This window comes from Lytechinus variegatus, chromosome 15, assembly GCF_018143015.1.
Source record: "Lytechinus variegatus isolate NC3 chromosome 15, Lvar_3.0, whole genome shotgun sequence".
NCBI lineage: Eukaryota > Metazoa > Echinodermata > Echinoidea > Temnopleuroida > Toxopneustidae > Lytechinus > Lytechinus variegatus.
The window spans coordinates 20,024,779-20,168,957 of NC_054754.1; the positions used below are offsets into that span (position 1 = coordinate 20,024,779).

Genomic DNA, 144,179 nt, shown 5'->3' on the forward strand with positions numbered 1-144,179 from the left:
AGGCTAATATTGACAGGAAATTCTGAGACTGGTTTGTTTGCTCTTTTAATGACATAAATTCGATAGAGTTATTAAAAGAACAGATCAATCACTCACTAAATTTGATTAGTACACTTGGGGTCTCATCGCAAAATTGTGTGATGTTTGATTTCAGTCGTTCAATTTCAGTGATTTAAGCAATATTTGTTAGCAAATGATCAGTATGGAATGTCATGTGACTAGGCTTTTTCATTTCATTTTTTTTTGGGGGGGGGGTCCACAAAGCAGAAATCTCCCAAATTAGTTAAAGCATGGAATTTTTTGTGAATAAATCCTGTTTGCATTTGTTATCCCCCAAATTTTGGGGGGGGGGAACCAAGCAGAAAGCCAAAATTTAGTTAAACCATGGAATTATTTGTGAATAAATCCCCCCCCCCTTTCTCTATCCCATCGTTTCTTTAACTCTCTCCCGCTTTCTTATTTTCAATCAGTAAGTCGACTATAAGTCGACTATAATTTCTTCATTTCCAAGGGGGATCCACAATTTTACAAGCTGTGCTTTTTAGTGGATCCCCTCATTTCCATTTATGCTCTATATTATACTGTTGTTGTTGTTTTTTTACGAAGTAAGAATGCCCTTCTGTAAAATTGTACTTGATTTGTATTGCTTTATATTACTTTGTATTATGTTTGAATGGAAATGAAATAAAAGAATTGAATTGAAATCAATCAATCATCTTATTCGTCCTCTCCTTCTATCACACTCCCCCTTTCTCTATTCCATCATTTCTTTAACTCTCTCGCGCTTTCTGATACTTTCAATCTATCAATCAATTATTTATCTCACCCCCTCTCTGTCATCCCCCATCCCTCTATCGTCCACTTTTTCTCTCACCTCATATTTTTTATCCTTCTTTCCATCTCTCTCTCTCCATCGTTCCCCTTTTTTCTCTCACATTTTGTCTGTATCTCTCTTAAGGTGCAAAGTATGGGCGAAGCCTATGTTCCGAGGCAAACTTAATTTCCATTAAGCTCGTTATTCATAAGAATCGTCAATCATATTTATAAAAGCATCAAAAAGAAAGAAAAAAAACGTTTTTTTTTTTTTCTTTCTACATAATGGTCTTGGTAAAAGAGGGACATGATGTATGTAGGATGTTTACAAAGGAACAAACGAAGCACACCTGGGCTCCGTAACACAAAGATTAGCGTTCATCGTTTATTTGAAAGAACAATTCTGATTGGTTCCTAGTCAGTCTACCGAGGAAAATGTGCATGTAACGACGATCTCGATTGGCCATTTCATTTCACAGGCCAATTGTAAAATGTTGTGTTACCATGGTACGGAGCCCAGAACATATCCACAAGTTCAGACGTCTGCTAATTATTAGTGCATAGCATTTATTAAGCGGCATGTAAACATTGTAAATGTACTAAAAGTTAGTATTGCTATGTAATCTGCAAACTAACATAATTCAAACTTCAATAAAACGTAATATAAGCGATTTGCATCTTAAGAAACCTGTAAAATCCATTGATATTTTTCTTTCTCAGTATTATTCTGGCAATCATGTGCTTTTTAAGATTATTTGTAAGCACTATGCAATAGACTTTATTCATAAATATTCACATATGGTTCATGACGTATTTTCTTTACAAAATAAAAATCCCATATCCGTCATAGTAATATCTCTCAATGAAAGTTTTTTTTTATAGGAACATTGGGTTTTGCATAAATAAAAGAATATTAAAACTGATATTTTTTTACAAACATATATAAACAAAGTCACGGCTCATCTGCATTTTTTGTGAGGAAAATGAGTCATAGGCCAACATTAATTTTGTGAAATATAATATATGAACATTCTTAAGATATGCTTTAATGTATCGTATTTGCTAAGATGACATTTACATAATATGCAATAAAAAATTTCTTCAAAGTATAACAAATAAACGGAAAGTTTCATGCAATCATTCATCAGCATTAATATACTCAATGATTATCCCGAATATGCATGTGATATCTACAAATGTCGACTTGAATATAATGGAAAATAAAACAAGGCGTATTATTTGGTTATGATATATTCATGGATTATTTCATATCCAATGATGGATATCATTTTCAGGCCTGAATTCCAGTGATTACATGACACAAGTCAGTCATTTGCGGATTTGTTTCAACGTGTACTGCCCCCCATAAAATACTTATATATATATATATGTATATATATATATCACATATAAATATCACATATAAATATACGTTATGCAATACGATAACCGTATAAAACATGTTAACATTTTGGCCAGTTTCATTGTCATGCTGATATATTTTTTCGTATTTTCATTCATCTTGTAAAGAAGAAAATTTGTCGAATACAACTTTTATGAATATGCATAACTAAAATCTATTTTGGAACTTCAATTCCATGCTTAATTTAAGTACGTTTATCATTATCAAGTCACTTATTCAAGGAATTGTACCAACGTCTATAGATCAAAGCATAGCAAAAGATGATATGGAAAAGTACACAAAGTATAGTTCGAATAAATATTAGATACATATACATTATACTGGACAATGTCAGACATATTATCCAGTTTCAATTCCATATTTTCACTCTTCTTGTTACATATTAAACAATAGTATAACATAAGCACACTCCAAAATTCAAACATTGAAGTAATCATTTAAAAGTTTGTATACAAAATAAATTGTAATTGTTGCATTCATATCTTTTAAAACAAGAATGACATTACATGATCATGATCTATGTTACTAAGCAAAGCGCGATTACATACAAATTTGAAAGACTTTAAAATGGCATGAAATATTACTAGGAAAATTCTAGATAAATCTCTCGTTTCAAAATTCAATCATTTACAATTCACTCTATTGTACTTTTTGTTGGTTTGGTGCAAAATAAAACATCTTTACATTCGCATGTCTTAAAATAATTGAATAACATTAGGTATAATTTGTATCAATATTTCGAATCAAATTCAACATATATTGCTATATATATTAAGGATATGACAGGCATACATAAGAACTTAACCATGAAACATCTGCATGCTAGTAACTTCCCACTGCTATTTACACATTAATTTACAAAGTATAAAGAAATTCATTTTATTCAAGACGAGACTTTATCAAATTATTCTCATTGCAATCAATTCTTTATTGCTTCTAAAGTGCCAGAATTTACATGATTAAAATATGAATGAAATAAAGATATATATAATACCTTGCTGCTAAGTTAAGATGTGATAGATATTAATGAGTATATCAAGTAATGGCATTTATATACACACAGTCATGTCTCTGGTTTTAATTCACACAAATTTCAAGCTCATAACTTTCTTGCTATAGTAGCCAAATTTTAAAGGCTCACTGTTCATATTATTTCCGGGAAATACATATATTTTACGTTTAAGTACTGTTGACACAACTCTACTTTTCACTCATATCGAAATCAAGACAATTTATGAAATTTTACGAAAGAAAGCTTTATAAAAAAAATCACACATAAAGAGGTCTACATATCATATTATCTTCGTATATAAGTATTCATAAAAAATGTTCAGCATAACTTAGCAATTAATAATTTTAATGAATAATTCAGATGAAAACATGTCACAACATTTTCAAAATTCTATTTTGAACGCATTTGAATACATTACATCAGGTTATGCCTTCGCTTGTCTATACAAAAAGGCGATTCCTAATGACATTACGCATAGTATATAAAATCTGTACATAATCATTTTTTTCCCTAAATTTTTCAGATTCTAATGACAAAAATTCTTTAGAAATGGCGATTAATATTTTAATTAAAAGTATGATTATACTATCGCCATGTAAGTTAACTATCATCATGGGAGGCATCTTTCTACTGAAATCATTCTTTTGGAGAATCTCGGAGCCTTAAATACCTTGCTTCTTCTTGGTATCCTCCACCTAGAATTTCCCGAAGTCGTGGAGAGATTTCCTTGAGGAAATGTCAGTGGAAGAGTTAGAAAGTCTTGAGTAGCGCCCCCAGGATGGCCTGGTATCGCGAACCCTCTGCACTACTCGAGCGTATCGAGACTCCGAAGGTACAAATTCAGCTGTGGACATTCCACTTCCGCTGGCCGAGCCGGCCGGTTTGCTACGTAACGAATCAGAAAGAATGGAAAGAATATTTTCATGATCAGTGAGATATGAGGTTTTCATTCATAATATATTTTTTTTTACAATAATGGAAAGACTTATTTGTGCCGATTTGCTACGTAAAGAACAATCTGAAAGAATACCAAAGATATTCCATTCATAATATACATTTCCGATGATTCTGGGAAAATCAATTTTGAGATATAAAAACTGAAATAATTGTATTTGTGACAAATATATTTTGAGATAAATTCGATGATTGAAATTGAAATTACATAGCAAAAACGAAAGTGGTATCGTTGATTTGGAGGAAAGTAAAGAAAACGTTGTATATTACATGGTGCTTATTGGGGATGTCATTCCATTTTACCCCGTGCAATTCAATATCCAATTCGACTCATTTTTATTTTTCAGTCGTTTAAAGACATATGCATGAATAGACGAGAAGCTTACTATTTTTGTCAGTATGTTTCTTGACTTTTGCATTATGGCATTTTATTTCCTTGGAAAACAAAAAGATAAAAGTAACAAGAATGGTTTACCTCAGATCAGACATGGATTTGGTTCGTCGTCCAGCCATTGGATATTCACCTTCGGGCATAGATTGGTAGCTTGTTAAGGTTGTGGGAGTCCTGCGGGGAACCACACCAGATAGGGCAAGTTCTTTCCTGATAAGGCTCGTCTTCAGCTTAGAGGATTGTTTTCTTCGTCTAGGGGCCTCTGCAGCCTGTGGGTCAGCATCTTCATCAGAAGATGATGATTCGTCTACCCTCATTGTTGTCAAGTCCAATTCTCCACACACAGTCTGTGTGTCATCGTCTGAGTCATAAGTTTCAGATTCAGAGCTCGGTACCCCTGGTGCCTTGTGAGGGCTTGTGTATGGCCAATATTTGGGATCTTCGTGAAGATAGGGACTCTTGAAGTCCATTACTGCTTGCCATGATTCCGAATCTGTTTCCGAATCCGTAGTATTGACTTCAGATTCAACGTCACTTGGTGAGTCATCTGCTGGACGTCCCGGAGGTCCATCTTTAGGTTTGGCAAACCGAGTCCTTATTTTCTCTACCGATGGCAGGTCGTATTCGTCTTTCTTAGGTTTGTCTGGTTCTTTATCCATTAGCCAGCCATAATCCTCATAGTTGGTTGGCGTTGATTTACGAAGAAGTTCTTCCAGGCGAGTCACCATTGGAGTTGATTCAGATGAAGGCCGCGGCTTTCGATACATGATATGAGTTGGCTTCATTCCTGAAGAAGTAGATGATGTTAGTTGCGTCGGACTTTCTCCAGAAATTCCCGAGGATGGAGGAATAGGTGAGCCCTTTTCATCGTGTTGTCTACGACTTGGGCCTTGCTCCCATTTCGGGAACTCTTGTTTACCGTAGAGAAGCTCCCTCGATGACTTCGGTTGTGATATAGGGGAGCCTATCGCAAGAGAACGTTGTCTCGGGGTTTTGTTTTCTACAAGGTAGCTGACAAGAGTATTTTGATCTCCTGATGTCATCACTTTAGACAATCTGAGATCTCGTCTTATTTTTTCCAATTCGTCAATTGGTGATGGTTCACTTTTATCTTCGAGGGAATCGGTCTCTGAGAGGTCAGGTGAATCTGTGTCATCAGGTTTCAGAAAGGTGATTGGTTGATAACTCATCTGAGTGAGAACACTGCTGCTTGTTGTCATTGATGTGCGCGATAACGATTCAGTCATTAACGCGGTTGTGTATGTTGTCCCTGCAGTTGTTTGCTGAACGATAACCATTCGACAATTTGGTGGCATGTTATCCACGATAACCTGGCTGATATTTGAATGAGATTCTTGTATATCCGTATGAGTGTGGAAGGTTCTGCGAGGCCTGTATTGAGCAACGGGCTGCTCATATGTTACTTCACGGGATGGCTCAAGGTTGTTGATATTTTGGACCCTCCTGCTCACCTCAGTATCAAATAGGCGAGTTGATGAGTCTTGGGTCTGGTCATGAAGCCTGAATCCAGATTGGGATGGTCGCTGTGCTTCTGGTGGTGTGACCGAGGTCAATCGTAGTGGTGTTTTCTCTGTTGACGGCAGCTCTATCGTCAATTTCTTGGGCTGTTTCAGTTGCGATGTGAGAGGTGTAACAATTTTCTCGAACGGTCGAGGTGACAGAGATTCCAAGCCAGGTGGTGTAGATTCATATTCTGCCTGTTGACTGTAGAAAATTACTGGTGATAAGGACCGGTCATGTGAAGAAATTGTGTCGTCTGGCAAGGGAAGTGGAGAGCCTGCTCCTTCTCTGGTTACTGGTTCTATCTGTACGATGTGATCAATACCATCCAATCGTTTCTGTGGTTGTACAGATCTGTCAATGTTGCCCATACTTCGGTCGGGTTCTATTGAAATGTTTCTGGTAGGCTTAGTAAAAGACTGTGATGGAGTGCTTGAGAACCTCTTAGGTGTATACATAGTATCCCGATCGCTTGTGGCGGGCGAAATTTGCATGCCAGTGTTTATGTTGGGTCTTTGTTCGAGTGTCTGCACTGCAAACACCTTTTGAGGGATTGTAGATTGAGTAACACGTGACTGTCGAGGCAAATGAGTTTGTGAGCTTGCGGGGTTGTATTGCCTTGCAGTCATTGATGTTTGCTTTGAAGTGACATCATACTTTGCCTGCACAGTCTGATGGGTTTGCAGAGGTCGCATTATCACCTGGAGTGATTGGTGTACAAGTTCTGGTGATAGAATGCTTTGTCCGCCTTGATGCTTTACATGTGTTATTTCTGTCTGAGAAGCCGAATGTATGTTGTTCTGTTTAGCCGGTGTAGTTCCACGGTCCGCTGTTGTTGGATGAACTTGAGTCTTGGTTTCTTTTGTATCCGATCTGGTGGTTGATGTACCTCTGCTACTGTTTCGGACATGAGTCTGGCAGACCTCATCAATCTTCACTGGTCTCATTTCCTCCATCTGCACAGCAGCATCTTTGGTATCAATGAGCATTTCCGTTGAATTGTCAGTAGCCTTACTGAAAGGCGGTAAGGTACCTCGATCAAAAGAAGGCGGCTTGGTCTTGATGTCTGGCTCTTTCGGTTCTTGTAAACTGAGATTTTCTACCAACAGTTCCTTGACCCGTTCCTGGATGTATTCCTCTTTTATTTCTTCACGGATTCGAGGTTCAAGTTCTCTTCTGATTGTCACCTCCAAATCTTCCCGCACTTCTTCCTCAATATCGTGTTTAATTCGAGGGGCAAACTCAACCAGTAATTCCTCTCTATAGTCGTCAAATATCTCCTCCCTCATCTCTTCCATGACTGTCTCCCTCATCTCTTCCTTAAACTCCTCTTTTAATTCGAGGCTAAGTTGGTCTCTTATACTAGTAGTCAGCTCTTCTGTCAATTCATCGATTACTTCTTCCCGCAATTCATGTCTAATTGTTCTCACAAGCTCCTCGCTTGGAGGTTCTTTCTCAGATACAAGACTCTTTTCGACGGACGATACATCCTCGTTCTCAGGAGCTTTGTGTTGGTTTCCAAAATTCCTCTGTTTGACATCGACCTGTTGCTTTTCATGCAACATGTAAGGTTTGGCTTCGACAGTCTCATTGAATTGTCTGGTTTCAACTGGAATCGTTGATTTAGTAATCATGAGTGGTCCCTGTTGAGGTTCGTGCATGGAAATAATGAATTCGGTTCTGATATCATCTCGCACTTCATTTATTATCTCTTCACGAATTTCTTCTATTAGTTCCTCCTTGATTTCACGTCTCAATTCATCCTTAGCCTCTTTTCGAATCTCTTCTCGTAGCCTCAGTCGTTCAGCATAGCTAATGGTCGGCTGTACAATCATAGGAGCTGCATCCACGCGCTGTACAATTGTTGGATGCACGATATCATCCACATGAACTTCCTGCTTCAGAACTTCCCCCTCTGCTTGGTTACATTTCTCATACTTTTCTTGCTTTCCAGCATGCTGATTTGAAAAACCGATGGTGACTGGATGTACTTCAGCACCTCTGTCAGTGAAATCAATCTTTCTCGGAGATGACGTTGAGTCATGCATTTCTGTTGTCTGTTGGACACTCATGTCAATAGGCAATTTCATGTTGAAATATTGTGATGACTGATTTCTATTTTCAGGTTGAACCTGCATTGCCCTATCGAGTTCAGTTTTGAGGTTTTCTGTACTTTCATCAATTGTTGATAACTGAATTTGCGATTCCGAGTCTTGAACCTTTCTAACGATTATTGGAGAACTTGATGCATCATGAGAAGGAAGTTTTTCTGGAAGTGTCGAAGTATCCAAAGTCGAAGGCTTAGATTGTGTGGTGAAATCTTTACCTTCTGAGGACATTGTAACCGTTGTTTCATCACTCGACTTCCATTTGGCTTGCGAAGATTCATGAACTCCTGCTGGGGCAGCTTGAGTTGTAAAGTCTCTCGCATGAAGAACTATATTTGCAGTTCCTTCATCAACCGTTACCTTTCTTTCCATAACAGGAGAATTTTGTTTGTCAGATAATGCTGCATTACTGTATTGTGATCCGTATTCAGCTGTTGTAGCTGAAATTTGAGTACTGAAATCCTTTGCCTCAGCAGGCGGTTCTATCGTAGTGCTTTCGTTGATAGCTACTTTCCTCACTAAGACAGGTGAATTCAATTTTTCTGACACATCCTTCTCTGTTGATTGGGATTCCATCTCGATGGATGTAGGTGTAACCTGTGTGTTGAAATCTTTTGAGTCTGTAGGTATAGGAAGGATGAGTGTGCTCTCGTCGGCCATGGCCTTACGAATCAGAACCGGAGACGTCAGTCTGTCAGACGTACTCTCCTTGAGGGACTGTGAAGCTCCATCTGATGTAACAGGTGTTGCCTGCGTGATGAAGTCTTTTGATTCTGATGATGGCATTGTCGTACCCTCTTCTGTCACATTCTTTCTGATCAGCACAGGGGAACTAAGCTTTTCCGTGGTGGTTGGCATTACTTGTGTATCAGAGTCTTTAGCATCAGACAATATCGCGATCGTTACTTCATCGACCACGGTCTTTCGTTGGGTAACTGGAGAACTAAGTTTTTCTGATGAAGTTGGTGTGGCCTGTGTTGAAAAGTCCTTGGCATCTGTAGGAGGTGGTGACACCATTGTACTCTCATCTGCAATCTGCTTTCTGATTACTGTAGGAGAACTTGGTTTATCGAATGAAGTTCTTATTCCTGATTGAGAAACACCATCTGATACAGTGGGGGTAACTTGGGTTGTAAAATCTTGAGGCTTGAGTTCTACCATCATTGTACCCTCGTCAGTTTTCCTCAGCAGTAGTGGTGAACTAGGCATGTCAGACATCGTAGCTTGGTCAGATTGAGAAGATGTGTGAGTAGTTATCGGAATGGACTCGGCATTAAAGTCTTTTGATTCGAGAAGGGCCATCATTGTACTCCTATCATTAACTTGTCTTCGGACAAGCACAGGTGAATTAATCTTTTCGATGATGGTTGGGGTTGCTTGTGTTGTGAAGTCCTTGGCATCTGCAGGAGGTGGTAAAATCATTGTACTTTCGTCTGCAATTTGCTTTCTGATGACTGTCGGAGAACTTGGTTTATCGAATGTAGACCTTATGGCTGGTTGAGAAACACGATCTGATGTAGTGGGTGTGACTTGAGTTGTGAAATCGTGTGGTTTGAGTTCTACCATCATTGTACCCTCATCAGTTTTCTTTAGCATTAGCGGTGAACTGGGCTTGTCAGACATCGCAACTTGGTCAGATTGAGAAGATGTGTGAGTAGTTGTAGGAATGGAATCGGTTTTAACATCTTTTGATTCGAGAAGATCTACCATAGTGCTTCCATCAATTAACTGTCTTCGGACAAGCACAGGTGAATTAATCTTTTCAATGATGGTTGGGGTTGCTTGTGTTGTGAAGTCCTTGGCATCCAGTGGCTGCGATGAGACCAATATACTCTCATCCATGACCTGTTTCCTAATTAACACAGGGGAACTCATTTGATCCGTGAAAGAAATCTTTGGAGATTGCGAAACAGAATCTGACGTTACTGGGAATGCTTCCATTACCACATCTTTTGACTCGGCTGAAGCGATCGTTGTCCATTCATCGATGACATCCTTGCGTTGTAGAATAGGAGAGCTTATTCTATCGCTTGAACTTGGAGCCATCTGAATAGAAATGTCTTTGTCTTCTACCTGTTTCATTGATGTGCATTCATCAGACACTTCCTTCCTTGTAAGAATCGGTGAACTGAGCTTGTTAGTATTGGGAGACCTTACGTGTTGACATGATTCATCAGTAACAGTAGGAGCAATTTGCGAAATATAATCTTTTGCTTCTAATTGAATCATAAAGGTGCTTTCATCTACGAAATCTCTTTTAACTTGGGATTCTACATTTGAGCTCATAGATGGTATTGTCGTGACCGCTACATCCTCCGAGGCTATCAAAAGTTGAGATGAATGGTCCCGGACGTCATGTTTAATCTGAACAGATCCGTCAGATAACAACATTTGCGTCATAGCTGTTCCCCCATCCAAAGTTTCAGGCGTCACCTGTGCGATTGCATCTGTTCCCTTGGGAGAAGACTGAGTCGGAATATTTTCACGCACTGGTGCAGCCTGTGTAGTAAAGTCCTTTGCATGCCGAGGTGGTAACGGAATTGTACCTTCTTCTACAACGGAAATTTTCCTTTGCAATATTGGAGAAGTATGAGTGTCCGCAAATATCTTTGGCATAGGCTGTGATGTTCCATCTAAGGTCACAGGAGATACCTGAGCGGAACCATCTTTCGATTCTATCAGTTTCATGGTTGTACTTCCATCTACTGCAGCTTTTCTTGTGAATACAGGGGAGCTAACCTTTTCCGTTCTAATACCTTTCGAATATTGAGACCCAACGTCTACTGCAGTTGTGTCCACTGTGGTGCTATGGTCTAGGGTTGACCTTCTGGAAGATACCGGTGAGCTAACTTTATCTGATGAGGGAGCTGAATGGTATTGGGAGATGGTTTCAGAGGTTGGTATTATCACTTGTGTTTGGTAATCATTTGCACTCACTTTCCTGATCACTATTGGTGAAGAGGCAGTATCACAAGTTTGAATGCCTTGATATTGAGAGGCATTATGAGAAGAAACGTCAAGAGGTGAGGATGGACGATCAGTATATATGCTGACGTATTGAGATGACTGATTAAATAATTCCTGTTCAGTCTGGAATTTACTATCAGCAATCGGTACTGCAGAGACAGATGTGCTACCTTCGGAGATCTCAGGAGCAACTTGTGAAACAACATTCTCCGACCTCCGTTTAAACACGGGAGAGCTTGCCACGTCAGTTGTCATCTTTATATCTTCATTATGCTGGGTAGATGAATGAATAAACACCCTTGTCGTAAGATCGCTCTGAGTTGAATTGCTGGCAAAGACCTGGTGAATTTGACTTCCTCGGTCATGTCTCCATGAGCCTGTTGTTCCAGTTCCTCTATCAAGTAGGGTTGGGTGAATTTGTGCAGAGGCATCGACTCCCCATGTTCTAGGAATTTCAGCAAATTCCTGAATGACATTAATCTGTTGGATAGGAGCTTCATATGAGGAAACAACTGGTCCGTCCAAAGTCTCTTGCAAATTGTCAACAAATGTGTCCCAGGTGAATTCCTCTAAAGAGACACGATCAGATTGTGTATCCAAGAATTCTCCATCTTCGAATTCATCGCTAAAATCTGCAAATAACGGGTCTGTCTGTGTTGAAGAGACAAGAACCTCTCTCCGTTTGAAGATGGGTGAATTCCCTAGATCTGCACAAGTTGGCATAACTTGGACCGACATATCAGCAGCGTCTTGTTGTTCATACTGACTCTCTGTATCTGCAATAGTTGTAACACATTGTGCTGAGTTTGAACTTTGGTCCACTTTTGCCAAAGAATCTGCGTCTGATGACAGTGGTTTGATTACAGTGCCTACGTCGGCATTCTCTGGTAGAATATTGGCTAGCGATTCCTGACTTTTCATGTTGGGGCGGAATTGAGTTGACAAAGATGATCGAACTGGTTTAGATGTCTGCGTGTCAGTAGTCTGACGATACTGAACAAACGTACTGGTTTCTGCATTAACCATGACCTTTCGCTGTAGTTTTGGTGAGGTATGGGAGGATCCAGGAGGGCTACACTGAGCGGTTGATGTCGATTTAAGAACCGTTACGGTAGAAATTCCTTCATCAACCATCATTGCATCAGCCTGCACAAAACTATCCACAGCTCTTGATGCATGCTGTGATCCCGAGTCTCTTGTTAATGTTGAGGGGTGTCCCATTCTGACCTGTACCTCACTTGACACCATTTGTCCTGAATGTGTTAATGTGGCCTGGTCGATGCTTAGGGGTTGGGACTGCTCACCAAAGTCCACGCCCGTTTGTACCGTTTCTGTGAATCCATCGTCAGTGTTGGGAATGGTTTGCTGCTGGGAATCAAGACGAAGAGGTTCCAATAGTGCAGGAGTTGCTGCAGTCTGTTCGATCAGTGTTTCTGTGTGCCTTTCTCTGCCATCTTGCACATAACTAACGGTATTCACATACATAGGACCAAAGTCTGGCTCGTCAAACTGTACTGCAATAGAGTGCATTTCTGTACTTGTCTGTGTTGGTACGTCGTCAAGATCGTCAGAAAATGGAGATGATGCTCTTTCACTATTGTAAAGTTCGGTTTCAGTTGACATGTCCACATGATTGGCTCCTCGTATCGTGATGGGTGCAAGCTCTTCTGAATGAGAAACAATTTCAATTACCTCATCTTCCTCTATCTGCATGTCTGTCTGACAGGCCTGTTCCGACGCAGAAATTGAAAGCGTAAAAGTACTTCCTTCATGAGTAGCTGGGCTTGTTCCTGAGGCACCATCGACCATTTGAACATCGACTTTGTGTTGTGTAGATGCTTCAAATACAGGTGATTTGGTGTCAGGTGTTGTGAGCGAAGATCGCTCTACCAATTTCATTTCTTGGGTGACTATTTCCTTTGACACTTTAGCAACCTCAGTTTGAGAAATTGCACTCTTCATGGCAGTTTTTGCTGTTGCTGTTGCTGAAGTTTTCAACGAGAGAGACGTCAGTGCTGTCGTGCTTTTGGAAATAACTTTGATGTCAGCTTGGGTTGGTTTTGTTGAGTATTGTGTTAAAGGAGATGGTGTTGAGTGACTGATAGTAATTGGTGTGACTTCCAACATCTGGTGTGTCACTTCAGCTCTTTTAGGCTGAACTGAAGTGTCTGTTGTTTCAGGTTTTCGTTGATTGGCCTGTGTTGAACCGGTTCTTAGCTGAACTTGAAGTATATCTGTTCCTCGTTCAACAGTCTTCGGATCTGAAGTAGCATGAGTAGCTGAATCACGGGAAGACCTAATTATCTGAGAAGCCTTAGGAATCACATCCTTAACTGGAGTTTGTGCGTCCTTACTAATGGCTCGATGTAGAACCGGTGACGACGCCTTTGGTGAAGTATTTACTGCAGTTTGCATCTGCAAGTCTGTAAACTTTCCTCCTGCTTGACCCATCCTGTCGATCTTAGGGTCAGTCTTGGATGTCTGTGAATCTTTATCAGATTTCTCAGAGAAGATTTGAGAAGTTTGTTGAGCTACCTTTTGTTTTGTTTGGGTGTTCGACTCACCCATTTCCATTTCAAATTGAGTTGTTATGTTCATCTTAATAATTGATTTTTCCTGTGGTGTTTGAGACGCATTGCTCCTTACAGGTGAGAAGATTGGAGAAATACCATGTTCGAGGTTCTTGTTGAACGTCTGGCTCACAGAATCTGTGTGTTTCATTTCATACTGGGTCCATCCTTCTCCTTTAGAAGTGTCCGTATGTGTAGTCGTGTCTTGTTGTTTTACTTCAGTTTGAGACACAACATCTGTTGCCGAAGTTTTAAACACAGGCGTTTGGGACAGTTGACTCTGGTGCCGTGACAAAATTGGGGACGTTGCTTCGTGTTCTAGGCTCAACTTTGTTTGTGCATCCGAATCAAGCTGTTTGACACTTAATTGTGTCGAAGAATCCAAATTATTAATTTCATGTTGTATAATCTTCTCATTTGATCGTCGTTCATACTGGGTGTTACTATCAATGGTTGAGAGTTTATCTTCTAGAGTTTGAATCATAAGATGCAACAACTTTACTTCGTGCTGTGTCATGACTTCAGATGTCAGAATCTTCTTTTCTTCCATCGTTTGAGCTGCACTTTGAGCTGTCAATGAAAGTATTGGTGATACTTCCTGATCATAGCTTGAGATTGCTGTCTGAGATTGACTGTCACCATACATCATCATATACTGAGTCATAGTATCTTTAAGTTCTTGTGCAAGATGGGTTGTCTTTTCGACTACACTGGCCTCATATTGAGTAAAATCGTCTTCATTTGAGCATTCATACTGCGCTGAAGTACTTGATTTCAGTTGTTTTTCTTCTACAAGGGTCTGAAGTACTTGATCCGTTGTCGTTCTCATTGTGGTGAGTGAAGCATGATCCTCCTGCCTTATCAAACACTGAGTTGTCGATTCTAAGAGGAAGCTCTCCTGTTGGGTGCTGACACCAGTTACCTGTTGCAGTGAAGTTGAAGTTGTTGTGGTTTCTGATTGAATATTCTCTTGCAAAGAGGCATCTTTCTGAATAGAAATATGTTGTGAAGAATTATCAAGAGTCTCAGGCTCGTGCTGCATACCCTTTTGACCTTTGACCACGAGTTCCTCTTGGACAGTTTGCATTGTCGTGTCAGATTGGATAATTGAAACACACTGGGAAGCATTTTCCATTTGGCGAGCTTCTTGCTGACTTCCTCTGTCTTGTTCATCTTTCTCGTACTGTGTAATGATTCCTTCTGATCTCACCTGAGATTGGGTTTCGCTATCACTACCAGTAGGGAATATCTGCAACTGCTGATTTGCATGTCGCTGAAGTTTTGGTGATGATGCCTTATCGTCAGTGTCAATGACACTTTGAGATATGGCATCTTCTTGATTTACTTCATGCTGAGTCGTAATCTCCGTGGAATCAGGGCTATGTTGTGATGAAGTGTCACCATGTATTTGGTCATACTGGCACGACATTTCTTGACCTTCCACCTCAGATTGGGAAACTGAAGTTTGCAATTCTGATTCATATTGAGACATGCTTTCGATCATGGACCGTTTCGAAGTCTGCAGACTTTGATGGGCAATGCTGGTATCTGAGGTTGAAGTTGTTATATCCCCCACTTCAACTGTCGATTGGGAAGGTACATCACGTAGATCCTCTGTGTATTGTGTTATACTCTGTTCTTGTTTAAGTTCATATTGACTGGTGCCTTCTTTTCCTTGTACGTCAACCTGAGTATTCGACGTTTCCAGATCATGGAAGTACTGTGATGATGACTCTGTTATGACAGTAACCTTCTCACCTTGTGTTTGACTAGACATGGCAGCTCGTCTCAGTGTAGGTGATGATGATTTGTTATCAGATACAACCACCAACTGGGAATTAGCATCTTTCATAGACATTTCATACTGAGTAACATTGTCATCTTTGATAAGGACATGTTGTGTTGCACCATCTTGGTGTTTGCTCTCATATACAGTGCTCGCATTTTGCACATCATTTTGGACACCAGATGTAACATCACTTGTTGGTACCTCGGAGACCTGAGTAGTTTTGGTAGCTAAACGTGGGAGAATCGGAGATGATGCTTGTTGCATATTCACGAATTCAGATTGTGTCGCATTTTCATGAAGAGTCTGTTGAGATTGTGTTGAACTATCAGTTTCGCTCACACTGTCCTGGGTGACAACGTCTTTGTCAATCTGACAGATTTGTGTGACGCCATCTTGTAACTTTCTTTCCGTAAATGATGCCACATTGTACCTTGCTGTTGCCTTGGGTTTATCTGTCTGTGTGGAAAGTCCAGTCAATTTTTTCGCAGGCTCGGAAGGAGTTTGTGTAATTTGGGTCAAAAGTACCGGTTGTACTGTAGCTGTAAGAGTATATGCATTTGATGTTTGCGGGACAGTTTGGGAATCCAAGTTTCGTCTGATAGATTCATACTGCGTCGACCCTTCCTTTTGGTGGAGAATATGCTGAGACATGCCTTCCCTGGCGATCATTCTCTCAGACTGAGAGGATATGTCAGATTGTCGTGGTTCATATTGGGTACCATTATCAGTCATCTTGAGTGGTTTCTCTGATTGGGTTTGAGCAACGCTGTCTCTCTGCGGAACGGTCGGGACTTGGGTATTACCTTCTGTCATCTTGGAGACGTGCTGTTCTGAGTTGTCTCGTGTTTCTATATGATGCTGTGATGATGACAACGCAGTTGCTAGTGTAGGCGTCTGGGACGTCTGCACAGCGATTCTCGGTAGTATTGGGGATGATATTTGATCCGCCCCTGCAGTTGAGGTCTGAATTGGAAGGTCCCTAAGAATATTTTCATATTGAGTAGGTTTTTCTCCCAACTTGACATCGTACTGCGTCGTCCCATCTTCATTTATAACACTTTGCTGTGTTGGAACATGAGAAGATGCATTGGCATACTGACTTGACTTCTCCATCTTCTTCTCCTCAAACTGTGAAGTTGCATCCCCTTGTTTCAGTTCGTACTGAGTCACTTCGTCGCTTTTCAAGGCTTCCTTGGGTTCGGGAGTCTGAAGTGCCTGACTTGTGACACGACCAAGAATGGGGGAGGAAGCTTGCTGCTGGGTCTCAACTTTAGCTTGGCTGGCAAAGAGTTGAGAATTTATAACTACCTGTGTTGGAATGTCTTTTGCATCAGCTTCCTGTTGGGTGGTTGTGTCTTTCAAGGATGGTTCATGCTGAGTAGTAGATTCTTGAATTATCGATGCATGTTGAGTTTCTATATGTGTTACCTTTATTTCATGTTGTGTTGAATTTTCTTGGCCTACACGATCATAATCCGTTCGCTTATGGGTTTGATTAAGAACATATTCACTGGATGAGTCTTCTGCCTTTACTCTAATTTGAGTGGATACTTCATCGTGTTCTAGCTTGTGTTGTGTAAATCCATCGCTTGTCTGAATTTTATCGGGTTCAAGGGTCTGTAGTGCCTGACTGGCTACACGACGAAGGATAGGGGATGATGCCTGCTGCTGTGTCGCCAGTTCGATCTGACTAGAGAAAGGTTGAATTTCAACCAAGGACTGTGTTGTGTTAGATTGATGTTGAACTTGGTAGTCTGTACCTTCATCTTGCGCATTTATTACGAGTTGGGTTGCAGTTTCAAGACCTTTGGGAACATACTGGTTCATTGCACTTTCCATCTTATTTTCGTACTGAGTTGAACCATCCATCTTAGGTGGTGGTAATTGAGGTGCTGCATACTGGACGGGAGAAACAATTTCTCGAAGAATAGCGTCTTCAACAGGAATAGGATAGTCGGGTGTTTGAGTATCAGTACTATGCATAATCACTTCAGACTGGGAGGGTCTGTCACCAGTCTTTGATTGGTATCCTGTGTTGCTATCCATCTGTTTGAGTTCATCCTGGGTCGCACTTTCTTGTGTTGCCATTTGATTTTTGGTCTGTATATCCTGACTGGTTACTCGACGAAGGATTGGAGATGCAGCCTTATGCTGTGTCTGGTTGACTGTTTGACTTGCAAATAACTTACTCTCTGATTCATGTTGAGTATATCTCCCTTGTTGGTCCTTCATATATTCGGTAGGAACATCCTGTACAGCTCTCTGGTATTGAGAAGTACTGTCGATACCTATTCCGATATACTGACAAGTTCCATTAGTAACAACAACGTCATGCTGGCTGGTTCCATCTTCTAAACGGCTCTCATACTGAGTCACTGTATCTGTCTTTGTTTGGTCGTTCTGTGTTGATATATGTTGACCCTGTCTTCCATACTGAGACGTTGCATCGTTGGTTGAACTCTCATATTGGGTTTGGACAGATGAAGCGGCGAACACGGACTGGATTGAACCATCTGTTTGCTCTGGGATAAACTGCAAGGATGAGTCTCCCTGCTCAATCTCGTGTTGCGTTAACTCATTGATCTTTTCTACTTCTGTAGACTTTGGTGTCTGCTGCGTTTCAGCATTATTTACACTTCTTTGATATTGTGTTTCACCTACTACGCCGGTGATATCAGATTGAGTGGTAGCACCTTCCCTTGATCCCTCATATTGACTAGCGATTTCATGTGTACTCCCCTCATACTGACTGCTCCCATCTATAAGACCCTTTGGTGTCTGCACAATCTGGCTCGATTTCGGACGAAGGAGAGGAGACGCCGCTGTTTCCGATATCTTGACTTCATTTTGAGTTAGTGTGCTTTTCTTATCCGCTCTATGTTGCGTGAATTCATCCTTTGAAATTCGTTCTTGCTGAGTTGCTGTATCTTGAATTGAAACTCTAGATTGAGTTGTGGTATTCTGTCCACCTAACCCATGCTGTGTCGAAATATCTTCATCTTTTTTCTCATATTGTGTCGAAGTCTCTTGTCCGATAATGCCGCAGTGTGTCTCGGCATTTTCAGGTGCATGTATATATTGTGTAGTAGAATCTTCTCTTTTGACGTCAAGCTGGGTAGATATGTCATCATTCTTGAGGTCATATTCTGTCAAAATATCATTCTGCAGGACTTCCTTCGATTTAGGAGTTTGAAGAGCCTGGTTGGTCACACGACGAAGGATAGGAGAGGACGCTTGCTGTTGACACTCTAGTTCCGTCTGGCTGACAGCCAGTTGGTATTCGAGTACGGTTTGACTTTCAAACAACTGATTATGCACCTCATGCTGTGTTGGCCTTTCTTGTACATCCTTGACATATTCTGTTGTATCATCTTGTTCTGTTTTGTCATACTGAGACACGCTGTCAATACCCTGTAATGTATGCTGGGTCTGAGCACTCTCTCCTCTCATATCAAATTGAGAAGTTCCATCAGTGACATCATTTTCGTATTGACTTGTTCCATCCTCTTGGCGCCTTTGGTACTGTGTGGCAATGTCTTCTTTCATTGTGAAATATTGGGTTGACATCTGCTCATCTTTCTTTTCATATTGAGGATTTGCATCAATGGCTGAACTTTCATATTGTGCTTGACCAGGAGCAACTGAGAGTACTGTCTGGGTCGAACCATCTTTTCCTACATGAACAGCCTGTGAGGAAGAATCACCCATTTGAAGCTCGTACTGTGTCAATCCGTCGCTCTTCTCGACACCCTTTGATTTAGGCGTCTGAAGTGCCTGGTTGTTGACACGGCGGAGAATAGGAGATGAGGCATGTTGTTGGGTTTCCAACACAGATTGGCTCGCAGTCGCTTGATTCTCTGTAGCAATCTGGATTGAAATCTCGTTTTGTTGAATGTCATACTGCGTAGCTCCATCGCGCTCTAGTACTTTTTGTTGCACCGAACTTTCTTGCATCTTTAAATCGTAATCAGTCGTGGTGTTGTCCATTATCCGTTCACATTGACTAGAGCCGTCTATCTTTGGTGGTGGCAAAGCTGGTGCTGAATGTTGGATAGGGGAAACGATTTCCCGCAGAATAGCTTCTTCAACAGGAATAGGGTAGTCGGGTGTTTGACTGCCTGAGATGTGCAGATTCATTTCATACTGTGTAGTTCCTTCAGAAGATGAGGGTTGGTATTGAGTTGGGACAGAAGCAACAGTCGTCACAAACTGCGAGGATGAATCATTTTGTGTAAGTTCATTCCCTGTTAATACATTCTTCTTCTGGATTTCGATGGGCGAAGGAGTCTGAAGTTCCTCAGTGTTTACACGACGAAGGATTGGGGAAGAAGCTTTCTGCTGTGCTTCAAAAACAGTTTGACTTCCAAACAGTTGGCTGTGCACATCGTGCTGAGTTGGTCTCTCCTGTACGTTGTTGACATAAGTTGTTGTACCGTCCTGTTCCATTTTCTCATACTGAGACACGCTGTCAATGCCCTGTAATGTATGCTGAGTCTCAGCAATCTCTCCTTTCCAGTCATATTGAGAAGTTCCATCAGTAACATCATTTTCGTATTGACTTGTTCCATCCTCTTGGCGCCTTTGGTACTGCGTAGTAATTTCTTCTTTCATAGTTTCATATTGGGTCGACATCTGCTCATCTTTCCTTTCATATTGAGGATTTGCATCAATGGCTGAACTTTCGTATTGTGCTTGAGCAGGAGCAACTGAGAGTACTGACTGAGTCGAACCATCTTTTCCTTGATGAATAGCCTGTGAGGAAGAATCACCCATTTGAAGCTCGTACTGTGTCAATCCATCGCTCTTCTCGACACCCTTTGATTTAGGCGTCTGAAGTGCCTGATTGTTAACACGGCGGAGAATAGGAGATGAGGCATGTTGTTGGGTTTCCAACACGGATTGGCTCGCAGTCGCTTGATTCTCTGTAATAGACTGGGTTGTAATTTCATGTTGTTGAATGTCATACTGCGTAGCTCCATCGTGCTCTAGTACTTTTTGTTGCACCGAACTTTCTTGCATCTTTAAATCGTAGTCAGTCGTGGTGTTGTCCATTATCCGTTCACATTGACTAGAGCCGTCTATCTTTGGTGTTGGTAAAGCTGGTGCTGAATGTTGGACAGGGGAAACGATTTCCCGCAGAATAGCTTCTTCAACAGGAATAGGGTAGTCGGGTGTTTGACTGTCTGAGCTGTGCAGATTCATTTCATACTGTGTAGTTCCTTCAGAAGATGAGGGTTGGTATTGAGTTGGGACAGAATCGACAGTCGTCACAAACTGCGAGGATGAATCATTTTGTTTAAGTTCATTTCCTGTTAATGCATCCTTTCTCTGGACTTTAATGGTCGAAGGAGTCTGAAGTTCCTGAGTGTTCACACGACGAAGAATTGGGGAAGAAGCTTTCTGCTGTGTTTTTAAAACAGTTTGACTTCCAAACAGTTGGCTGTGCACATCATGCTGACTTGGTCTCTCCTGTACGTTGTTGACATAAGTTGTTGTACCGTCCTGTTCCATTTTCTCATACTGAGACACGCTGTCAATGCCCTGTAATGCAAGCTGGGTTTGAGCAGTTCCATCACTGACATCCCTTTCGTATTGACTTGTTCCATCTTCTTGGCGCATTTGGTACTGGGTAGCAATGTCTTCTTCTAAAGTGTCATATTGGGTTGACATCTGCTCATCAATCCTTTCATATTGAGGATTTGCATCAATGGCTGACCTTTCATATTGTGCTTGAGCAGGAGCAACTGAGAGTACTGACTGCGTCGAACCATCCTTTCCTTCAAGAACGACCTGTGAGGATGTCTCACCATGTTTAATATCGTACTGTGTCGACCCATCCTTCTTCTCAATTTTGATGGACGAGGGAGTTTGAAGTTCCTGACTAGTTACTCGGCGAGAAATAGGAGACGAGGCCTGCTGTTGTGTTTCAAAAATGGTTTGACTCCCAAACAACTGATATTTCACCTCATGCTGTGTTGGTATTTCCTGTGTTTCCTTGACATATTCTGTTGCATTGTCTTTTCCTATTTTTTCATACTGAGACACACTGTCAATGCCCTGTAATGTATGCTGGGTCTGAGCAATCTCTCCTTCCCTGTCATACTGAGATGTTCCATCAGTGACATCCTTTTCGTATTGACTTGTTTCATCCTCTTGGCGCCTTTGGTACTGCGTAGCAATGTCTTCTTTCATAGTGTCAAATTGGGTTGACATCTGCTCATCAATCCTTTCATATTGAGGACTTGCATCAATGGCTGAACTTTCGTATTGTGCTTGAGCAGGAGCAACAGAAAGTACTGACTGAGTCGAACCATCCTTTCCTTCATGAACAGCCTGTGAAGAATAATTACCCATTTTGAGCTCGTACTGTGTCAATCCATCGCTCCTCTGGACTCCTTTTGGTTTAGGTGTTTGGAGTGCCTGATTGTTGACACGGCGGAGAGTAGGAGATGAGGCATGTTGTTGGGTTTCCAACACAGATTGGCTCGCAGTCGCTTGATTTTCTGTAGCCATCTGGGTTGAAATCTCATTTTGTTGAATGTCATACTGCGTAGCTCCATCTTCCCCTTTGAGCTTATGCTGCACCGAACTTTCTTGCGTCTTTAAATCGTAGTCAGTCGTGGTGTTGTCCATTATCCGTTCACACTGACTAGAGCCGTCTATCTTTGGTGGTGGTAAAGCTGGTGCTGAATGTTGGATAGGGGAAACGATTTCCCGCAGAATAGCTTCTTCAACAGGAATAGGGTAGTCGGGTGTTTGACTGTCTGAGCTGTGCAGATTCATTTCATACTGTGTAGTTCCTTCAGAAGACGAGTTTTGGTATTGAGTCTGGACAGAAGCAACAGTCGTCACAAACTGCAAGGATGAATCATTTTGTGTAAGTTCATTCCCTGTTAATACATTCTTCTTCTGGATTTCGATGGGCGAAGGAGTCTGAAGTTCCTGAGTGTTTACGCGACGAAGGATTGGGGAAGAAGCTTTCTGCTGTGCTTCAAAAACAGTTTGACTTCCAAACAGTTGGCTGTGCACATCGTGCTGAGTTGGTCTCTCCTGTACGTTGTTGACATAAGTTGTTGTACCGTCCTGTTCCATTTTCTCATACTGAGACACGCTGTCAATGCCCTGTAATGTATGCTGGGTCTGAGCAATCTCTCCTTTCCTGTCATACTGAGAAGTTCCATCAGTGACATCATTTTCGTATTGACTTGTTCCATCCTCTTGGCGCCTTCGGTACTGCGTAGTAATTTCTTCTTTCATAGTGTCATATTGGGTCGACATCTGCTCATCTTTCCTTTCATATTGAGGATTTGCATCAATGGCTGAACTTTCGTATTGTGCTTGAGCAGGAGCAACTGAGAGTACTGACTGAGTCGAACCATCTTTTCCTTCATGAATAGCCTGTGAGGAAGAATCACCCATTTGAAGCTCGTACTGTGTCAATCCATCGCTCTTCTCGACACCCTTTGATTTAGGTGTCTGAAGTGCTTGATTGTTAACACGGCGGAGAATAGGAGATGAGGCATTTTGTTGGGTTTCCAACACGGATTGGCTCGCAGTCGCTTGATTCTCTGTAATAGACTGGGTTGTATTTTCATGTTGTTGAATGTCATATTGTGTAGCTCTATCTTTCCCTTCTAGCTTATGTTGCACCGAACTTTCTTGCATCTTTAAATCGTAGTCAGTCGTGGTGTTGTCCATTATCCGTTCACACTGACTAGAGCCGTCTATCATTGGTGGTCGTAAAGCTGGTGCTGCATGTTGGACAGGGGAAACAATTTCCCGCAGAATAGCATCTTCAACAGGAATCGGATAGTCGGGTGTTTGACTGTCTGAGCTCTGCATGTTCACTTCATACTGCGTCGTACCTTTAGATGTTGCATTTATGTCGTACTGTGCCGACCCTTCCTGGCCCATATCATCATAGTGTGTCACTTTGTCATCATGCTTGACATCACGTTGACTCGCATAATCTTTTGTCTTTACATTGTATTGTGTAGACATGTCATCCTGTTTGGTTTCATATTGTGTGAATCCATCGTTCTTTTCTATGCTTTCTGGTCTAGGTGACTGAAGTGCCTGACTGGCAACACGACGTAGGATAGGAGACGAAGCTTGCTGTTGTGTCTCAAGTTTGGTCTGACCGGCAAATAGATCTTTCTCTATGACTGCTTGCGTTGTAGATTCATGTTGTTGAGTGTCATATTGTGATGACCCAGTCTGCTCATTAAGTTGATGTTGCATGGAGCTTTCCTGCGTCTGAGGATCATATTGTATCGTGGTACTAGCCGTATTTCTTTCATACTGACTCCAATTGTCTGACTTAGCTGGTGGCAAGTTTGGAGCAGCATGTTGAACAGGAGCAACAATTTCTCGCAGAATGGCATCTTCCACGGGAACAGGATACGCAGGTGTTTGGGTATCAGTACTTCGTTGTTTCAGTTCATACTGTGTTGTAGTTTCGTTCATCTTCACTTCGAACGTAGTATCACTGTCTGTTTGTTTGAATTCATACTGAGAGGTGTTCTCTTGACTTGCCTTTTCATACTGAGTAGATATCTCAGCACCCTTCTTATCAAACTGAGTATACATTGTTCGTTTCGTTTTTCCTGCTTGGAGAGGGGTCTGAAGCAACTGATTATTTACCCTTGACAGGATTGGAGACGAAGCTTGGTTGCTTAGTACATTGACTGTTTGGTGTCCAGCTGGGCTAAGTTCAGCACTGCTTTGAGTGTTGGCATCTTCTTGCATCATCCCGTGCTGGGTTTCAGTATCCTTACCAATAACTTCGTATTGAGTTGTAGAATGAGATGTGTCGAAAACATACTGCGCTTCGTTGTCCTCCGTCATATTCTCATACTGAGCAGACATTTCATCTTTATTCTGTTCAACTTGGCTTGTGCCATCACGGTTTGAAACCTTACATTGGGTTGTATTTTGTTCTGTATGAGAGACATGTTGTGAAACAGCAGTCTTCATACGCACTGCAACAACAGGGGGAGTTTGTTGAATCTGATGAGATGCACGGAGGAGACGAGGAGAAGAAGCTTGATCAAAAATTTCGACAGTTGTTTGCGATGGAGATTCGGCAAATGTGGTTTTGTATTCAGTGAACTTCTTTTCCACTTTCGTTTCGTAATCCGTAGAAACATCTCCCAGGGAAATGGCTATTCCAGTAGCCCTATTGTCCAATTTGAGTTCATGCTGTGAAGCTTGATCTAATTTCTCGGTATGTGATTGGAACGTTGTGGACGTGTTGGTAACATGTGATTGGTATTGAGTGATATGATCATCTTGTTGCATCATAATGGGTGAAGATGCTCTCTGGATAGTTTTGACCTTGGTCTGAATGTGTGATTCACGAATTACTTTCGTTGTTGTCTGAGACTCGTTGTCATTTGCTCGTATAATTATTGGAGAAGACACCTTTGGAACAATGGGCACTCTTTCGTATTGTGTAGAGGTGCTGGTTGTCATTCGAGGTGGTTCTGATTCCAATGTCACAATCTGTGGCATAATAGGTGCAAACTCCTGTACTACAGGAGTAGTGACAACAATTTCTTCTGTCAATGTTTGGGAACCAATTGACAAGGATTGTGGTGTTAATGTAGAAGTTTCAGTGGCACTTTTACCGGGTGTCTGACTCCCTGAATCATCCAGGTTCACTTGGTATTGATTGGAAATATCATCTTGTTCCACTCCGGATTGAGTAGTTATGTTTCCCATTTTGAAATCTTGTTGAGTTGAACCTTGAGCAATATTAACCCTGCTTTCAGTCCCTGCATCTTTCAATTTAAATTCCAACTGAGTGGCCTTGTGTTGACTCACTTGATCAATTTGCGTGCTAGTTTGTTCCCTGTGTTGTCGAAGCGTTTGCAAACTGTGATCTAATTTTGAAGTCATCAGTGGAGATGATGATTGATCGGCTGATGAAGCAAGGAACTGGACTTCGTTGTCTTGATTTGATGAAATATACTGGCTAGCAGTGGCTTCTCTTTGTGTGTCATGTTGTGATGAAGCTTCTTTTACTTGCTTTCGTTCGCCACGAGTCTGCAGAGCTTGGCTCATTGCTCGAGGAAGCATGGGTGAAATTGCTTTTGCAATGGAGTCCATGAATGTCTGTGATTCTTTCCCGTGTCCAAGTAAATCACTTTGAGAAGAAACATCAGCAGCAGGGGTTTGAACGGTTGATGATGATCTTTGTTTTACATCATATGCCGTCTGATTATGCACATGTGAAGATGAGGGCTCGTACTGGGTTAATGACTCTGATGATTGTGTTACAGGTTCAATAATTGTTTGTGTATCTATCTTTACCATTTTAGGTAGTACTGTTGATGTTCCCAATTCTGCAGTTGGAATCGCTGACTGGCTTGATTGCTCATGACCAATTTGAGTAGACTGTACTAACTTCGTATCAACTACGACCTTTACTCCATCTGGCGTTTGTGCTTCCTTTACTGCAGAACGAGGTAACATTGGCGAAAACGCTTTCATCATGGTTTGTAATGCAGTCTGTGTCAATGATTCCTTCGATTTCACATCATGCTGGATAGTTGAGTCCCTCGTGGGTGTCTTCTGTTGTGCAGGTGTCTGGGATGGTTGATTAACTACATCTTGAACAACCGGTGAGGAAGACCTCGGCATCAAATTCGACATAGTTTGGTCATGGAAATCTGTGTGCTGGATGGGATCTGTATTGAATGCATGTTCTTCTATTTCATCAGCTGTCTGGCATGTGAAATCAGCTGTTTCCTGCACCATAAAGAAAGGTTCATTTTCGACCTTTGCTTGTGAGACCACTACTATCTCTTCAAATGGAATATCCTCGAAGTCAGTTTGACATGTAGAGTTATTCAATGGTGGCATTTCAGTGTCATGCTGGATGCCCGAATCCTTTGTTGCAACCTTCAATGGAATAACTTGTAATTTTGCCTCGAATGTGTTTGGTTTTGCCTGGGTAACGGCACTGGATAGATTAACACCAGCTTGAGTACGAATATTCGTCATTTGAGGCTGAGCCTGAGAAGGTTTGTGATCGATGTCAATAATTCTTGTTTGATCAACGCTTTCTAAGAGAGCAGTTTGGAATGTGCTTATGAACCTATCCTCTGATTTTGGCGTTTCATGCTGTAATCCTGTTTCATAAATAGTTACAGGACTCGTTGCCGATTGGCGGTCTAAAGTCGTTACGGGACTGGTCGCTGCTTGTCTATCAGAAGTCTCAAATCCTGTTGTCTGTGACGAAGAGTCAGCTACCTCTGGCTTAAGAGCTGAAAGATTCGGCAGAGAACGTTCCAGAGTAAGTTGAACCGGTTTCACAGCTTCTTCAATGATAGTAACCATCGGTATTTCAGTCTGTATAGATGAATCATTCATGGTCTTTTCAGTTGATGTAAGCTTTGTTTGATAATCTTTGTTCTTTGTTTGGGCACTTGAATTGGAGTTATCAACTTGCTGCTGGACACTTTTTTCTGCTGTAGATTTTCTTCCGAATATGGGGCTAGAAGCCGTATCTGTCACTTGCACGGTCGTCTGATTTTCCGCCATATCTATTTCGATTATATCCTGAGCCGGCACACTTGTCGTATTTGCGGTAGCCATCATTCCAGCATTAGAAACTTCTGCTAAAGATGCATTACCACCACGGTCAATTGTTTTCTGAGTATCTGTTTGGTGTGAAACTGCACTTGTATCTATTGTTTGGGTCTGGCAATCTGTCACTGCTACAGGAAGCATCAGTTCAACCGGCGCATATGTCACCGGTTCCACAGACTGGAGATGAATTACTTCCTGGAGTATTTCAGATGGACACTCGTCCGTTTGTGTACCAGAAGCAGGGTAAGACGTAACTTCGGTCCAAGATGAAGAGTCGTGTACATCTGTTTCCTTCGTCTGGGATACATAGTGATCAACATCAGTCTCCGTGCTGGTAGTAAATGAATTCATTTCTGAAATGCGTGTCTGCAATTCGATGTCTGTGCCAACTACATCATACTGATTGTCGCGGCTTTTCATTGTCGGGACATCAGTTTGGGATCCGATGTATGATGTTTCAGTCTTCACTGAGAGGGTAGTACTTTCTAATGTTTGTACTGAGCCTGTCTGTGTCACTTCACTTCTCCCAAGTGTAATAGTAGGGGAAATAGCTTTATGTTCCGCCTTTTCAGGTACAGTTTGTTGGTCACGGTCTGAATGGGACACAACAGGGGTAAACATTGTCTTGCTAGCTGCCTCCATCTCATATGTCTGTTGTAGCAGTGTTGGAAACTTACTTGGAATCATTTCTGTATAACCTTCCGCACGGTGGACAAGTATTTGTGTATTCTTTTCATCATAGATCGATTCATACTGAGTCTTGGTATCCGCGGATGCGCTTGATTTGGTCTGGGTGGACTGGAGTGTGAATTTCATATCATTTGTCATTGTGCTTCCTGCCAATGTTGACAGATGCGTTTGGGTAGGCTCAGTCTGACCGGATGTTAGAAATTGGTGCGTGAAAGGTTGAGTTAGCACCTTTGGCGTCTGTGAGACGGTATCTTCAGAAATAGGCCTCGAGATAAGTTCTTCATATTCTTGCTCCGTCATTACAACAACAGGGTCAGTTTGCATGTCTATTTCAATACCGCTATCTGCATCCGTTTCAGTCTCCATGTCGTCATTATCATCAAATGACTTGATGATAACTGGGTCTGTTTGAATCTCAGCGTTGATGCATTCCGGACGTAAGGAAAACTCATAGTGTTCCTCTTTTTGCTGTTCTTGTTGTATGGGCTCAAAGACAGGCTGCTTGTATTCTTTCGTTTGGAACCACCCATCTGTTTGATCAACTCCTGCCTGCATACCCGATGAAGGTCTATCGATGTCATACTGAGTCCATTTTGGCGACACTTCCATGAATGCTTGAGTAGATGCTTTCCCAAGTCGCTGTTTCTCCGGCATTATTCCTCTTTCCGCCGATGCAGGTGCTACCTGTACCTGCCCAAATACACGCTTCATAGTTTCTTGTGTAGATTGTTCCTTCAATTGTGTATGTGGAATCCATGTCGAAACTTCTGAAACATCCGATTTTGCCTGGAATGCTGCATGCTTTGAAGCAATTCCATGCTGAGTCAATGCAGATTCCAATTCAGTCCGAGCTGTATTGATTGCCTCTTCGAGTGTATCCGGAATTACTGTCAACTCTTTGTGCCTAATTTCAAAGGCTTTTTCGTACTGTATCGCCATATTCTTCATTTCTTGCAGGATAGGGCTTGCGCTGCGAGATATAGTTTCAAGGAGTGTCTGGATTCCAGTGTCTTCAGTCTCAACATCAAGATCAAATGCCATTTCTTCTGGTTTAGCAAGTGTTGGTACAACCATTTCTTCTTTGATTGTGTCAGTGATGTTTTTCTTAACAGCGTTCAGCAAGCTTTCGATATCCTCAAGTGTCATTTCAGTCATTGAAGATCTCTCATTCACGTCATTCGTAACCTGACATTCAGTGCTACTAACATCCACATGAGATGAATCAGTAAAGCCATCATGCATTTCAGGAGAGAACTGTGAACCCTCACTGTTTACTTTAGTTGACCATTGAAGACCAAGTTCCTTCAGTTCTTTGTCGTATTCTGCAAATGTTATTTTCTCAAGACGTTTTACTTGTGCCTGAATGGATGATTCAGCCGTTGACAACTTGTGTTGCGATGATGCAATAGACGTTTTGACTTCAGCCATAACAGTATGACCTTCTCTAAGCGCTGGGGATGCTTGTTGTGTCTCATCCTTATCTGTAACATCTATTGACGTGGTAGCATCTAAAATATCTGGTGAAGATTGGAAGCAAGAAGCTTGAGTCTCTGTTACAAACTGAGATTCCTGCACACTCATTTCCTTAGCAACTGAAGCGAACGTTATTTTTTCCAGTTGCTCAATTTGCGTTTGAAGGAATTGTGTATCAGTCTTTGTCTCGTGTTGAGTATTAACATTCCTGGACTCAGTGGGGAAAACTTGAGAAGGTTCATCCATCGCTTTTTTAAGAATTGGGTCGTTTGATGAATCTTGAGTTTCACGTGGAACCGTCGTTGAAGATTCTGAGAAGCTTTCTACTACAGCATGACTGCCTTGTTGGAGGGATGGTACTCTTGCTTGCATCCCAGAATAGTAATATTTTGTCTCGTATTGCACGGTCGAGTCTACGGTCACTGGAACAAAATCAATAATGGTTACTGGATTTGTCTGTGCCCCTGTGTTGATCATCTTAACAACTGTTTTGCTTCTGTCTTTCACTTCCTTTGTTTGAGACTGGTATGAATACAAAAGTGTCTCTTTCGTAATGCTCGTCTCAGACGTTATAACTGGTTGAGCCAATGATGACACTGAAGTGACGTTAGGATTCACTTGAGCTGTTGCTTCAATGGTCTCTGGATCAGGCTGAGTATTTGTTGCCGTTGTTCCAATTTCGTCCAGAATAGTTTGTTGTGTAAAGTCTTGTGCGACGACACCTGCAAACATTGATGCTTCCCCCATTTCAGCGAAGGCGTGAGCTGATGTTGAATCAGTTTCTGGCTGTATTTGGGCTGTACTTTCCGCGGTACTCGGTCGTTTAGGTGTGTTTGTTAATGTAGAAGACTGGGGCACCAAAAACTGTGATTGGCTATTCGTCAAGTTCTTCACTAATGTATTAGAACACTTTTCATATATTACAGGAGCTATTTGAGCCTGGGCATCTTGGTATTCTGGTCGAACTTCCTCAGGTGTAAGCATATTTGCTTCACATGCTTTCTCTGTTTTCTTGGCTGATTCGGTATTGACCGAAGCATCAGTGAATGATCTGTCTTGCTGAATAAGCTGTGATTTAAAGTACCTGGTGGATGTAGTCGTGTTCGCATGACGAATAACTGGTTTTGCCATCATTGCAGCTGATGCAGTTCGTACCGCCATCTGTGATGCTGTTTCAATCGTTTCTGGAGGCGACATGGTATTTACGGCAGTTACGGAGATCTTCTTAGAAGCGGTATTACTGCTTGTATTTGTAGTAATAGGTGACACCTGTAGAGTGGTATCACTAATTTTTACTACAGCTGTATTTGTACCACTTTCTGTAAAAGTAGAGGTTGTCTGTGTTTCGACATCATACATTTCAACTTGGAATACGACAGCGGGTAGTTCAACCTCAGGTGCATCTTCCTTGACTACATCTTCAGTTATAGGTGAAGGAATATCAGCTTGGCTCGATTGATCTTTCTTTTGGATAAACTCGGTATTCATTGAAATCTCGGAAGAAATGAGCTCACATTGGGTTTTCTGATTTGCTTTTTTCAAGATTATAGGATCCGTCTTCGATTCCTGTGTTGGTGTCTGTGCTGTCAATGAAATATTCGCCGTCTGAATCCTCATTTGTGAAGCAATATTGGTCGAAGTGATGTCATAATGAGTTAGTGAGCTCGAAAATTGAGAATGAACAGTGCCTGCACTGTGTTCCACTGTATTTGGCGAATTTTGGACTTCCAGCTCTTTTGTATTTGGTTCATGCATTGTTTGAGTTGGTTGTGTCACAGTATCTACACGATCGGTGTTACTAAAGCTGTCACCTAACGTAGGCTTTGCAGTTGCAGACACTGCTGTGGACATTGGTTTCACCTGAACTTTAAAACTGGACGTTCTCTTTGTATCAGTGTTGATTCCCGTTTCCGTAGAGCTTGGTGCTTTTAGCTCAATCTCAGCTTGTTGGGTGAAATCGAATCTTTTCACAGCTGTCGACGAATATGAGGCTTCTGTGAGAGGACGAACTTGTGCGGCAGAATCATCTGTGTTCAACTTGTCAGATTGTGATGAAGAATCTCTGATCAGAAGAGTCTTCGTATTAGAACTCGAGTCCATTTGATCAGGCTCGATCTGTGATGCTGAATCTTCAAGCTCAAGTTTAAAGACGGGTGCCAATTCTACTGGAATCGCCTCCTGCTTAATCACTACCTCGTGCTTGACGTCAGGTATATTTGCATGTGAAGCCTGATCGGACTTCCTCATAAGAATCGGCGAGGTTGTATCATCTTGCGTAGAAGCGGAGATCTGAGAGCCAATATTCGCACGTTTTGGCAAGGGTGATGTATTGCTCACCCCGTCCTTTACAGGCACACTATCTGTATTTGAACTCGTATCCATACTGTCAGGCAAAGGTTCTTCAATTACGGCCTGGTTAGTGAAGTCTTTGCTTTTTACCTCTGAAATAGTACTAGCATCCTCAGTTTCTGGTTTCACAGATGATATGGTTGACGCAGTACTAAGCGAAATTTGCGAGCCAATATTCGCACGTTTGGGCAAGGGTGATGTATTGCTCATCCCGTCCTTAACAGGCACATTATCTGTATTTGAACTTGTATCCATATTGTCAGGCAAAGGTTCTTCAATTTCGGCCTGGTTAGTGAAGTCTTTGCTGTCTACCTCTGAAAGAGTATTAGCATCCTCAGTTTCTGGTTTTACTGATGATATGGTTGACGCAGTAGTAAGTGAAATTTGCGAGCCAATATTCGCACGTTTGGGCAAAGGTGACGTATTGCTCATCCCGTCCTTCACAGGCACACTATCTGTATTTGAACTTGTATCCATATTGTCAGGCAAAGGTTCTTCAATTACTGCCAGGTTGGTAAAGTCTTTACTTTCTACCTCTGAAATAGTACTAGCATCCTCAGTTTCCGGTTTTATGGATGCAACGGTTGATGCAGTAGTTGGCGAAGATTGTGCCATCACGTTTCGCATTTCTAGTCTTTCAAGTTGAGTCATGGTATCTGTGACACTAACATTCAATGTATTACTGCTTGTGTGTGACACTGATTTATAGATCTGAGTGTTTGATTCCTTGACTTCCGTTTCCTTCATCTGCGATGAAGTATTCTTCAAATCAACCTTCGTTGTATTGGTACTCGATTCCATCTGATTTGGTTCAACTTGAGCTCCAATTTCGGCAATCTCTGGCATGAGAATAATCGGGGCATACTCAACAGTGGGCTGTTCCACTTTGATAATCTCTTCAGTCGTGACAGTTGGTAAATTAGCTTGGGATGATCGATCACGCTTCTTCTGGAGTATTGGAGAAGTACAACCCACTGCCATTGACGGCTTGGCCATCATGGTGGAATTAGAGGTCATTGTTGATATCTGTGCAGCACTGTTGGCTCTAGTTGGGAGAGGTGAAGTATTGCTCGAATCATCTACTAAATGAACATGTGCAGTATTGGAACCAGTGTCTCTGATAACAGGAACATTTTCCGCCATCTGAACGGTAACATCTTGTTGTGAAACAGTTGCCATTGATATTGCTGAGGAACTACCTGGCTTCACCTGAGAAGATAGGTCTCTTGTCTTGGGACCTTCAATCTGAGCAGCAGCATTTTTAACATGAACAATTGTAGTATTGCTACTAGAATTTGCCTGTAGAAGAGTTATCTGGGTGGTGGACTGTTGTACGGCTGTCTTTTCGGTAAGAGATGTTGAATCTCGTACTTCAACTTGTTTAGTATTTGTGCTTGAATCGGTCTGTACTGGTTGAATCTGAGCCTCTGAGTTTGTAAATTCTGGCTTAAATACAGGAGCAAATTCTACTGGTACAGCCTCTTGCCGCGTTATCTCCTCTGTAACAGATACAGGTACAGGAATATTGACATGTGTTGCTTGGTCCTGCTTTCTTACGAGAATAGGGGAAGTCTTCGAGGACTTCAGATCAGGTTTGGCCATCATCGATGAGGTCGACGCTTCAACACCAACTTGAGAACCAGTTGACGCCCTCTGTGGAAGGGGAGATGTATTGCTTATCCCATCAGTAAGAATAACTGATTTCGTGTTACTTTCTTCATGTTTCAGAGCGACCCTGTCGGTGTTTGATCCAGCATCTGATAATTCAGGTGTAAATTGTTTAATCAAAGCCTGGTGGGTAAAGTCTCTGCCATCGACTGTTGCTGAAATCGATACTGTCCCTGTGGTGGGACGTATAGTGGACATTGTTGATATGACTGACGGTTTTACTTGTACGTTAGAGTCGGCTTGCTCAATTATATTTGTATTACTACTTGACGTACTTTGATCGACCACAACCTGTGCCATAGAATCTTTTGTTTGGGTGGTTGATATCACCTGAGATGTAGTGTCTCTGAATTTCTTAGACTGCGTATTGGTACTTGATTCACTCTGATCGGGTTTTATCTGCGCTGCAATGTCCGTAAGCTGAGGAGGGAACACTGCTGGAGCAAATTGTACAGATGGTACCTGCTGGCGTATGATCTCCTCCGTCTTCACAGCAACAGGCATATTAACAAATGAAGACTGCTCTTTTCGTTCTGTAATAGCCGTGTTCATCCCACTGTGGATAGCTTTACTTTCATATTGTGTCTCTCTCGTTGAATTTTTGAAAGATGTCATTGTTGAACTTTCGGCAACGGTCTGTCTGACTGAGACAGACGAGGCCGTAGTTTTAGCGGTGATCTGAGATCCAACAGCTGCCCTCGTTGGAAGAGGAGAGGTATTACTGGCTTCCTCTGTTACATTGGTGACATCAGTATTGACGATTGCATCTGAAATTTCTGCTTGGACCTTGGCTTGTTGGGCAAAATCAAAGGATACGTCAGCCTGGATTTGAGAACCAATATGCGCCCTCACTGGACGTGGTGAAGTATTACTAGTACCGTCTTTTACGTATATTTTATTGGTATTGGCAGAAGCATCTGCAATTTCTGCTTGGATCTTAGCTTGTTGACTAAAATCTGAACCCAGGGCAATTGCGTGACTGGCCGTATCCGATGTTCTTGGTCGGACTGTTGACATTGTAGAAGTCATAATTGGTGAGGCCTGTGCAGTTGCATCAGCAATTTCGGGAGATGGTTCCTCTATCTTAGCTTGCTGGGTGAAATCTTCAGCCTGTGCAACTGCATGGGCTGCCATGTCAGATGTTGTAGGCTGCACTGTTGACATAGTTGAGGTCAGATCTGGCTTGATCTGTGATGGTGTATCTTTGACTCTGACTGATGTGTTTACACCCGAATCTTTTTTGACAGTAGCGAGCTTTGTGTTGGTACTAGACTCCATTTGGTCGGGTGCAACCTGGGATCCAGTTTCTGAAACTGGAGGAGACATAGTTGGAGCTGAAAACTGTACAGCAGGAACTTCTTGCTTGATAACTTGTTCTGTCTGTATTTCCATGGGAATATTAATCAGAGAAGCCTGGTCATGTTGTTTCACTAAAACTGTGTTCATAGAACTACTGACTGAAGTACTCTCATATTGCGTTTCACTAGTGGATTTTGTAATGTGAAATGTTGCAGTGTAATCTTCTGTGACAAGTGGCCTGGCAGACATAGACGCAATCGATGTGTCAGCCTTGATTTGCGAAGCAGTATTCGCCCTGACTGGAAGCGGGGAAGTGTTACTAGCGTAGTCTTTTACGTCCGTAACATCTGTGTTTCCACTTGCGTCTTTAATGTCAGCTTTGATTCGAGCTTGTTGTGTAAAATCTTCAAAGCGGGCGATGGTGAGGGCTGCAGCATCCATCATTATAGGGCGGACAGATGACATTATTGATGCTGTTTCTGGTTTGATATTCACCATGAAACCCTGATCTTGTTGCCCCACAACATCAGTGTTAACGAAACAATGAGTCCTCACGGGTAGTGGTGAGGTATTACTCGATTGGTTTTGTTGTTTCAGGACACTGGTATTAACAGAACCCTCTGTCACCATTGGTCTAGCCATCATCGACGCAATTGACGTGTCAGCCTTGATTTGCGAAGCAATGTTTGCCCTTACCGGAAGAGGAGATGTATTACTTGCTCCATCCTTTACGTCCGTCACTGTGTTGCTACTAGAGTCTCTCTGAGCTAATGGTAATTTCGTGTTCGTGCTCGAGTCCATCTGATCTGGAGATATTTGAGCTTCAGAATCAGTTATGGAAGGAGAGAACACAGGAGCTGAAAATTGGACTGGGGGAACTTCTTGTTTGATAACCTGTTCAGTCTTTATCTCCATTGGAATACTTGCGAAGGAAGCTTGATCTTGATGCATAATGATTTTGGTGTTAGAAGAATCATCGGCAATCACTGGTCTTGCCATCATAGACGTTGTCGAGGTTTCGGCCTGAATTTGAGAACCAATGTTTGCTCTTACAGGAAGTGGTGAGGTGTTGCTGGATCCATCTCTTATATCTTTAGCATCAGTATTAGCAGCAGCATCTGCGATTTTAGCTTGGATTTTAGCTTGTTGAGTAAAGTCTGTATTTTGTGCAATTGCATGTGCTGCCATGTCGGATGTAACCGGTTGAACCGTTGACATTGTTGATGTCATATTTGGCTTTATCTGTACTGGTGCATCTTTGAGGCTGACAGCCAAGGTATTGCTACTTGAATCTTTCTGAGCAACCGGGATCTTAGTGTTCGTGCTTGAGTCCATCTGATCTGGTGAAATCTGCGATTCAGAATCAGCACTGGGCGGTGATAAAACTGGAGCCGAGAACTGAACTGGTGGAAGCACTTCCTTGATGATTTTTTCTGTCTTTACCTCCGTAGGAATATTCACCATGGACGATTGGTCTTGGTGTTCTACAGCGTCAGTGTTAACAAAGCAATGTGCCCTCACCGGAAGCGGTGACGTGTTGCTAGCTCCATCTTTTATAACTTTAGCATCGGTATTGGCAGCAGCATCTGCGATTTGAGCTTGGATTTTAGCTTGCTGAGTAAAGTCTGTATTTTGTGCGATCGCATGCGCTGCCATGTCGGATGTAACCGGTTGAACCGTTGACATTGTTGATGTCATATTTGGCTTTATCTGTACTGGTGCATCTTTGAGGCTGACAGCCAAGGTATTGCTACTTGAATCTTTCTGAGCAACCGGGATCTTAGTGTTTGTGCTTGAGTCCATCTGATCTGGTGAAATCTGCGATTCAGAATCGGTACTGGGCGGTGATAAAACTGGAGCCGAGAACTGAACTGGTGGAACCACTTCCTTGATGATTTTTTCTGTCTTTACCTCCGTTGGAATATTCACCATGGAAGATTGGTCTTGGTGTTCTACAGCGTCAGTGTTAACAAAGCAATGTGCCCTCATCGGAAGCGGTGACGTGTTGCTAGCTCCATCTTTTATAACTTTAGCATCGGTATTGGCAGCAGCATCTGCGATTTGAGCTTGGATTTTAGCTTGCTGAGTAAAGTCTGTATTTTGTGCGATCGCATGTGCTGCCATGTCGGATGTAACCGGTTGAACCGTTGACATTGTTGATGTCATATTTGGCTTTATCTGTACTGGTGCATCTTTGAGGCTGACAGCCCAGGTATTGCTACTTGAATCTTTCTGAGCAACCGGGAGCTTAGTGTTTGTGCTTGAGTCAACCTGATCTGGTGAAATCTGCGATTCAGAATCGGTGCTGGGCGGTGATATAACTGGAGCCGAGAACTGAACTGGTGGAACTACTTCCTTGATGATTTTTTCTGTCTTTATCTCCGTAGGAATATTCACCATGGAAGATTGGTCTTGGTGTTCTACAGCGTCAGTGTTAACAAAGCAATGTGCCCTCACCGGAAGCGGTGACGTGTTGCTAGCTCCATCTTTTATAACTTTAGCATCGGTATTGGCAGCAGCATCTGCGATTTGAGCTTGGATTTTAGCTTGCTGAGTAAAGTCTGTATTTTGTGCGATCGCATGTGCTGCCATGTCGGATGTAACCGGTTGAACCGTTGACATTGTTGATGTCATATTCGGCTTTATCTGTACTGGTGCATCTTTGAGGCTGACAGCCAAGGTATTGCTACTTGAATCTTTCTGAGCAACCGGGAGCTTAGTGTTTGTGCTTGAGTCAACCTGATCTGGTGAAATCTGCGATTCAGAATCGGTACTGGGCGGTGATAAAACTGGAGCCGAGAACTGAACTGGTGGAACTACTTCCTTGATGATTTTTTCTGTCTTTATCTCCGTAGGAATATTCACCATGGAAGATTGGTCTTGGTGTTCTACAGCGTCAGTGTTAACAAAGCAATGTGCCCTCACCGGAAGCGGTGACGTGTTGCTAGCTCCATCTTTTATAACTTTAGCATCGGTATTGGCAGCAGCATCTGCGATTTGAGCTTGGATTTTAGCTTGCTGAGTGAAGTCTGTATTTTGTGCGATCGCATGTGCTGCCATGTCGGATTTAACCGGCTGAACCGTTGACATTGTTGATGTCATATTCGGCTTTATCTGTACTGGTGCATCTTTGAGGATGACAGCCGAGGTATTGCTACTTGAATCTTTCTGAGCAACTGGGAGCTTAGTGTTTGTGCTTGAGTCAACCTGATCTGGTGAAATCTGCGATTCAGAATCAGTACTGGGCGGTGATAAAACTGGAGCCGAGAACTGAACTGGTGGAACTACTTCCTTGATGATTTTTTCTGTCTTTATCTCCGTAGGAATATTCACCATGGACGATTGGTCTTGATGTTCTACAGTTTCAGTGTTAACAAAGCAATGTGCCCTCACAGGAAGCGGTGAAGTGTTACTAGCTCCATCTTTAATTTCTTTGACAATGGTGTTAGCACTGGCATTTGCAATTACGGGTTGAATTTTAGCTTGCTGAGTGAAGTCTGAACTCTGAGAAGACACATGGGCCGCCTTCTCTGATGTCGTGGGCTGCACTGTTGACATCGTGGTTGTCATATTGGGCTTGATTTGCACAGTGGCATCTAAGGCCTCAGGTGTGATTCTGGCCTGCTGAGTGAAGTCCGAGATCCTTGCACTCGCATGGGACGCCATATCTGATGTACTTGGTTGCACTGTTGTCATGATTGAAGCCATTTCTGGTGTGACCTGTGCTGGTGTGTCTTTTATGCTGACTGAGATTGTGTTGCAGCCTGACTCTTTTTGCTCTGGTGTAATCTGAGCTGCAGTTTCGGTAATTTGTGGAGAGAAAACCGGAGGGGAAAACTCTACAGGAGGAGCTTGTTGCATGATAATCTTTTCTGTTTTTATTTCCTCGGGTATATTTACCAGCGAGGATTTGTCCACGTTCAACACTATGTTTGTATTTGATGAACTGTTGGTGACATAACTTTCATACTGCGTTTCATTAGACGTGACGCTGATTTGCGTAATAGATGTTCCTTCAGCAACTGGTGGCTTAGCTGTCATTGTTGCAGTTGCTGTGTCAATGAAAATTTGTGATCCACTATCTGCTAACTTTGGGAGGGGAGAAGTATTGCTTGAACCATCTTTCGTATTGTAAGTTGTGATTGTAGAGCCCACATCAACATCTGGCTTAACCAAAATATTTGCGATAGATGTTGCTGCAGATATCTGAGATCCACTATTTGCTCTAGTAGGTAGGGGTGAAGTATTACTAGATCCATCATTTACATCGGTAGGAATTGTGTTTGAGCCACAGTCACTGGTTAATGTTGGTTGATCCTCTATCTTAGCTTGCTGTGCAAAGTCTTTTCCACCTACGAACACTCCAATAGCAACATGTTCTGTCTCTGGGTGAGCTTCAGACATTGTGGTACTCATGGCTGGTTGGATTTGGGATGTAGAATCTGCAAGTTCAATAAGTCTGGTATTACTTTCAGAATTCCTCAGGTCCGGTGTAGCTTGAGATTCGGTGTCCGTGAGCGGTGGAGAAAACACAGGAGTGGAGAACTGGACTGCTGGCACCTCTTGCATTACAATCTTCTCGGTTTGAACAGGAGACTGAAAGTTGACATGTGATTGTTGGTCAGTCTGTTTGATCTTATCGGTATTCATCGCAGATGCAACAGTAGAACTCTCATATTGCGTAGTGTCATCAGATAAGGTAGGGATAGCCATTACTGCAGATGTAGTACTCTGAAGCGAAAACTGAGAAGAGGTGTTCCTCCTCTCTGGTGCAGGGGATGTATTCACCTCGGTGATTCTAAAATCTGGTGAAACCGTGTTGACCGCTGTCACATCTATTCTTGCTTGCTCAGTATTCATCGAACTATCAACACCAAATGGCTGGATTTGTGAAGCAGATTGCTTTGTAGAGGCTGGTTGCTCAGTGTTACTTCCCAATGTCCTTATCTCGGTCTTGGGAACTTGACTCTCTTGATCTGCAACCGGGTTTTTTATATCAACCTGTCCACCGATTGAAGAAGTTGAAGGAACAATTTTTATGTCAGCCGAACTAGAAGTACTCTTGAGTTCTATTTGAGCTGTATTTGTGGCAAGCTCCTTAACCGTTGCGCAAGCTTGGACCTTCTCTGTTGCAATATCTACACGTGCTGTCGATGTCGATGTGCTCTCCATGTCTGGAAAAGCTATTGAAGCCTGGGATGATATTTCAGGTTTAATTTGTGAACCGATAGTAGAGGATATTGGTAAACTATCCGTGTTCATAGAAGCATTGGTTGTCTCAGGCTGAAGGAAAGTCGGGGCCATCAGAACAGGCTGTACTATCTCAGGTTGGACTATCTCTTCTCTTTCCTGTGGTATGTCTGCTTCGCACATTTTGTCACGAGCTTCAGTCGTTGCTAGTGCGCCAGTAGATTTCATGGATGGAATCGATTGTGTCGAGAAATCTTGCAATACAGGCTTGACTAGGGACAATTGAGTACTGCTGCTGGTCACTTTCACTTGGTCGTACTGGGAACCATCATTATCTCCTTTTGGATTTATCTGTTGCTGTTGATTTCGTACCTTTGGTTTTATTTCACTTGCCATATCCTTCGTTTTTGGAGCAACAAGAAGGTCACACTGAGATGATTTTGCATTGACCTTTGGTTTCTTCTTCAGCTGTTCCAAATAGAAATTTACCACCTCTTTTTTGGATGATAAGTCAACTGTTACACCAGCGTCCTTCTTCTTTACCTCATCCGTTAATGTGTCTTTTTCTACCAATTTGGAGGAAATTTGAATTTCTTTTGTTGCCGTAGATGGTCTGGGTGCAGATGAAGATGTTGATGCCACCCTTGAAGTGACCTGAGATCCAGCCGTTGTTGTTTCGGCTGTGATCTGTAAAGTAGAGTCTTTCATATCAATTCGATTAGTAGAAGCACCCTCATCTTGAGTATCAACACTATCAAGTTTTGCCTCAACCGACACATCTTCAGTTTGAATTCGGTCTGTATTTGATGCTGAATTCCTGTTTTCTTTCTCCATAGTGACTTGAACCGGTCTCGATGACAAGATTTTCATTTCGACAGAGGTGCTGTGTGTTTCATATACTGGTGAAACTTGAACTCCGGCAAAACCAGGGGTCTTTTCCAAGGTGGCAGTTCCTTTTTCAAGGACTGACACCGAGGTTTGTTGACCTGATGTGGTTGATTTAGGTAGTGGTGTATCGAATTGGGTGGTAAAATTCTGAACAGATATCTTCCATGCAGGGACTTCCTTTTCTTCATAGTCGGGTGTAACTTCTGAAGATTGGTCTTTGACTTTTGGTACATCTTTTGTTAATGTCGATGCATCTTTTGTGGCGGGCTTGGGCTCTTGGAAAGCCGTTTGAACAATTGGAGCTTCAACAATGACTACCGGTTCCGGGACGATTTCTGGAAGTGCATCCGTTTGAGTATGTGATTCCGAAATCTGGAGATCTGTCTGAGCCACAATGTCTTTTAAGTCCTTTGTTTCTGTTACCTGTACATTAGAGTCACTAGTTCTTGTTGAAATCCCTGTTGACATATCTGCCACACTTGGTTTAACCATACTTTGAGTGTTGTTCCTTCTTACAGCTGTCGGTGAAGATGTACTATCAGCCATTTTAGGCCCCACTTGTACATAAGAATCTGTTTGGTCAATTTCAGGGGCGGCTTCTTCATAAGAAACGACAGAAGGTGCAATTGGATCAAGGAATAGAGCAGGAATCTCATCTTTTGTTTGTGACTCTTTTTCCGAAACCTTTGGGATTTTCACGCGTCGAGTTAGCTTGCGTTCTGTCTCTTCTTCAATTTTCATCATGAGTTCTGTCCAAGATTTGTCAGACTGTGTGTACTTTTCCTTAATGACAGGAGTGTGGTACTGGGTGAAGCTATCTCTTAATCTTGCCTTTTGTTCTCTTGGTGCCTTCAAGGTCAATACTCCGAGTGATTGAACGGCTGGTGCATAATCGGGTTGGTCTTCATGTGATGCAATGTGGGCTTCTAATTCGCGAATGGTCTTGATATACTCACTCTCAAGTTCCATCTTCAGTCCTCTCAAGAGATCTCGCCATGATCGCTCAGGCTGGGTAAAGCTGTCAGATACGTCAATGTCCAAAGATTGAGTAGATGTCTCTGTTTTCTGGCTGATATCAGGTGCCTTCAACTTGATAATTCCGATTGAAGTAGGTTCGGCTGGTTTTGGCTTCTGCTTGGTAGACGTTCTCTTGACGGACATTATGGCGTTTTCCTCAATTCTACTTAGTAGGCGATCCCATGATGTTCCAGGTTGTGTCCCTTGGTCAATCGTCCTTGGACGAGGAATAGATGTGACTTGAGATTGTTGCTCTGCCTTGATCTTAAAGACGCCAATCATTGGCGGCTTTTCTTCCTTTGGCTTCTTCTTTTGGGACGTTCTTTTAAACTCCTCAATAGCTGTCTCCTGAATAGTACCAACAACTGTACTCCAGTCCTTTTCAGGTTTTGTGCCTTTTTCAGATGTACTTTTAGTATTCTTCTTCTTGACCATGTTTTCTACTTCCTCTTGGACTATCCTAACCAATAAAGGCCATGTCAATTCAGGTTCTGTACTTGCGTCACCAGTTTCCTTTCTTTTGGGTTCCTTTTTGATCTTCTTTTGAATGATATCTTCAACTTCAGTCTGTACCATCCTCACCATTTGGCCCCATGTAAGCTCTGGTTCTGTTGATTGATCTTGTCCTGCTTTGGGTTTATCTTCGCCACCAATGAGCTTGACGACAGCCAGAGGAATCTTGTCGTGTTTTTGTTCACTCCGTTTTGTTATCTCAGTTTCCTTTACCTGTTTTATTACCTCTTGTTGAACTAGTTGAATAATTTCAGGCCAGTTCATTTCAGGTTGTATTCCTTTGTCATTTTTGGCAACGGGAGGTGGCGTTTGTTTCTTGGTCATTACTTCAGTTTCCTCTTTGATGATTTTGACCACTTGCATCCATGTAAGTTCTGGCTGAGTAGCAGAATCAAACATTGGCGGCCTGGGTTTGGATTTCAGTTGAATTGATCCGAGATTACTGGGTCTTTTCTGTCTTAGCGACTGTTTCCTCTCAATCATTTCTTCTGTTTCACTCTGTATCATCCTCATGACTTGGTTCCATGGAATGTCTGGATTGGTTCCCGTGGATCTCGTGTCCGGTAATGGCTGATTAGGGGCTTGTAGTTTCACGATGCTGACAGTTCTTGGTTCAGATCTATCTTTCATTTGGTGTGTCTTTCGTATTACTGATGATTCTATTTCTTCTTCCAACTGAGATACAAGGTGGTGCCAAGGTTGGTCTGGATTTGTACCTTGAGAAACTGCAGAGACTCTGGGTTCCTTTTCTTTCGTTGATTTTAATTTAAATACTCCAAGGACAGGTGCCTTCTTGCCTGATGATTTCGACGACAGCTTCTGCTCTTCATCAACAAGATCCCTGACGGTGTGGATCAACTGTGGCCATGTGATAGCTGGTTCAGTGTAGCTATCAATCATTTGTGGCCTCTTTGTAGATCGAGTTCTCTGCGTTTCCTGAATATCCGTTTCGTCCCATGACTCGTGCCTAATAAGGGATGACCGGCCAGATGGTTTAACATATCGATTCAGCTCATTCCATAGTGGTTGTTGAACAGAATCCGGACGAACTAACTTTATGACTCCAATTGTTGGGAAGTTCCCTCTCTCTTTGTCAGGTGACGGACTTCGACGTCTCCTCTGTGCGGATGATGATGAAGTAAAGGTTTCTCTTTCATCAAAAGATCTACGTATGCCAGACCTACCTAGCCTGCGAGAGGTATCAACACTTTCGAAATCCTCACCAGCCCAACTCATACGTCTCTCCAATGGCTGAGGGCGGCTCTGGTCTGAGACAAGTTTGATAACCCCTATGGAAGGTATGTCGCTATAGCTTTGCCGTGGTTGTTGTTCTGTGACTGTACTGTAGAATCGTTCATCCTCGTCTAGAATATCTTGGGCATATTGATAAATAGAGCCAGGGCGTCTAGAAGAGGAGGGTTGTCGGCTGACTTGAGGCGTGGAATCTCCGACGCTGATTCCACTGCTTGAATCATCTCCTCCGAAAGAGGTCCTTGTTCCACCCCTTGATATCAGACGAATAACACCGATAGTTGGTATGTCTGTCTCGTCATCCTGCAATAGATAGAGAAAAAATGCATTAATCTAATTGTGTTTTTTATCAGGGACTGGCATTGCTATCATCATCATAGCAACATTTAATTTTTTAATCATTATTATCATTATCATCATTTTTATATCTATTCTCATTATTTATTATTATTAAGATAAAATTATGATAATCGAAATTATTGTCAGCATTACGGTAAAGTTATAAGTATCGTTATTATAATCATTATTATCGTATAATTATAATCATAATCTGCATACTTATTATGATGCTGCTGATGGTAGTTATTATTTTCATGACTATAATCATGATGGTAATATGGTGTTCCTGTTGATTGCATAAGGATAAAACAAAGGTGTGATGTCTGACATCCACTTGAAAATCTAACACTTACAACGAAACCAAGTGAAATAAATAGTTCACATAACGGTAAACATTATTTGAGAAAGAGCCATGATAACAATACACTTTCGATTTTACACTTCTCCGGCCTATTCGTTGATAGCCTTTTTTTAAGTTAAAAAAATGTATTCTCATGATCATTACTTCAACCCAGTTTATGTACTCACGGCGAAGTTAGGTAATTGTCGATCTGGTGAGCGCCCTCGTGGTGAACGTCGCACAGGTGAAGACGAACGTGATCGTCGAACAGGTGATGATGAACGCGATCGTCGCGGCCGTCGCGACGTCTGTGAGTAAGACGTCCTTTCTGTGAACGATGAGGTCCGCTCCCTTGGAAGGCTTGATGATCGGACGTGATGCACTTCGTCGTCGGCGCTCCAAGAGTACCGCTTCGAGCTTCGACGTCTCGACTCACTGAAAGACCCTGGTCTAATGAGCTTGATGATGCCTGTTCACCAACAAAGGAAAGAAGACCTAACATAAGCCAATGTCCCGTAATCCCTACTTCAATATAAAGGTCAACATGGTCAAGTCCACCTCAGAAAAATGTTGATTTGAATCAATAGAGAAAATCAGACAAGCACAATGTTGAAAATTTCATCAAAATCGGAGGTAAAATAAGAAAGTTATGAAAATTCAAAGTTTCGCTTATTTTTAACAAAATAGTTATATGTAAGAGCGAGTTACATCCAAATGAGAGAGTCGATGATGTCTCTCACTCACTATTTCTTTTGTTATTTATTGTTTGAATTATACAATATTTCAATTTTTACGAATTTAATGATTAGGACCTCCATGCCTGAAGCAAAATGGCTATCCATAGTTCATTATTGGCTACCCATACATAATCCGCATCAGTTTTTAATGATTCGGGTGTCAAATGTGTTGATGAATCGATTCTCGTTCGTTGGATATTTGTTTCACGATTGATTATCCATAGTTAAGCCACAACTTACATGACTTAAGACCCGATTCTAATTCATAGCCGAGTAGGGAATACGTGGCAGGCAGTTAATAATTACCATAGTTATTCCATTTGACATTACATCACCAGTTTTACATGTATTTTCTTAATCAGTTTCAGTTACAGATAAAATCATACAAGGAAAGACTGTCGACAATGGCACTCATTTCTTTATAGTTCCCAAATTATGAGGACTATATCATATCCCTTTTAGCAGAAAACGGCTTTCTAAACGAAATTAATTATTTGTTTCATGAATTTGTTCAAATCGTATTAAGAACGTGTTATTGACACAAATATGTTTCTCATACTTGTGCACACAGCATACCGAAACCATAAGTTATTGCCAAGTACATGAAGGCCCGTTGCATAATAGTTAATGTTATAGTAACTTTGCTATCCAATTTTATCTTTCATGAAATCCTTGATTTTGATTGGCTGTTGGGTCATGTTACCATGGTAGCTACCATTGGAAAGAAAAGTTACCATGATAGTAACATTTATGTAACCGGGCCCCAGCTTGAAAACAGTGGGTTCTTATACTTTCAACTTGTATAGACTCGGCTAATAAATTCTGTGAAAGATTCATAGGCCCCGTCTTACAAAGTTTACGATTGATCTATTCAAACACAACTATGGAAATCCAGCAATGTCAACATCTAAAATACATGTCTGTTTAAAATAATTTCTAGATATGATGTACTTTCATATTTTCCTTGAAAATTCAGTGTGCTTCTCTTTGTCTACAATGGACATTGTGCAAATTACCTGTAGAAAAAATATGACATTGATGGATTCCAACATATTTGATCAGATCAATCGTAACTCTTTGTAAAACGGGGCCCTAATGTAAAAGTTTGTTGATCAACAAATATTTTTTTTCATTTTACTACATTTGACTGAAGGAGTCATCAAATGACGAAAAAAACTCAACATGCCCTAAACTTTCGAGAGTAATTATAAATTATATATAAGTACTTTACAGTGTAGTCAATAAAAAAGTTGTCACCTCACACATCCCTAATTCAAGGATAAATGTCTCATGGACAATTGATTATTACGTATGGCCTGAGTATCTTCTCACAAATAATTAGGTACCATAATATTTATGTGGCAGTGGTAACGCTTGGTCAAATAATCAGGAGGTATTTCTTTAATACTGTGATGTAAAGTTCAATTTGCGGCAAAGTAAGGCAGTAATGAATGAATCTACTAAAGTCTTAATCCAACATGAATTGATACCAAAAAGTGTTTATTAAACCACTCTAATGTTAATTATTGAAAGGGTGTTTTGCAATGGAATTTAATGCAACCCTTGTAGGATTATGACATCATTGACACCTGGATTTATTGATTACAGCCATACCTTACTTCGTCTCACATCAAAAGTTACATCACTGAAAATAATACCTACTAATTATCTAAGCGTTTACACATTCCACATAAATATGGTATAAAATTATTTGGGAGAGGATATTCTTTTAAGTCATACCTAAAGATTATATGTTAATGACATATTTTTTCCTTAAATTGGGGGTTTGTGAGGTACCAAGTTGTTTTTGTAGTCTCACGGTAGATTAATCTAAACAAACTGGATCGTTTAAAAGGCAGTGTTCAAAATCTTATGCTTTACGATAATTAATGTTTTGACGAACCTATGGTAGGAACACCTGGATCTACTCTGGACCGTCTTCCGGAAGTGGTAATTGGCCATTCTTCATCAAAGGAAATTTTCGGTCGTGGTGCGAGGAGTTCACACTGGGTCGCAGAATCACGGACCACTCTTGAAGGATCGTTTGGATCTGGCCGTCTCTTGTAGGAAGTAGAATGTGCTTCGTTGATGACGGAATAGGTGGTGTGTCCAAGGTGCCTATCCCTTTCAACAGAGTGAGGTCTTATGATCTTGGAAGAACCAACGGTCTTGTGTGGGATGGCATAGATAGGCTCACCGTTACCTTCAGGATCTTGAGGATGTGAAAACCCAGTGTGGAAACGGAAACTCCTCGGACTGGTCGGGGACCCACCTTCCGGCCTGTATAGTGGTATGCCGCCCATGTCTGCTCTGTATCGACCTGGTGCAAAATGAGCAGAACTCTGTCCAGAGTGTTCACTGTCTCCATAGTCGTAGAGATCTTCGTCGCTGCTATCTGAGCGTTGCGGATCCTTAAGAATAAAGTTAGAGTCGAAAGCACGACCCAAGCCTGGTCTTGTGCTACCAAGGGTACCACGGGAACTGCCACCACGCCCTGATTTCTGGAAGAAGCTATCATCAATGCTGATCCTTGCTTCATTGGATAAATGGCGAGGCTCCATCTGCACAACTGTTGAGTCCCTGAACCCTCTAGTGGGACTTCCTGGTCGAGAGCTAACGAAACCCTGGTTGTCAATTCCCAAAGTAGGTGAAGATGCGCGTCGCTTTCCTCCAAATCCTGTGTGGTAGCGGTAGGTCATTATATCGTCATCTGTCGTAGCCGTTCCGATAGTCCATTCTTGTGGCATCGGTTGGCGGACCAAGCTCTTGAATCGGGCAGAAGAGAAATCAACGTCGACGTCAGAACCCTTGTGGAGGCCACGGAGAATAGGTACTTCATCCTTTCCCAATTGACTAATCCTGCGGCTGTTGAATCCGCTTCCATCATCCGATGACTGCCATCCGGTAGAGTAGAGGTAGTTATTTCCGAGGTCTGGTTCGTACTTGTGCCTTCCGTTCATGATGCTGTCTCCCGTCTCCTTATCGATGGCGATAGGGTAACGGTAGATGGCAGGACCGTGTATAGCGCTCTCGGTGTCAGTATTGTTATCAGAAACACTGAAAACTTCCTGCTTCCGCTCACTCTTCAAGCCCTTCCTGGTCTCCCTGTGCCGATCGTGCTCCTTCTCTCCATCTGGAGCCGTGATCTTTTCCTTGATCTTCACCTCCTTTCCGTCGCTTGTAATGAACGTGTGTTCCAGCTTTGGAGGCTTTTTCTTACAATAGTGTTTATAGCACAAGATGGCAGTGGTCTCCAGTATTATCGCAAAGATGAACGCTCCCATGACTGACCCTGCTAGAACAGGATAGCTGACCACATTGGTCGGGCACGCTCCTGCACCTTGCGCCGACACTAGGGGCGTGAAGACGAGAAGAATAGATGAAGCAAGGAAGAACTGGACTGATGGAGCCATGATGGAAGGCATTGTTTGACCGAAGTTATCGAGGGAAAGATAAGAGCTTTTGAAGACCAGATGTAAGTCGGAGACCAGAAGTACCAGGCGATTCTACAAAACAAAAAAATGGACAAGGAGAGCAAAATTAGAAGTGCTATGTTACATCTTGACGACAATAACAATACTTGTATTCTCCCCTCTATTTAACCAATCTTCTCTTTACATAAGTTTATCAGCGAGACCATCGTGTCTTCTTGTCGAGAAGAATCAAAGAAATTATGGGGTTGGACAGATACCGAAATTCAATTCACGCCTCTAATTAGGCATTTAGATAATTACATTCTACATACTTCAAGTTAGAATAATCTCAATTAGTTATCTTTTAAAATAAGAACACATCTTATGCGTAAACACTGAATATTTGGTATAATCTTTCCAATTCAATACAATTTCGTCTTTATCCGCATAAAAAATGTTCACAAACACAAAAAGATCAAAATATGATTTTATAGCCTCCAAATAAAAAAATCAAGCAAAAATACGTGCATATTCATGATTCAATGTATAAAAATACACTTAAATTAACAATACATTTTATCATTTTATGATAAGGGCAGCATTAACTATCAGTGTTGTTGTTGCTTCTGTTGCATTTCTACATCTTAATATGCATTTCCGACACTTCTTATTATTCCTTGTATTTTCATTCCTGCACAAAGTAACAATAATTTATATTATAAGGCAATCGGGTAATAATTCGATGTTTCATAATTATTTCAATTATCTTTGCTATTCCATGATCATGTTGTCATGTCAAATTTTGAGGAAAAAAAATCTTTCAGAACGACACCAGTACCCATATTGCCATATCAGGAAATGAGCCCGCAAGGTATGTACATTAAAGTGCACACCTACACACAGTAAAAGAAAAAAAAAACACGTTTTCTTAAGCCTGTCACTCTAACAACATGTTGCTTAAACTATTTTTTGTAATTTTTTAAACTTTTGAAAAACTTGTTTAAAAAGTTTAAACAGTTGTTTAAAATGTTTTAACAGTAGTTGTTAGAGCTCGGGCTGAAACGTGCTTAAAACTTTTAACACCGTCTTTACAGTGTATGACCATTCTACCTCCATTTGATGACTTTTCATCAATAATATTAAGAGCAAGTATTTTGATGTACGTCCTTTAGTGTCTACTTTCGACAAGACCTTGGGATTTTTTTTTATTGTTCAGAGAATTAGAGTAAATATGCGTTCAAACAAGACGGCTAAATGCAAAATAAACCTGTACCTGTATACACTTTCAAATATGCAAGAGGGAAATCGAGAAAATCATTGCCTACTCTTTTGAGCCACCGTCATGCCAAATTGGCAACGACAAAGAGGATTGACTACGGTTGAAAGCAAACAGTTTTTGGACAACACAGACGCTGTTTGGTAATCAGTGACACATGAAGCCACGCTTGGTTGTATTTTTGTGTGTTTGCACAAAAATAAGGGTAAAAGGGATGTATAGATAGCATTTATTTACCTTCTTGAATAGCGCCACATATTTGAGAACAAATGTTTTAAACATGCCCTGTTGAAAGATGTCTTGTGATATTTTGGCATTCAAAATCTCTTTTAATTGGCGAATTTATTTTGAAAACATTATTCGGAAGTAAAACCTTTAGATGTGTAAACAGGTCAAACACCAAAATATTATGGGACGTGGGACCACACGCGGTAGTTTTTCCAAGCAATTGTCACTGTAAATAGTTTTGTAAGGCCTTTACAAGTTAACTATTAAAGAGAAATGCCATAATCAAATCAAATCCTGATTGGTAAGTATAACATAGTTTACAATGCACATTGAATATTCCTCAGAGGCGCGGTTTAACAGTTTCACGCAGATGGTTAGCTGCATTTATCACATCATTACTCATGAGCAATTTCGCAAATTTAAAACCCAAGCATACAGTCGAAGCCTGCGCGGTTTCACTAACATAATATGGAATAGCATGCAAACGGAAATAAAAAAAAAACTCAGCAACACTACATATAGGCGCAGCTAAATATATCCCATAAAAAACTGGTCTATTTTATATTTGCTATCATAATTACTATCGTACATGTCTTGATATATTTTTGTGTTAAGTAAAATATTGGACGGTGGCAGAAAGTTGGATGGCCCTTTTCGACTCATACCCCTCTTTTAACTTTGATTTTGCCTTGCCTAATGATAAATGATTTTACGTTTAAAAATGATTAATAACAACCTTCAAGAACGGTATTAAGGTTGTAAACTTGTAGCCATTGTGAAAAGGTGTGTCTACTATTTTCTTTTGGAATGTGCTTCTCTCGCTCACTATGTCGCGAATTATTCTGAACATACTCAAACCTTTCTACTTTTTTTTCTTATTATTCGTTGACGACAAAGTTCGTTTTTCTTTACACCGAGAGTAAAATAGCTTCGAGGCTTAACCTAACGACATTTTAGACAAAAAGTGAGAGTGCAAGAACATTTTTACAAAAGGAATAAGCAGGTGCAAGGTACTTTTAGGGGCCAAATATCACACCTTTTTTGTCACGAATGTCTCCCCCGTTTCTTTGGAACATAACCTTCAGGTTTGCATGATATGGGCGCGAGTCCAAATGTATTCAACGCGCCAGTCACACCAACGAAACAGACTCCAGTCCGATCAAAACACTGGGTCATTTCAAGTCCGGTGTTGGTGTTTGTGACCTTGGTGTAAGTGTTGGAAGCACAAGTTGGATTCGGTTTCCTATCTCCAAAACCTACTCTGGAATTACACGAAATGATCTAATCCAGATGACAAGAGTGACAGCTAGTGAGCATGGTGAGTGACTTTCCAGAACCAAGTTGATTTTATGATGCTCATTTAAAAACTGTTGGTGTTGGTGGCACAATTTGGATTGCGATTCCTAGCTCCAAAGCCTACTCTGACATTACACAAATAACCCAGATCACAATATTCAAAACTAAACACCTAATGAGTGACTTTTCAGGACCATCTTCATTTCATGTATGATACAATGCTCATTTGAAAATTGTTGGTGTTGGTGCTGGTGTTGGAAGCACAGTTTGGATTGCGTATCCTAGCTCTAAAACCTGTTCTGAGTTTACACAAAAATTCAGATTACAATATTGACAACTCAGCACCTAATGAGTGACTTTTCAGAACCAAGTTGATTTTATGTTTGATACAATGCTTATTTAAAATTTGTTGGTGTTGGTGTTTGAAGCACAATTTGGATTGCGTTTCCGAGCTCCAAAACCTCCTCTGAGGTTACACCAATGATCCAGATATTAATTATGACAGCTCAAAACCTAGTGAGTGACTTTTCAGGTCCAAGTTCATTTTATGTTTGATGTATTAATGTTCATTTAAAAAAATGACCTAACACTGACACCAAGAGGTCAACACTGAACCTGAAATCACCCAATGTTTACGGCATGCCATTGGTCGGTTTGGTTTCGGTCTTATGGGTCCCGTCTTAAGAAGAATAACGATTGATCTGGGGGGCGTTTCATGAAAGGACTTGTCGGACATTTTATCCGACAAGTACCAGTTAATCCGACAGTTACCATAGGAACAGTGCCTTTCAGCTAATCAGAATCAAGGAAAGACGTCAGATCTGACAACTTGTCGGATGAAAATATTGATGAAACGCTCCCTGGGGGGCGTTTCATGAAAGGACTTGTCGGACATTTTATCCGACAAGTACCAGTTTATCCGACAGTTACCATAGGAACAGTGCCTCTCAGCCAATCAGAATCAAGGAAAGACGTCAGATCTGACAACTTGTCGGATGAAAATATTGATGAAACGCTCCCCGATCAACCATAACTATGGAAAGCCAGCATCTTCAACGTATTACTTGCATGTTTTATTCAAAAATATTTTCTAGATATTGTGAATATTCTTACATTCATTGTTTTCTTGAAAATTAAGTGTGCTTCTCTTTGTTTACAACGGACATTGTGCAAAGTTCCTCTAGAAACAATCATGACACTGGTGGATTTCCATACAGTTGAGGTTGATCGGATCAATTCTAACTCTTTGTAAGACGGGGCCTCGTGTGACTGCGACTTAAAAAGAGGGGCCAGGCAGACGCCCAACCCAGCCTCATAGACATACCAATCTTACGAAGAGTGATGTTTTCCTAGATCTCCATTGTTATGAAGAGTTTTGACAAGGGCGTCTGATATTTCTGACCCCGCAAAATGGCGTTGTAATTATTTCTATTGATTGTGAGTAAGCCTTAATCAAATTGATTGAACATGCCTTTGCCCAAACTGGTGTTGACCTGCATTTATTCTCCGTATAAACTGGGCTTTATGTTTTCCTACACTCTAAAATATATTGGGTAAAAATGATCCATGGGGGTAAAAATGATCCATGGGGGTAATATTAGGCATTTCTTTTGGGCATTGTAATTTATCCAGTGTAATGAAAATTTTGCCCATTCTCAAGTAATTGCTGCTTACTTTTAACCTTACTAGATATGGTTCCCGCGTTGGGTAAAATACTGCCCCAAATGGGTTTTACACATAATATCCCTCGTGCTGGTTAAAATTTTACCCAATACTATGTACAGTTTACATTAACAACTTTTCCACCACGTTTTCCCTGACATTATGAAGCAACATTACTTATACTTTGCTTTTACATTGTTGCTACAATGTGAAAGTAAAGTAAAAGTATATTCGTTAATCAAAGGTCGATTTAAAACATGGTAGTCATTGTCATGGGAAACGTCCATAGATTAGAATAGAGCCTACTGAAATATCCATTTTCATCTTTTATTATAATTAAATAAACAGTAAATTTTCTGATTTACCTCTTGTCGAAAAATTAAATATTAAGACAAAGTAATGAGGTTCCTTTTATGAAAGTAAGGATCCTTGCTTATACAAAAGCATATATAAAGTTCTTCATAAAAATGATTAATCATGCATAACATTGGAAGTCATAATCGCAAAGTATTTATATTTACTAGTAAAAGTACATAAACATGAAATCATCTGTAGTAATTCTTGTTCACTATTGATGGAAACAAATCCTGTTCCACCTGTAAAACGATGTTAAGATCACACACCTTTATCGGTGTTATGCGTTTAATGTTGTGGTTTGTTTGGCCACGCCTGCGGCTGAATCATTTTCCGATCTCGAAAAATGTTGATTGGATGAATAATGACGGAAAGAAAGAAATATGAATAATGGAATAGATATGCTGCAACATCAAGGGCACTTCACAGAAGTGGCGCCCACACCCAATGACTATATTGACAACTTTGTAAATTTTCCAGTTTCCTTCAGACAAAAAAATACCATGATTATGAAGTATTTTGTATTTATAAAGAAAATTAACAGAATCAATGATAATATGATTTCTTGAACGCTCACGAGGTCAAAGAATATGGCCATTACAATAATTGACTTGTTGATATTATGATTATTTAATGGAAATGATAGAGAATGAAACGAAAATAGGAAAAGTGAGAAAGACCGGTCCTTGCCATTGTGCAGCTCATCGCTTGGCAGGTACAGGAGTCAAATAATTTAACACTTCAATCTTTTCAAAAGGTGTGATATATTTGTGTAAGGACGTAGCTATTGGTGACTGTTTTTAAGTGTTTTGTCTGCTCCCACAGTGAGATTTTGTTCACAAATGCACAATTTGTTACTTTGTTGGGATTTTTTTTCTTCCAAATAAGGCTATCACATAGGGCCATTCTAGCATGCCTTAAACTATTCGTGCTAATTATGAATATCAATCAAAACGACAGTTTGTCATAGTAACAATAAGCGCGCATCATAATTGGACTTTAAAAATGTTCTGGCTAAGTCAGAGGAAAAAATGTCATTTGCCCAGAATACTGTCTATCGCATACATTCGTAATTCCGAAGCTTCGTTATTCCGAAGGTTCGGATATGCAGAAAGTTCGTCATTCCGAAGGTTCGTATATCCGAAGGTTCGTAATTCCGAAGGTTCGTATATCCGAAGGTTCGTAATTCCGAAGGTTCGTTAGTCCGACAACGAAGTGAAGCTCGTAATTCCGAAGGTTCATTAATTCGAAAACGAAATTAGGTTTGTAATTCCGAAGGTTCGTTAGTTCGAAAACGAAATGATTAACGAACCTTATTTCGTTTTCGGCCTAACGAACCTTCGGAACGTCGAACCCTATTTCGGTTTCAGATTAACGAACCTTCGGAACATCGAACCTTCGGAATAACGCCATAAATGTTGGATTAACGAACCCTTATACGTTTTCGGATTAAAGAACATCGAGGTATAGGCAATTTACGTGTTTCGGAATTACGAACCTTCGGAATTACGAAGTGTATCCCTTTTTGTTTTCTCCCCTTTGAGACACCCAAGATTTTGAAAGAAAACATGACAATGAAGACACGCGGACTGTACCCATCATTTTGTCTTTTTATCCATATTATTTTCGATTAGCCAATATTTCCATAGCTTTCCTTCTGTGATATTTTTTTCTTATGATTTTTAAACTTTATGTAATCACACTTCCATAACTTGGGTTTAAGTCAAGACTAATTCAGATTTTAATCCATACTACTATGGAATGGTCGTTCTTCTTCAATATCCACGGCAAAGATTCTGTGGACTCTCCCTTAAAATTTATATTGTCCTTTTCTTGATGCATCAATAATAAACAACAACCTTTTGGACACATTTCACTGTACCTGATTTAGATATATTTTAATTGCTGTATGATCGAGTTCGTCACCGATCCTTAAAAGTTAGCCTACCAACCGGTAGCTGAGATTGCAGTTTTTACGATAGTTTGCATTAATGAGTGCTTAAATTGGTCTATTTGATAATAGTCATTCCAAAAGAATATTTAGGCTGAAAGAATCTTCTTCTTGCACTACAGACAATCGACAAGTATATCTTACACGTGCCGCGTCCTTTTTCTTCTTTTTTGGGGGGAGGGGGGGGGGGGATATTTTATACTTGTTTTTTACAATGTATTAAATAGATAATAATAAATTGCATTCCGTTTTGATTACTCGTCCATTTTTATCCAGTACTAAACATTTCTTTTTAAAACAATTAAGACACGTAAAAAGATACATTTCTTCTATCTTTACGATTTTCAAAATTAACCAACACCATTAAGGGGTTTTTGCCTAGAATTTTTTTTAAATGCAGTACATATTTGCAAGGTTTAATGCTTTTTCATCATCTGATTATGATGTTGGGGACATGAATTGTTTTATTTGTGTAGGGTAATTGATATAAATGTCCCATGGCATGTGATATATACAAATGTCGAGTCAAAACATACTCATAACTGCAACGAAGATTCGTAAAGTTTATCATTAGAATATAGTGTTCGCCGGTTCTTTTATACACCACTGATCTCTATACCAACCAAACTTTCACTTTGACAAGTTTGGAGTGAAAACAGTGACACATACTTCGCCAAACTGTCAAAGAAACACACCCACAATAAGCCAACTTTCTGACATTCAAGTGCGAGATTGAATAAAAGAACACGGAGCCTCTGCAAACCACGCGACATTGTATTTCTATACGTTCCATTCTTACAATTTGTTATTCTTTCGGCCCGTTGTAATATTTTGTTGTTTCAACGTCTATTTCCAACACTATATAGTCCCAAGGAGAGAGGGGAAAAGAGGTAGTATTCCTCAACCGTGGGAATACCGTGTAGGTGGACACAGGTTATGAATTTGACTTGTATCTATTTTGTTACCGTTCACGCTGAAGTTAACTTTTTTGCAATGACGCCCCGCAGAGCAAGCGTGGGGCCCCAGCATCTAAGGGAGGGGCACCACAAATAGAGGGGGGGGGGGCGGCGACTGGAAAAATATAGAGACCGGGTAGGTTTCTCTCACATGCTACCCCCCCCCCCCCATACCGAATTGTAGGACGTTACAAGGACCTCAGTCCTCAGATACTAATTGAGTAGAACTTTTTATTCTTCTGATCAAAATTTGAACATAGTTTGTTTATACTTGATATCGCTAACATACGGGTGGGGTGCAAGCCATAAGACTCACATAAGAGGTTAGCAATATCACAACACTTTACACCCTAACACTCCCTTACAACCTCCCCTTACCCCCCCCCCCGCCCCATTCTCTCTTCCTTCTACTCTCTTTCTCCCATGCAGTCGTACCCCCACCTCTCTCTCTCTCTCTTCCATGTCTTTATCCCTTTATTTTCTCTATTTCATTGTGTCACTCCCTTTTTACCCGTTTCTCTCTCCGACACGCACATAAGCACACATATTTCCAGAATGTTCTTTCGCACGAATGTGAAAATAAATGAATGTGTTTAGTGACAAGCGGCAATCATACAAGCATGCATTATCATTTAGTGACTAACTAACCGTGTCGAACTCCCGACATCCCATTTTCGTGCTGAAAATAATACCATACATTTAAAAAATGTGACACAATAGATATGGTCTACTTCCACACACTGACACAGGTAGGAAGTGATATGTCAAATTTGAAAGAAATTGATATCTTGTTTAGTATTGTTCTGCTGATATTGTGTTTTAAGTCACGTGGTTTTATCGACGACTCGGAAGAGAAGCAATAACGATGGTGGGCTGATAAAACATCGTATCTCAAAACTTAAAAAAAATGAAAAGTTTTGAGGTCACATTAGAAAACGCTGTATTTTAAATTCATAGCAATGGCGGCAGTCTCATGTTGCCTGAAAACAATCTCCTGATACATGTGAAGAACTCTTTCGAGGCAAAAAAGGGTTTCTACTCTAAAATCAGGTTTATTCTGAGCTGTCATCCAAATATTTCAATTTTGAAATACGACGTTTTTACAATAATAATATAGGATTTGTATAGCGCACGTATCCAACTTGCTAGGTGCTCAAGGCGCTCCTCTATAACCCCGGCTAAGCTAGTCTACCGATTCCGGTGCGCACAGCTTTTCAAAGAAATTACTTCCTACCGGTACCCAGTTACCTCACCTGGGTTGAGTGCAGCACAATGTAGGTAAATTTCTTGCTGAAGGAAAACACTACATGGCTTGGAACCGAACCCTCGTCCTTCAGATTGAAAGACGAGAGTCGTAACCACTAGACCACGACGCCCCCATGCATTTGTCAGTCCACCAGCGATAAATGCATAGGGGCATTTTCACGTTAACTGACGTTACATACACGGCACAATTTTACACACTTCATTGTGTGTGATTATTTTTAAAACAACATTATGGGAGTTTGCTTTTACGCAAACTCCCATCATATGTTGTTTTATAGATAATCATACACCGCTTTCCATTCAATTCCTATATAGCAAAGCAGCCAGAGTAGAGTGTTAAAAACAATTCTTTTTTATTGTTCGGGTTTAACAATTTTGAGAAGAAAAAAAATCCAATGTCATCAAAATCCAATTACGTATTTATGATGCAGGCTTTCCTCCTACGAGAAAAGACTGTTTCTATACAAGTACAAGGATTATTTGGTCTTTCTTTTGATCGATTAATCGTGCCATTGCCCACAGAAATCTACTAAATCGTGACAAATACTTCACATTCCACCTGTGCGGATCAGTTCTACAGGAGTGCCTTTTTCTGGCTCCAAACCAATAGAATAATCTTGAAAAAAAAAATGGTTGCATGGTTAGGTCTGACGTTACTTTGTCAACCGAATCGGGGACAAAAAATTGTAAGAGTTGTTTGGAAAGACGATTTCAATGATCTTTTTATGACAGGAGTGGTTCTTTTCAGCGATGTATTTATGCCAATCGAGCTGGAAAATGCTTAATCAGTGCCTCTTCCTATATACCTTAAGTCCGTTGACCGATTTTTCATAAATCCATGGCCTGTAAGATCAGGTGTAATGCATGGGGCTATGAAGCAGAGTTCCAATTATGTCACCAACTGACGGATCAAAAGTTTGATGAATTTGGGTCTTATTAGCAACTTGAAAAACAAAACAGTAATATTCTTGTAAAATTCCATACAAAAAACATATATTCGTATAAAAACTTTTTAACCATTTTGACTTAGCATAGAGGATCTAGTTGTTTCGTCACTAAAAAAAATAATCTTAACAAAATATGAAATTGGTGTTTGGCTCAACCTTTTTCTTCATTTTGCACACACGGCTATTAGGATCACATTTCCCTGACTACATATTTCAGAAATTATAGAATGACAAGAGGTAGAATTTCGATCTTCAGCCTAATATAATGAGCTCTTCCACCCCCCTCCCCCTTTAGATTATATGCATGTAAATATAAAACGTTTAATACATGATAACCTAAAATATTGTTTTATTTTATTTCTTTTTCATTACTTGATTACTTTATCAAATGACCTACAGGAGAATTTTTATTGAGGTTCATTAAAATTTGTAGTATTGTTTTATTTTGTATTAGTATTGTCATTGCCAAAATGCTGAGAATGGGATCAACGCAACATTACAAAATATTAACCCATATTTTCATGTTGAATGTAGAGCCATTGTCCTCACGTCAATGCCTTAAAATACTCATCAAAATTCATTTAGAGTTAGTTATAGGTTACTATTTTAATGTAATTTTAGCGTTATGTAGCCGTTTGAATGAGCATTGAATCATGAACTTCGACACGTTTGCAGGCAACTGAACATAAAATTTTGGTAGTACTGCAATCCCCCTCTCCCCCCCCCCCCAAAAAAAAAAAAATGAGGAAAGTTTGATAATCATGCAGTTGTCGAAATTCATTATTTAAGCCAGGTATTCAAAAATAAAAAAAGAATACGTATTTTTGTTCATTCTCCTGTTAACTACTTCATATTCATTATCTATCTTTTTATCATTTATTTCTAGTATATCGTCCATTTACCAGTAAGTAGTGGTCTTCCATGGGGCCCTGAATAATAATAAGCATTTACAAAACGCATAACGTATACTGAACGGTTCATCAATGAAAATTTAGTACACAACATAATTTGAAAATACAAACAGAGCAATAATAGACTTATTATCATTGTGCCCCCCCCCCTCTCTCTCTCTCCCTCTCGCTCTCTTGATGTTCGATTTTATTTTAGTGTTACGACATACGGCATAACACTTTTTTTAAAAGGGACTTTATTCAAGGCAAATGGTAAGTACGGCAGAAGAAAGAGAAAAAAGAGAAGGGAGAGAAAGGAACGAAAAAAAACGAAAGAGAGAGAGAGGTCATTCCAAGGCTCTCCACCAAGAAATACACACAGTCTAAAAGTATTCAGTATCATGATTATTGAGAGATTTTAGTGCCATTATTTAGTACTCTATAACAAAAGGGAGCATCTGATTTATCTTTCTTTTGCCAGTGTTTGCAGAAAGATAAAGTGGCCAGATTGTTTTTTAACCAAACGAGAGCATTTACTCTATCGTGTGTGTGTATTTGAGTTTTGTCAGACGTGTATCAATCAGATATGATTATTTACGTCTGGGACCGACCTTTAACGTCACCATCCGAAAGACGTGACCAGGACTCGAACCTCGAGCCTCTGCATCAATTTGTAACTTCCCCACAGCTTGGATTACAGGCGCACGCCACAACGCCCAGTTGTGAAATCGTGAATTGAATCAATTATTTTAATAATTTTCTTTTTTAATCGTTAACAAAATAGCAATCATCAGTTATATATGATTTTCTTCATTATGAGGCTAAAAAGATGTAGCCAATCGATTTCAGAGTCATATGGACTTATATTTGTATTGTATCTCATTTCATAAAGCCGTTTTCGGATTAAATGATCTCATCTAAATTTCAGTGCATCTGACCTCGATTAAAGCTTGTAAATGCGACTTAGATTACCGACGGCTCCTAAAAATCTTGTCAATTTGTCAATGAGAATCATAAATCATTTTCCCATGGGTCCATCTTCATTTCTTCTCAATTCGTAGAAATAACGACGCAGACACGGTACTAAATAGTATCGTAAAGAGCAAAGAAGAAGAAGAAGAGGAAGTTTCATGTATGGGGGGGGGGGTAAATGAACTCCGGAATGAACTAGGGGTGTTTGTGGAACTTTGGGAGTGCGCCTGTGTTCTTAATCGTGTGATGGCGCATGGATATTTTATAATGGGATGAAAGTTACTTATATATCCGGGAATCAATTATGTCATTCAATCTATGAAATCATAATATGCACATTCCATAAGAAACGAACAAAAACAATGTAGTTTTCAGTTCAAAATTAAACTTTACAAGTATCAAAAAATGTTAGATCGTCACTGAAAGTTAACGCCTTCCACAACTACACTGTTAAAACAAACCAGAAGACTTTTCAGAAGAACAAATTAAAAAAAAAAGATTATACAGAAAGAAATAACCAATTCTGTAATTTTTTATAACAAGAAAGATTTTCTACAATATTTTAAGAGTGAAATAAATTAATATTTTGACTTGTCTGGCAGTGGACACGGGCTAGCCTGGCTTTCACGCCATCAATAAGCAATTGACCCCGAGGGTAGCCAAACATAATACATGGAATAACGACTGTGATTATTTGTCAACAATTCGGCATTTTGAAAGACATCCATATTGTGAAACTTGGCGTATTCGTGGATTGCGAATAATAGTTAGGGTTCTCTGACTCTCGAATATAACAATCAGTACAAGCATTATCCAGACATTCTTCTGCCTTTGTCCAAACAGTTTTCAAAGACTTTTTTGCTTGGCCAGTGGGTGAGGGTTTGGCAATTTAATTTTCATTGAAATTTATCTTTAAAAAGAGGAGTTTTTAATGGTCCTCGTACATCGGGCTTTCTGATGGTGGTTTCTTGCTGCATGTCTGGAAGGTTCGGCAGTTTCGTGTGTCCATGCGATGGTAGTGAGAATATACTTTAAGAAATCCCCTTTTCAAACTTTTACTTAAATCATTATGCATAAAAACAAGCAATTGGCTACTGAATGTTGGTAAGCCATGGAGCACGTGTTTATTGTCTTTGCAACAATATGACAGCTATTACTGTAAAAACGAAAAGAAAATGGTAGCTCTAAGTAAGTAATTTATGCTTCGAGTATTAGCATTTGCTTTTGATTTTTATACACAAAAGTAAACGCAACGCGGTACGACCAAAATCATGGACAAGTTTTATTCTGTATAGAATGAGAAATAAGGCAAGCCTTTCTTTGTCCTGAGTAACCAGAAGCTTTATCGAATATGGCGAATGTAAAATAGACAATTAAAAATGGTTAATCAGAAAATAGTTACCAAATATTTCTATGAGTTCCTATTTTGGTGTAAATATTTACCCCTTCTATGCGTTGGCACGAAGATTAGCAGGTATGTCTTGAATTCGAAAACCTTTGATCACTTACCTATTTCTTCATTTATTTAGTAATTGATTAATTCATTTATTTATTCATTTATTTTTTTAGCTTATTCATTCACTTATTTACTTATTCATTTATCAGAATATATTTATTCAGGTACAAGAGATCAGCAAAAAGCGTTATTTCACCAATGCCTTATGAAAATAAAAAGAACGATCCCAAAAATAAACAATATCATACAAATAAATAGAATATCAATATTACATATGAATAAAATCATACTGACATGATGTCTGAATAAAAGCAGGAAATAAGTGATTTCACACAAAAAGTAACATCAGCAGGCTAAAAAAGGGTGCTTCAGAGAAAAGTTGGTGAAACGCCTTGTGCGAAAAGGGAAAATAACTGCATGACAAGTATTCGTTAACTCTTTTTTGTTATCACCCTTTTTGTTATGAAATCTTATCGTAAACAATAATGCCTGTATAATATCCATCCCCATTACTTAAACATTTTGATAGGGCGCCCCAAATGATAGTCGTGATTACATAATGTAAGACTTTTGCAATTGTACCAATAAGGATTATTCTTTCTTTTTTTTAGAAAATTGTTCTTAAAATGTATAACTGCTTTTTAGTTTTTTTTTCATTTCCAAATCAGATGTATTTCGGGATACACCGAATACAACACTGACTGATGAATAAATCCACATCACTTGGTTGATAGTTTGGGAGGGGATCATAATATTCGAGTTTATAAAATGAATTAAGTAATTTACAGGGTGAAAGGGCTGTGACGTGATAGTGTGTAAAAAGGGATAACGAATGTGTAATTCTAAAGAGGGATTTCTCTCCTCGTTTTTGCTGATTAATTGATATCTAATTTTTTTTAAATGTATGCTATTGACATATATTACATTATTTTGCGTATATTCATATGGTTGTATCGGTAATATTTTGAATGAACCATCTAATAACCAGAAAAAAGAAAAACAAAAAGGAGGGAAAGGAGAACATGAAAAGAATGAGACTGGCCAAGAAGAAGAAGATGGATGATAAAAAAAGAAAAATAATAGTAAGAAGAAGATGAAGAACAAGGAAAAGAAAAAAAAGATGATAATGATGATGATGACGATAGTGATGATGATGATGATGAAAGGGGTGTAGTTAATAATAAAATGAAGAAGAATAGTAAGAAGAAGATAAAGAACAAGGAGAAGAAGAAGATGGTGATGATGATGATGATGATGAAAAAGGGAAGAGTAATTAGGTCCACAGAAATACAGGAATTAAAAAGTATCACATTTCTTTTTACAAATATCTACACGTAGATGCTAAAACTGTCTTCTGACGAATAGGTTAACACAAAATATTTATCGCACTTTGTGATAACGAAGATATTCCTCCCTTTTTACGAAATTCTTGTGATTGCGGAGGAGTCAAACATTGGGCCCCTTGCCTTATTCCCCAAAAAAGGAGAATTATACGAAATGTCCAAAATACCGCAACCTTTATTTGTTGCTTTAGAAATGTCCATTTAAAATACCAGACAATGAGCCGTGTTTAGGAATAAAACATCAACATCTATTATTCTTCAAAGAAACCCTCTTTCCACTTGAACACACATTCTCTTAAAAGGCTTGAGGAAAAGGGTGTAGTGACTTTCGAGTTTTTAAGTGAAATAATCTCCCAATTCTTTGCACTGCGGTTATTCTTCCGTTTCTTATAGGCATTGACCATTTTAAGAACCGTGATAAAAGTGGGAACCTGAACCCAAGCGAATAAATCATTTTCCACAGTAATTATTATTCAAATAAGATAGAAAACTCAAACGATATTTAGCAAAAATACATGAACATTGCATTGGTAAAAGTAATGCTTCGATAAAATTTAAAGTTAACTATATCGTACTAACTTTACAACTTGTCAACGTATTATTGGCATCTATAAAACTGTTTATAAATTCTGGTTGATGAATGTACTGAAAATGTAACCTTCGAAAAAACGAGGGTCCCCACTTTTGAAAAAAAATATCTTGCGTGGGCGCCTCGTATGGTGAGATCAACTGACCACCATTGCAAGCCTATATACCCTAATCAGCCTACAGGCGCGTAGCCGGGGGGGGCGGTGGGGGCGGTCGCTCCCCCAAAAAACGTCCCCAAAAAGAAAAAAAAAGAAGGGAAAAAAGAGCGGAGAAAAGAAAAAGGGAAGGGAGGAAAGGGGAGAAAGGTAGCTTTGTGTTTTTTTTTTCTTAAAAGAGAAACTCCATCACTCTTGCTCTAAATTTATATATGAATTTTTCTTCCGTGCTGCGCGCGGTTAAATGACAATATTGCAATTCTTCATTGTTTCCCCCACCCTTTCTCTAACCCTGTTTTTCCACCTCAGGTATATGTGTTTCTTACCGGTTAAAGTTCAAATGTATCCATTAGGGCATGGAATTAGAGTAAGGCTACGCCAAAGTATATGAAGTTATCTTTTTTTTTTAATTGATCGCGCAACTTCTGGTCGGGTCGGCTCCGGGAGGGTAAAATTTTATATCAGTTTCCACCTCCATAAAGTCAACTTCTCCTGCTTTTCAGCTCATTACCAAACAACCATAATTCTGGGGCAAACAGGTTCCTAAAATTTGCGTCGTATTAAATAAAGAAGTACAATATATTTTTTTTTATCAAATTCTATTAAACTTCATGTCATTTCCCTTCACATTCATCTCCTGCCCTGTTTTGCGCCCTCAGTTTGAAATGTTGAATGACACTTAAGTTTCTTTATTATTCAAAATGAAGCACTTCAGGATAAGTCAAAGAAATTAGGAATCCTCTTTTTTTTATTTAATTTCAATAAATCACAAAAGTTTCAACTTTCTGCGCACTATTTCCTCATAAAGAAGTTCAATAATCTTAGAAAATCATTTTAATTAGAGCCGATGGTGGTATTAGACGTATCTGCATTATTTTGATGAAACGTCCGCCCTTTGAAATTTCACAGTTTCATTGCTCTGCGCGGGGCTGAAAATCTTTCTCCCGGCATATATACACTTCTTCTCCTCTGTTTTGCGAGTTAAAGATATGCACTGTCGCTACATTGTTTGTAATCAAATCTGATCTTTCCAAGGGAAGTATTCAATATATCTTTGAGAAGAGCCTTTAGTCGGGACCCTTTTCAAGCAAAAAACTGATAAAACGCTTTAGCTTCCGCGCTTCGCGCGAGGGTATTATTATTTTAATTTCCTCCAATGTATTCCTTTTTTGTGCGTTCACAATCACTTTTTGAAAACAAATTAAGGTTCATGAAAACAATGTTCAAAATCACAATGAGTCAACTGAATTGGAGCTGAAATAGGCACTAGAGAAAAGAGAGACGGCTCCTTTTCATTTTAATTTATGAAACACCAAAAGCTTCGCGCTTCGCGCGGGAGGGGGAAACTCCCCCTCCCTGCACCCACCCCCTAGGGAGCGCGCTTCGCGCGCTCTTTAAGTGTTGGCACGCTTCGCGTGCATTTACCGCCCCCTCCAAAATGAAATCCTGGCTACGCGGTTGTCCGCCTATACATTACTTTCTGCATGTGACGTGGTGAAATTCCAAGGCAAAGAGCCTTGTCACATAGGCCATTTGTTAAAGGAAACAAAAACCCAAGAAGAGAAGCAGTTTTATTTGAAAGAGTAAAATGAGAAGAGCAATTTAAAACAAGTTTCATCAAAATCGGTTGTGAAATGAGCAAGTTGTGGACGTTTAAAAGGTCTGGTTGAAATATGGGGATCCTCAAAATGGCTGATTTTGTGGACAACTCTCCAATTGTTTTGTAGATAATTTTTCTGATTTTCCTCATTATCTTTGAAATTGCACGTTGCCTCATTCTGAGCATATTGTCATGGGAAAATATACTTCACATCACATATGTCAAGGTCAGGAGGAAATGATGTGAAATATGTAAAATAAAAGGAGGAAATCTGAAAGTTTGTGTACAGAACAAATGGAGGGTTGTCCACAAAATCAGCCATTTGAAGCATCCATAACTTGCCTATGTCATAACCGATTTTGATGAAACTTGTTTTAAATTGTTCCTCTCATTTTACTCTTTCAAATAAGATTGATTTTTTCTTGGGTTTTTGTTTCCTTTAACGGCGACGTATATTAGCAACCTTTTCGTAGAACTCATCGAGACTAGTTGGGTAACTTTCTCGTTTGTGAGGTGCATTTTTTCGGTTTCGTGTTAATACAAAATCTGATTTCCCGAATTTAAGAATTAGACTAAGGTTATGTCATGGGTTTACTCGATATTTATTGTATTTTCATGCTTTCTAATTAGTAAAAAAAACTTTAAAATGTTATTTTTCATATTTGCGATCATGGCGATAGAGGGACAGGGATATGTACAATGTTCAAGGCATATAATAGAGCAATGCAACCGATCATTTTCACTTGTCAATGGCAGGAAAGTAAAAAAAAAATCTGTTGTATCCTTTATGTGGATTTTATTGATCAATTCGCGATAGAAGGTAGCTTTTGACTTTTGATTGGGAGAATTACTCCGTTGCTAAATATGTATACGTCCATGATTATATTTGTTTTTAATAATCATAATTTATATCATTATCATTATTTCATTTCGTTTATTTCCAACATTCACATTAATCTCTGTTTCGTACATTTTGATATACAAATGAAATATATTCATTTATTCATTTATTTATTTATTTTTTATTAATTAATATTCTATTTCCAGGCAAGGCAGAGACAGACAGAGACCAAGACATGACAGATACAATAGAAACATTACAAGAGAAACATAAGCAAGAAAGACGACAAATAGCAAATTTCTATGTTCAAAAATTGTAATCAAGATTATCATATAAACAGGTTGGGAGTGGAGGAAGCTGCTAAAAAAAGCAGGGTGGGTGCGCCCTCCTAACATGCCTAATAAAACATATTATTATATCTAAAATATTATTATATTTATCACAAACATCACCATTAACAACAATAACAAAAGTAAGGTCATCTTTTTTGCTTGAATTATCTTATATGAAATATAACCTGTTTGATTGTAATAACAGGTTCACTTTATAGTCAATTAATGAATTAATGAGGAGTGGCTTTATAAACAAGTTAATGGAACATGGAGTGCGCGGTCTACCGTTAAGATGCCTTTTGTTCAGCAAATGTGCTTGCATATTTCATATTTGTTTCTTCAATACTTTGTCTCGCCAGATTCAATTACTGAACTTGCTGCTGATGGGGCACACTGAACACCTCATGTTCCTGTGTTGTGTTATTTCGTGTTATTATTATTATTATTATTTGCCCTTTTCGTTATCTTCATGTATTACTTTACGTATATTTCTATATTCCTTGTATCTATTTTTGAGTGGTCCACATTCTACAAGCTTTGCTTTTCAGTGGACCCATCCATTCTTCTTATGATATATAATTGCATTGATTTAATTATATTCAATGATATTGATTATATTGATTTAAACTTGACATGTATGTTAATTTATATTTATATCACTTTCGAATATGTATATCTTTTTTTTCAATATTGAATTTTGTTCATGGTATTATTTAAATTTAATCAATCTATCTTGTACTTATTTGTATTATTTTGAAGAATGAAAAATAAATTGAATTGAATTGAAACAAAGTCACTAAAGTGCATGTAACAGTCACTAAATTTACCCCAAATTTATAAGTTTCTTTAAAATCGCGATTTTGCCTTGCATCTCCCTTGATAACCTTTTTTTTTAATCTTTATGAAAGCGTTGAATTCTGTGGAAAAGGAACTGTGGGGGAAATGAACATGACAAACGCATCCTGAATTTTGGAAAAAATTCACAAGATTGTTGGGGTATGTAAACGTAATAGATGGCTGAATATCATTAGTTCAATTGATTGGTAGAATGGGCAATTAACTTCAGATTAAACCATAGGAATGAAACAGCTTGGATGAAGAGGCAATACAACAGAGTCCAACGAAAGAATATATTTGCCAGGGAGATATCTAGCTCAAATCCATCCATTCAAGGGTTTCCAAACACCATTGAAACTTCTATCAATATTACCAACTTCTATTCTGTTTTCATGGACACACATCTGAAGTACTTTGATGCTTGGCTTTATTTGAACGAATCCTAAGTCAAACACCGTTCGGGACACTTGTGTCATCTGCATTTGATTTGAAGAATTGCGGGGATGTCAGGACTATATAAAAAAAAATGAGTCTTTTCAAGATTATTTATCCAGAAGGGTGTCGTGGTAAGTTTGATTTGTTTTGGGGTGGATGTGTGCGCTTCTGTGGGGAATTTGCAGTTTTTTTCACTGCCATTTCAGCTTAGACCAAGGTCTAGATTTGATAAGTCTTAACATGCAGAACACTTCAATATTATCATGGCAATTGTTAAATCACAAGTGATAGAGTTGTTTCTTTAAAAAGTCTGTATTCCTCCTTTTTATATAACTTTTAGTAGAACTCGAACATTCAAAATTAAACCTGCCAATCTTTTCTTTTTTAGCTTTGATATATGCTATATAAGATCTGTGACTGTTTTTTTTTTCTTCACAGCAAAAACTGTGTTAGTTTTACACCTATAGGTGTTATTACAACACCTATGGTTGTTACATTTACACTCTTTGGTGTTATGTTCAATCTCTAGGGTGTTATTTTAACACCTCAGGGTATGGTCCTCTATTAACACCAATGGTGTCAGTTTTAACACCACAGTTTTCACAGTGTTTGACGATGTGATTTCTTCTCTTGACTGAAAACGATGGGCCTATGTTTTAATATAGGCCTATACTTTGAAAAGCCCATGTAGAAGTGACCTATCCTAACTTTTGGCGACATGTCTAATTGTAAGAAGAATAAATATTTGCATATTTTTTCTGTAATGGTTGGACCTATCCTGAACAAATCGCAGAGGAATTTGTGATGAGAATTTAAGTGTCGCAATTATTTTGAAGAAAGAACAAATCGAACAGGTTAGTGTGGAAAGGATTCCTGTATTAGGCCCTACTCAGCGACTTGGAAAAGAAATCGGCTATTTTTCACAATAACGTGCCATAAACCTATATTATGCCAAGGTTGACAGCAACGGATAACAATGGAATGCAGTGAACATAAAGACATTAGTACTCATGCGTGGGCCGAGCAGACATAATTTACTTTTCATGTACTTCACTCTCAACGCCGTAAAGGGAAGATATTCTAAAGACATCACATAGGTCATTGCGTAAGTACAATGTTGGGCCAATGATATTACGTTCATGACAATACAGTCTTCCTGATTTCCATACAGGTTCAGATGTTGCACAATGTCGTTTAGCATTATTGGGGTTAGAGACGCCGAATTCACATTGATAAAAGGGCACAGCCAAAGAGTCAATATTTTGAAGTTATGATTGCAATGGATTGGTTTGTAATAGGTCCATGATTATATGGAGTACACTTGTATTCCTCCCAGTTCAAAGCCCCCCCCCCATACGAATCAAGAGATATGACTGACATATTGCAGATGGACCATGGGTCAGAGAAGAAAAAGCAAAACATTAAGGGATAGAGTGCGGAGATTTTCCGTAGGCATCGTAGCCGGGGTCGTAGGTATTTCACATCAAAAACTGTGGTGTTAACCGATGTACATAGAGGACAACACCAGTTATTTTACACCGGTGTTAAATTGGTGGTGTTAGTTTTACACCTACAGGTGTTATTACAACACCTATGGTTGTTACATTTACACTCTGTTCAATCTCTAAGTGGTTATTTTAACACCTCAAGATGTGGTCCTCTATTAACACCAATTGCTGTCAGTTTTAACACCACCGTTTTTACAGTGTATGGTGTGATGACTGCGCTATATAAGGTTATATTCACGGGACTAACACAGAGATAGAGTGCGATTCCTGTATAGAGACTGTGTTTATTCCATCAAAGGTGTGTTCGTACAATATACCAGTCAATTTTTAATTTGAAAATGAAAAGGCGCCGCCTGCCCCGCCCTAAATACACATACCCTCCAACAGCTTCACATCCACACACACACACTCACCCTACTCTACAAGGCACTACGTACTGTTTAGCCCGCGGCAATGTGTATGGGTGGGGGTGAATGTGTGTGTGTGTTTTGTGTGAGGGTGTATGTGTGTGTGTGTGTGTGTGTGTGTGGAGGTGCCGTATCCGAGTGGTCAAAGGCGCCTGGCTATACATGGAAAGGGTCGTGTGGTCCAGTGGGTAGAGCATTGGACTCAAAATCGCAAGGTTGTGAGTTCGAATCCCAACTCTGCCATTGTCTCCACTTTGATAAAAAGGCCCAAGAGTGATATCTGTCATCTATTATGTCAGCCACTGTGACTGATTAACCTAGACGTAACATGTTTCCAAGGTAATTGGTTATATACCAGCTTGGCGTTTACCAGCAAAAAAATGCTGTCCTGCCGAGTTCCTGCGGGAGTTACCACAAACAGAACAGAACAGAAAGTCCGGGGTTCGATCCCCTGCCGCGGCACCTATGGCGTGAGCAAGGCACTGAATCTCCAGTGCTCTTTTATCCTGCTTTCAAATAAAATGGAAATGCTATAGGCAATTTTGGTTAGTAGGTGTGCACTTGTTGAAAACACTAAAAAATGCTGGGTGTGGGTGTAAGGGTGCGTGTACGTATTTATATAATAACTGTTAAAAATGTAATATAACCTCTAGAAAACTAATGCATATACGATACACGAACTCGCTAGTTTTCGAGGGTTATTTGAAGGCATTGAAGTTGTTGTTTAGTAAAGGCTTATAAATACAATAGATTGGGGGCTGGACCGTAAACCCAACACTTTTTATTCTTTAAGTTGTATAAGCCTATTAACGGCGAAAAAATCACTGAGCAAACTAATACGAGAGGCCCAGTTTCCGTTTGTGAAAGTTGTGTAAATATCATGTATATTCACGAATTGCAAAAATACACGTAATTGATCAATTTGGGGGCAAAACTGTTTTTCTTTTAAACATGTAAATCAAATACTAATCACAATATTGAAAAAGAAAATCCGTGGGGGGTCAAAACGCATAGAATTTATTGAAGAAACTGAAAAGCGAGGGAGCAAAGCGACCAAGGTTGCCATGTGGGCAATTCTGCATTTTCTGAAGTGAATATAAAGGATTTAGTGTTAAGGTGAATTTGTCAAAATTTCCAGTAAAAAATGTAAGTTTTCCCAATTTTAGGGGGACAACCCTGCTCCCCCTCTGCGCATGTAAGTAATATTAGTTGAAGAATTTGCTGTAGCAACAGCAGCAGCAGTAATAGAAGTAGAAAATGAAGTAGCAGTAGTGTAGTATTAGTAGTAGTGGTCAAAGAAGGAGTAATAGTAGTAGTATAGTAGTAATAGTAGTAGTTGTAGTAGTAGAAGTAGTAGTAGTAGAAGTATGATAGTATGATAGTAGTAGTAGTAGGAATAGTGGTAGTGGTAGTATAGTAGTAGTGGAAGTAGAAGTAGTAGTAGTAGTAGTAGTAGTAGTAGTAGTAGTAATAGTAGTAGTAGTAGTACTAGTAGTAGTAGACTAGTAGTAGTAGTGGTAGTAGTAATAGTAGTAGTAGTAGTAGAAGTAGTAGTAGTAGTAGTAGTAGTAGTAGTAGTAGTAGTAGTAGTAGTAGTAGTAGTAGTAGTAGAAGTAGTAGTAGTAGTAGTAATAGTAGTAGCAGTAGTAGAAGAAGTTGTAGGAGCAGCAGTATCATTTTATTTACTTTGACCTCCTCCCCCTAATTTTCCTCTCTTACCACTGTCCCTTCCTTTCTAATTTCTTGAAGTATATAGTCCTCATTATGCATTCCGCGGTAGCCTTAATTGGCATATTAATTCAGCATTGATTGATTGATTGATTGATTGATTGATTGATTGATTGATTGATTGATTGATTGATTAATCCATTAATTTATTGACTGATTGACTGATTGATTAATTGATTGATTGATTGATTGACTGATTGATTGATTGATTGATTGATTGATTCGTTCATTGATTGATCGATTGATTGATTGATTGATTCGATCGATTTTATATCTCTTTGTCATGCATACAGTAAATGAATCGCTCTCTCTGAGATATACTTGCCTCTTGCTATTTGAACCCGTGCAGTAGGCCATGTTGATTTCTCCAACATTTCACATAATATAAATTTCTTAAACTACTTCACAACACATTTTTATCATCTATTGTGGTTATCTAAAACAACTTACATGCTACGAATAGGATATTGGATATAAGCTCATCAAAATATACCACAGGAATGGTGATGATAGTCGGTTGGGTTGACTCTTATAGTTTAAAACATGACTTACATTTTTTTTTCATTATTATTTTAGATAGACAGATAACTTTTGCGTTTACTGGTAAAAATATTCGGGCTTGAAATAGGCCCACATAGAGAGACAACAACAGCAATAAGTATACATGTATGTAAATGATTAATTATTGTACATTTATGTAATTCAGTCATCAGACTAAAAGGTTAGATCGATGCAGCATCAACCTGTTTTCCATTGATACACCTTACAAAAAAAGGATCGTCTGTTCCCCCCCCCCCCTCCTCCTGCTCCCTTCTATCTCTCCTTTTTCTCTGCCGAACATTCTATTTCGCAGTTAATAAGCGTAATATCTATAGTATTTACCTTTTATGAAAAGCAAGGAGTGGCTATCCGAAGGTCCCAAATATAGCTTAGTCAACCTCAATCACATTTGTTGTACGCCTGACCAAATGTATTCCATTGATCACTGTGTCTCGATCTCCACAAACTTTCAAAAAGTTATTCCCGGCTTCGTCTATGTATCTCGACTACCACGAACGCTAATGTCATTAAAAATCACGACATTTTGATCTATGATGTCTCCATAATGTTAGATCGAAATCGGTTTTAGATTTGTGGAATCCAACAGTGTCGAACATATAATAGAACATATAACAGCGTATGCGTCTGATGATACCCGTGGACGCGATACTTTCTGAGCGCTGTTGTCGCGAACAATCCCAGGAATTGTTAAGAACTTCTCTGGCTACCTACCCATGACGTTTGGCTTTTCATACAATCGGCCAATCAGCGCGCGAGTTGGTCTGTGAAGGCGGACTATGCAGCGAGAATGCTGGTTCGGTTCAGCTCTCTGGTGTGCACGTCTAACTCACGAAAGAAAAAAAAAGAGGAAAATAACAATCAAACGAAATACTTTGATATCTATTCAGTAGGCATAAGGGGCCACGCTTGGGTGAAAAATAAGTACCTCTATTCATTTTTTGGTGTTTCTGTTTTGTGATATAAAACCCCCCTCTGGCTAAAAGTCAAGTTTGTGGGTCAACTTAAACGAACTCGAACTTTTGAGAAAATAAAAGAATGAAGATCATAAATAGATCAAAATTGAGAAATTTAATTTGGTATTTGATCGATGGTTTTACAACTTAAAGACCGGGCTTTGATCTTGTCATCCAGTTGAATTTAATAGATATAAATTTGACAGAATAGATGATGAACACGTCCCTATTATGATATCTGACAAGTATGCGTTCTCTGTTGTATAATTCCTTTAAATTGGATATAACAGTCGATGATACACGTATATTATCATAACTTTGGATGATGCTGTTGTCGTTGATATATATGTTATTATGTGACACCACATTTGACATTTGATATGCAAATAATACTCACCACAGGGCATTAATAAGAACTATACTACGATGTACCAGTTATAATACTCCCGCATTATTACAGCAGGGGCATTTTGGATTCTTTCAAAGGTAACGAGCGTGTTTAATTATCATAATGCCCGAGAAAAATAATGTGTATTATTTGTTTTATAAGATAGTGATGTGGATCTTTTTTGTTTGCTAGAGCATCCGCATCTGAAAACTATGACGTGTCAATAGAACTAGTTATGAGTACCATGCAGTCATTAGCAAATTCGACTGTTAGCTGAAATAGATGACTGTGATCACGTGATAGATTTCAGCCAATCAGCTGATAAGGATCCATATATCGTCATTCCATGATATAAAAATACTGTACTACACTCTTACAACAAATAAGTCAAATTGACGAGACCAGTGGTCAGCTGGGTGCAACTGATATGGCAACCACTAATAGTTACATTTCTGACATATATTCTTGTCAGAAATGACTGTTCTAGTAAAATACGACTAGAAAATAGTCAAATATGACTAGAATAACAGTTGCACCCAGCTGACCCTATTAACTTGTCATTTTTAACTGATTTGTTTTTATCGTGTGCATAAAAGTATAGTCAGTCATTACCTTCATATCCCCACAACTGGGCTTTGCGGCGTGCGCCTGTAATCCAAGCTAGGTGGGGAAGATACAAATTGATGCAGAGGTTCGAGGTTCGAACCCTGGTCACTTCTTTCGGATGGTGACGTTAAAGGTCGGTCCAGACGTAAATAATCATATCTGATTGAAACACGTCTGACAAAACTCAAATACACACACATTCATATCCCCAGTGATCCCGGCAGTGATCACGCTACGGCAGAGATGTAGGCCTTTATGTTCTTTTTCAAATTCCGATTCAAATACGTATTCATTTCCGAAGAAATATACATACAGGTGTAATTGAATTTTTACATCGTTTACATTTGATAAAATCACTGGCGTACTGTGGTGGGCCTGAGGACCATCGTCCCCAAAAGATTCTTATCTTTTCCTTAATAACAACTAAATAAATTTAGAATGTTTGTGTTCAAGAGCGCTTAATTTTGTGTACCCTCTCTCTCTCTCTCTATCTCTCCCTCTCTCTACCAATCCAGGTAGGCTGACAACTAGAGCATCAAAATCTGCAATTCATCGCTAAATGTTTACATTATCAGCACATCAGCCATTCAAAGTGGGATCTATCTTTTTCATGTCGCATGCCACATGCAGCTATCAAAACAAGCAAGTATTTATCACAAAAATGTGATATAATATTGGCATTATTCGCGGCTCCAAATTAATTTTCTCAAAGGCGCTGAAACCTGCCTGTACCTCAAAGAATTTTGAGAGGGGTGCGGCAAATACTTAGCACCTATAGATCATTCAATTTCGATTGCGCTGCCAAAATAAGTACTTACAGTTTTGGCTTCCAGTCAAAACGGATTGAATGTATATTCCATTATTTGTACAAATTCTTCTGACAAATCATGTTGTCAATTACAGCACTAATGTTCGATTTTATAATAGTGCATGTAAGCACACTCTCAATTCCATGGGGAAAATAGCAGTGTGAATTTGGCCCTTTTGCTTCTGTGACCATAAAGATAACAGGGGCCGCGGAACGGGGGGGGGGGGACTTCAGCCCCATTTTTTTTTAAACGTGTACAAAAATGTGAATGAAACCATCTGATATGAATTTTAGCAGGCCCCCCCCCCCCTTTACTTAAAAACCGTTTAGCGGCCCCTGCAATAGGTGAATACATTATACAAAAATGCATTCCAAGAAGTATGATAAAACAATTAGGGCTCGTCATTGCACTAACACGAAAATGGTAAAAGCATGATATAGCTCCATTGTGTAGCCATAGCATGAAAGCATTTATAACTGTCTCTCTTAGAATAAGTGAGGCAGTTATAATTACCATCATGCAATGAAACAAACTTTATTGAAAGTAATATTTTATCCCCCGATTTCACAATTAAATATCTAAAACATGACAGAACTTGAAAACTTGAAATTTATGTCCATTTTCCGGTGGGGTTCACTAACTTTTTAGCACAATTGCATTTCGTAGTCCATGTAATTAAGGTAAATTAATACTTTCGGAAAAGAAAGAATCAGATATATTTTTGCTTCTTACCAATATATCTAATGCCCTCAAGAGAAATCATTGGAATCACTTATGTTATACCATGCTATTAAAAAGAATGCCTGGATTTAGATAAATTTGTTTCATTTTCACCATTTCCAACAATACATTTCAATCTAATTAGATCAAAGTAAAAAAAAAAACAGTTGTGGCTGGGTATAAAAATGTCGATTTGTTTAAGGCCATGCATTCGTTTATCACTAACAATCTATAATTTCAATATACTTCCTTTGTTAGTGAATTTGAAAGAAAAGAAATTGAATTGTCTCTTTTTCCCCGATATTTAAAGACAAGGACTAAATTGATTCAAAATAGTATCTCACGTTACCATAATACATAAATGATTTACTGTTAGGATTATATTTACTGAAAGATATGAATCAATTTAAGTTGAAAAAAATACCTACTGTTATGAGGCATAATCAAACCATTATCCAACCTATGTCTATAAGAATGTGTAAGGCATTGGGGCGCAATGAGCTTGCTTTTATATCAACCATGTATCCATCTACTTTCAAATCAGGCATTCAAAATTTATTTGACATTTTCATATGCAGAATAAAGAATTTTGGTAATTTCTTTTTGGAAAAATCATGTTTTGGAAAACGTTTTTATAATCAAATTCCTTTTTTTTATCATTTTCATTAAAGTAATGTCAATAAATGATATCAGTTCACATTGTGACACATTTAAATGACAACCATGGTCAGTTTCGGAATGTATATACATGATATATGTGTAGAGCTGTTTTGGCTCAGCGGATAAGTCTCCGGACTTTGAACCACAAGGTCCGGGGTTCAAATCCCCCGCAGCACCCGCTTCCTTTGGCAAGGCCTGGATCTTGCACCTGCATCTTTCCACCTGTGGGTAGTATGGATACCCGGTAGGAAGAAATTTCTTGAATGTGCGAACACTCGATATTTTTAGCCGTGCTTAAAGCCGCCAAGCCGGGTAATAGTGTATGCCTTGCTTAGAAACATTGTACTGAGGGCTATATGAATGTTGCATGTTTTCATAATCATTATTATAAACTTCATAATCTCATTTTTCGTGTTTTTAGAAAATAATAAATTTTAAGATAAATTCACGGATAACATTAAACACTGTTGCACCTGCTTTAGAGTAGCATTTCAAACTCGAAAAAGCTCAATTTGTATTATGAGTGTTGACTTCTGAATCGATACATATTTCGTTATCACAGTATTTCATAATTAAATAATCGACAGTCCTAATTCAAGTAACGGTACGTTGGATAATGTACAATAAATATTCTTGTGAAGTTTGCATAGTCACATTGTTCTGAACACCGTATTGGGAATACCCAGAGATTGGGAAATATCAAGAAAATGCAATGGAAAAAATGTAGTTTTGATGAAAACAAAGTTTTTTTCTCTCTCTCTTTCTGTATCTTTTTTTTATCTTCCATGCTCTACCGACCCTGAACCTGTCTTCTGAATTCCATTTCTTTTACTGTGTTTGTTGTGAAACCAAATCTCGGTTTCTTTGTGTTCACAATTCCACGCTACAGCGCTTTTCATAATAGATCTATTATAGTCGGTGCCCTTGATTATGAATAGAGGATTGTCGCCCACGTCAAAAAAAAATTGCGCAAAAATGTAAGGTGTATTTTATATAATCTCTTCTCTCTGTCTCCTCCTCCTCTTCTTCTTCCTCCTCCTTCTCCTTCTTCTTCTCCTCCTCTTCTTCTTCTCCTTCTTCTTCTTCCTTCTCCTCCTCTTCTTCTTCTCCTTCTTCTTCTTCCTCTTCTTCTTCTTCTGCCTTCTCCCCCTCCTCTTCTTCTTCTTCTACTATTACTATCACTAGCGACTGCTGCTGGTGATTGTGTTATTACTACGACTACTATTACTATATACTACTACTATACTACTACTATACTACTACTACTACTACTAGTAGTAGTAGTACTACTACTACTACTATGACGATTACTTCTACTTCTATTAGCATATTCTACTTCTCCTACTATTTATTTTATTATTTTTCTTTATACTAGTATATTCCTCTTCCATCCCTATCTGTCTGTCTCCTTTTCACCATAATCTCTTCCTTTCCGCCTGTTCTCCAAATCTCAAATTTCTATCCTGTCTCTCCCCTCAGTCTCTCTCTTTCTTTCAGTTTGAGAGGGCGCCGATACATTTTCCCAATCGCCAAACGTGTTGACTTGTTTTTCTCTCTTGATTCATTTCTATTTTTACACAACACTTTGCACAATTATCCATTTTTTTCTGAATTCTGAATACAAGGTGTGATATGGAATTTTCACTGGGTTGCAACTTCTACAGTTTTCCACTTCGCAACTGTAAATGCGTTGTACGTGCACCGCAGTCCTAGAATTGGTTGTGATAGGCATGATAACATGAATTTATTTCCTCCTATTTTTTTTTTCATTCTTGAAATAAAGTAACGATAATGATTACTTGACTTTGAAAAGTAGATAAAAAGATATATAAAGGGGGTGACTCCCCAGACAGAACAGCTAACTTTACCTTTGTAGTACAGAAAGCATGGATTTCCCAAACTGTTTAATGATAAAAATTCGTGCAAATCTGATACAGCAAATTAGATTTAACTGATTAATGTCAGTCAGCAGCCCTTATTAAAAAAATCAGCCCAAAGACATTGAAACATGATTTAATGTATTGGAATGGCCCACGTAAAAAGATAACGTATGATATACATTTTTGTATCTTGTGGTATTCTAAGCAATCTCGAAGTCAAACAGTGAAATATACCTACCGGATTTTTTTAAGTCCTACTTGATTCTTTATTGTGTTTTTTTTAAACTAACAGATGTCATGTTTCATAATTTTGTTTTAAAAACATTTTTAACGTCACTTTCCTATGAAAACGCCCCAGTTTTTATTCATATAACGGCATTATTTTGTTCACTTTTAGTAAGTTTATTTTTCACCCAACTAGTAATTGACACAGGGAAATGAGTTGGCAACCTAACTCATATGCTTTTAAAAATGTGCATAGTATGCCGGATCACAAAAATATGCAATCAATTATTGATTGTAAATCTAATTTTTTATGTCATTGGTTTTTATATCATTATGACTGCCTGCTTGTTCTAAATGCTTATAATGACGTTTTATATCTTGAAAGTGCAGTTGCACAACGCAAAAAAATCTGAAAAGAAAATTCTGATAATTCTGAAAATCTGATAAGAAAATTTGCTCCATACGTCGTATGGAGCAAATTTTCTTAAAAGCTGCATGTGAGCGAAGAGAGTGGGCGAAATTGTTATTTTTTATACAAAAAAAATGGATAGGCCTAAAAAAGGGCGTAGGCAGGATTGATGGGGAGGTGCACATCCTTGGGAGATGGAACTTAAGTGGTATGTGGGTGCACATCTTGGGGAGGTGGAAATAAAGTTTGGAAAATCAGCTGTTGAAAGCAGAAGGGGTACAAATTTCCTTTTGCTTGCCAGTATCGGAACTCCTCTGCCTCAGCTGGAAGGTGCACGTACACTCATTGCACCCCTATCTCCCCCCTCCCCCCCCCCCCGTCTACGTCCTTAATAACATGAACCTTTTCCCATTCCTTTTTTCCTCTTTTTTTTCCTTTAACGTGAACTTTTGGGGTCCATGGCCCCAGGCCCCATCCTTCCCGTCTGTTTGTCAGTGATGCCAGTATAGCTTAGCATTGAAAACACGGCGATCTGTAACCTAGAGCGCTCAGGCACGCGAAGCGCTTCGCGGGCCGGAGCTCTCTGGGTTAGGCGATCTGTAGAAAATTGCACTACATGAAGGAAAAAAATATAATATGAACAGTGACTTGGAAGATTTTCTTAACTTACAGAGGAAAGAGTGAGAGGGTGAGGAAAATGTGTATTCTAAAAATTTTGAATCTATAGTTTCAGACAAAAAGAACATCATGATCCTTGCAAATCAGTGGCGGATCCAGGAGGGGGCATTTTCGGCCCGTACCCCCTCCCCCTTGAGAGTCATAGTTAATGTTTTTTTAATGCATTATGTCGTTCATACACAAGTGTGCCCCTCCCCCTTGTGAAAGTCGTAGCAAATATTTTTTGTAGGGATATGTCGTTCATGCACATGTGAGGACCCTTTTTTTTTTTGCTTGTCAAATTTCCCTGGGAAAATGTGCCCCCCTCCCCTTGGAAAATCCGGAATCCGCCCCTGACATGATTCACGTTTCGTTGGGTTTGGAAGTGACTTTTAACGGAAAATTTCACCTGAAACGTTAAAAAAGTTTACGCCTTGTCCTTGATGAATAACAGTCAGCGTTAGTGACAGTAGAATAAATATTATCAATGAAAATGCAATATGGCCCTCGACTCCTCAACCAAAAAGGTTTCCAAGCCTTTCAATAAAGTCCTGTGTCAACCTTTAAAATATGACAAAAGCATTGGCGTTAACAACAAAGGAATACTTGACATCGAAAAGTGAAAACTCATGCCACCTGGACAATACCTTCGTTTTGTTTATGAAAATAATGGAAAAGAGGGGTCATCAGTGGCGTAATGGGCAAAAAAACAATGAAGGGGCGAGATCTTGGGTATATGGTGCAAAATATATAAAAAGTTGCGAGCGAGCAAAGCGAGAGAGAGTAAAAATTTCGTGATAGATTTTGACATAGCAGTCCGAAAATAATATATTTCACCCTACTCTCTTTCCTGTTTTCTTTGTTTCCCGGTCGTGATTTTGGGGCGGGGGCAGTCATTAGTGGTTGTTAAAATTAAACCTCAAGGTATGATTTAAAGAAAATATAAATTGTTCAGCGATTTTAAACAACAGCGAAATGAAAATGCATTGAGCAAGGGGTGGAATACCGACTGCCCTTACAAAATCGACTAATTTAAAGTGTAAAGAATAGTGTAAGGGGGGAGACGGTATTTGGATTGGTGGCGAATTCCCTATATTTCTGTTCAATCTAAAAGTATTTTATATAGAATACGATAGGAATTACGAGGACAGATTTGCTATTGATAAGGGCCATACATCTTTTGCAAAAAATCACAAAGCAAAATTAACAGTTGCCCTTGTTCTTTCCTTTTCTCATTATTTTATTTTTATGAAGAGATTATAGTTTCATTCTTGCCTTGACGAGAGAATAAAAATTTCAATTAATTTCAGTTAATTGATAAAGGTCCATACACAAAACTGTTGCCATTATTTTGGTGACTCTATACTCTTGTAAGTTGTAATATGGTGCAAACCAATAAGTGCTTACCAACAGTTGGAATGGGAATGTCTTTGAGTCAATAGATGACAGGGTGACTCGAATTGAGGATAAGAAAGGGGTAAAGGGTGGATCTCTGATATCCCACCAACAACATCAACTATGTTTCAGAGGTATACCCAGGATTTTTTTAAATGAAGGGGCACGATTCGTCAAAAGATCTGGAAAGTATGGCAGGAGAATAGTAGACTATTAACACTTAAAAAGCAGGCACTTCTCATAAAAAGGCAGAAGAATTCCCAATCATGAGAAAACTGGTACATGTGCCCCTGCCCCCTGCCTCACCCCCCCCCCTTGTCTCCCCTGGATCTGCACCTGCCAGAATTTGTTGAATATGCATGTGTCGTCTCTGCCGACACCCTGACAACAGCGCCACGACCGTCACCTTCTAAACAAAATAGAGTCTTGTCCTTCATAACTTTGCCGTTCTCATCTATGATTGGACAATCTTACAGAAGGGCAATGACGTAGGCCTATCGTTTATTAAAACAAAACAATCTCACTTTGGAACCATATACAGTCTCTGTTTTTGTTTCAGTGCATATCCACCCAGACAAGTCAGAAAGAGTCACAGCGTTTAATGTAATCGTATTATAGGGAGTTCACCGTTCTAGAAAGTTTCTCCGCCTGCTTTGGTGTCTGTTTTTAGAAATATCGCGTCATCTTCTAGGTATTATCTAAGATTTGAAACAAAAACACTGTAACTCATAAAAAGGAGAGCATCTTTCTGATCAAATCAGATTTTTGAAGCGAAATATCTGGAAAGGAAAGCGAAAGCATATCTGTGCATCACTTGTTTTGAACCCTGGGCTATTTTCATAAATCTTTTTTTTTGCGAAGATTTCAAAGGGATCGAGTTTGACTTGAAAAATATTACTTGAAAAATATCTTGAAGAAAAAAAAACACTCGAGTAAAAATGGCATCTGTACGTGATTGTAGCACTACAGCCAGTGTCGACTTCAGCACATCGACCGAAGCCCAGACGGGGACGAACATCTCCGAAATCAGCACGAACACCGCTTCGCTCAACCTCCAAGACTCGACATCACAGATGGATGGCCCGAAGATGATGAACACCATGGCCCAGGCGAAACCGGCGACGGACACGGCGATGTCAGGCATCGGGCCGGCAACAGACGAGGCGTCGACGTTCATTTCACCGGACGGAAAGGACTTCTCCACGCAGTCGAGCGCGACGACGACGTGGAACGACTTCGGGACGAGCACCAACAACATGGCATCGGTGAAAACCGCTGGGATAATGACGTCGCCGACTAGGAAGACGAACGCGACATCGCAGTTCCACTCGACCACGAGTTCGTCATCGACGATGTCGGCACCTCCTATGATGGATGGCGGTACGTCCCCAAAGATGACGGGGAGTTCGACGAGGGAGACGCAGTATGAATCCTCTTCTACCATCAGCAGGTCAATGAATACACGAGAGTGAAGCTTACTTTCTGAATAAGCAATTATATTAAATTTTCGTCGGGGTGGGAGGGGTACACATCTTGTAAATATCTAAAGGCTACCGCATACCTTACAATTGACCCGATTTTGGAATAAAAGGTTGTAGATTTCGATGTTATGAGACATGGAATGAAATATGGTACTGTGTAATGCTCTAAATACCCATTTTAAAATCTGTGTTTATGATATCATTCTTATTAGAATAAAAGCGAATTTAATATCTAATCGTAATTGTCAAAGCAATCGTACGACTGACTACGATTTGAAACTAATTTGGACTTTACTCCAAACTAGAGGCTTAACCAATTATCCAAGTGTTTTATATCAGTATTCTTTCAGTTGAATTTGAACCTCAAATGAAAAAATACTTTTCAATTGCATTTTCAGAAAATGAGCAAAACGCGATTCATTCTCAATCGGATCGTGGACCAGTCGTAAAATATGCGGTGACCTTTAAAGATATACACGATTCCAAACATCATTTACGTGTATATCACACGTATAATGAGTATATATACATATGTTTACTGAATAAATTATTGAAATTAATTTGTATTTCTCGAAATAAACTTTTTCAAATAGCAGATATTAAGTGACATTATAGGTTATTATCATGTTGCCTGTATGCATATGTTTTTATATAGATTACTAAAATTTGTTTTCAAATTATCTGTAAATAGCAAATGGATGTGTTGTTTATTTCATTTTATTTTTGTTTATTTAATCAAAATCTAAGGTTCTTTCATCGGTGATTTGGGGGGAAGGGATTTCGGAGACTTTGATATGCACCCCTGCAAAGATACAGATAATCACATGAAATTTTACTCGTTTGTTACATTAACGTTTGGATTGTACAGATCCACATATGTAGAAACTGAATCAATGTCTGCCAACTTTTTACCAATAGAGGGCATGTATTTATTCATCAATAAAAAAAATCATTTTATTTATTCAATAAGCATGAGCAACCGACAGAGAGGAATTTATCATGATATTCATTTTTCTGGGGGTGGGGGGTCTTCTTCTTCTTTTCCTAATTTCACATTGCATATACAAACAAACTACTTCCTTTTATATCTAGGTAGATTTACGTCGTTTATGAAACTCTATATTACGCGATTTGTTATATTCTTTTCACATTTGAAGTCATTCAAAAATATTCACAATCATTCTTGATAACGGTGATATATTTGCACATTTGATCAGAGGAAGAAAGAAGTCGGAATTTTCGAAAGAAAATAGGACCTTGAGCAGAAATTACAATCAATAGAAGCAAGTGTGAGAATATGCGTTCAGTCGCTCCCGTTTGCCGTTTTTTTCTCTTTCACATGAAGTTTATACTTAAATTATGCCAAAACCCGAAAGTATACAAAATGAGAGTTCTAAATTTGTTTCAATTGTATCGTCATTCTAACGTTAAGGTTTCAATTTGTTTTCATCACTTTAGAAATTAAATGCATATTAAATCTAATGAATAATTTATTTTACTATGTGATTTTTTTACGATATAATGTTTATAATTAATTATTGTTATTATCATAATGCGTTATCTATTTCAATTAGATTTTGGAAGACATAAATGTATGATCATTATTTCTTTTTTTTTCTATATTTTCTTTATCATCGAAGGCTAATCAAAAGTATAAAATGAAATGTAGCAGAAAAATTACAAATTTGTAAATCCCTTTGTTTTAATTAAATGTTTTCTCGTTCATTATATCATGATTTTTATTGTTGAATAAAACAGCCGTTTGAAACTGTCATTTTATCAAATTAGCGCCGTTTTATTAGTTTTAAAGGGAATATAACCTTGCAGTGGGGGAATGAGTAAAAAAGGGGGAAAATGACGGGTAGCATGTGACGTACAGGTGTCTAGTCTGGAGCGAGCAATTCGAGTGAGCCCCAAAATTGACCGTTTTAAAATGAACAGAGTTTAACACGATATATACAGAATACTTATTTTACCCATTTCCTTTTTTTTATTTTTGCGGGTGGGGTGCGAGGCATTCAGAGAGAGGGGAGGGGCAGACGGTGCACCTGGTACAGAGAGGAGAGGTAGAAAGAACGAGAGAGAGAGATAGAAGAATGTGAGGAAAGAGAGGAGAGAGAGACGCAAAGAAAAGGGGCTGAATAAACATGATGAAAGAGAGGAGAGAGAGACGCAAAGAAAAGGGGCTGAATAAACATGATGAAAGAGAGGAGAGAGATAGACGCAAAGAAAAGGGGCTGAATAAACATGATGAAAGAGAGGAGGTAGAAATAATTTTTTTAATATATGCGAAAGGAAAGCGTGCGGGAGGTGTGGGAGTTGGGGTACCAGTGTGGTGACACTACATTTGCTCCGGCGACGATTGCTGCGGGCCTTATTTCGTCAACAGGGGCTTTCACATTCGTTCTTGCGATCGTTTGCGATCATTTTGGACACAATATAGTAGCACAGCACACAATTGCAACGGTTGTAAGCAGTCGCGACACCAATTGTGAAAGGGGCTTTAGATACAGGGTTAGGGCTGCAAGTAGGGTTTCATGTTAGGTATATGGTTAGGTTTAGGGTGGGGTATAGTGTGAAATCCAGGGATGAATTAGGTCATTCCATTGGCGGCGGAAGCCACAAATTTGAGGGGGAGACCACCAAAAAATTTTGACAAGCCCCCCCCCCCTGAAAAAAAAGGTTATCAACCAAAAATTTTAGGGGGGACGCAGGAAACAAAATTGACTAGCCAAAAAAAAAAATCAACAAAAAATTTAGGGGGGATCATCCCCCCCTCCCACCTCAAATTTAGGGGGGACACGTCCCCCCCCCCCCCCCGTTGCCTATGGGTCATTCCATCAATGTTTTTAATTTACAGCGGAGCAAATGTCATGGAACCAAAGGTGTATAATTATATTCGATATTTGGTATCTTAACCTGCATAAAACTGCATTACCATGGTAACCACTTCAACGTTTTGTATACGTTATGTCAAGGTTCATATACTGGGGCCCGGAACATCGGATTCAATGGCCTAGTGTGCCAAATATGAGGCAAAATTCATATTTTAAAAACCTGCAGAAATTTTGACCAATTTAGTACAAAAATCTAATTTTGTGATTTTGACGTAATATTTAGAAAATGATACCGCATTTCACACTTTTTTTAGTACGTTCCTTGTCTCCTTTTTTTCCTTAAAGGTCAAGTCCACTCCAGAAATATGTTGATTTGAATAAATAGAGAAAAATTAAACTAGCAAAACGCTGAAAAATTCATCAAAATAAGAAAGTTATGACATTTTAAAGTGATATGCACAATTCAAATGAGACAGTCGATGATGTCCCTCACTATTTCTTTTGTTTTTTTGTTTGAATTATACAATATTTCATTTTTTTCATAGATTTGGCAAAAAGGACCAACTTGACTGAATCATATAGTATAATACAATGTTGATTTCAGATGTTCAGAGAGGAATTTTTCGTTGTTTTACTTGACAATGAGGAGAAAAATATAATATTCCCTTTTTCATATAATAAAATACAAAAGAAATAGTGGATGATGTCATCAGTCTCCTCATTTGCATACCCACCAGGATGTGCATATAACTGTTTCGTGAAATTACACAAAACTTTAAAATGTCATAACTTTCTTATTTTACATCCGATTTTAATGAAATTTCGGTGTTATGCTTGTTGGATTTTTCTCTTTTTATTCAAATCAACGTATTGTTGGGGTGGACTTGTCCTTTAATAGTGAAAATTTGGAAGGGGGGTACGTAGTCCCCAAGCTCCCCCATTGGTATACCAGTGATTGGATATAAAAAAAGATACAATTAGGATGTAAAATAAGAAAATTACATGTATGACATTTTAAAATTTAACTTCATTTCACACATCTTGGATGGCAAGTGGCTGAGGGAACGGATTATACGTCACCCACGCGGTATTTTCTTTTTATTATATCACCTGAAGAATGAAATATCATTTTCTCATTCAAATATAAGAAATTCCTCCATGGTCACGTGATATTGTCATAGTTGAACCTATGGTGATTTAAAGAAGAGTTTTCCTTATTGACAAATTTGCTGACGTTGAAATATATCATAACAATAAAAAGAAATTATGTGGCATCATTTAATTTCTCATTTATATTATCACTCACTATTTTGTGCATATAAATCTTTTGTGAAAAAAAAACGTCATGACTGCCTTATTTTCTTAAATTGCATTTGTTTCATTTTTCTCTTTTCGTTCAAATCAGCGATTTTGTTGTTAAAAGTACGACTGCTTCATATGAACAGTCCACACATTACCAATCATAGCCTTATAACATTGATCAGTCATGCACAAAAAAATATATTAAAAATCCAGAAACTATCTGTTAAACTGTACTCAAGTCAGGACCATACAATGTAGTACCAAGTGCACATCCAGAAAAGTTGGCCCTTTTTTTTATTTGTTGCTTGTCGACTTTCCGGGAGGAAACACCTGCTTGATTTTAATAAGAACCCCCCCCCCACCAAAAAAAATAGCCCCTTCCACTCAATTTCAAATCCTGAATCTACACTTGATAATGATCACAACTCAGTGAACAACAATAATATAATTCATACATCCTATCACACAACAAACGCACGTGTTTTGAAAAAATAGAGATATAAAATTAATAAATTTCATATATTTGGTTCAATTTTCAACAACTGTCTTTGTTATAAATAACAATTATTCTTCCCATTGTCATCTCAAAGCTGAACATTACATGTTTATCCGCCTAACAGAACAGAAAAGCATAATACATGTAAATGTAAGATGTTTGATTAAAACATCATACAGTTTGAAAATATGATATACCGGTTAGCCTGTTGATCATATCTTCTGTCGAATATGTTTCCAGTAAATCAGTTTAAATCACATTATTTTAATTGGAATAACATTTTATTTTCCTTTTTTATAATCTTCTGTAATAAAGGAATAATATATGCCGTAGTGCAAGAAAAATTAGCGTCTGTAACAAAAATAGTACTGTCCTAATTCTAGTACAGTGTACTTGTCGAATCAAAACAAAATACTGTGAAAATTATATATGACAGACACATAATAGTCTTATCTTTAGTTTCGGTGGGTCCCCCTAAATGTTATATCACTATTCCAATTTTAGAGCTTCGGTTTTGTGATGTCAGTACACCAGCTCCTCCTTATTTTGTGGAAAATGTATATTCACCCAATATTACATTGTCCCCATGAAATGGAAAGTGATTTCATCTGTGTGGTGAAAGGATATATTGATCATCAGGTGCATCATTTCATACCTCCTTCTGTAAGAAAAATATTCATCATATATTCATCATGTTCCATTACAAGATTGAAATTCATGGAAGTCATATTACATGATATATGGGGATGGGGAAGTTGCCCGTATGTGACGTCATAAAATAGAACCTTCAAAATTCATAATTTTCTTAGTCTTTGATGGATTCTCATCAAAACTTTGACCACATTTCTCTCTAATTCTACTTTAATCACAACCAATTTATCATCAGGGTGAACATCCCCTTTGAGCAACGTGAACGAATACTTGCCCAAATCAACCTTCCAAACATTTATCCAAGTTGACACTTTATTTAACCAGGTGGTGGTTCACAAAGATTTTTAAATCTGAAAAGTGACACTTAGGGTTGCACTTAAAGGGATGGTCCGGGTGTAAAATATTTATATCTTAATACATAGAGTAGAATTCACTGAGCAAATTGCTGAAAATTTCTTCAAAATCAGATGACAAATAATAAAGTTATTGAAGTTTAAAGTTTAGCAATATTTTGTGAAAACAGTCATCATGAATTTTCATTAGGAGGGCTGATGATGTCACATCCCCACTTTCCGTTTTCTTAATATTATTATGTAAAATCATAATTTTTTCATTATTTCATACTTGTGTGAATAATATGTCTCCCTTGAAAGGAAATAAGTTGCAACAATAAATATCCAATGCACTAAATCAGTTGTCAATCCGACTGTTCTAGTTCTTGGAGGAAAAAATTGAATAAACCTAATTTCATGTAATAAAATACAAAAGAACAAGTGGGGATGTGACATCATCAGCCCACCTAATGAATATTCATGACAACTGTTTTCACTAAATTTTGCTAAACTTTAAAATTCAGTAATTTTGTTAATTGTTATCTGATTTTATTGAAATTTTTGGCATTTTGCTCGGTGAATTCTACTCTATTTATTAAGCTATAAATACTTTCAGCCCGGACCATCCCTTAGAAGTTCAGTTGCGTGCGTTATACAATGCATCACTGCATTGGTCAGATCATGCACACAGGGCGCGCACTACTGCATATCCATCACTCAGATTACGCGTTAAATACCATGTGCGCATTAGCGTTGAAGCATGAACCCTAAGTCACACTTACATGTGACTGTGAAACACCACCATGACTAGAATCATGTTGACTTTAAAATGCTGACTTGACTGTATTCATGAAAGAACAATTTCTAACAAATCATTACAGAAAATAAGCATAAAATTATAGCTTTGGAATTTTCAAGCAAGTGGGTTCACTGACCCTAATAAAATTTAAAATCTAAATCTCAGAGGAATTATAGTCAAGTTATTTCATAATTACACGTTGTCAACAATACATTCCAAAGTAATACATAGACATTTCTTTATCCATTCAACTCATCGAGATATCTAACAAGTTACTGGATTGGGAAACAAATTTGTGGACTAAAAAAAATCATTAGTATTAAATTTTTCCACATGAATATTAAACTTAAAATGTTAAATGATACATTTTACATTAATGAATTTGAGTTAAATTCTAAAATTACATGTAGGACTATAGATTTTGTTGCTACGTATTCTACAGAATTATGACTGAATCACCCATCATCTTGTCTCTTGATATCATTTTTGAGATAAGAATAATTTTAGAGACGCATGGCCATAAAAGTTATCCACAAGAGAACATCATTGACATGGTTAAATGCATCTATGTATTCTCCAACCTGGTTTTAGGGGTGAAGTCTGTGAACATAACTCTTCTTCTTAGTATAGTATCAGCAGAAATTAGGATCAACTTTTGAATGGCGAGCGTTATTTCATAAAGAAACATCTTTTAATTGAGGCTCTACAAATCTTTACACGTGTTCGAACTCAATTCAGCATCTCAACCATATACATCAAGATCCATCATAGACCATGGATCCTATGTCAACACCTGTCCAAGACTCAAACATCAGGTAGCACTGCCAGAATTGTGCTTCATGCTTGCAGTAGAATGGCAAATTTGGACGTGTCGTGTATGATCTCGCTGGACAAGGTCTGTGAGTATTTCATAATCCCACATGTACATCTGTTCTCTGCATCCAACCAGCATGATCCAGGTTGCTTCTGAAATCCAAATTATGCCCTGGAAAATAATACAAGATACAAACAAAATTATATGACAACTAAAAATGAAATCACAAATGATAGGAGCAACATGATGATAAAGCAAGATCGAGTGGTTAATGTATTTCCAAATGATATGTAACTTTGGAGTTAAAGATTATGTTAATCTCCTGGCAAAGCCAAACTGCCCCCCCTCCGTTGGCCTTGTTAATGTGAAACAGTGCAATCAATTTCCATTGATTCATTAGACTCTGATTATGTCCTTGATCATTACATGTACATTTAAAAGGCATTTCATGGTTATCATTGCTTATTAGATCTGTCATCATAAATCACCATCAAATATCATTATCATCTTCTTAAAGGTCAAGTCCACCCCAAAAAAATGTTGATTTGACAAAATAGAGAAAATTCAATTAAACATAACGCTGAAACTTTCATCAAAATCCGAAGTAAGATAAAAAATTTATGTCATTTTGAAGTTTTGCTTATTTTTCACAAAATAGTGATATGCATAACTCAAATGAGTCAGCCAATGATGTCCATCACTCACTTTTTCTTTTGTTTTTTTATTATTTGACTTACACAATATTTCATTTTTTACACATTTGACAATAAGGACCAACTTGACTGAACCATTTAGTATTAAACAATTCTAATTACATATGTTCAGGGAGGAATTAATCGATGTTTCCCTTAACAATCAGAAAATTAGAATATTTCATATTTCATATAATAAAATACAAAAGAAATAGTGAGCGGATGACGTCATCAGTCTCCTCATTTGCATACCAAACAGGATGTGCATATTATAACTGTTTTGTGAAATTAAGGGATACTTTAAAATGTCATAACTTTCTTATTTTACATCCAATTTTGATGAAAAATGAAATTTTGAATGTTATGCTTGTTGGATTTTTCTCTTTTTATTCAAATGAGCTTTTTGTTGGGGTGGACTTGTCATTTAATGAACATTTTCATTATTGATCTATATAATACATAAACTTAATTATTTGAATTTAATAATTTCAGAAAGACATATAAGTTTAGCCTTAACTTAAGGTCTTTCTACAAAATGAATAGACCAAAACCTTCAGGCTTTGTATTTTGCTTGTTCCGCTGAACTGTGTTGGCTCCAATGGGATGATCATAGTAAAATGTCAGAAATTGTTAAATCCCCAGAAACGACGGTTATTCCTGTCTACAAAAAGTCAAAATGAACTGAATTGAATTGAAAGTGAAAGACATGCCACAGCAAATAATTTCTAACATTAGAAAGGTCTAGGCTACGCTACCGGCTATCTAGCAGTGCCAGTGGCACCTGCACTTCTTTACTAGGCCCGAGACTAGTTTGAATTGTTGACTTTGACTGCATGCAAATTTACGGTCGATACTAACTCAGGGAACTCCCGCCCGCTACGCGGGCAGGAGCCCAGGACCTGACGTGTAATTGACCATACTCACCTGACTAGCGTGAAGTATGGTCAAAATAATTCTCAGAATAAACAGAAATCAAGCACTTACCACGATTATATGGATGAAGGTCTAACGAGTGGCAGTTTCCTGACATCTGGGCACAAACTGGAACCTCAAAAAAATGAAAAGTTCTCTTCTTCTACCCCCGTCTCAATCGGCCATTTTTGTTATGAATCGTAACAAAATGGCCGATCGAGACTGGGGTAGAGGGAGAGAACTTTTCATTTTTTTGAGGTTCCAGTTTGTGCCCAGATGTCAGGAAACTGCCACTCGTTAGACCTTCATCCATATAATCGTGGTAAGTGCTTGATTTCTGTTTTAACTATTTATTCAGAGAATTTAATATTTTGACCATACTTCACGCTAGTCAGGTGAGTATGGAATTACACGTAAGGTCCTGGGCTCCCGCCCGCTATGCGGGCGGGAGTTCCCTGGGCCGGGTTAGGTCGATACAGACTACAGTCAGAGTACACAGTCATGACAGTACGGTAGTAGTACAGTTGATAATTAACATGATTCATTACAATTTACATTTATAATTATTATGGAAATATATACTCAACAATCAAGCAGCTTACTAATAAGTAGAGTCACTCGCCACCTCTAAATTCTCCAATTCGACTTGAAGTAGATGGAACAGGTCTGGGATCGAATCCAATCCGTGCACGAATCCTTTCATCGCGGGTCTTCGCGTCAACGACCTCGCCAGCGGGAACTACAGTTTCTTGGTGGGCCGCTGCCCCGTTGGATGTGCCTGCCTGTCCGTTCTTTTCAGTTGGGCTCAAGCCCACAACTTGTTCCACTCTTCTTTTTTGTTCTAGCTCCTTTTTAATGTTATCGAACTCCTCAAGATCTTCCAACTTCAGTACAATACGCGTGGGTCCTCTTTTAATCATGTCTGTAGTATAATTTGTAGTTTATTGTTGGCTTAGTGAAGTCAGGGTCAAACTCGTCAGAAAACGGTTTACTTTCGCGGTCGCACATGCAAACAGTCTGAAGTTATAGACTAAATTCCGTCGAAACTAGTAACCCAGGACTATGGTGTCGTGCAGATAATTGTCTTCCCCATATTTGTCTATGACCTTTCAAGAAAAATAATAGCGATAATAATTACCATATTAATGATTATAATAAAAAAAAATTAAAAAAATAAGAGGGGAATCAGCAAAAAGTCTACTTAAATGATACTTATTGGGGGAGCAATATCAAATCATTGGGAAACCCGGCAGGGAAGCTCATGAATGTTGGATCTGATAGCTATAGAGAATAGGCCAAAATTTAGAACTTAGGACGGGTTGTAGCTCAGCTAGTTATAACGCTTCAAGATTAGAATGTGTATCCCGGTGGCAGTCAAATATATTGCTGTACACACGCGTGACCCCAAAAAGCGTTTAAAAAGTGTTTTTTTTTCAGTTTTGGACGTGGTCCGCGTGTGGACATAAAAAAACACTGATTTTCAAGAAAAAGGGTGGTTTTGAAAGACAAGTCAATGATTCGCGTAGTCAAACATATTTATAGGGTATGTTCTTTTCCCCCAGTGGCGTAGACAGGTCCTTAGACCTGGGGGGATGATCCCTAGCTGGGTCATACTTTATATATATATATATATATATATATATATATATATATATATATATATATATATATATATACAATTAATATATAAATATAAAGAGTGAAGGAGATATTAACGTACTCGATAAAAACAAAATATCATGGGCCAAAGCAGACGAGTTAAAGATAACAAAATAACACGATCTGCCTCATGGATTATATATCTCGTGTGTCTTTTAATCACTTTGCTTTCAGCAATAAACAGGGCATCCAGTAATAAACAAACTTCCTTGCACATTTTTCATGGCAGTAATCTTTTGTTTGATTAATGACAATGAGTAAAGATGATCATAAGAGAAATGTCATTTGTCGGATGTCTAGTTATCATCTTGGTCATGACAGTCCTGCTAAACATGATCTAGAATAACTAGTATTCCTTATTTTACTAGTATAGTAGTATACTCTTTTAAAAGTAGCGATATTGTTAATGATCAAACGAATGAATCAACAACTAAAGGAATAAACTCTGAATAACGATCCTTAAATGTATATCACGACGCAAGACAGTTGTTATTACTTAAAACTTGCAAGTTGTAAATGCATATAAGATGATTGACTCTGAATAAAAGTCCAATTTTGATCATGTTTGTCATTGATGTACGTTATGATTATTACTGCTATTATTATTGATTGATTTTAACTAGCATTCATTGCTTTATTACTGTATAGTTTTGCTTCTTCCCCCACAGAAACCTGGGGGGGATGATTGTACACACCATCCCCCCCACCTAAAATTCTGGGGGGGATGCATCCCCCCACCTAAAATTCTGGGGGGGATGCATCCCCCCCCGCTACCTACGCCCCTGGAGAGGAGTGAGAAAGAATGAAAGGGTTTGATGAAGTACAAGGAAATTGATTTTGAACAAAATATGTACATTGTGAAGAAAAAATTCATATGTTGAAAAAGAAAGTCTAGCCAAGCAGAAAAACCAGAAGAATAAAACAAAACGTTTGAGGAAAATTGCACAACTAAAAGAAAGTAATGAAATTTTAATCATGAAGAACTAGAAAAATCACAAGACAAATTTCTGAATGAATGTACCACTAACCATTTATTTTGCATTCATACTGTAAAAATTCATCATTTGACCAATCACATAATTTTTTCAGAACTACAAGTTAACATTGTCATATTGTTATGTACGTAGGCCTTAAAATATCCAATGAACTCAAAATATTGAGCTTGTCTATACTTATACCTTTAATCACTCAATTATAAATATTGAATCATTGATTAATATAAAGTCTGTAATAATGGAAACATGAAAAAACATATCTATCATCGAGATATCTTGGTAAAAGTTTTGAGGAAATCAAAATTTCGAAACAGTAAAATTTCATAGTATTGATATACTAGCAGATAAAATAATGGTTAGTAGTGCATGTATGATGTCACAAAGTTGGTAATTGCCCAGTGATTTTCATTTCATTAAAATTTCATAACTTTTTTATTACTCTTCCGATTTCCCTCAAACTTTTTAGTTCTGTCAATCTGATTTTTCTGGTCCTGTAGAGGGGTTGAGACAGGGCCGCGGAAGCGGTGAGGGGATCAACCCCCCCCCCACACACACACACATCTTATCTGCCCCATAATAATAATTAAAATCTTATTTATATAGCCATGATAGCGCATATAAGTGCAGAAGCAGTCCCTGTATATGTGCTTTATAAATAGCTAGATAAATGCAAACGTATCAAGAAGGTATGCATATCAATACCATAAAAACAGACAAAATTCAACTACAAAATGAGCCTATTCAACAACAAAATGAGCCTATTCAACAACAAAATGCAGGTCTTTTGAGTTGGTAAATCGCAAGAGAGCAATGCAGAGGCCACTGTCGCCCAGAAAAGGAGAATGCTGAAGTGAGAGAGGGGATGACGAAGAAAAGAGATAGTCTGCAGCTACAAACCATATTTCTTTGTTTCATGCATCTGAATATCTCCAGGTAACATAATTGCGAACAAAATGTTCATACAATCTTTTTTTTACATATGTAGGAATTAATATTTAATTCAAGCAAATTAGGTCCCAACAAATTAAACGCTTTTCAAAAGATTATCTTATTCATATGTTGAAATAAGGTTTGTTTTTAAGGCTAAGTTTTTGTTTTGAAGATGGTCACGACGTATTGTATGGTCAACGTGTTAGACTCTTGCGCGAGCCGTTTCTGTGTTTTTTTTTTAATGTTTTGGCGGAGCAGTGGTGTTAAGGCCCTAAACCGCAAATTGCACCTAAACCGCAAATTGCCGCTTAAGCATGTAGAATATTAACAAGGACCGTGCGCGCGTAAGAGGCGTGAACACAGAGGGCGGCAAACATAAATCGCAGAAGGATAGAGGTTGAAGAGTGAGGAATTAGAACTAGGGCGCTGATCTCATTTTTATGAGAAATGTTGTTGTTGATACACGTATTTATTTATTTATTTGTTTATTTATTTAAATATTTTACCAGGGTGCTCATTCAACATAAAGTTGGTCTCCCATGGGGCCCTAAAAGGCTATCATTATTGTTCTTCTTGTTTGTTGGTTTTGGACTTTTGGTTATGGCGGGAGTTGGGCAACTTGGGCTGTACATAGTGCCGGGTTTTTTTTGTGTTTTTTTTGGTGTTTTTTTTCTGTGTATCCCTAATTCTCCCCTAGTATAATCTAACGCCTGTAGGTTTAAGCAAAGGAAAAGGGAAGAAATTAAAGGGGGAAATAAAAAAAGAATCGCTATAAATAATTTTTTAAATATTTATTATAATCTTTTTAAAACTTTAATACAAAATGTTACGAGGGTAATGAAGCCATGTACTCATATTATTATAGTCATAATCAGTACGAAATAGTAGTAGTAGTAGGAGTGGCAGTAGTAGAAGTAGTAGTAGCAGTAAGAGTAGTAGTAGTAGTTTTAGTAGTAGTAATAGTAGTAGTAGTAGTAGTAGTAGTAGTAGTAGTAGTAGGAGTAGTAGTAGTAGTAGCAAGGGCGCCGGAAGCGGGGGGGGGGGCAGGGGGGACACTTGCCCCCCCCCCCCCCAAATAAAATTTTGGGGGGCAAAACGAGATTTTACCCCCCCCCCCCCATGTGCCCCCCTGAAAATAGAAAAATGATAAATTATTTAAGGACAAAAGTAAACGAAGGCACTTTTCTGCCTGAAAACTGTCATTTTCATTGTCAAAAATGTTGCCCCTGACGGGGCAAATACATTATCATAGTAAGCCTCGTGTCTTTTGACGAACAGTTCCTCTGTGAAACATACCTTTGATAAGCCCCTTTTCCATTTTATTACAGTGTGATAACGTTTAACCTTTTAATGAACACATTTCAGACTAAAACAAAAGCGAATGGCAAAGTGATAGTGGTCCACCAATGATTAGGTTTATAATTATATGATGCTGGCTGTGTCGTCTAACAAACGCGCGGTCGCCCAGAAACGCTCAGATCGGACCCGATATCACTAACGCCCGTGAACACTAGTTACTCGAGCAACATATGGAATCTATGTCATAGCTGTCAAGCCCAGAAACCATAACATCTCGAGAAACTTGTTTCAATTATTTTATTTTCAACTAAATATTAATTGAGTTAATACAGTGATAACAAGTCAGTGCACTAAAGAAAATACCAAGGTCATTTCAACTAAATATAGACATGTTATCAGAAACTTACACACAGAATAATCATGTGTAGAGGATTATAATTTATAATTTGTGAAAATGGTGAATCCCACTCGAAAGCAACTTAGAGATAATGTATAGACATGAATAAAATAAAATCATCTGAGAAAGTGTCTTCATGACCGGACTTATATCATCCGAGATATGAATAAAAATGTAAATAAAGAATATAAAAGAAAAAAATAAGCGTTACAGTATACTGCTCTACTACTAAAAAAAAATTTTAAGATATTTTCACAGCCCCGTATTTTCCTCTATTCCTTTTCATTGGCATGATTGGAAGGCGTTTTGTCTGATACTATTTCAGCTCATATGATATAGCACTTATGTATTTTAGATTCCAAAACTTATTCCCATTACCTGTCACTAATCAGATCGAGATGGCAGCTATGTTCTCTGGTTCATCCCAGTTTTTGTTATTCATGGACGTTTGCAAAAAAAAACAAAAAAAAAACAATCCGGAAGTGGGTGGGGCTGCAAGACCTAAATTTTCGAAGAAACTTAAGAGCGAGAGGGTTTGTGATGGGGGAGCTTTTGCATTTTCTAGAATAAAATTGAAGGATTTCGTGCACACTTTTGGTGAATTTTGTGAATTTTGCCCTCTCGATCGGCGGCCCCCGGCTGCGTACGGTCATGTTTGTCATCTTAAAGTCTTTAAAAGGCCTATATTACATTGGTTTGAAACAATTTCGTTTGCAATAAGGCTCGTAATTTGCTGGAACTGCGACCCTGATCATGAAGAAACACCAGTCTGGGTCAGAAGGGAGGAAACAGAAGGAGCAAAAAGAACTCCAAGACTGTTTAATTCGCAAGAATTTATTTTTGAATGCTCTTAGAAAGGCAACCTTTATACTCCATTTTTACACAAAGTCCTTACCGTGGGGGGTCCCACAGCCTCTCCCGCTCAATCGCTTCGGTATCTTACGCTGTCAAAAATATTGTGCCCCCTTCGGGATTTTGCCCCCCCCCCCAAAAAAAAAAAAAAAAAAAAACTGAAAGTGTTCCGACGCGCCTGAGTATTAGTAGTAGCTTGGCCCTGGGCCTGGAGAAAGAAGTTGGATGACTCTCGGCCGGACGAATCAACACCAACCACCAAAATAACAAAGTTATGATTTTCCAATTCATCATGAAAATTTGATGAAGGTTCTCGCGAAATTTTAGGCCAGCAGACTTAGCAGAATCAAACAACTTTCGCGAATTGCATGAAGTGTTTACATACATGTATGCACAGCTAGCTGGCTCAATTTCTCGCGCGAACGTGTGCACGCACAAAGAGTGCATTGCTATTGAGTAAACAAGACTAAACTTTTTTTCTACAAGCTTAGACGGCGATTTGCGGTTTAGGTGCAATTTGCGGTTTAGGGCCTTAACACACGTCTACGTGCCCGGGCTGGCTGCCGCAGTAAACCCCCTACCCTAGTACAATGTAGGCCTAGCTCAGCTAAACTTCTGAAGCCATGATCGAATACCAAAATAAATCATTTATATAGATCTATTCACCTGATCCTCGTCGCCAGTGTAAAGATGCAAGACATCTTAATAAATGATACTTGTCTTTTAATAGAGTCCATGTTTACCGAGTCACGTTGTTCCTTAGGCTTTATTTGTGTCTAAAACGTGACAGTGAATCTCGCTGATCACACATAGCATAGCTAAGGTGTCTTCGAATCACAACATTACACTGAACTATCACTGGATAATATGTGATGATTGACCCATGGAAATCGTTAGTATTGTGTTCCTCTGACACTGTTCATTTTTTCCACTTCTTTCCACAATGACAATGTCAATTCTTACGGAAACGATCATGCAGCATGACGTATGAGTGAATTGACATAGCTGATTACGTATCCAAGATCAGAATATTCTAAAACTGGAGCTGAATGTTATAGACCAATTTCACGGCCGGTTTATGTATTTGGCCCTCTATCGGCGACGCCATTGCTGCGGTGGGCAAGTGCGCTGACCGCGATTGGCTCTGTGTACAAATTCAATGAAAGATTACAGATAAGCTCTGATATTGTGTCATTAACTTCATCATAAATCAATAAAGTAAAGCATGGACACCTGGGTAGACGATGTAAGACAATGGCCATATCTGACCGATGAAGGTATGATGAATTTTTGCACTTTGGCTACTTTTTCCCCTTAGTTTTGTCAGTAAAAGTGAGTTGATGATGACCAAGAATCGCTGTTTGTTTTCATCAGGGAGCTCACTTCTTGTTGCTAGTAAATTGTGTTAGAGTAGCGGGAGAGTGAACGAGACATAGAGTGAGAGAGAGAGAGGATGAGAGAGGAGAGAGGGGGGAGAGAGTATGTGTGAGAGGAGGGGGATAGTGCATGAGAGGGGAATAGTGAGAAAGGGGGGGGGGGGTAGTAGAGAGAGAGAGAGGGGGGGGGCAAGCGAGAGAGTGTGTGAGAGAGGGAGAGAGGGGGATAGTGTAATACAGAGAAGGGGATAGTGAGAGAGAGAGAGAGGGATAGTGTGAGATAGAGAGAGGGAAAGAGAGGGACTGATATTTCCATCTAAGCATGATCAAAGAAATCCCCCTCCCTCCCCCCCCACAAAAAAAACCACCACCACCACATTTTATGCAGGCCTAAAAGGAGGGGGCAAGGCAAGAGAATAAAACAGAGAGGAAGGAGGAAGGGAAAGAGAGGGCCAGGGCCCTGTTTCATAAAAAGTTGTTATGATAGCAACTCCTGCTGGAATGTTAACTACCATGGTAACAGCGAGAATGCCCCATTTCATAAAAAAAGTTATGATAGCAACTCTTGCTGGAATGGCAACTTTTATTATAAAAGCCAATGAGATAGCAGAATTCTCACTTTTGCCATGGTAGTTACCATACCAGCAGGAGTTGCTCTCATAGCAACTCTTTATGAAACAGGGCCTTGAATGGCTTTTTTTGGTGAAAGTTGTCATTCCAGCAAGTTATTGTAACAGCTCTTTATGAAATGGGGTCCAGATCCAACAACATAATGCTTTTTTCATCTAAGTAAATCTACCTATGGGCCATCCACCCCCCCACTCTCTCTCTCACACACACACGCCTATGCAGGGAGTACGGCTTCACACACAAACAGGCTTCATGAGTCCAAGGCGAGTGAATTTCACATTCACTTTGCTTCCAATCCTGAAGCTTTCTCCAATTGTTGTGGCAATTGAACACAGCACAGCTGCGACCTGAACTTCTCCGATTAAAGAGAAATTCCAGTAGTTGCAGACTTGCAGTTAACACTGATTTCATGAGAAAGTCTGTAAAACAAGGCTTAATTGCCAGTATATCATCGAGGATCTAGATCTGGTACAGTTACATTAACTGGACTTTGTGAAATCTTGAAATCTACGCTGAAAAATGTTCACACCGAAAATCCCCAACACAGATAAGCGCACGTGGGACAGTGTATTATTATTGCTTAGGGCGTCGGGCCCGACGCCCTACCCGAATCTCGTGCTTATTTGCTGATTTCTCAGCAATTACACAATTTCTTCCAGAATCCTTTGGCACATGCGTTTTATTTATACAAACAGACACTTTAGTGGTCATTTCATTGGATTCTGTACGAACTCATTTTGATATCGTTACCAAAACTAGCATTTACCTTTAATGCTCATTGTGAATCTTACAAGAAATCTGCTCAATTGGTCCAAAATAAAAAAAAAATCGAACGAATGTACCAAATACCCTATTGACTTGTGTACTATAAAAGTTTATTCGCCCACCGCAGCATGGCGACCAGTCTGCTGCCCTCTCACGTTGTGAAATTGGTCTATAGACGGATCCCCGATCTTCTGTCTTCGTTTTCCAGACACCCAACAACAGGTTTGGAAAACGAAGACCGGGGACATGCGTTATGTCAATGGTATAAAATTTTAATGCCAGCTGAGCTGAGCGCGATATATTGCTCAATCAATTATCATTCACATTACGATATCCATACAATTAATCATTAACTTATCAACCAATCAAAATTGATTACATATCCAATATCAGAATATTCCTGAATTTGATCTGAATATAATAATGGTTTATTTTAGCTAGACGGATGCGATCCCCAGTCTAACGTCTTCTGTCTTCGTTTTCCAGACACCGAACAACAGGTTTGGAAAACGAAGACCGGGGACATGCGTAATGTCAATGGTAATAAAATAGTTGCAAACGGCAGTTGAGTCTGCTTGTACGTGATTGCGCAGTATGAGGTGTATTGTATGCAAGTTTTCATTTTTATGATAGTTTTGAGAATAGCAATGGCTGAATTCCGTGGGTGAATTGTTATGTATTAATTATGCCCTAGCTGATAACGATATCCTTACAATTAATCATTAACTTATCAACCAATCATAACTGATTACATATCCAATATCAGAATATTCCTGAATTTGATCTGAATATAATAATGGTTTATTTTAGGTAGACGGATGCGATCCCCGGTCTTCTGTCTTCGTTTTCCAGACACCCAACAACAGGTCTGGAAAACGAAGATCGAAGACCGGGGACATGTGTTATGTCAATGGGAGAACATGTGTGGGGGGCAAGGTCCAAAGTCCATTCTAACCCCCGCGCACGTGTTTTGTATATACACACTTTGCACTGCTTTGTACACACTTCGTGCGTGAACTACAAACGCTTTCACACGAGTGTGATATGTGTCCCCGGTCTTCGTTTTCCAGACACCCGCCCAGAGTGTTTAATTCTCAGAACAAAATACATGACAATTGATTTTTCTCTTATTTAGCTCGCATTCACACTATTTGAATAGCGCTTATGAGATTATCACACATTTATGTTGTTTATAAGAATAAAGCTAAGAAATGACTGATAGGGCATGGGCTTTTGCCCCCATCCAACCCCCCCCCCCCAAAAAAAAAAAATCACCACCAAGAGCAAAAAAGAGAAATAGGAAGGGATAAGGGTGCAATATAATATTATTTTCCAAATATTACGTCAAAATCTATCACCAACTTGGATTTTTGTAATTACGCGATACGACATATCGAGCCCCCCTCAAAATTGTTAGCTCATTACGCCATTGGGACAACTCCTTCAAAGAAACACACACGAAAAAAACTTTGAGCGGCCGATCGGGAAAAATGGGTGAAAAAAAAAATCGCCCCCCCCCCCTATTGGCGGAGGCTGGATCTGCCCCTGGTTTATCCAAAGCAAAATTTGTAAAGAACATTTATATGAGAAAAATACCCTTGCACGAATATGCACTCGTTAATATATTTCAAGGACTTTTAATAATCATTGGTAGCGTCTTTTTTCAGAGGCCAATTTCCTGTATTGCATTTTGTGTCATTTAAAGAAATGTCACACAATAATGGGTAATGGTTGACAATTTTCCTTCTGTATCTCGCCCATTTGATATTGGAAGGACAATCTCAGCCTATCAAAAAAGTTCTGTCATCGTAAATACTACACTTAAAATATTGCATCATTCCATGCTACTCATTTATGGAACAGAGCACGTAGCCATGTCACCAAGAGATGTATTTAAAGGAAAGATGTAGAGCTCTGGGAAATGCTTCATTTTGGGAAATGCTTCATTTAATCATGGCTTCTTTTAACACTCAGTCATACTCGACGGACATAGTTTTAAGTGATGCCCAAAGTACCACTCCTCATTCTCTTGATTCGTCTGGAACTAGTCCAGAAGACCTAAGAAGTCTTATCTTCTCCGCCATTTTTTTCGCTCTCATCGTGATAGCCAACATTATCAGCCTCGGAGCGTTCATGGTTGAGAAACGCCTCCGTACTTATAATAACTACTTCATCATCAACCTCACCATACTTGATTTGCTGGTTGGAATTGTACTGGGGACTGTGATAGAGTATTCTTATATCAAGCGCTATCCATTTTCTCAAAATGTCTGTAAGATCATGACGGGAATCTTCAATGGAATCGTCAATGCTTCTAACATCACTGTGGTTGTGATCTGCGCTGATCGACACCAAGCTATCTACGATCCCATCAACCATTTCATCTCTAGGTCAAAGCGTAAGGCCATCATTATCAACTCCCTACCTTGGGTGATTGGACTGTCCTTCTGGATCGGGTATGTCACTGTTTGGGAGTTCGTCGTCGATTACGACAACGGACCACACTGTCTCCAGCTGTACTTAAAAAGCCCCATCACGAATGTCATCCAGGTTGTGGCCAAGTTCTTTCTGCCTCTTGCCGTTATCGCAGTTCTCTACTTCAGAATCTATAGGAAGATCCGAAAGACGGTTGGGAGAAGGGGGAAGATCAAGAGGTCGGACGGGTTGACAGACATCAATCTTTCCACCACAGATGTGTCGGGTGTTCGTGTCATTTCGAGTTCGCTTGAAGTCTCCTTAGATAACATTGCAGAACCAAGAAGCAGAGACGACACCATCGTATCTCCGTCAAACGACGAAGGCAAGATTGGAGATCGCAGCCAAGAATTGTCGGTAAGAAATCTGAGGAAATTTACCCGTTATGAATTCTTTGGACTTACTCGTGAAGTTTAGTCGACGGACGTAGGTCATCAAACGCGTACATATACTATTTTTTTTAATGTAAGTATTTAAGTTGTCGAAAAAAATGGACAATCAACTCATGCCATGTTGTTAAACTGTTGACTACTTAATTATCATAGGTTTTGTATGGGGCTATCTATTTGTAGAAGGCAATCAGTTAAAGTCAGGGGGTGTCAGGATACTCTGATAGGGAAGGGGGTAAGACGATTTCAAGATGACGTAATTTCTTCCCATTCATAATAGGGATATGTTAGAGTTTTAAGGTCGTACCTCTTTTTGTATTCTTCTTCCTTTTTTCTTCATCCCCTTTTTTATTCTCACAAGGTGAAAGGGGGTGGTGGTCCCCTACCCCTTTATGGCGCCGCCCGCGCACCTGTAACAGATTTTTAAGACTAATACTATTATCAGCAATTCCATTTTACCCACTTGATCAATGGCAAAATACATGTACCTATTTACGAGGCCGCCATCATTATCAAGCCTCGTCGCTCACGATGGCGGTCTCTTGCATTCTTTTAAAATGTCAGTTTTTAATGAGTAGTACATTTTAAGCAAACAAAAACTATTCATTGATCAAATGCTTGTACTATTAATTTGTTACCTATTACATTTGTACATATTTTCTTGTAAACTTCTATCTGATGCATTGAATGCAGAAATAAAAGCAATTGATCAATAATTGTTGAGTATATACCCCCCCCCCCCAACGTTTACCAGCAGAAAATGCTGTCCTACCGAGTGCCTACGGGAGTTACCAGAAACAGAAACTCGGTGACTTCATGGTCTTGTACACGATATGCACGCAGTGTCTTCTTGTTTTTCCTTCCATTTATCCCTTTTTCTCATTTCGGCCATTCTATATTTCTAAAAACAATAGAAATCAAACTCAAATCGTATGGAATCGACAGCTGAAACGACGAAGGCCATTCGAACCCTCCTCCTCATCGTCATCACTTTCGTAGTCACGTGGATTCCTGTTAGCGTTCTCAATTTGATCTACAGCTTCGAACCTCGACTCGTTTTGCCAGGTCTACCAATCGAAGCTTTCACAACCATCCTCAACCTGCAGTACGGGAACAGCCTCTTAAATCCTCTCTCCTATGCCATGTCTCAACCTCTATTTCGAGAAACCATCGTTAGGATGTTCACCTGTAGGGGTTGTAGAAGATTATCGCGAGCTAACTAAACTTGTACTCCGATACTGCGTTCTTTTTGTTCCTTATGGTCATCCACTTTCGTTTTAATTCCTTTACATTGCAACCAGTGGTGTATAGATCGGGGGCTTGGCCCCCCCCCCATGAAAAAAAATCACAACCAAGAAAAAAAAAGGAGAAAAGGGAAGAAAGTGAAGAGAGAAGGCTGAGATATGACCTCATTTTGTGAATATTTCTAATAAAAAATTCGAAATTTTGCTCGCTCGCAACTTTTAATAACTTTTGCCCCGTACGTCGTGTCTGGCCCCCTCATAATTATTTTTGGCTCATTACGCCACTGATCGCAACTACTTTAAGCTACTTTATATTGATTTATTTATTCATTATTTATATATTTATTTTAATTTGTGACATGCTTATATTTTCTTGTATTGGTATATGAACATTTTGTTTGAAGAATTGATAAAATATGGTTTTCTTTAATTTTATCTTTTATAGTTCCTAGAAAATTTGCGCTTTCTCTATATTTTATGGTATAGTTAAAAAAAATTTGTTAAAGATAAACAAATTGACTTTTTATTACTTTCAAGTTCATTTTGTCACAGTTCCTAGTTGGATATCTTTAAAATTTATTGCCTCAGTTGGCAACGAAATTTTAACTTTGCTTAAAGTTGACGATTCTGGTCGTAATTTTCATTTGGTGAACAAAAAAGAAATATTTTTTGTATCGCCACTTTATCGACGTTTGACCGTGAAAATAAACTGGCCACCTTTGAATATTCATCTTTTTCTTATATGCATATACCGGGTGGCGCTTTTACCACTCAAATTATTCCCTGTCTTAATTTAAAAAGTTATACGAAATTCCAAACGAAAACTTATTTGTCAAATTATGTCAACTTGACGAAGAAGCGCATTTGATGCAAATGTGACCAAAATCGTTATTTGCCAAGAAATTACCAAATGTTTTTGTCATTATGTGATAGGCTTTCATTTTGTTAGAGTTAGATTTTGGTTATAAATTCAAATTAAAAATTCATAATATTTGCCTTTAGCCATGAGTACTTCATGGCCACCAAATTGCATATACCTCGATGTTCGTTAATCCGAAAAAGAAAAAAGTTTCGTTTAATCAAAACATTTTGTGGCGTTATTCAGAAGGTTCGTCATAGTCCCGTAGAACCTCAACATGACCGTCAAGTTGGATATATATGCAAATTTTGTTTGCTCAAAGTGGTAGTATAGGATGTTTTCTTCAAGAATCCGAAGGGTGCCACCTGGGCACCTTTGGGCATTTTTTAAATTGACGCCATAAGCCACGCCCACTTTTTAACATTCCTCTCAATTATGATTTTCTATTTTACATAATAAACATATTATGTTTGCTATCAAATTAAAGCTAACGAAAACTCAAATTCAAATATATTGATTTTATAACATAATTATAGGCCGCGAAAAGGTCATGTAAAGGTTATTAAATGTCTTAAAAGTCAAATTGGAGAACGAACAGGTAATACTACATATAAATGCGAAAGCTCTCATACTTAAAAAAAACAACCCAGCGTATTTATATGCATTTATTACTGAAATTTGTAGTTGAGGGTGTATATATTTAGTATGAATCTGACGGTTGCCACCCTGGAATTCTAAGCCAATTACTTTCATAGACATCATAACCCACGCCTACTTTTTCACATTCCTCTTAATTTAATTTTTCTATATTTTATGGAATAAACATGATGTTTAGTATTAAAGTAATACTAATGGAAATTCATAAGTAAACAAAAAGGATTACATGGCGTTCAAGACTCGTCCGCGTCAGTTACAGGTCATTTAAGGTCATAAAAGGTCAAAATAGGTCACAAACTTACAATAATGCAGAAAATCTCGTGTTTTAGATACAAACAAGTCAAGTATTATATGCATTTTTGGAGTAAAAGTCGTAGGCGAGAATGTGTATTTTGAGAATCTGATGAGCGCTCCCTGGTCATCCTTGTACAATTTTTTAACTTTATGAACACCATCCAGGCCCTTATTTCTAAGAGGCAGAATTTGAACGGAATGAAGTTAATGGCATGAACAAAATGGTATCACATTGAACCTAATGAAATTTCCAATTCAAATGTATGGATCACCAGGCTACTGAATGAGCAGATCATTTAAAGGTCAGTAAGGGTATTAATATTCAAGATGTCAAATTTGGGGCAACAAAAAAAAGCGAATTACAACATATAATCCAAAAAATGATGAATCGGGGTCTGGTGCTAAATGTTTTTTTGCCGATCTGGTGTGAATGAAAGAAAAACCGAACAACAGTCGAGACCGAAGAGAAAGAAAAATCGGACCAGTCTTTGAAAGAAGAGGAATTTTATACAATCATAATGATTATGATTAATGGGTAAAATAGAAAAGTCATATTAAACATTGTGAAAAAAGATCGTGGCTATATATGATGTCATTAAAGATTACTTTAGGTGCCAAGGTGGCATCTGTCAGATTCTCATTATACATACCCTCAACTAGAATTTTCATCGATATTTAATATGTTTCTTTCAAAATATGAGATGTTCGGAATTATACGTTGTGTTACGTTTTTGTGCCCCAATATGACATTTTAGGCCATGAAATGGCATTAAAATGACATACACATGTTTTAAATGTCTCGTGATCATATTATTTTCATGGGAATGTTCATTAGCTTTAATTTGATACCAAAGATAATATGTTCATTCCATATACTGCTAGTATATAGGTCATACTCCGTCAAAATTGGGATGTACATGCCTATGTGAAAACGTTGGTCAGGTTCATAAAGTGAGAAAAAAAATATTCCCCAAAGATAAAAAGGCAGCATCCATCATATTCTCCTAAACTACAACTTTCATTAACAATGCATCTAATACCTGACTTGTTTGTGTTTAAAACACATGATTTTCTGCAGCGTGAAAACTTACATTTGTGACCCTTTTCGTGTGTTTTGTTTTACCTTAAATGGCATTTAACTAATGCAGACGAGTCTTAAATGCCACGCGATCCTTATATTTGCTTTGAATTTCCATAAAAGCTTTAATTAGATACCTGTACCAAACATCTATAGTCAGTAAAATAGAAAAGTCACAATTGAGAAGAGGAATGTGAAAAAGTGAGTGTCAATTAAAAAAAAATCCTTAGAGTGCCAAGGTTGCAACCGTTAGATTCCTAATAAACACACAGGCAACTACAAATTTAAGCAATAAATGCACATGAGAGGTTTTACATTATGTTGAATTACCCGTTCGTGTCCCAATTTGACCTTTTAAGACATTTAATGACCTTTAAATGACCCTTGCGTGGCCTAAAAGTTTTGCAATCCACATATTTGCATTTGATTTTGCATTAGCGTTAATATGATACCAAACATATGTTTATTATGTAAAAATAGAAAAATTGTATTTTAGAGGAATGTAAAAAAGTGGGCGTGGCTTGTGAGGTCAATATAAAAAATGCCTATTGGTGCCCAAGTGGCTCCCTTCGGATTCTTAAAGAAGACATCCCATACTACCACTTTAAGCGAAAGAAATGCATATATGAAGAGTTTAGTTGCAAAAGGAGTTAGGTCCACTTTGGACCATTCCGAGAAAAAAAACAAGTTTTTTATTCTCACTTATTGCAATATTCTTATGAGAAACTAAATCGTCATGATGTACTACCCTATCATGTGAATATAAAATTGGTTATATCTACCTGTCTTCAGTATTTTTCTACATATATATTTTTTAATCATCTTTGTGGACCTAACCCCTTTTGCAAGTGAACTGAAATGAATCCAATCTCTTTTGATTCAAAATGTGATATTTCTTTGCAACTTTCATTTACATTTTCATTTGAATTTCAAAATTTCTTTGGTATCATCAAAGCGACTAAAAATTTAGAGGTTTTGAGACAGAAAACAAAAAAAATTATGAAAAATGGACTTAACCCCTATTGTCAAATGAGTTCTTCAGGAGAGTTTGGTTGCAAAATTGGTTAAATCCACTCTAAGAAAATGATTTTTTATTCTCCCATATTGCAATATTCTTATGCGAAACTGAATTTTCATGATACCCTACCATGAGAACATAAAACTGGGTGTAAAGGAAATCTACCTGTTTTCATATTTTTAAGATATTATTTTCCAAATAAAAATTATGTGGACCTTAAACCCTAAACCCCTTTTGCAACTAAACTGAGACGGACCTAACCCCCTTTTTTTTTAAAGGTGATTTTTCTTTGCCATTTTAGTTCACTTTTTAATGGAAATTTCAACTTTTCTTTGGAATCATTTAAGAGAGCTACTAACAATCTATACATCGAGACATAAAAATCAAATTTGATGAAAAATGGAGCTAACCCCTTTTCCAAGTGAGCTCTTCATATACCCAACGGTCACTAAGCGCAAATATTGATCATATCTACCCGACTAGAAACGCACGCCACAACACAATGTTTCTACACAATAAAGTCAATATGATGCTTCAATCAAGCACATACTCAGAATAGACGGCTTGCATTCACCTAAAATCCTAGTTATTAAGCAATGCACTCAGGATATGGCCCTGGATATCAGTAGAAAGTGGAACATTCAGACTTTCCTCACTCGACCCCTCTCTCTATATTACCTATATTGAACTAAAATCGAACAAGCACAAAACATATTGCCTTATTTACCGGGATACACATGGGGCAAAAGGGAGATCATTGACGAAAATAAGAGAGACTCCGATAATGATAAAAAAAAACGAGCCAGAAGAAGAAGAAGAAGCGTTCTCTGTATTAGCGATAAGTGCACGGAATATTCTAAATTTTTTATGATGAATCACTTGGATATAAAATCCACTCAGTCTCGAGAGAAACTCACAGCCGAGGTTAAATGAAATGCAAAGAATTAAAAAAAATCTTTATCATTAGCTGGAATGAATATTCTTCCTGGTTATTCCAGCTTTGGAAAGTAAGAAGGTAGTAATAATTATGAAGGTGCATTTATTTTTATCTTCAGTTCTTTCGATTTATATTTTTCAATATTTTATTGATTCGTATTTGATAAAAGAATCAAACAGGATATAAGGTCTTCTTTCTGAGAAAAGACGCAAAAATCATTTAATTTCTAAAGTGCACTACCTGGTGAATTCTAGACTAAAATTTTGTATTTGATGTGATGGATTGAAGTGAGACACAGTTCACACATATGCCTATAACATATCAAGTTTGACAATGACGAAAACTAAAATAAAAGGCACAAACTAACTGTTCACTGTTGTATTGAACAGGACTTACTGGCTTAGACTACCTTTCTAATAACTGAGCTACATGTATTGCATCTTCCTGAAATTCATTCTTATAGATATATTTCATCTTTTTTTAATCTTGACCTTTCTTCCATTTACTGCACCGAGGGCCTATTTTTTGGTTTCGTAATTCAAAATTCTCTGTTTTTCAGTGGTTCTTGTGATGGAATTTTAATAGGAGTGAATATTCTGGGTCTGCAAAATGAGACTAATTATCTGCTAATACATGATGAATCTTTCATGTGTGAAATCAAGATGGACAGCCCCATACAGGGTTTACCATTCTTGGCTCCTGTAAAGTCAACATTTCCATGGTCTTGCCCTATATTTCCCACCCCATACTGGAATATGCTAATTTTTCTGTCCCCCCATGTCAAGGGGGAGGGGGTGGGTTCTTCAGCTTTTTTTCTATTCATACAATTCTTTTTAAATACACTGTCCCTGTGTGGTGGATAGGGTGGCTATTGACAGTTTCTAAGGGCTAAATTCTACTTTGCAGGGCAAATTCCCATTTGCCCTACTCCCTTTGGTTTGGGGGATCAAGGGTAAACACCAAAAATACATATATATAATCATTATGAGTCCAAAAACTAGAAGATTGCCACATAAGCGTATTAACTAATTTTTACTAAATAAGGTAAAACATACTAGATTTTACTTTTCCTCAGTATGTGTCTACCAATGTCCCACTCTGTTACCCCTTTACTTGCACATTGTCTGGCTTTAGAAGCATTTATATACATATATAATATATATAGTCATGAGTCGTGATCTACTAAAACAGTTACGTGTATTTGTCTTTTATTGAAACAAGTTACTCATATTGCCATTTGTAAATATTTCCATTGTACTTTTTAAACATTGCTGTCATTTTATTTTGTGTATTCATTGTTAATTTGATTTGATTTGATTTGATTTTTTTTCTTCTACATTCAAAACATTCGTATACAATATAATTTTGATTACGTAACAAACATAATATATCAGTAATTGATTTTGATATGAATAATAAAGAAAAGGTACAAAATAAAAAAGTCATTTTAAAACAAATATGATCTACTACCAACAGAGAAAATTTAACATTTACAGTTTGCAAGAGAATGATTGTCATTATAAGCAGATTGCTTGAAAAAATGACAACCCCGGAATAAAACTCATTAAATTATTACATACATTCATAATGCAGAATTGAAATGTTATTTTGTTTATAATTTTGTAATTATGAAGATGGAGATGATAAAAATGAGGATGATGGTGATAATGGTGAAAATGAAGGCCATGGTAGAGATGGAGATGATGATGATGATGGTTATGGGAGAGTATTTGGTGATGATTAAATCACATGAAAAGTGATTTAATGATTAACTGAAATAATAAATAATAATAATAAATGATAATAAAATAATTACTTCTTATTAAGCGCTTTTTCAAAAGTTACAAAGCGAATCAGTACAAATTCGAATAGCTTTTTTTTCTGTAATAAATATATTGTATTAATTTTAGTTTTCGCACAGGTTGCCCAAACTATGTGCAGTATGATATATAGGGTAAAATTAATGAATTGTAAAGTGTAACAAGGGTAGTTTGTGGAATAATGTTTTTCATTTTGTAAAGTACACCGACGTTTTTCGAGATACTAGTAGATATGCAACGTATGTGTTCGTTCCAATTTAGATTTTCATCTATTGTAACACCTAAAGATTTTGTATCTTTTTTTTTCTTTTCAGTGGAGTGCTGTCTGTGGTTGTATTGTAAGTAAATTCAGCAATATGTGAATTTGTATGTTTGAAATACATAAAGTTTTATCTATATGAAGTGAAAGCTTACTACACTTAAACCATAGTTTTGGCAATTCACGTTTAATTGTATGTACTAAAGTTTCTAAACTATTATGTGAGCAAAAAATATTTGTGACATCTGCAATCAATACAAATGATAACAGAGATGTTACATAAGTCAAATCATTTATACATATTAAGAAAAGCAAGGAGCCTAATATTGACCCTTGTGGAACTACACATATTATTGATTGAAGGTTAGAAGAAATATTATTGTGAATCGCAAATTGTTTTCTATCTGATAAATAACTCTCAAACCATGATAAAGCAATTCCATTCACTCCATAATTTTCAATTTTTTAAAGTAAAATTTGGTGATCGAGAGTATCAAAGGCTTTGCTTAGGTCCATGAATACTCCTATTATATGTTCTTTATTTGCCATTGCATTTGTAAGCTTATCGTATATATGTGCTAAAGCTTGGTCTGTTGAATATCCTTTCCTGAATCCATATTAGTTTGAATTAAGAAAATGAAAAGCATCAAGGAACTGGGAAAAATAGATATTGGCCTGTAATTAGTTTTTTCATGTGGATTTTTTTTTTTAAACAGGATCTACCTTAGCAATTTTTAGGGAATCAGGACAGTGGCCGGTGCTGATCGGTAGATTAAAAATGTGACTCAAAGGAGATGCAATATAATGTATGATGAAATTTAGAAGGAAAGTGCTTATTCTATCATGCCCCTGAGATTTGCTAGATTTGAGATGTTTAGTTATTTCAATTATTTCCTGAAAATTTGTGGGTTTAAATAATAACGAAAAATGGGAGGTGTGGGAAGAAACTTTGCATAATTTTGATTTGGTTTGTAAAGTTGGTTTGCCAATGAGGGTCCTATGTTCACAACAAAAATTAATTAAAGGTATCAGCTACATCTTCCGAATTTATTGCAACATCATGAATCGTGAAATTATATATAGGTAATGTTTTTTTATTTTTTGCCTATTAAATCATTTATGATCTCCCAAGTGGCTTTCATATTTGATTTAACTCTAGGGGAAGGCGGGGTAAGTTGAGCATAGGGGCAAGTTGAGCCACCAGCCCCAGGCCAACAATGAATGAGTCAGACATTGTGGTGGTGTCATGTATTGATGACCCATAGCATAACCCCTAACCCCACCACATTGTTTTCAACTTTGAAACAAAAAGTAGTTTTTTAGAAGGAAAAATATAAATTTCAGCCAAAAAAGTAAATAAGATTGTGAAATAGATAAGTGCTTTATACACACACAAGTCTTTAAATATAATAAAGACATCATAACAGCATTATTAGTCCAGGTATGGATCTTCATTCTTGTCAAAGTCTTTTATATGATGGATGCATAATAAATGTGTGGATACAAAATTATCGCACTAAGTTCGGAATGGGGTAAGTTGAGCCAAACAGCATGGGGCAAGTTGAGCCATGGTAATTCCTATGGTAATGTATCTTAAAAAACAAGCAAACCATAAAAGACGATTGAAATTCAGGCTGAAAGGAGCAAATTTATATATACATGACTGCTCTTTTCCTTTTAAAGGATATTAGTATTTATAGAGAATTAGCAAGTGAAAAGACTTTAAACAAAAAATTGACATGCTGGTTCTCCCCCATACATTTTGTACATAGTTTTTGTGGCTCAACTTACCCCAGAAGGTGGCTCAAACTTACCCCACATATGGGGCAAGTTGAGCCATTTGACACCTCTTTTATCAAAGGTGACAATGACTTTCAGTGGGTAGAAAGTTATGTATAGGTGAAAAATATTTCAGAAGAATTAAATTTCAAGGCAAGGTACTTATTTCGACAAGATTATTAATCATATCAATTTTAACATGCAAAAAGCAAGAACTGTCACAACTAACCCCGCCTTCCCTTAATGAGTTTCTCGGAATAAAAAGATTTGCGAGCGTCTATTTCTATAAGTTTTGTATTCATTTTTGTTTTCAAAAGAAGAATTCTTTAGGAATGCTTTATATACAGTTTACACTTTGAAAAAGCCCTGGGAATTAAAAAAATACAACATGTGGGTAATTTTTTCACATATAATTATGGGTTATGGTCTCATCAATCCAATGAAAGTAAAAGTTTTGACAGAATGTTACACATGAGTGAGCACTGTCCATTTTTGTAAAGCTCGCAGAAATCTGTTTGCGCAGAAATGCTTGTTTTGGGAAAGGGCGAAATCAAATTTACCATGGAAAGGATTTCTCATAAATTTCCCTAGCACTTTTAGCCAATTGAAATAAAACGGATACATTCAAGCATTTTGTAACAATTTTGCCGCCCAAATTTGAAATTTCAACACTTAGTAAGCACAATCTTTACCCTTTTTGTGCCAGCTGGATCTGAGGACATAACTAAATCTGACAAAAGTTTATATCAGATATCTCCAGCATTTTTCACTAAGTTCTTATCATTTAAAGTTGGTTTACATTTCATTTTCATTTAATACTTGTTTCTCCACACTTTTCCCAAGCTTGGCAATGCTTAACAAAATGAAAATCAAGCCTAAGCCATTTCATGTAAATCACAGCTCAGTGTAAAGCAAATATCGTCAGTGGCGTAGACAAGTCCTTAGACCTGGGGGGGATGATCCCTAGCTGGGTCATACTTTATATATACGGTATATATATATATATATATATATATATATATATATATATATTATATATATATTATATATATATATAAATATAAAGAATGAAGGAGATAACGTACTCGATAAAAACAAAATATCATGGGCCAAAGCAGACGAGTTAAAGATAACAAAATAACACGATCTGCCTCATGGATTATCTCGTGTGTCTTTTAATCACTTTGCTTTCAGCAATAAACAGGGCATCCAGTAATAAACAAACTTCCTTGCACATTTTTCATGGCAGTAATCTTTTGTTTGATTAATGACAATGAGTAAAGATGTCATTTGTCAACTAGTATTCCTTATTTTACTAGTATAGTAGTATACTCTTTTAAAAGTAGCGATATTGTTAATGATCAAACGAATGAATCAACAACTAAAGGAATAAACAAATAAACAGCCAAATAACTAAAAAAAATATCAATTACAATTATAGTAATAGGGGTAAAATAAAAAAAGCTCAACATTATATTTCTTATCCACGTGCAGATATGCGGACACTAAAATGATAAGCACACTCTGTTTAAAATTACCATGATTACAAAGGCTTGATTGAATTAAGTATGGAAATGAAATAAACCTCACCGGGTTGTCGGAAGTAAACTGTATAGATAGTAACTTGTTATAATTTCAATTCATTTCTTATTATGTACCTTGTTATGATGATTATGATAAAAACATATAGGTAAGGAAATGTAACAGTTTATAACCTTCAAACCTAGAAGACTGCGCACGTACAGAAATCACTGGTATAAGTAATTCCAAAATACATTGCGCCAAAAATATTGAGTGAAAAAAACCTCGGATATCACTGAGGCCATCCAAAATTTGCACTTTCATTAACCATTCATTTACTAATTCGCTCCTTAGAGACTGAAAATTTTCACCTTTCCTTTGCAAAGTAGGGGTTGAGGACATGGCCAGCAGGGAAAAGGGTCAGTGTATGTGTATAGGTAATTTCTTATTAATTCATTTGAACAGTGTTAATGTGTTATGAAAGCAATTGCTCTGAAAGGGAGTGATTAAGCGACACTTTCTTAAATCTGTAATGAAATATTTTGAACTTATCTCCTTTGCAAATACATAATTATTATAAGGAAATGTACTTGGTGAAACTCTGAATAACGATCCTTAAATGTATATGACGACGCAAGACAGTTGTTATTACTTAAAACTTGCAAGTTGTAAATGCATATAAGATGATTGACTCTGAATAAAAGTCCAATTTTGATCATGTTTGTCATTGCTGTACGTTATGATTATTACTGCTATTATTATTGATTGATTTTAACTAACATTCATTGCTTTATTACTGTATAGTTTTGCTTCTTCCCCCACAGAAACCTGGGGGGGATGAATGTACATACCATCCCCCCACCTAAAATTCTGGGGGGGATGCATCCCCCCCATCCCCCCCCCCCCCCGCTATCTACGCCCCTGAATATCGTCACGATGGACTCGGTGTGTGGGGGAGTGGGATGGGGCGCAATGCACTCTTCGAAGTGTTTTGGGCAAGGAAACAAGTTTAAAAAGGTAAAAGATATTTTCCTATCAATTTTACTTGCTAATTTCCATGTGTTCTTCATGATTAAGGTCTACTTTTATTCGCATAACTATTTCAAAGTTCTGCGCAAATCATTTTTCACCAACTTTTCAAAAGTAAGTGGTGCTCGCTCAAGCGGAAATATTTTTCGACAGTTATATCGTCATTTGCTTAAATGGATCTGTACCAATGCTAAAATGTGGAAAAATCGTCAGGATATTACAAATATATAATTTTACAGGATTTTTTTCTAAGTGTAAACTTTTTTTTGATACGCACTGTATATTTCAGGCATTTATGGATCGTACAATCGTATTCGCAATCCACGGCATTTTAGCTTTCTTTTTTTTACAGGTTTTCATAATATGTCTGTAATTTTTTGTTAAAATCTATGTATGCTGTATTTGAATTAGACTTCTGAAAAACATTCAACCATTCTTCACTTGCAAGATCACTTTTAAATGATTCAATATTATCAGGTGATTCTTTTCTATATTATCAAATTCGGTGTACTATCTTTTATAATATCATTTTCGCATAATAGCAATACCGGTAAATGATCAGATATGTTAGTTATCATTAATCCACTGGTAGTATTTCTGTTTAATATGTTTGAAAAAATGTTGTCAATAAGACTAGTGTTGAGGAATGACTGTCAATTCTGGGCTCCGTAATACGAAGGTTTGCAATCAATCGCTAAATACCATTCACCAATTAAGATCATCGTTGCATGCGCGCTCTGTTTAAAATACTGACCGGGTACCAATCAGTGTGATTCTCTCATATTTGCGATTCATCGCAACCTTTGTGTTACGGAGCCCTGGTCGGTTTGTCTATATGGGGATAATATCCAAATGAATGCATAGTGTGTTATATCATGTTCATTAGTTTGAGAAAATAAATCAATATTGAAATCACCCATTAAATATATTTGTTTCTCTTCTTTTGTGGTAGTATGGAGACATGTTTCGAGCTCTTCACAAAATAAATTTACTTTACCATGAGGGGGTCTATAAATTAACCCAGTAATTACATTTTTTCCTTTATGATTCATGATTTCGAAGAATAAAGATTCACTTTGTTTTAATGATATTTCTTCCTTATTTGTTCTGCAAATGATCACTGAACTAGAATGTTAAACCCTCTTTGTTCTTCACGATCTCGCCTAATAAGATTATAGTTTTGCAAATTGAAAATGTTTGGTGAAGTATTGTGAAGCCAGGTTTCCGTGACACCAATAATAGAAAATTTGAAATTATTAAGAGTAAGAAGTGATGATTCAATTGATTCAAAACTTTTGTTCAAACTTCGAGAATGTATGTGAAGTAAACTGAAATTGTGTTCCATGTCATTGAATTTAGAAGTATATTCCTCAGTTGAGTAATAGTTATCATCAGATGATTCAAAACTTTTGTTCAAACTTCAAGAATGTATGTGAAGTAAACTGAAATTGTGTTCCATGTCATTGAATTTAGAAGTATATTCCTCAGTTGAGTAATAGTTATCATCAGATGATGTATTGTTTGTATTTAAAGTAAAAATATCCAGGTGATTCATCGGAGATGAATTATGATATTTCATAACGGAATTTTTAAGAACACTCAAAATATTGAGTATTTCAACTATGATTTTTATGTTACTAAACTAATAGAACCTTTTAAACACAAGGTAGCAGAGCCAAAATACCAAATATCGATCATGAATAAAGACCACATAAATCTGTACAGTAAACTAATTGGTCATCGTTATCACGATCCGTCCCAAGAGGTCAAAATGAAAAATTAAAATAATCATTTTAATTTGAATACATCTTTTTTATATTCAAGATCACAAGGAAAGAAACTTCAGTCTTAAATTGTCTCGATCGATCTCTTAAATTACTATGATAATATTAGTATTTTAAAATATTTTTTTTTATCATTTAAAGAAAAAAAATCAATCATGAAAAAAGAGAATATAAATATCCATGTTTCCATTTTGGTACATGTCCTTGTTATTGGAACGGTTCGTAAACATTTCTAGTAGAATTTTAGTATGATTATACCTTGTTCTACTTTTTATACATATTTTTATATGTTCTTTGTTTCATCTAGTTTTATCTCTGTATGTCTGTCTTGGTGTATACTATGATGTTTGTTTACATGGACCTCTGCTAATGCAGTCGTGTTTAGAATAAAGTCTTGAGCTGAATTGAATATTAGACAATCATGTACTTTTATCAAAGTAAAATGTGATATGCTGACATACATTTAGCATATATAGGGATGTTTAGACGGGTTAATATACGACAAAAAATAGCCTTACCCGGAACAAATTGCAACAAATGATTTCTTGACGGTATTTTGTACTATTTGACTTTAGGAATAAAAATCTACCAAAATCCGCATCCGGGAAAGTTGTTATTTTCAAGATGGCGTCCAAGAAGGCCGCCATTCACTGAAAATGAATAAAACTCACACATTATCCTCGCTAGAATCATATTTCGGTTCATATTCCATGGTCTAGGGGGAGGGATGATTTAGGCTAGAATGAACTGTAAGCCATCCAGTGTAACTGCCAAATTCAAGATGGCGCCCAAAATGGCTGCCGTAGGCTGAAAATCCACAATTCATCTAAGTGGCTTTCATTTGTTTTTTTTATTTAAGGGTGAAGTATTCTTTTTTCTTTTATTTTTTTTTTCATTTCCATTCAAAACATAATACAAAGTAATATAAAACAATATAAATCAAATACAATTTTACAGAAGGGCATTCTTACTTCGTAAAAAAAAACACAGTATAATATAGAGCATAAATGGATATGGAAATGAGGGGGATCCACTAAAAAGCAAAGCTTGTAAAATTGTGGATCCCCCTTGGAAAAGAAGAAATTATAGTCGACTTACTATATGCGTACATGCATGTATTACAGGAAAGAAAAAGAGAAAAAGAAATCATATTGACGGAAACATAAAAACTGAACAAATGCAAAGCTTTTCACACAAAGAGGTCTTCCTTGTAAAGGATATGTTGCGCAAGACAGGAAAAAACAGAGAGAGGGGATGACAAGACGTAGAAGACAAGACAAAACAAGAGACAGGACAGTACAAGACAACTAGTTTTTAAAAAGGAGTAAAAACTAAGAATGGGAAAGGGCTGACCATGAACCAGCTTGATCTGGTGAAATAACAAAGGATATGACTGGACAATATAGATGAAAAAAGATAAAATAAAAGTGAAAAGTGTAAGGATTATAATCAAGATAATGAAGTGTTAGTTCCGTTGAGAAGAATTATAGGAATTAAGCAGGATACGTTTGAGTTTACGTTTGAATGAATTCAAGGAGACACTGTCTTTAACATTATTAGCGAGTGAGTTCCAGAATTTAGGACCGTTGAATAGGAATGTATTTTTGGCCAGTAAAGTTCTGTAAAGTGGGATGTGAAGTTCGTCAGAGTGTCTCGTGGGGTAGTTATGATAAAATTGATTTTTAGGGAACATGGCATCAAAAATATGGGGAAGTGCATTATTATTATAACTATACATGAAGTGCCCTAACTGTAGTAAATACAGGTCTTTGACTTTCAACAGTTTACTTTCTAGAAAAAGTGGGTCCGTATGAGAACGGAAACATGTACTATGAATAATACGAAGTGCTTTCTTTTGCAAAAGCAACAATTTATCTAATAAATATTGATGGGTATCACCCCAAATAAGAATCCCATAGTTCAAATAAGGCAAGATTAAGGATGAGTAGAGCATGATTAATGATGTGGAGGGAATGCAAAATTTTAGCCTATTAATAATACCAATATTTCGTGAAATTATTTTGGATATATTTTCAATATGATTTTTCCAAGAAAGTTTACTGTCAACTGTTATTCCAAGAAATTTGGTGTAAGGTACCATTTCTAATGGGGTATTATCAAAAATAATGTTCATCGGTAACTTGTCTATGGAATTACTAAATAACATGTATTTTGTTTTGTTAAGGTTCAAAGATAATCGATTGGATCTTATCCACTCAGTAACATTATTAAGTTCAGAATTAATAACATCAACTAAAGTTTGTGGATTCTGATGAGAAAAAAATAAGGTCGAATCATCTGCAAACAAGATAAGGGATAATATTTTGGATGATCTACAGAAATCATTTATATAAATTGTGAAAAGAAGTGGGCCCAATAAGCTACCCTGGGGGACTCCACAGTTAACATATTTCAAATTGGAGTTATGATCTTTAACAAACACGTATTGTTGTCTGTTAAGTAGGTAGCTCCTGAACCACTCCAAGGCCTTCCCTCGCACACCATAGTGAGATATTTTTTTAAGTAGGATTTCATGATTAATGGTATCGAAGGCCTTGGAGTAGTCCAGGAAAATACCCACAAGGTGACTAGATTTGTCTAGAGCATTGACTACTTTGTTGACAAAATTCATCAGGGCATGAGTGGTGTTGTGCTTGTCGCGAAACCCAAATTGAACATCAGATAAAATATTATGCATTGACAAAAATTTTTCTGTTCTGACGTATACTATTCTTTCAAGGATCTTAGAAAATGTGGACAAAAGAGAAATAGGTCGGTAATTACCGACATCCAACTTATCACCTTTTTTAAATAAAGGAATTACCTTGGCTATCTTCATTTGATTTGGTACTGTACCATTTTCTAAGGAAAGGTTGAATATATGCACCAGCGGGGAAACAATAGAATTTATTACGGATTTTAAAATAAAATTATTAATTTCATCAAAGCCAGGGCTTTTTTTAATTTTCAAACCAGATACTATATCAATAACTTCTTGATTATATGTTGGAGCAAAAAATATTGAATTTGGATTAGGCGGGCCGAGAAAGTCCGAAAAACTTTTCGTCGCGGGAGGAATATCTTTAGCTAGATTTACGCCAATGGAAGAGAAATGGTTATTAAAAATATTTGAAAGGTTGTCACCATCATCAACAATGACATTATTAAATCTAATTTTGGAAATACTTGATTTATTATTGGAGAGATTCATGGTCTGTTTTAGAACCTTCCATGTGTTTTGCATGTCGTGTTTATATAGAGCCAACTGCCTCGCAAGGTAATTTTTCTTTTCAATGCGTAATATTTTAGTAAGTGTATTCTTATAAGATGTGTATTTTATTTTTGATTGTTCTGTACCTTTCATTTTGAATTTATAAAATAAGTTATTTTTTCTATTAATCGAACGTAAGATAGATGGCGATATCCATGGTGACTTAGAAATCGTTTTGTATGTATTACGCTTATCTTTTTTTAAGGGTATATGCAGGTCTAATTTCTCATTTATTATATTCATAAAAAGGTTAAAGGACGCATTAACATCTACAGAATTGTATACAACTGACCAGTCGACATTATCCAAAGAAGCACCTAGACTGGCTGTATTTTCGTGCGTAGGTCTACGTCTTCGTTGTTGGGAGTGTATCGGTCTAATTGGTCGTCTTAATGAAAAATGAGTAAGAATCGGGAAATGGTCCGTCATGTCAGAAAGTATTATAAAAGAATCGGGAGGAGGGAGAATGTTGCAGAAAATATTGTCAATAAGTGTAGCAGTTTCATTAACTACACGAGTTGGTTTAGAAATCAGAGGCAAGAAGGAGGCCGAAAAAAAAGTTTCAAGAAAATCTTGAGATATATTGTTGTGTTTCAATAAATCAATGTTAAAATCACCTATAAATATTACATCCTTATTAACGAGAGCTGGATTATTTGTTGTTTGGGAAAGGTAAGTTAGAAAGTCATTTGTATTTGAGTTTGGGGGTCTATAAACTACACCAATAATCATATTTTTACTACCAGGAATATTAATTTCAATAAATAGAGATTCTACAGTGGCGTTCATGGAGTTAAGATAATCACAAACCGTATACTCGTAGTCATGTGAAATATAGAACGCTACCCCACCCCCAGGTCTGTCTTCTCGGTTATTCATTACGAAATCATATCCGTTAAGAGAAAATTGATGGTTAGAATCACACGATATCCATGTCTCAGTAAGGCCAATTAAAGAAAAGGGGCATTTTTTAGAATTTGAAGTGTTATTCAAAAGTAACTGAAGTTCATCAAAATGTTTATTCAAACTTCTTATATTAGCATGCATTATGCTGAATGTATCGTCGTTAAAATTTTTTGTAAGATTATTTACCTGATGTTGCGTAATATACTCAGAAGAAGGATTTTGCAATATGTTATGATCCTGTTCAAAATCGAGATCTAATTCTTCCGAAGCTAAATTTATATTATTAGTAACAAAATTATCATAAAATGAAGGATTCATTGGGTTGTTAAGTACAGTATCCTGAGGTCTCAATTCGCTGAAGAGGTCATCATTATCCAATGATGTAAATGGAAACTGAGGTGTATTGTCTATGCTAAGAAGTCAGTACATATCCGAAAGTGTTGTGTTATGTCCAATAAAGTGTCGGTCAAGGTCATATAAGAGGCAGTAAAGCAAAGTAACAAAGTGAGGGGAGAAGGCAAAGAACACAAAACACATATAGAACATGAAGAAGGACGAGGAGGCGCAACACAAAGGATTCTTACGCAAAAACGAGAACGTAGGGCAAAGACCTCTAAGTGTGAACGATGCAAAGTCAGTGAGAACGGAACGATTATCGAAACAGACATTGGCGGAGGAGATAAAGTGAGAAGCTCCAAAATACAATAAAATGTAGTGAGATACACCTATAAAATAGTACATTCAAATATCAAGATATAATTTCAAATACGTATAGTGAGTAAAGAATAAAGGAATACGACATACATGGCATGATAATTGAACATATTTGAGCACAAGTCTTCTAATAATCTTTGCATTCTAATAATTGAACAAGAGTACCAATCACCAAATACTCAGAAATTATTTCATAGTTGTGGCAAGAGCGAACAAAAACAAAGTCAATGAGTTGAAAGAAGGGGACATGCCCAACATGTTGAAATGTCAAATGGATAATAGAAAAGGAAGATTGTCATTTAATGTTAATAAAAGTAATTATTAACAAGAGGCAGATATTTCCTTTTCAAGTATTGTGTAAACAAAATGTGGATTATTCAACTTGTAATCCATAGTAAAACCGACAACAAAAAAGTGATGCAAGCATGCCTGGCATGATCAAGAGCAAGTAAACACAGATTATTTTTTTTTTATATATATAATTGGGTAATGCTAATGTTACAAAAATATGGAAGTCAAAATTGGCATTAATCGAGACTGAAGACATTGTAGTTCATGATTTGCATAACTCAGACGCTGTTTTATGATCTTGCAAGATACTGAAACATGTGAGGGATATAACATGCATGGCATGATAAATTAACGTAATCAAACAGGTCCTTTACGTATTCTGAGAAACAATCAGGAATACCAAATTCACAGTAATTATTTTAAAGATGTGGCAAGAGTGAACAAAAAGTTAGGAGTTCACCATGGACCCATCCACGCAGGATAATCCATTGCTACGAGGGAGGGGGGGGGGGGGCGCTGAGACAATGCTAAGCAAAAACAGAAAAATCCCCCGTGGATGGGACCATGGAGTTATAACAATTGAAGGAGAGGTCATGCCCAGCATGTTCAAACACCAAATGGATAATATTAAAGGAATATTGCCATTGGTGAAACAGCCATTGGAAATTATCACAAAGTGCAGACATTACCATAATCAAGCATTTTTTTAAACAAGGTGTTGATTATTCAATTGGAAAACGATAGTATAATAGACGAATAATGAGGCAGCATGCTTGACATGGTCAAGAGCAAATAACAAAGATCTTTACTCATAAAATTGGGTAATGTTAATGTTACAAGAATAAAAGAGTAAGTCAAGCATGGCATTAATCGAAACTGAAGACATTTGTAGTAAATGATTTGTTTATCTTTGGCGATCTTATATGATCTTGCAAGATACTAAACATGTGAGGAATGGCATGCGAGGCATGATAAGTGAACATAATTGTTTAAGCACAAGTCCTTTTTGTATTCTGATAAACAATCAGGAATACCGAACACCAAATTCTCAGTAATTATTTAATAGATGTGGCAAGAGCTAACAAAAAGTTAGGACTTAACGAATTGAAAGAAGGGGTCATGTCAACATGTTCAAACACCAAATGGATAATATAAAAGGAAGATTGCCATTTGGTGAAGCCAGCCATTGGAAGTTATTACAAAGGGCAGACATTATATCATCAAGCATTTTTTTTAAACAAAGTGTTAATTATTCAATTGGAAATCGATAGTAAAATAGACGAATAATGAGGCAGCGTGCTTGACATGGTCAAGAGCTAATGACACAGATCTTCTCTCAAACAATTGGGTAATGTTAATGTTACAAGAATAAAAGAGTAAGTCAAGTATGGCATTAATCGAAACTGAAGACATTTGTAGTAAATGATTTGCGTATCTTTGGCGCTCTTTTATGATGTTGTAAGATACTAAAACATGTGAGGAATGGCATGCGTGGCATGATAAGTGAACAAAATTGTTTAAGCACAAGTCCTTTTTGTATTCTGACAAACAATCAGGAATACCGAACACCAAATTCACAGTAATTATTTAATAGATGTGGCAAGAGCTAACAAAAAGTTAGGACTTAACGAATTGAAAGAAGGGGTCATGTCAACATGTTCAAACACCAAATGGATAATATAAAAGGAAGATTGCCATTTGGTGAAGCCAGCCATTGGAAGTTATTACAAAGGGCAGACATTATATCATCAAGCATTTTTTTTTAAACAAAGTGTTAATTATTCAATTGGAAATCGATAGTAAAATAGACGAATAATGAGGCAGCGTGCTTGACATGGTCAAGAGCTAATGACACAGATCTTCTCTCAAACAATTGGGTAATGTTAATGTTACAAGAATAAAAGAGTAAGTCAAGTATGGCATTAATCGAAACTGAAGACATTTGTAGTAAATGATTTGCGTATCTTTGGCGCTCTTTTATGATGTTGTAAGATACTAAAACATGTGAGGAATGGCATGCGTGGCATGATAAGTGAACAAAATTGTTTAAGCACAAGTCCTTTTTGTATTCTGACAAACAATCAGGAATACCGAACACCAAATTCACAGTAATTATTTAATAGATGTGGCAAGAGCTAACAAAAAGTTAGGACTTAACGAATTGAAAGAAGGGGTCATGTCAACATGTTCAAACACCAAATGGATAATATAAAAGGAAGATTGCCATTTGGTGAAGCCAGCCATTGGAAGTTATTACAAAGGGCAGACATTATATCATCAAGCATTTTTTTTAAACAAAGTGTTAATTATTCAATTGGAAATCGATAGTAAAATAGACGAATAATGAGGCAGCATGCTTGACATGGTCAAGAGCTAATGACACAGATCTTCTCTCAAACAATTGGGTATTGTTAAAGTTACAAGAATAAAGAAGTCAAGAATGACATTAATCGAAACTGAAGACATTTGTAATTAATGATTTGCATATCTTTGGCGCTCTTTTATGATCTTGCAAGATACTAAAATATGTGAGGGATGTGGCATGCGAGGCATGATAAGTGAATATAATTATTAAGCACAAGTCCTTTTTGTATTCTGACAATCAGGAATACCAAACACCAAATTCTCAGTAATTATTTTATAGGTGCGGCGAGAGCGAACAAAAGGTTGGCAGTGAACGAATTGAAAGAAGGATCATGCCCAAATGTTTAAACACAAAAAATGCCATTCTGGTAAAACCAGTCATTAGAAGCCAATATCAAAAAAGGGTGGTCATTACGATAGAAATAAAACAAGATGTCGATTATTCAACTTGAGATCTATAGTAGAACAGACAAATAGTGATGCGAGCATGTTTTGCAAGCATGGCCACGGGCTCACAACTAAACACAGATATTTACTTATTCTCTAATTAGGTAATGTAGTTATTGCAAGGGCGAACAAGGAATGTTAAATAATGATGCAAGCATGCTTGGCATGATCAAGAGCTACTGAACATAGGACTTAAACTAGTTTTTAAACTTGGGTAAAAATTGGTATTGCATATGAAGGTGAGGAAAAAAAAAAGAATTAAGAATTAACGAAACAAAAACAGTGATTTCAAATTACTAAAAGGGCATGCATGATAGAATCAACTTTCAAGAGAAGGTGAAAAATATATGCAATGATACCAAGCCAGGTTTCGGCCACACGAAGAGGAACTTATGTAAATAACTAGAGTAGATCACTAGATATTACAGATAGATGAATAATAGATGCATGAAGATATTCATCCGTTTGAGGCAATGATATTTGAACGTTCAATAATATGATGCTAAATACTAAAATAAAAGAATGTAAGCATGGTGTGAACAAATTCATTACGTTAATTAGGACAAAATAATAAGGTAGCAATATAAAATTTGTGATACCAGCCAGGATATGATTAGCATAGTGAGAAATGGTCAATAAAAGGGTGTTGACATAAGATAAGAATTAAAAAGAAAATAAAATAATAAAAAACTTAATCAAGCATTGTAATGAGTAATAACAGTTACAAATAACGTTACCATTTAGATGATATTGGTGGAAAAAATGAATAAAATGAAATAAAAAGGGCATGCATGACATGACAGAGGAACATACATGAATTTGTCAATGTTGCTTACCTCTAAATGTACATGTACCAGTCCCATAACTTACTATGGCTATTAGAGCTATGCACAAAATCTAATCTAAATGTAAAAGGGAAAATGAAATAAGTGTTCATGGAGATAATTAACAAAATACAAAAAAAATAAATAAAAATGGCACTAATTACCTACTGAAAAGGGTCAAACAATTTAGGATCCAGTAATAATGAGAAAATGCTGTTGTATTCACTAGCTACTCAGAATAATGCATGCTTGTATGAAAGTGTACAAAAGCCAGCACATTATTACCTATCCATTTGAGGAATTATTGTAAATTTGTATATAAAAAAAGATAATGCAAAACTAATAAAGAGAATAATGTATGCATGGTATAAGGTGCTTCATAATGTCCGTTAGACAAAAGATTAAGGTACCAATATATAATTTGTGATGCCGAACAGGATATAATTAGCGAAGCAAATAATGGTGAAGAAAAGGGTGTTGTAATGAAAATAAAAAACAAAATAAATAGCCATGAATTGTAATAGTAATAATAATAATAAGCAGTTACTGTACCATTAAACAACATTACCATTTGGATGATATTGGTGAAAGAAAAAAAAAATAAATAAATCTGATGAAATAAAGGAAGTATGCATGACATGGCCAGAGGAACATACTAGTACTAGTACATTAAATCGTCAATATTACTTACATGTAGCTGTAAAGTATCAGTCTACATAACCTACTATGGCTTTTTGGACTAAGCACAAAATCTTATCTAAAAATAAAAGGGGAAATGCAATAATATATTCATTAAAGCAGACATAAAATTCCAATGAATTGCAAAACGAAAAAACATTAATTATTGGAAAGGGTCAAACGGTCCCCGGGTCAAACAATCTAGAATCCAGTAAGAATAAAGAAAAGCAGTTGTATTGACTAGCGAAACATGTACTGAAATCATAGCAGTAGAGGTTTTACAATTTACCAGTCAACATAACCTGCTATAGCTTTCAGAGCAATGCCTAGTAGGGAAATAATGTGTTTATTTCAGAAAACAAAATTCCAGCAATTATGCATGAAAAATGAAAAAAAAAAAAAAAAAAAAAAAAAAAACATCAATCATTACTGGAAAGAGCCAAACAATCTAGGATCCTGTAATAATGAGAGGAAATGCAGTTGTATTGACTGTTTTATACATGTAGGTAAACATGTATAGTAATCATGACAACATAAATTTTTAGAATTTGTTTCAATTTCGGCTGACATGATTACTCAAGTTTCAAATCATAATGAAGGGGTCATTATTCTCATCTTAATGGATGAAAAATGGGACAAGTTTAATTTCATTATTGGAATAGCTCCATCATAAAACCTGTCCAATCGGTTATCAAGTCAAAATCAATAGCGATAGCAAAGTTTTCTCTCATTTTGATGAAGAAAAACTAAAAAAATAATTGTATTTCATATGATTAGCATAGCAAATAATGGTGAATAAAAGGGTGTTGTAATAAATTAAAAATAAGGACTAAAACAAATTAAATAGCCATGCATTGTAATAACAGTTACTGTACCATTAAACAACATCACCACTTGGATGATATTGAAGAGAAAATAGATAAATAAATATGATGAAATAAAGGAAGCATGCATGACATGACCAGAGGAACATACATTAAATAGTCAATATTACTTACATGTAACTGTAAACTAGCAGTCTACATTACCTACTATGGCTTTCTGGACTAAGCACAAAATCTTTATCTAAATATAAAAGGGGAAATGCAATAATGTATTCATTAAAGACATAAAATTCCAATAATTTGTAAAATGAAATGACATTAATTATTGGAGAGGGTCAAACGAAACTAGAATTCAGTAAAAATAAAGAAATGCAGTTGTATTGACAAGCTAAACGTACTATAATCATAGCAATAGAGGTTATTGTTTCAATATATCAGTCAACATAACCTACTGTGGCTTTCAGTGCTATGCCCAATAAGTATAGTCAAATTGTAAAAGGGAAATAATGTATTCATTTCAGAAAACATAAAATTCCAATTGTTATGCATGAAAAAAAAAAAATGACATTAATTATTACTGGAAAGGGTCAAACAGTATAGGATCCAGTAATAATGAGAGAAAATGCAGTTGTATTGACTGTATTACATAGTCGTAGTAATCATGACAATATAAATTGTTTGAATTTGTTTCAATTTTGGCTTACATGATTACATCAAGTTTCAATTCATAATGAAGAGGTCATTATACTCATCTTAATGGATGAAGAAAAGGACAAGTAATTTCATTATTAGAATAGGTCCATCATAAAACCTGTCCAATCAGTGTACCAGTCAAAGTCATATCCATGATCGGCTGAATAGTGATAGCATAGTTTTCTCTCATTTTGATGAAGAAAAAATAGAATAATAATTGTATGTCATTTTGCTTCGATTTGCTTCATTTCATTCTGGTTTGATTCACTTCAATAATTTGTGATGCCAACAAGGAAATGATTAGCATAGCAAATAGTGGTGAAAAAAGGTGTCGTAAATAAAAAATAAGGATTAAGACAAGACAGTCATGCATTGTAATGATAAACGACAGTTACTGTACCAATTAAATAACATTACCATTTGGATGATATTGGTGAAAAAACTAAAATTGAAATAAAGGAAGCATGCATGACATGACTAGAGGAACATACATTCAATAGTCAATATTACTTACATGTAGCTGTAAAGTACAGTCTACGTAACCTACTATGGCTTTCTGGACTAAGCACAAAATCTTAATCTAAATATAAAGGGGAAATGCAATAATGTATTCATTAATGACATAAAATTACCAACAATTTGTAAAATGAAATGACATTAATTATTGGAAAGGGTCAAACAATCTAGAATCCAGTAAAAATAAAGAAATGCAGTTATTGATTAGCTAAACATGTACTATAATCATAGCAATAGAGGTTATTGTTTCAATTTACCAGTCAACAAAACCTATGGTGATTCAGGGCTATGCCCAAAAGTCTAGTCAAATTGTAAAATGGAAATAACGTAGGCCTATTCTTTTAAGAAAACATAAAATTCAAATTATTATGCATGAAAAATGAAAATGACATCAATTATTCCTTGAAAGGGTTGTGCAATCTAGGATCCAACAATCTAGGATCCAGTAATAATCAGAGAAAATGCAGTTGTATTAACTGTATTACATAGACATACATGTAGTAATCATGATAATATAAATCGTTTAAATTTGTTTTAACTTTGGCTTACATAATTACTAAAGTTTCAATTCATAATGAAGGGGGTCATTTTAATGGATGAAAATGGGATAATTAATTATTTAGCAATTATCCAAATGGGGATAGAACATGATGGGGTATATAATACCTGTATAGAAGATGGATCAGGCCTGCTCCATTCGTCCTTGCAAAGTTATGGAGATTGAATTTGACTCGGTCTCCAATGATATTCATAATTACCATAGTCATGATGTTGCATGTGATAAGCAAATCTACTCAGTCCAAGTTGACCACTGTGAAGAAGGTGCATTAGGGTTTTTAGTCTGCAGCAGTACTTTGGTTCCTTGAATCCTTATCCTGGTTTTCAATTGCTTGGTTCTGCGAATGTTATATGTAACTGATGCTAGATGACCGCGCTCGCGTTTCATAGATGGGGGTAGGTCAGTTCGGACGGTTACACGGTCGCCATCCCTACGGTTGCCGTCAGTAGCCCGGGGTTGCCTTGGCTGCTCGAAGGCGCGAAGAATTCGGTCCCGGTCGTACATCTTTACAATACAGACTATGATGGGATCAGGAGCTTCGGGGGCCGGGGTTCCGCTGGCTCCGTTGTGGGTCCTCTTCGTAGGTAGACGATGTGTATTGATGATTTGAATTTGGTCTGCCTCTTCAACGGGAATTTCCAGTAACTTGTCCAATGCAAAAGATGTGGTCTTGTAAATATCCTCATTGGTTTGTTTGGGGATGCCGTAGATCAACAATTTTTTTTTTGTGGTGTATTTCTAGGTTCAGTAGCTTGTCGTCGAAATCAGCTCCAACTTTGGCGATAAAACGTTCTATACCAGGTAGTTTATCCGCTTCTACGGTAGATATTCTCGCTGAAGTATCCGCTGAAGAAATTTCAAAGTCATGTACAGCGGAATTCACCATCCTGATGTCTGATTTAACAGCATTAGGATCCGAAATTACGTGATCCAATTTGATATCAAAATCACGCTGGAAATCCGTGAACATTTTCCGCATTTCAAGTAGCAAGTAGTCATCTTTAGGGTCCTTAGGCGTGTAGGGGTCTGAAGCGGGAGTAGAAGTAGGAGGGTCAGCTTGATGGGCTGCCATGGCTCCGGGGGGTACGGCTGTAGGCAGGTTGGCCACGAGTTAGGGGGGCTTGTTGGAAACAGTTACGGGAACTGGCGAAGGTGTTTTGGCACGTTGATTACCACGGCTAGAGTCCTTTTGGGTGGAAGGTTTTAACTCAAATTATAGTCACGACTATTCGAAGAATTCTGCATTTTGCAAACAAAATGTAGTATTATGTAGAATATATGTTCAAACTTGCAGTCAGAATTAGAAGTCAAAAGGCATCTCTCCAAGTTTCAATTCATCATGAAGGGGTCATTTTAATGGATGAAAATGGAATATTTAATTATTTAGCAATTATCCAAATGGGGATGAAACTCGAAATGTGAACTTAGAAGTCAAACAATAGGAAAAGCTATGACTATGAATACCAACGTTTAGCTACAATTTCTTGTTGCACCCTCATTATATATTGTGGTATTATTATCTACTGATATTCTACTTGTTTGTAATGTCACGTGAATGTAAATGTTTTTTATGTCGCAGGCATCCAACTTCTACTTGTGAAAATTGTATATTGTGTAAGAGTACATTTCAAGATGATTTCTTGAATGATGACAATGATCATTGTTATGACTATACTCCTTATGATAATTATCGTCCTCAGATACATATTGAGAATGAATACTATACACAAGACGAATTTAAAAGTGATGTTTTAAAACATTACAACCGATCCTTTTTTAAGGCATATCACTTCAATTGTCGTAGCCTAAAATCTAACTTCGATGAATTTGTAAGTACGGTTGATGTCATACAAGACCCAATGACCATAGTAGGAGTGACAGAAATTTGGCTAAGGGACAACGAGACGTTATACTATGGCATACCCAATTTTGAATTTGTTGCAAACTGTCGCCAGGTCAAACGAGGTGGTGGAGTTGGATTGTATATCCACGAGAATATCAAATTTAAAAGGAGACAAGATCTTGATGTTCTTTGTGAGAGTCTGGAAAGCATTTTTATTGAACTATATGCTAAACATAAAAGATGTGTAGTTGGTGTTATGTACCGTCCACCAAATAGTAACTTTCAAGATTTTCTAGAGAAAGTTGTTCAAAACCTTGATACAATTTCAAACGAAAAAAGGGAATGCATTATTATGGGAGATTTTAACGTAGATATAAATAACAGTAACAACCCATTTATGTTTGACTTTCTTAATACATTTATTTCTTACTCCTTTGTTCCACAGATATGCAAACCAACTCGCATTACAAATACATCTTCTACAACTCTGGATAATATTTTTTATAATAATTCTGATATTGCTGTGAAATCTGGAATTATCACAACTGACTTCAGCGATCATTTAACACCCTTCATGGTCACTGAATTTGATAATGTACCAACCAATGACACCCATAGTTACACTAAGCTTGATCTAAGTGAAACAAATATTGCTTTATTTTGTACCAAACTGGATTCAATTAACTGGGAATTCTTGAACTCTATACAAGATGTAAACAGTATGTACGATACCTTTATACTCATATATAAGCAATTGTATGAAGAATGTTTTCCTGTTATTACAGTTCGCAATAGATTGAAGCACTGTAAGAAATTTAAGCCATGGATATCAAAAGAGACTAAATTATTGATAAAGCGTAAAAATAGGATATTTAAGAAGTTTGTAAAAAACCCTTCCCCAGACCTGCATGAAAAATACAAAAGTTGTAGAAATTGTGTGAACAGCAAAATAAGAAGTGAAAAGCGCACTTATTATTGTAATAAATTCGCCACCGCTAAGCGTGATATGAAAGCAACTTGGAAAATAGTCAACGATGTCTTAAACAAAAGAGAAACAAAACAGAACAGTATACGAGAAGTTGAAGTTAATGGGGATAATATTTCAGACAGACTCGACATAGCTAATGCCTTTAACAATTTTTTTGTACGTATTGGACAAACTGTCCAAGATAAACTCAGTACTACGTGTACAGAAACTGAAAATGATACGCATATTAATATTTCACAGTGGTTAAAAGGAAATTATAGATCCTCTGTATTTATCCAACCTGTTGCTACTAATGATGTTATATCAATCATAGATAAGTTAGATCCAAATAAGAGTCCAGGATACGACAATATTCATCCAAAAGTTCTTAAAAAATCAGGCTATGCAATTGTTAAACCTTTGTGCAATATTATCAATCTTGCCATTGAGAAGGGCGTCTTTCCTGACTCGTTAAAGATTGCCAAGGTGATACCTATTTTTAAAAAAGGAAACAGATTACTTTTAACTAATTATCGTCCAATATCAGTTTTATCAGTTTTTAGCAAAATATTTGAAAAAATAATTTACAATAATTTGATATCTTTTATTGATCAAAATGACATTTTATATCGTCGACAATATGGTTTTAGGCAAGGTTATAGTACTTTCCATGCACTTATTGATTTTACTGAAAAAATTGCTCAATCTTTTGAAAGGAAGAAATTTTTAACTGGTATATTTTTAGACCTTTCTAAGGCTTTTGATTGTATTGATCACGGTATTTTAATTAAAAAAATGTATTTTTACGGTATAAGGGGTATTACTTTAGAATTAATTACAGATTACCTAAATAATCGAAAACAGTTTGTAAATATTGATAATTTTAATTCTTCTTCCTTAGACATTTTACTTGGTGTTCCTCAAGGATCAGTACTAGGACCCTTATTGTTTCTTTTATATGTAAATGACTTGCCAAATGTTAGCAATATTTTATCATTCATCTTATTTGCTGACGATACAAGCCTTTTTCTTGCCAGTAATGACCCTTCAAACGTAGGTTTTTTAATCAATTCTGAACTAAGAAAAGTACATTCCTGGTTTCTTGCCAATAGATTATTGATTAATCTTGAAAAAACTAACTATATAATTTTTAAAACAAAAAACAGGAAAATTAACGAAGACTTGATTAAATTGCATATTAATAACAAAGAAATAAATAAGGTAACGTCATTAAAATTTCTTGGTGTTAAGATTGATAATAACCTTACATGGAAAGATCATATTAATGAAATATCATATAAAATGTCATGTGCTGTTGGTGTTATGAGTAGACTAAAGTCCACATTGCCACCTTTTATTCTCACTAATTTATATAATACAATGATCTTGCCTTATATAACCTATTGCAATATAATATGGGGAAGAACCGCATCTTATTTATTACAAAAAATATTTTTAATACAAAAACGTGCAATAAGAATAATCACCAATTCAACATTTCTTGCCCATACAGACCCATTGTTTCGAAAGCTTACAATTTTGAACATATATGATTTACATCGCTATTTTGTTGCTTGTTTTATGTATTCTTATTCTAAAAGAACTTTACCTGATATTTTTAATAATTTTTTCACCCTTAATAGTAGTATAAATATGTATTCAACAAGAAATATCAATGACTTTTATCTGCCAAATTATACATATAATTTTTCTAGAACTGTTATTGGATACAAAGGACCTGTCATCTGGAATGATTTGCCATCTGAAATTAAAACTTGCCCCTCATTATTGACTTTTAAACGGAAATATAAATCATATCTTGCCAATTCACCGTCAGTTTTTATATAAAAGGGAGCCTTGTGTTTTTTTTTTCTTTGTTTGTTTGTTTTTAATGTTTTTTTTTTCTCTTTTGCCTGTTTATGTTGATGTTATAACTATTTAATCGCTATTAATTTGTTTTATTTTAACCAACGCGCGGAACCAAGGGGGATTGGCCTCGATAGGTCTTTGGCCTTTGCCAATCCCCCACATCCACCGCATGTTGGTCTTACTTTTCTATTTTGTAATCATATTGATTTGTTTATGTATTGTTTTTTATTGTTCATATAATATTGTATGCTGTATATTTTTCTTTTAATGGATGTGAATAAATTGAATTGAATTGAATTGAATTGGGATAGAACATGATGGGGTAATACCTGTATAGAAGATGGATCAGGCCTACTCCATTCGTCCTTGCAAAGTTATGGGGATTGAATTTGACTCGGTCTCCAATGATATTCATAATTACCATAGTCATGATGTTGCATGTGATAAGTAAATCTACTCAGTCCAAGTTGACCACTGTGAAGAAGGTGCATTAGGGTTTTTAGTCTGCAGCAGTACTTTGGTTCCTTGAATCCTTATCCTGGTTTTCAATTGCTTGGTTCTGCGAATGTTATATGCAACTGATGCTAGATGACCACGCTCGCGTTTCATAGATGGGGGTAGGTCAGTTCGGACGGTTACACGGTCGCCATCCCTACGGTTGCCGTCAGTAGCCCGGGGTTGCCTTGGCTGCTCGAAGGCGCGAAGAATTCGGTCCCGGTCGTACATCTTTGCAAAACGGACTATGATGGGATCAGGAGCTTCGGGGGCCGGGGTTCCGCTGGCTCCGTTGTGGGTCCTCTTCGTAGGTAGACGATGAGCATTGATGATTTGAATTTGGTCTGCCTCCTCAACGGGAATTTCCAGTAACTTGCCCAATGCAAAAGATGTGGTCTTGTAAATATCCTCATTGGTTTGTTTGGGGATGCCGTAGAACAACAAATTTTGTTTTCGGTGGTGTATTTCTAGGTTCAGTAGCTTGTCGTCGAAATCAGCTCTAACTTTGGCGATAAAACGTTCTATACCAGGTAGTTTATCCGCTTCTACGGTAGATATTCTCGCTGAAGTATCCGCTGAAGAAATTTCAAGGTCATGTACAGCGGATTTCACCATCCTGATGTCTGATTTAACAGCATTAAGATCCGAAATTACGTGATCCAATTTGATATCAATATCACGCTGGAAATCCGTGAACATTTTCCGCATTTCAAGTAGCAAGTAGTCATTTTTAGGGTCCTTAGGCGTGTAGGGGTCTGAAGCGGGAGTAGAAGTAGGAGGGTCAGCTTGATGGGCTGCCATGGCTCCGGGGGGTACGGCTGTAGGCTGGTTGGTCACGAGTTGGGGAGGCTTGTTGGAAACAGTTACGGGAACTGGCGAAGGTGTTTTGGCACGTTGATTACCACGGCTAGAGTCCTTTTGGGTGGAAGGTTTTCTCAAATTATAGTCACGACTATTTGAAGAATTCTGCATTTTGCAAACAAAATGTAGTATTATGTAGAATATATGTTCAAACTTGTAGTCAGAATTAGAAGTCAAAAGGCATCTCTCCAAGTCGAAAATTTAGGCGTATATTCCATGTGATAAAAAACGTAGCGGAGCGGAGCTCACTTTAGACGGGATAAGCCCGTCAGTCATAAGGACCATAAGTCATAATACTGACTGGTCATAAGGACCGCTAGTCATAACGTGTAAAATCCTATACCCAAAAGCTCGCTAGTCATAATAGGCAAAAGGGGTCGCTAGTCATAAGGTCATAAGGACCATGGGTCATAAGGTCCGATTTTCATAATGCAAGATAAGGGTCGCTATTCATAATGGACCATAAGGGTAATTGATCATAAGGATCGCTAGTCATAATCAACAACGAGGGTCGGTATTCATAATACTAGATAAGGGTCGCTAGTCATAAAAAGGAAGAGGCTACATTAATCATAAGGGTCGCCAGTCATAATAGGTGATGAGGGTCGCCAGTCATAATAGTAGAAGGGGTTCGTCAGTCATAATAATACATGAGGGTCGCCAGTCATAATAATAAAAGGGGTTCGCCAGTCATAATTGTAGAAGGGGTTCGCAAGTCATAATGGTAGATGAGGGTCGCTATTCATAATAGTAGAAAGGGTTCGCCAGTCATAATAATGGATGAGGGTCGCCAGTCATAATAATGGATGAGGGTCGCCAGTCATAATAATAAAAGGGGTTCGCCAGTCATAAAAGTAGAAGGGGTTCGCCAGTCATAATGGTAGATGAGGGTCGCTATTCATAATAGTAGAAGGGGTTCGCCAGTCATAATGGTAGATGAGGGTCGCTATTCATAATAGTAGAAGGGGTTCGCCAGTCATAATGGTAGATGAGGGTCGCCAGTCATAATAGGAGAAAGGGTTCGTCAGTCATAATAATGGATGAGGGTCGCCAGTCATAATAACGGATGAGGGTCGCCAGTCATAATAGGAGAAAGGGTTCGCCAGTCATAATAATGGATGAGGGTCGCCAGTCATAATACTAAAAGGGGTTCGCCAATCATAAAAGTAGAAGGGGTTCGCCAGTCATAATGGTAGATGAGGGTCGCTATTCATAATAGTAGAAGGGGTTCGCCAGTCATAATGGTAGATGAGGGTCGCTATTCATAATAGTAGAAGGGGTTCGCCAGTCATAATGGTAGATGAGGGTCGCTATTCATAATAGTAGAAGGGGTTCGCCAGTCATAATGGTAGATGAGGGTCGCTATTCATAATAGTAGAAAGGGTTCGCCAGTCATAATAATAGATCAGGGTCGCCAGTCATAATAGTAAAAGGGGTTCGCCAGTCATAATGGTAGATGAGAGTCGCTATTCATAATAGTAGAAGGGGTTCGCCAGTCATAATAGTAGAAGGGGTTCGCAAGTCATAATGGTAGATGAGGGTCGCTATTCATAATAGTAGAAGGGGTTCGCCAGTCATAATGGTAGATGAGGGTCGCTATTCATAATAGTAGAAGGGGTTCGCCAGTCATAATGGTAGATGAGGGTCGCCAGTCATAATAGGAGAAAGGGTTCGTCAGTCATAATAATGGATGAGGGTCGCCAGTCATAATAACGGATGAGGGTCGCCAGTCATAATAGGAGAAAGGGTTCGCCAGTCATAATAATGGATGAGGGTCGCCAGTCATAATACTAAAAAGGGTTCGCCAGTCATAAAAGTAGAAGGGGTTCGCCAGTCATAATGGTAGAAGGGGTTCGCAAGTCATAATGGTAGATGGGGGTCGCTATTCATAATAGTAGAAAGGGTTCGCCAGTCATAATAATGGATGAGGGTCGCCAGTCATAATAATGGATGAGGGTCGCCAGTCATAATAGGAGAAAGGGTTCGCCAGTCATAATAATGGATGAGGGTCGCCAGTCATAATACTAAAAGGGGTTCGCTAGTCATAATAGTAGAAGGGGTTCGCAAGTCATAATGGTAGATGAGGGTCGCTATTCATAATAGTAGAAAGGGTTCGCCAGTCATAATAATGGATGAGGGTCGCCAGTCATAATAGGAGAAAGGGTTCGCCAGTCATAATAATGGATGAGGGTCGCCAGTCATAATACTAAAAGGGGTTCGCCAGACATAAAAGTAGAAGGGGTTCGCCAGTCATAATGGTAGATGAGGGTCGCCATTCATAATAGTAGAAGGGGTTCGCCAGTCATAATGGTAGATGAGGGTCGCTATTCATAATAGTAGAAAGGGTTCGCCAGTCATAATGGTAGATGAGGGTCGCTATTCATAATAGTAGAAGGGGTTCGCCAGTCATAATGGTAGATGAGGGTCGCTATTCATAATAGTAGAAAGGGTTCGCCAGTCATAATAAGGAATGAGGGTCGCCAGTCATAATAATGGATGAGGGTCGCCAGTCATAATAGGAGAAAGGGTTCGCCAGTCATAATAATGGATGAGGGTCGCCAGTTATAATACTAAAAGGGGTTTGCCAGTCATAATAGTAGAAGGGGTTCGCAAGTCATAATGGTAGATGAGGGTCGCTATTCATAATAGTAGAAGGGGTTCGCCAGTCATAATGGTAGATGAGGGTCGCTATTCATAATAGTAGAAGGGGTTCGCCAGTCATAATGGTAGATGAGGGTCGCTATTCATAATAGTAGAAAGGGTTCGCCAGTCATAATAAGGAATGAGGGTCGCCAGTCATAATAGGAGAAAGGGTTCGCCAGTCATAATAATGGATGAGGGTCGCCAGTCATAATACTAAAAAGGGTTCGCCAGTCATAAAAGTAGAAGGGGTTCGCCAGTCATAATGGTAGAAGGGGTTCGCAAGTCATAATGGTAGATGGGGGTCGCTATTCATAATAGTAGAAAGGGTTCGCCAGTCATAATAATGGATGAGGGTCGCCAGTCATAATAATGGATGAGGGTCGCCAGTCATAATAGGAGAAAGGGTTCGCCAGTCATAATAATGGATGAGGGTCGCCAGTCATAATACTAAAAGGGGTTCGCTAGTCATAATAGTAGAAGGGGTTCGCAAGTCATAATGGTTGATGAGGGTCGCTATTCATAATAGTAGAAAGGGTTCGCCAGTCATAATAATGGATGAGGGTCGCCAGTCATAATAGGAGAAAGGGTTCGCCAGTCATAATAATGGATGAGGGTCGCCAGTCATAATACTAAAAGGGGTTCGCCAGACATAAAAGTAGAAGGGGTTCGCCAGTCATAATGGTAGATGAGGGTCGCTATTCATAATAGTAGAAGGGGTTCGCCAGTCATAATGGTAGATGAGGGTCGCTATTCATAATAGTAGAAGGGGTTCGCCAGTCATAATGGTAGATGAGGGTCGCTATTCATAATAGTAGAAAGGGTTCGCCAGTCATAATAAGGAATGAGGGTCGCCAGTCATAATAATGGATGAGGGTCGCCAGTCATAATAGGAGAAAGGGTTCGCCAGTCATAATAATGGATGAGGGTCGCCAGTTATAATACTAAAAGGGGTTCGCCAGTCATAATAGTAGAAGGGGTTCGCAAGTCATAATGGTAGATGAGGGTCGCTATTCATAATAGTAGAAGGGGTTCGCCAGTCATAATGGTAGATGAGGGTCGCTATTCATAATAGTAGAAGGGGTTCGCCAGTCATAATGGTAGATGAGGGTCGCTATTCATAATAGTAGAAAGGGTTCGCCAGTCATAATAAGGAATGAGGGTCGCCAGTCATAATAGGAGAAAGGGTTCGCCAGTCATAATAATGGATGAGGGTCGCCAGTCATAATACTAAAAAGGGTTCGCCAGTCATAAAAGTAGAAGGGGTTCGCCAGTCATAATGGTAGAAGGGGTTCGCAAGTCATAATGGTAGATGGGGGTCGCTATTCATAATAGTAGAAAGGGTTCGCCAGTCATAAAAGTAGAAGGGGTTCGCAAGTCATAATGGTAGATAGGGGTCGCTATTCATAATAGTAGAAAGGGTTCGCCAGTCATAATAATGGATGAGGGTCGCCAGTCATAATAATGGATGAGGGTCGCCAGTCAAAATACTAAAAGGGGTTCGCCCGTCATAAAAGTAGAAGGGGTTCGCCAGTCATAATGGTAGATGGGGGTCGCTATTCATAATAGTAGAAAGGGTTCGCCAGTCATAAAAGTAGAAGGGGTTCGCCAGTCATAATGGTAGAAGGGGTTCGCAAGTCATAATGGTAGATAGGGGTCGCTATTCATAATAGTAGAAAGGGTTCGCCAGTCATAATAATGGATGAGGGTCGCCAGTCATAATAATGGATGAGGGTCGCCAGTCAAAATACTAAAAGGGGTTCGCCCGTCATAAAAGTAGAAGGGGTTCGCCAGTCATAATGGTAGATTAAGGTCGCTATTCATAAAAGTAGAAGGGGTTCGCCAGTCATAATGGTAGATGACTGTCGCTATTTATAATAGCAGAAAGGGTTCGCCAGTCATAATAATGGATGAGGGTCACCAGTCATAATACTAAAAGGGGTTCGCCAGTCATAACAGTAGAAGGGGTTCGCCAGTCATAATGGTAGATGAGGGTCGCTATTCATAATAGTAGAAAGGGTTCGCCAGTCATAATAATAGATCAGGGTCGCCAGTCATAATAATAAAAGGGGTTCGCCAGTCATAATGGTAGATGAGAGTCGCTATTAATAATAGTAGAAAGGGTTCGGAAGTCATAATAATGAATGAGGGTCGCCGGTCATAATAGGAGAATGGGTTCGCCAGTCATAAAAATGGATGAGGGTCGCCAGTCAAAATACTAAAAGGGGTTCGCCCGTCATAAAAGTAGAAGGGGTTCGCCAGTCATAATGGTAGATTAGGGTCGCTATTCATAAAAGTAGAAGGGGTTCGCCAGTCATAATGGTAGATGAGGGTCGCTATTCATAATAGCAGAAAGGGTTCGCCAGTCATAATAATGGATGAGGGTCACCAGTCATAATACTAAAAGGGGTTCGCCAGTCAACAGTAGAAGGGGTTCGCCAGTCATAATGGTAGATGAGGGTCGCTATTCATAATAGTAGAAAGGGTTCGCCAATCATAATAATGGATTGGGGTCGCCAGTCATAATAGAAGAAAGGGTTCGCCAGTCATAATAGTAGATGGGGGTCGATTTTCATAATAGTAGAAGGGGTTCGCCAGTCAAAATGGTAGCTGAGGTATATGGTAGATTTTGCGTATTGACCTTCAACCCACTACATTTAGCAAATGAATCCAAAATATTTAGTACATTACAGAAACTGGCAGCTGCACCATTGAGAAATAAACTGTGTCATCCGCATTTTAAAGAACTTTGTATTCTTTTAAGCCAACATAAATTCGTTTGGCAGAGTGTGAATTTCGAATTAACAACCCAAGACTTCTAGCGCTTAACAAAAACGAATCTTAATGTCATTTGCCCATTGACTATAACACTAGAAAATGCATTCTGATCAAGTATTTTTATTCATGTCATGAAAGATTTGCCAAATTTAAAAATGGAAAGCGTTTTAAACAAAAAATCATGAAAAATCAGAAATCAGGAATATGTTTCTTCTCCATATACACAATTAAATAATACAAAATTTTCCTATTTTCACCAATAAATCGTCCAGACAAGAATCCTGATTGATTAACATGAATAATTATATGGTAATACTTTTTAAAGTCTGTGAGCAATACAACTTTACAACAGTTTACAAACAACATTCAACAATGAAACTGATCTCCAATTTTTGATGAAATGTCTTACTTTGTCACCTTAAGGAATTAATGTTATCAAGCCATTATTGTTTGTGAGATGGATAATTTTCCAGAAATATAAGCAAAATTCATACTTCGTACCAAGAATATACCTAAGTCCTGAAAGAATGCTTTAAAAAAATCAGTTGTAAATCCATCTCGTCCAGGAGGCTTATTATTTTTCATATTTTTTTAATGCAAAATCAACTTCACTGTAAGATATTTCTCCTAAAGAAGAATCGTTTTCCTCTGTAAGACTATGGAAACTCTCTTCTCTAATAAGATAAAAAAAAGTTCTTCAGCATCACTATTTCCATGATATTTATATTTATATAACTGTTCATTATATGACCCAATTTCTCTTAAGATGTCTGTTTGTTCTTGCAATACTGTACCATTATCATGAATCAATTCAACAAATGTTGAATAGGGGGGGGGCGGAATTTTTTTCAGACATATTTTCCCCGATCGGCCACTCGAAGATAATTTTTGGTTTCTTTGAAGGGGTAATCCTAATACTCACTTCTTAGCTTTATTCCTATGAATGAACATTTATAGACAATATCATCTTTATTTATATAATGTGAGCGCGAAGCGCGAGCTAATTTTTTGGAAATCCTTTGTATTTTTTCTGAAAAAGATGTGCATGCAAATAACTACTACGAACGTGAAGCGCGAGCAGAATTGACTGAATGGCTGATTTTGTGGACAACTCTCCATTTGTTTTGTACACATATTTTCAGATTTTCCCCTTTATTTTACATATTTCACATTATCACCTCCTGACCTTGACATATATTGTGTGGATTATATTTTCCCATGACATATGTTGTGCTCAGAAGGAGGCAAGATGCAACTTGAAAGATAATGAGGAAAATCTGAAAATTTGTGTACAAAACAAATGGAGAGTTGTCCACAAAATCAGCCATATTGAAGCACGTTTGCCAATTTAAGGATGCCCTTAGAAAGTACAACAAGAGTTTTCAAACTCCCATAACTTGCTTATTTCATAACCGATTTTGATGAAACTTTTTTTAAATTGATCCTTTCATTTTACTCTTTCAAGTGAAATTGCTTTTCTTCTTGGGTTTTGGTTTCCTTTAATATAGCGAGCGCAAAGCGCGAGCAGAAATTGTTAATATAATATATTAAAAAGAAAACAAGGAAAAATATATTTTTTGAAATGGAAAAGGAAGGAAAGCGGGAAGAACGAAAGAAAAACATTTGAGAAAGAACAAATCATTCTGAAATAGACCTATATAGTGCAATAGCATGATGGGAAATAAATTAAAAGATGGCAAACAATAGCGGGAAATGAAGGTAGAATGGAATTAGTCAAAAGCTAAATTGGAAAATAAAGAAAAGGGACAAGAAATAAAAACTTAATAACACGACCGGGCTGACGAGGATAGAAAATAAAGAGCGAGAAGAAAGAGGAACTGCATACAACATTGTGCTATTAGCTTGCTAAATTTTATGCAAAAAAAGCTACCGGGGCTTTGCCCCAGACCCCAAGCAGTAGGGGCTCTTCATCTATGACCTTCAAATGGCTCTATTACGCCCCCCCCCCTTTAGGGACCCTTCCTACATTAAGCTTTACTTTCAATCACTGGCGTACAGGCGCAGGGGGGTCTTGGTTCAACTCCCAAGAGGAAATTAAAGAATTTATGGGAGACAACGTATAATGAAATGAATGGAAACAATTAAATGTGTTATTTGCTGAATATAATGGAGAAATCTATCACATAATTAGAATTTAATTTCAATAGGCATTTTTTTTCCAGCTCGCTTGCTCGCTGGCGACTTCCCCCCACATTGCTATGTTTTGCCCCCTCAAAATATTTGGTTCAACTGGGTTGAATAAATGTGTTGTGTAAAAGCTATATTCTGTATATACCCGCAATTTGATTAAATAGCGGCAATCTGCGAGGTTTAAATGGCTTTGATATCAAGAAGTTCCGGGGGCTACGCCCCAGACCCCAAACGCATAGCACTGCCGTATATGAGTATGGAAGGGTTGGGCCATGGTCCCCAAAAGTTTTACCATGTAAAAAAAGATATCTCAAATTTAGATTCTCATGAAAAGGTGATTTTTTTCTCGCTTCGCTCGCTCGGGACTTATATTAAGCAGCTTTTTTAGCACATGCGCCATACTGCGCCCCTTGATTTTGGTTTTCTTTACTCTGCACGCTACTGCCGCAAATAATCCTGTTAACAGTGGCGTACAGATCACAAAAAAGGGATGGAAAGAGAGAAGAGTGAAATATATTCTCTGGATATCATGTCAAAATCTATCACAAAATTGGATTTTTGAATTAAAAATGTCAAAATTTTTGCTCGCTCGCATCGCTCTCTCGCAACTTTTTTTTAACCCTATCTAGGCCGGGGGGGGGCCTCGGAGGCCCCCCCCCCCCTCAACGAATCGCGCGATATTTTCGCCGTGCGAAATTTTTTGACCGCACCGCTCGCTGACTTTTTACTTTCAAGTCTTGCACAACTTTTGAGACCAATTTTGCATCACCCGGGTACGTGGTTCCGAAATTACGCAACATTATGTAAGTGCATGTCAGACCGAAAATTGCTCAAAAACGTGATTTCGTGTACAAAGTCAATGCAAATTGTGTTTTCAACCAAAATTCATAAATGTATGATTATTTATTGTTTTTCTAGTCTAAATGTATTCATTTTATGCTTTTAATGATCACAGAAGAGTCCCCAACAAATTTCATTGAAAAAACAATGAAAAACAAAAGGCCCAAAAAACAAAGAAATACATAAGAAATTGCAAAAAACAATATAATACATAAGAAAATGATTTGATATCACAATTTTTTTCATGTACGCTTGCTAAGGACACCACAAAGAGTTTCTATACCAAAAATTAGTACATTTAGAGCTTTATTTAGGGAGTTAGAGGGAAAAGTATGATTTCGCATACTAATTACGCATAAATTAGCATAATCACTTAATAGCGATTCGCATGAAATAAATTACTATACAATCTTGTAGATTATGCCCCAGGCAACCCGCGTGCCAATTTTCGGCGCGATCGCGCGGTCGACGGCCGAGATCTTAGGGGGGGGGGCCTGGGAGGGCCCCCCCCCCCGGCCATAGGAACTCCCAAAATACCCCGGCCTAGATAGGGTTAAAAGATAAATTCTGCCTGATACACAATGTCTTGCCCTTTCGAAATCGTCGCCTAATTACACCATTGCGCCTGTTTATTCCATGATATGACCGGGAAATTTTTGTCTCTTGCCCCCCCCCCCTCCCCTTG

At 37.9% G+C, this 144,179-nt stretch overlaps 4 protein-coding genes across 6 annotated transcripts; 1 reads left to right on the top strand and 3 right to left on the bottom strand.

Annotated features, from left to right (window-relative positions):
- Positions 1–1,363: 1,363 nt before the first annotated feature.
- On the bottom strand, positions 1,364–72,587 carry LOC121429195. The gene is made up of 5 exons (XM_041626142.1): positions 72,221–72,587; positions 46,801–48,403; positions 44,349–44,629; positions 4,678–43,784; positions 1,364–4,133 (listed from the first exon to the last, which is right to left on the bottom strand). The coding sequence occupies exons 2-5, from the start codon at positions 48,320–48,322 to the stop codon at positions 3,944–3,946; spliced, it is 41,100 nt and encodes a 13,699-aa protein (XP_041482076.1). The 5' UTR covers positions 48,323–48,403; positions 72,221–72,587; the 3' UTR covers positions 1,364–3,943.
- Positions 72,588–88,266: 15,679 nt separating this feature from the next.
- LOC121429184 (anaphase-promoting complex subunit CDC26-like) lies at positions 88,267–97,799 on the bottom strand. Its single transcript, XM_041626126.1, has 3 exons — positions 97,716–97,799; positions 91,520–92,023; positions 88,267–89,484 (listed from the first exon to the last, which is right to left on the bottom strand). The coding sequence occupies exon 2, from the start codon at positions 91,835–91,837 to the stop codon at positions 91,532–91,534; it is 306 nt and encodes a 101-aa protein (XP_041482060.1). The 5' UTR covers positions 91,838–92,023; positions 97,716–97,799; the 3' UTR covers positions 88,267–89,484; positions 91,520–91,531.
- Positions 97,800–101,716: 3,917 nt separating this feature from the next.
- On the top strand, positions 101,717–103,976 carry LOC121428352 (muscarinic acetylcholine receptor DM1-like). Its single transcript, XM_041624931.1, has 2 exons — positions 101,717–102,652; positions 103,599–103,976. The coding sequence occupies exons 1-2, from the start codon at positions 101,759–101,761 to the stop codon at positions 103,905–103,907; spliced, it is 1,203 nt and encodes a 400-aa protein (XP_041480865.1). The 5' UTR covers positions 101,717–101,758; the 3' UTR covers positions 103,908–103,976.
- Positions 103,977–127,484: 23,508 nt separating this feature from the next.
- On the bottom strand, positions 127,485–135,173 carry LOC121429122. Of its 3 annotated transcripts, none has more exons than XM_041626036.1 (2): positions 134,059–135,173; positions 127,485–127,523 (listed from the first exon to the last, which is right to left on the bottom strand). In XM_041626036.1, the coding sequence occupies exon 1, from the start codon at positions 135,023–135,025 to the stop codon at positions 134,183–134,185; it is 843 nt and encodes a 280-aa protein (XP_041481970.1). In that variant the 5' UTR covers positions 135,026–135,173; the 3' UTR covers positions 127,485–127,523; positions 134,059–134,182. The 3 variants fall into 3 exon arrangements, with proteins under 3 accessions (XP_041481970.1, XP_041481967.1, XP_041481968.1); XM_041626033.1 differs by lacking the exon at positions 127,485–127,523 and adding an exon at positions 127,747–128,555; XM_041626034.1 differs by lacking the exon at positions 127,485–127,523 and adding an exon at positions 129,137–129,157.
- Between the last annotated feature and the right edge of the window lie 9,006 nt (positions 135,174–144,179).

Bases quoted from the DNA above. Each gene is read 5' to 3' on its own strand.
- LOC121429122 (XM_041626036.1), bottom strand. From the start codon at position 135,025: ATGGCAGCCCATCAAGCTGACCCTCCTACTTCTACTCCCGCTTCAGAC.
- LOC121429184 (XM_041626126.1), bottom strand. From the start codon at position 91,837: ATGATTAAAAGAGGACCCACGCGTATTGTACTGAAGTTGGAAGATCTT.
- LOC121428352 (XM_041624931.1), top strand. From the start codon at position 101,759: ATGCTTCATTTAATCATGGCTTCTTTTAACACTCAGTCATACTCGACG. The intron at 102,653-103,598 runs GTAAGAAATCTG...TAAAAACAATAG, and splicing joins ATCGCAGCCAAGAATTGTCG to AAATCAAACTCAAATCGTAT.
- LOC121429195 (XM_041626142.1), bottom strand. From the start codon at position 48,322: ATGCCTTCCATCATGGCTCCATCAGTCCAGTTCTTCCTTGCTTCATCT. The intron at 44,630-46,800 runs GTTCGTCAAAAC...GTTGGTGAACAG, and splicing joins TCCAGGTGTTCCTACCATAG to GCATCATCAAGCTCATTAGA. The intron at 43,785-44,348 runs GTGAGTACATAA...TATCTATTGCAG, and splicing joins GACAATTACCTAACTTCGCC to GATGACGAGACAGACATACC.